This window comes from Macaca nemestrina, chromosome 15 (genome assembly GCF_043159975.1).
Source record: "Macaca nemestrina isolate mMacNem1 chromosome 15, mMacNem.hap1, whole genome shotgun sequence".
NCBI classification, from domain to species: Eukaryota; Metazoa; Chordata; class Mammalia; order Primates; family Cercopithecidae; genus Macaca; species Macaca nemestrina.
In genome coordinates, this window is record NC_092139.1 from 63,512,056 (window position 1) to 63,643,627 (window position 131,572).

A 131,572-nucleotide genomic window follows, 5' to 3' on the forward strand; every position below is an offset into this window, starting at 1 on the left:
GTCGTATTTTCAAAATAAAGGAACACATCATATACTAATTATAGCAGATGTAGACAAATAACTTTCCATAAAAATGAATACCCTTTACAGTAAAGTTAGCAAATTTAAGAATAGAAGCTAACTTTCCTAAGCTATCAAAGATATGTACAAAAACACTGTTACTACTTTGAAAGCTTTGAGATGTTGAGAATAGAAATAAGATATTCTAGAAACTGTTTTATTGAACATTGTACTAGATGTCTTAGCCAGCTTATTAATGTATGGAATAAAACTATGTTAATTGGAAAGTAGGATAAAAATATTTTACTTTCAAATGATATAATTGTATAACAAGAATATTCAAAAGAATCTTCTATATCAAATTATTATAATTTATAGGATAATTCAGCAATTTGTTTGGATACAAATTAAAAATGAAAAATCAAGTACAAATTAACAAAACTCAGTAATTCAACTTTTGGGTATATATCCAAAAGGATTGATGGCAGTATCTCAAAGACATATGTATACATGCGTGGACACAGCAGCATTATTCACAACAGTCAAAAGGTAGAAGCATAAACAAAATGTGGTATAGACATACAATGGAATATTATTCAGCTATTAAAAAGAAGGAAACTGGCCGGGTTCAGTGGTGCACGCCTGTAATCTCAGCACTTTGGGAGGCCAAGGCAAGCAGATAATCTAAGGTTAGGAGTTCAAAACCAGCCTGGTCAACATGGCGAAAACTCATCTCTACTAAAAAATACAAAAATTAGCCTGGGGGGTGGTGGCAGGTGCCTGTAGTCCCAGCTACTCAGAAGGCTGAGGCAAGAGAATTGCTTGAACCTGGGAGGGAGAGGTTGCAGTGAGCCAAGATGGCACCACTGCACTCCAGCCTGGGCAACAGAGCAAGACTCCATCTCTAAATAAATAAATAAATAAATAGAAGAAAATTGCACATATGCTAGGGTTAGGATTAGAGTTTACATAGATAAACTTGGTGGACATTATGTTAAGTAAAATAATCCAGTTGTGAAAATGCAAATATTTAATAATTTAATTTATATGAAATGACTAAATCAGTCAAATTTATAGAGACAGAAAGTAGATTACTGGTTGCTAGGTGCTAAGGGAAGAGGTTATGAAGTAGAGTTGTTGTTTAATGGGTGTAGAGTTTCAGTATTGCAAGATGAAAATATAATAATTCTGATGATTGGTTTCACAATGTATAGATGTACTTAAAACAACTGAACTATACACTTAAAATAGTTAAGATTTTAAATTATATATTACATGTATTTTAGCGAAATTATTAAAAATCAAGGGCATTTCTATAAACCAGCAGTAACATATAAACACTATATATTTTTAACAACATAACATTTTTTTTTTCAGAATCATTGTTCTGCAAATCTCCCAGGTTCACCTTTCAGAAAGTTATTGGAAAGAGCATCCTTGAAGCTAAGTCATTCATATCTTCTGTGTAGGACCCTCATATAGGGTTGTTCCGTTTATATATTTTTTTCAAAAATATCAAGTCTCTCTGAATTAATCTAACAAAATCTATGAAAGACTACATATGTATATGGGTAAATTATAAATTTTATCACACATCAAAAACAAAATAAATGATAAATATAGATGTAAATATGCATTTTCATATTCGTGGACTGAAATACTACATAAATGAATTTTCTCCAAGTTGATATACAGATTTAGCAGAATTCAATCAATACCATTTTTTTCTGTGATATATGCTTACATGAACTGATAGTTTTTAAAATTTGTATAAAATTACTATATAAAAATTCTTTTAAAAATGTATATAGAATTAAAGGAGAATAATAAACCCATAAAAGATCTTCACATACAGTGACATTATTATATATGAGAATTTGCAGATTGACTTTTATAAATGAGAAGTATAAGAGCACTATTTTAATATTGTGACAATTTGATATTATAATAAGTTGATATTCCAACCTGGTATTTCAAGGTGTAATAAAAATATTATTAGATAATAATTGTGTGATTTCTTTAGATTTTTCTAAATTTATAGTTTTTAATCTGTGGAAGGCAAAAATGGTGTTTTTTCATCATCAGTTTTTGATGGTCAGAGGAAATATTAAATAAGACATAATAGACATAATGTAATCGTTTTTTTGTATAAATACTAAAAATAATAAACACTTCATACTTTGTGAAAAACAAACAAGCAACCAACACCACTAACAACAAACTTTTTAAATCTTAATCTTTACAAACTTTAGTTTTTGCTTATTTCAAATTGCACTTAGCTGAATTCATAATCTCTTAAAATAACATATTTTAATATCATGTAATCATTCTTCTCAGATTTTTTTCCTTTCCTGACTGCATGTATTATCTTTACAAAGTTCAAGTATATAAAACTTCTTTAAAAAGATTTTTTAAATTAAATCTTTTCATTTTATCAAAATAAAATAAAATTTTAACAAATTCTAATGATGTTATTTTATCCATTTCAAAGAGAGCAAATGCAATAGGATTCTCTGATATTAATTCACATTATCTTAAAACTACATATGAAGTATTAATTTGCTAGAGCTGCTGTAATACTATAGACTGGCTGGCTTAAGCAACAACACTTATTTTCTCATGGTTTTGAAGGCTGGAAATCCAAGTTCAAGGTGCTGGTGGGTTTGGTCTCTTCAAAGGCTTCTCTCTTCCTCCTTTGCTTGCAGATGGCAAGCAACCACCTTTTCTGAGTCCTCAGGTGGTCTATCTTCTGTGCACTCAAATCCCGGGTGTCTCTTCCTCTTCTTCAAAGGATACCAGTCCTGCTAGATTAAAGCCTTATCCTAATAGCCACACTCTTTAAAGGCCCTGTCTCCAAAACCAGTCACATTCTGAGGTACCAGGAATTAGACCTTCAATATAAAAACATTAGGGGTGATCACAATTAAGTCAGTAACATATGGTTAAAGTTCAAACTCATTGAATTTATTTCAGTTTTTAACCTCACTTTCTATTATGTCCCTTTTAATTTTATGCATATGGTTTAAAATTTAACAACAAAGAAACACAAATTAATTTGTATATTTTGCTGATGGATTTACTTAGTTTATTCTGAACGTGCAAGAAGAGTTTTAGTACAGGCTTACCTTATTTTATTGTGCTTTGCTTTATTATGCTTCGCATTCAAAGCCAATTTTCAATTGAAAGTTTCTGGCAACCCTGCCTTAAGCCAGTGTATCAGTGCCATTTTTCCAACAACATATGCTCACTTTTTGCTTCTGTGCCAAATTTTGGTAATTCTTGCAATATTTCAAACTGTTTCTTTATAATTACATCTTCATGGTGATCCGTGATCAGTGATCTTTGATGTTACTATTGTAATGATTTTGAAGCACCACAAATCACCCCATATAAGATGGCAAACTTAACAGGTAAATGTGTATGTTCTTACTGCTCTACTCACTGGCCACTGTTCCATCTCTCTCCCTCTTATCAGGCACCTCCTATTCCCTGAGACACAACAATATTGAAATTAGGCCAATTAATAACTCTACAGTGACTTCTAAATCTTCAAGTGAAAAAAAAATTTCATGTCTCTCACTTTAAATCAAAAGCTGGACATAATTAAACTCTTTCAAGAAGGCATACTGAAAGCTGACACAGGATGATCTGGAGAAAATGGCAGATGGGAGACAGCACTAATGTGCAACTCCCACTTGGATGGACAGAGCAACATCTGGAGACTCACATTGTGAACTTTTCTCTAAGAACCACTGCAGGAACATACCAGGAAAACTGAAAGAATTAACAGACGCTTTGAAAGAAGCAGTTTGCTGCTGCAAATGCCACACGACAACCACAAAACTGAAATTTTCAAAGTGTGAGAGGGGAAAAAGTTAGCCTCTAAAAACACATCCCCACTGGGGAACCTGCAAATCCAGATCAAAGGAGAAGGGTTTAACCTTACCTAGAGCTGAAATGGGTTGAGGGAGCCAAGTGAAATATAAAAGTAGAACAAGCAGTGGGAAGAGCCTTGTGGTCCCTCCCAGTCCCCAGCTAGAACCCAGGGAAGCCATTCCTGGCCTTATTTCACAGAGGTCCTTGGGGAATGGAAGGCAGCCAGAAAAACTGGGGAGGGGCCACATGGTGAAGAAAGCTCCTAGCTGAACTATGTAATAATGTCCATTGAGCATAAATTTTCCTGAAAAGAATCCAAAAGGGTAAAAAGGAAGTGCAGATAGGAGCATAGAAGCCACAACTGAAGGTGCAGGGAGATGGGGAGAGAGACAAGGCTGGAGTCCTGCTTGCTTTCTCAGTAGAGAAGTTTGTAGCTTTGGGCAAGGTTTCAACCCTCCTTTGTGGCTGCCTGGATATTAACTCAGTGTGGTCGGTGGGACACAGCAGGAGTGAGACTGGACTTGCTGGACACCTGGGAGCTGGGTGAGACCTGTCACTGCCAGCTTTCCCCAGTTTCCCAAGTATCCTATATGACTCAGCAGAGGCAACCATAATCTCCCTGGGGACATAACTCCACTGGCCTGATAACCACACCCCCATCCCCCACAGGGGCTGCAGCAAGTCCCGCCCAAGAAGAGTCTGAGCTCAGATCCACCCCACCCTTCCCTCACCTAATGTTTTTTTTCTACCAGCCCTGGCAGCCAAAGACAAAAGACGTAAGTTCTTGGGAGCTCTATGGCCCTGGCCATTGCCTGGGTCAAAGTTTCTAGAGGAAGTATCAGGCACCAATATTTGCTGTTCTGCAGCCTCCACTGGTGATACCCAGGCAAACAGGGTCTGGAGTGGACCTCCAGCAAACTTCAACAGACCTGCAGCTGAAGGGATTGTCTGTTAGAAGGAAAAGTACCAAACAGAAAGGAGTAGTATCAACATCAACTAAAAGCACATCTACACCAAAACCACATCTGTAGGTCACCAGCATCAAAGACCAAAGGTAGATAAAACCACAAAGATGGGGAGAAAACAGAACAGAAAGGCTGTAAATTTCAAAAACCAGAATGCCTCTTCTCCTCCAAAAGAACACAACTATTTGCCAGGAAGGGAACAAAACTGATGGAGAATGAGTTTGATGAGTTGACAGAAGTAGGTTTCAGAAGATCGGTATTAACAAACTTCTCCAAGCTAAAGGAGCATGTTCTGACACATAGCAAGGAAGATAAAAACCTCGAAAAAAGATTAGACGAATGGCTAACTAGAATAACTAGTGTAGAGAAGAGTTTAAATGACCTGATGGAGGTGAAAACAACAGTACGAGAACTTTGTGAACCATACACAAGCTTCAATAGCTGTCTCGATCAAGCAGAAGAAAGAATATCAGTGATTGAAGATCAAATTAATGAAATAAAGTGAGAAGACAAGATTAAAGAGTAAAAAGAAATGAACAAAGCCTCCAAGAAATATGGGACTAGGTGAAAAGACCAAATCTATGTTTGATTACTGTACCTGAGAATGACAGGGAGAATGGAACTTAGTTAGAAAACACTCTTCAGGATATTATCCAGGAGAATCTCCCCAGTCTAGCAAAGCAGGCCAACATTCAAATTCAGAAAATACAGAGACCACCACAAAGATACTCCGTGAGAAGACCAACCACAAGACACATAACTGTAAGATTCACCAAGGTTGAAATGAAGGAAAAAACGTTATGGGCAGCCAGAGAGAAAGGTCAGGTTACTCACAAAGGGAAGCCCATCAAACTAACAGATCTCTCTGCAGAAACCCTACAAGCCAGAAGAGAGTGGGGGCCAGCATTCAACATTCTTAAAGAAAATAATTTTCAACCCAGAATTTCATATACAGCCAAAATAAGCTTCATAAGTGAAATATAAATAAACTCCTTTACAGACAAGCAAACACAGAGATTTTGTCACCACCAGGCCTGTCTTACAAGAGCTCCTGAAGGAAGCACTAAACATGGAAAGGAAAAACCAGTAGCAGCCACTGCAAAAACGTGCCAAATTGTAAAGACCATCAATGCTATGAAGAAACTGCATAAAATAATGGGCAAAATAACAAGCTAGCATCACAATGACAGGGTCAAATTCAAACATCACAATATTAACCTAAATGTAAATGGGCTAAATGCCCCAATTAAAAGACATAGACTGGCAAATTGGATAAAGAGTCAAGACCCGTCAATGTGCTGTATTCAGGAGACCCATGTCACATACAAAGACATACATAGGCTCAAAATAAAGGGATGGAGGAAAAACTACCAAACAAATAGAAAGAAAAAGAAAAAGCAGGGGTTGCAATCCTGGTCTCTAATAAAAGAAACTTTAAACCAACAAAGATCAAACAAGGATCAAAAGAGACAAAGAAGGCCGTTACATAATGGTAAAGGGATCAATTCAACAAGAAGAGCTAACTCTCCTAAATATATATGCACCCAATGCAGGAGCACCCAGATTCACAAACCATGTTCTTAGAGACCTACAAAGAGACTTAAGACTCCCACACAATAATAATGGGAGACTTTAACACCCCACTTTCAATATTAGACAGATCAACGAGAGAGAAAATTGACAAGGATATCCAGGACTTGAACTCAGCTCTGGACCAAGCAGACCTAATAGACATCTACAGAACTCTACACCCCAAATCAACAGAATATACATTTTTCTCAGCACCACATCACACTTACTCTAAAATTGGAAGTAAAATACTCCTCAGCAAATGAAAAAGAACAGAAATCACAACAAACTGTGTCTCAGACCACAGTGCAAACAAATTAGAACTCAGGATTAAGAAACGTACTCAAAACCACACAACTGCATGGAAACTGAATAACCTGCTCCTGAATGACTACTGGATAAATAACAAAATTAAGGCAGAAATAAGTAAGTTATTTGAAACCAATGAGAACAAAGACACAACATACCAGAATCCCTGGGACACATTTAAAGCAGTGTGTAGAAGGAAATTTACAGCACTAAATGCCAATGAGAGAAAGCAGGAAAGATCTAAAATCGACACCTTAACATCACAATTAAAACAACTAGAGAAGGAGAAGTAAGAGCAAACAACTTCAAAAACTAGCAGAAGGCAAGAAATAACTAAGATCAGAGCAGAACTGAAGGAGATACAGACCCAAAATCCCTTCAAAAAATCAATGAATCCAGGAGTGGGTTTTTTGAAAAGATCAACAAAATAGATAGACTCCTAAAAAGATTAAGAAGAAAAGAGAGGAGAATCAAACAGATCCAATAAAAAATGATGAAGGGGATACCACCACTGATCCCACAGAAATACAAACTACCATCAGAGAATACTATAAGCACCTCTACACAAATAAACTAGAAAATCTAGAAGAAATGGATATATTCCTGGACACATAAACCCTCCCAAGACTAACCCAGGAAGAAGTTGAATCTCTGAATAGACTAATACCAGGTTTTGAAATTGAGGCAATAATTAATAGCCTACCAACCAAAAAAAAAGTCCAGGACCAGACGGATTCACACCCAGATTCTACCAGAAGTACAAAGAGGAGCTGGTACCATTCCTTCTGAAACTATTCCAATCAACAGGAAAAGAGGGAATCCCTCCCTCATTTTATAAGGTCAGCATCATCCTGATACCAAAGCCTGGCAGAGACACAACAACAAAAAAAGAGGATTTTAGGCAAATATCCCTGATGAACACCAATGCAAAAATCCTCCATGAAATACTAGCAAACCAAATCCAACAGCACATCAAATAGCTTATCCACCACGATCAAGTTGGCTTCTTCCCTGGGATGCAAGCCTGGTTCAATATACACAAATCAATCAAGGTAATCCATTACATAAACAGAACCAATGACAAAACCCACAATTACCTAAATAGATGCAGAAAAGGCCTTTGACAAAATTCAACAGCCCTTCATGCTAAAAACTCTCAATAAAACAGGTATTGATGGAATGTATCTCAAAATACGAAGAGCTATTTATGACAAACCCATAGCCAATATCATATTGAATGGTCAAAAACTGGAAGCATTCCCTTTGAAAACTGGCACAAGACAAGGATGCCCTCACTCACCACTGCCTATTCACCATAGTATTCAAAGTTCTGGTCAGGTCAATCAGGCAAGGGAAAGAAACAAAGGGTATTCAATTAGGAAAAGTGGAAGTCAAATTGTTTGTTTGCAGATGACATGACTGTATATTTAGAAAACCCCATCATCTCAACCTAAAATCCCCTTAAGCTGATAAGCAACTTCAGCAAAGTCTCAGGATGCAAAATCAATGTTCAAAAATCACAAGCATTCCTATACACCAGGAACAGACAAACAGAGAGCAAAATGATGCATTAATTCCCATTCACAATTACTGCAAAGACAATAAAATACCTAGGAATCCAACTTAAAGGGATGTGAAGGACCTCTTCAAGGAGAACTACAAACCACTGCTCAATGAAATAAAAGAGGACACAAACAAATGGAAGAATATTCCATGCTCATAGATAGGAAGAATCAATATCGTGAAAATGGCCATAGTGCCCAAGGTAATTTATAGATTCAATGCTATCCCCATCAAGCTACCACTGACTTTCTTCACAGAATTGGAAAAAAACTACTTTAAATTTCATATGGAACCATACACACATGTACACACATAAACACAAATATACACAGTAATTGTAAACAGTGTGGTAATTTCTTTAAATTTTGTTAAAATACCTCCTGAGAAAAATGAAGAAAAGTGGGGGAAAGAATCTCAGAGCTTGAAGACTATCTTTATGAAATAAGACAGGCAGAAAACAATAGAGATAAAAGAATAAAAAAGAGTAAACAAAACCTCCAAGAAATATGGGATTACGTAAAGAGATAGAACCTATGACTGATTGGGGTACCTCCAAGAGATGTGGAGAATGGAATCAAGTTGGAAAACATACTTCAGGATATCATCCAGGAGAACTTCCCTAACCTAGCAAGACAGGCCAACATTTAAATTCAAGAAATTCAGAGAACTTCAGTAGGATACTCCATTAGAAGATCAATCCCAGGACACATAATGATCAGATTCTCCAAGGTCGAAATGAAAGAAAAAATGTTAAGGACAGCCAGAGAGAAAGTCCAGGTCATCTACAAAGGGAAAGCCACAAGACTAACAGTGCACCTCTCAGTGGAAACCCTACAAGCCAGAAGAGATTGGGGCCAGTATTCACATTCTTGAAGAAAATAATTTCCAGCCTAGAACTTCATGTCTGGTCAAACTAAGCTTCATAAGCGAAAGAGAAATAAGATCCTTTACAAACAAGCAAATCCTGAGGGAATTTGTCACCCTTGGGCCTGGCTTATAAGAGCTCCTGAAAGCAGCACTGAAAATTGAAAGAAAAAATTTTTACCAGTCACTACAAAAACACACTGAAATACACAGACAAGTAACACTATGAAGCAACCACATACACAATTCTGCAAAATGACTAGCTAGCATCATGATGACAGGATCAAATTCACACATAACAATACTAACCTTAAATGTAAATGGGCTTAATGCCTCAATTAAAAGACACGGAAAGGCAAGCTGGATAAAGGGCCAAGACCCATCACTATGCCGTCTTGAAAAGAGCCATCTCACATGCAAAGACACACAGGCTCAAAATAAAGGGATGGAGGAAAATTTACCAAGCAAATAGAAATCAGAGAGAAGAAGGGGTTGCAATCCTAGTCTCTGACAAAACAGACTTTAAACCAAAAAGATCAGAAAAGACAAAGAAGGGCATTACATAATGGTAAAGGGTTCAATTAAGCAAGAAGAGCTAACTATACTAAAATATATATGCACCCAATACAGGAGCACCCAGATTCATAAAGCAAAGAGTCACAAAGAGACTTCGACTCCCACACAATAATAGTGGAAGACTTTAATACCTCACTGACAATATTAGACAGATCACTGAGACAGAATTCTAACAAAGATATTCAGGACCTGAACTCAGCTCTGGATCAAGCAGACCTGATAGATACCTACAGAGCTCTCCACCCCAAAACAACAGAGTATACATTCTTTTCAGTACCACCTGGCACGTTAAAATTGATCGCGTAATCAGAAGTAAAACACTCCTCAGCAAATGCAGAAGAACTAAAATCATAACAGTCTCTTAGATGGCAGCACAACCAAATTAGAACTCAAGATTAAGAAATTCACTCAAAGCCACACCATCAAATGGAAATTGAACAACCTGCTCTTGAATGACTCCTGGATAAACAACAAAATTAAGACAGAAGTCAAGAAATTCCTTGAAACCAATGAGAACAAAGATACAGTGTACCAGAATCTCTGGGCCACAACTAAAGCAGTATTAAGAGAGAAATTTATAGCACTAAATGCCCACATCAGAAAGTGGGAAAGATCTAAAACTGACACCCTAACATCACAATTAAAAGAGCTGGAAAGGCAAGAGTAAACAAATTCGAAAGGAGCAAAAGAAAACATATAACTAAGATCAGAGCAGAACTGAAGGAGACGCAGAAATAAAAACTCTCCAAAAAAATCAATGAATCCAGGAGCTGGTGTTTTGAAAAAAGTAACAAAATCAACAGACCACTAGCTAGACTAATAAAGAAAAAATGAGAGAAGAATCAAATAGACACAATCAAAAATGGTAAACTCCACAGAAATACAAACTACCATCAGAGAATACTATAAACACCTCTATGCACATAAACTAAAAAATCTAGAAGAAATGAACAAATTCCTGAACAGGTACACCTTCCCAAGACTAACTCAGGAAGAAGTTGAAGTCCAGAATAGACCAATAACAAGTTCTGAAATTGAGGCAGTAATTAATAGCCTACTGATCAAAAAAGGCCCAAGACCAGGTGGATTCACAGCTGAATTCTACCAGATGCACAAAGAGGAGCTTGCTAACATTCCTTCTAAAACTATTCCAAACAAATGAAAAGGGGAAATTCTTCCCTAAGTCATTTTATGAAGCGAGCATCATCCTGATACCAAAAACTGGGAAGAGACACAACAAAAAGAGAAAACTTCAGACCAACATCCCTGAGGAACATCAATGCAAAAATCCTCAATAAAATACCGGCAAACCGATTCCAGCAGTACATCAAACAGCTTATCCACCACCAAGTCAGCTTCATCCAAAGGACACAAGGCTGGTTCAACATTTGCAAATCAATGAACACAATACATCACATAACCAAAACCAAGACAAAAACCACATGATTATCTTCACAGATGCAGAAAAGGCTTTTGATAAAATTCAACATCCCTTTATGTTAAAAACTCTCAATAAACTAGGTATTGGTGAAACATATCTCAAAATAATAAGAGCTATTTATGACAAACCCATAGCCAATATATTGAATAGGCAGAAATGATAAGGTAGGCATAATACTATTGCACCCTTACTACAGTGTAGTATAAACATAACTTTCATATGCAAAAGTTCTTTTATATGCAAAACACTTCGTCTGACTTGCTTTATGGCAGTGGCCTGGAACTGAATCCACAATATCTGAGGTATGCCACTATTTGAACTGAATACAATTGGTAGCTTATACTTTCCGTTTTTACTTCTTCAGCAATCAATACACCAAAAACAAATTTTGCTATATTTAAAGTACAGCAAGGTAATTATTATCTTCAAAGAGCCCCTAATTTAGTTGAGAACAGAATACCTATAAAATGTAAAAACAATGCTGGTAAAGACAAATGGCATAATAACGGAATAGGTCGAATGGTTAAGAAGTGCACAAAAATAAAAATCACTCTATATTTAGAAGAATTGGAAAAAGCATCAGGAATGGTATCTTATTTTAACAAAATTTGTAAAATTCAAAAGGCTGACAGAAGTGATGGGCTCTGGGTATATGGCACAGGCTGAGAAAGAGCGGAGTGTAGAAATCTCCCAGATAATTGAGAAATACTTTTATGACTTGTATGCCTGAGAGGACATGGCAAACGTAGTGCAATGTTAAGACTATAGATTTGGAGTTGTTTCTAGCCTCCACTCCTGGTTATTTCCTACTGATTAGCTGTGTGGCATTAATGAAGTCACTTAACATCCCTCAAATGGAGTTTTCCCATAGATGGAATGGGACTAGTAATACAATTGATTTACAGCTATTAAGATAGAATATTTTGTTAGTGGAAGAAAGAGATGGATAGATAAAAAGATGAGATAACTCTGGGGAAAGAAATCAGGTCTTTTAGAGATGTACATTAGGGATTTAGAACTTCCTGCCATAAGCATGTAAAATTTAACTTGGATTACATGAACTGGTTAATGTACATGATACAATTAATTAATAAAATTCAGGAGAATTATTAATTTATGCTTACTAGGTTACCTATGACAATGAACTTTCTGACACTGAAAACTCCAAGTAATAGCTACAATGTATTTTCCTATATAGTTGATATTTTACTAGATTCTACATGCTACTAGAACATTCAAGTAAACATAGTAGTCAAGATAGAGCAATGAGAATAAAACATTTCAAAATCTAACTTCCCTTAATAAAATTAATTTAATGTGATGTTAATATATTTTATACAATTAACATCATATAACAAATTTTATAATAAAATGTGCTTTATTATGACAAAACTATTCTTCCTTGACTGGATTTACAAATAGCTGACAGCAGTTACTTGCCCTTGACTTTTGTGGAGACCACAATCTGCTGGTTTACATTATTAATTTGTTTAGAGACTCATTTTCCTAATTAACTGAACTGAGGCAAAACTTCCCAAGTTCCAGAAATTAATGATATTTTACTCACTGAGTATTCCACGTAAAAAGGGAATTTTTGCTAGGATTTAGATAATTGTCTTAATTTGTTTCATAGCTTTCTACTTACCATCATTAGAGTTTAAGAGAGGTAGTTAGGAACCAGGTGTGTATTCTAACAGGCAGAGGTCATCAGTTGAATATATTTATAGCTGATTCAACCTATGTTAAGTGCCTCCTCCTCGGTAAAATATGTGCACATGATTGCACTGTTGAAGGTGCATTATCAATAAAGATACCATGAAAGTGCAAATCAATTCATAAAACACTCAAACTTTTTCTGAAGAATAGCTTTTTCTGTGTTTTTCTCTCAATGATAATGTTAGCTTTAAAAAGACACACTGAGCTGCCCCAATGCTTCCTCTCTTTCTAAGCTGTATCTTGGTAAGTATTCAGAACAAAAAATAAGTATCCAAATTTTTTAAACTTCATTGTAGTAAAAGCTAAGACATAAATACACACACACTAGCCTAGGCCTACACTGGGTCAGGATCATCAATATCAGTCTCCCATCTCCACATCTTGTCCCACTGGAAGATCTTCTGAAGCAATACCACACATGGAGCTGTCATCTCCCATGGCAACAACGTCTTCTTCTGAAATATCTCCTGAAGGACCTGCCTCAGGCTGTTTTACAGTCAACTTTTTTTTTTTTAAATATAAGTAGAAGGAATGCATTCTTTAAAAATGCCCAAAACCATAGTATACTAAATACATAAACCAGTAACATCGTTGTTCATTATCATTATCAACTTTTATGTACTATGTGTAATTACATGTGCTATACTTTTTTATTTTTATTTTTATTTTTTGAGACTGAATCTTGCTCTGTCGCCAAGTCTGGAGTGCAGTGGCCTGATCTCAGCTCACTACAAGCTCCACCTTCCGGGTTCATGCCATTCTCCTGCCTCAGCCTCACAAATAGCAGGGACTACAGGGGCCTGCCACCACCCCTGGCTATTTTTTTCTATTTTTAGTAGAGATGGGGTTTCACTGTGTTAGCCAGGATGGTCTGGATCTCCTGACCTCGTGATCTGCCCGCCTCGGCCTCCCAAAGTGCTTGGATTACAGGTGAGTCACCACGACTGGCCTGTATGTGTTACACTTTTACAGAAAGAGGAGCTCTCGGTAGGTTTGTTTATGCCATCATCACCACAAACACGTGAGTACTGCGTTGCATTACAAGGTTGAGATGGCTATGCTGTCACCAGGCAATGAGAATTTTTCAGTTTCATTATAATTTTATAGGACTACCCTGATACATGCAGGCCATGGATGGCAAAATGTTGTTATGCAGTGCATGACTATATTACATTGGAAGAGAGAGAGAATATGCTGACACTCCCACCTGGTTCATGCGCCAGCAGGAGGAGGTCGCCCTCCAGAGACTGCAAGAGAAGGGGTAGAACTCCTCATTGCCCTGGCTGTTCCTCCACCACTTCCACCGAGACTGTGGTACAGCACCCGAAGCTTCCTACCCAGCCCAGTCCTGGCCGGGCAGGCCCCTCAGCGCTCCTACTCCCTCTTCCCGGCCCCCAGACTTGCTGCTGCTGCCACCACTAGCGTGGATGTCAGTACAACCATTGCTGCTGTTGCCCTCAATGCACCGGCCCACCCTGCAAAGCTCCTACTACCTGGCCACGCGGCAGCCCTGCCCCTGCCATGGCCGCAGCTGGCCGTCCTCTTACCGTTCTGGCGCGCTGCAGTCTCCGTAGCTGCCACCAACCGCAGCGAGGGGAGCGGCAGCCCCAGGCCATCTGCAAGTTGCCAGCATGTAACTCCTCCTCCTCCTGGCATGGAACAGCTGGGCAGGCAAAACCAAAATGCCTAGAGGAGCACGCAAAGTGATAGCGTTAGAGCCTCACCCTGTCATCCTGGCCACTGGGTGGCAGGGGCTGGTCTCAGTGAAGGCACTCACATCCACCCTCCGAAGTCCCGCCTGTCCTTTTGGCCCAAGCGGACCAGGAACTGGGGCCTGGAGTGGAGACGGGTACCACCACATTGCCTGGCTCCAATCCACAGGAACCTCTGGGCGCACCAGGGCTGCGCTCCTTGGGGAGCAGAACCAGCAGGAACTCACACCCAGCAGCCCTCCCACCCAAGCGCCGGTTCCCGATCCTGATGCCTCCACCCACAGAGCCCTGTCCTCCCGTGGTGTCCGCTACTCCGTGTCTGTCGTTCCTACGGGTCCCAGGTGATCTCTGCAACACAGAGAGAAAGGTCGTGGCCCCGGGAACCACAGCGGGTGTTAGGGCCTATGCCCTGCTCAGGATTCCTGCGGAAACGCTGCGTGCTTGCTGCACTGGAGCAGGAGGAGATCGCCCTCTAGAGTCTGGAGTCCAGGGAGAGGAGGAAAGCTCCCTCCTCGGAGACCACTGCTGTTGCTGCAACCTCTGCCGCCAGGACAGGCCCTGATAGCGCCCCTAACTCGCTGCCTGCTCTTGGCCGCGGGACAGTGCCCCTAACACCGCTCCTCGCCGCTGCCAGGTAGAACCCAATAGCGCCCCCAACCTGCCCCTACCTCGGACATCGCAGCACCAGAACAATTCCCCATCCTACCCCCTGCCGTGGGCCATGCAGCCACTGAGAGGACCCCTAACCCACTGCAGGTAGTGACGCCCCAGGCAGAGCACAGCAACCTCCTCCCCGCCGTGAATAGTGCAGCCACGGATCCTTAAGGTCCGCAACCCCCTCCCCACGAGGTGTAGTGCAGCCCCACATAGCAGACAGCACCCACCAACTATCCCGCAGCCACGGGGAATGATGCCCTGGATAGCGCACCCCACCCGCATCCCGCCGTGGGCATTGTAGACCCCGTCAGCACCCCTAAGCGGTATGCCGCTGCCAGAAATATCGTCCTCGATAGCACACAAACCCAGCCCCCACCACAAACAGTGCAGCAGCTGATAGAGCCCCTAACTCGCCCCCACTGACCGCAAAGCAGCCCCCGAACGGTGCCCACAACCCACCCTACCACCCCGCCTGCCACCGGCCAGGTATCGCCCCCAAACTGCCCCTTGCTGCGGGGAGTGTATCTCCCAATAGCACACCCAACCCACCCTCTATCATGGACAGTGTGGCCCCGATAGCGCCTGAAACCACACCCTCCAAGCACCTACCTGCACCCCTCACTCCCCTGCCCCACCACCAGCAGTGTAGCACCGGATACTGCCTCTAACCTATTCCCCTGCCACGGGCATTGCAACCCCACATGGTGCCCCCAACAAGCCCCCCGCCATGGGCAGAGCAGCCCTGGAGAGCATCCCCACTCCGCTGTGGGCAATGAAGCCCGAGCAGTCAGGACCCGACCAGTCCTCCCACCCCCAAGCCGCCGGCAGAGTAACCACAATAGCGGCCCCAACCCGGCCCCTGTCGGGGGCAGTGCAGCACCCAATAGCGCCCCCAACCAGCCCTACCGCTGCCAGCAATACAGCCAAGATAGTGACTCCAATCCGCCCCTCCACACTGCCACCCCGCCCACACCGCCCTCTACGTCCCCCTGCTGCTGAGAGAAGCGCAGTCCTGAGAGCACACCTGAAACTAGTGACGCCCGGAATAACACTCTAGCACGCCAAAATAGTGACATTCCAATAACACCGCAACCAGTCCCCGCTGTGGGCAGCCCCGGACAGCGCACCTACCCCATCGCCTTTCTACACTCCGGCCAGCTGCAGTGTCCATCGCTGCCACCAACCACAGTAAGGCGACCCAGGGAGGTGAGGGTCAGCGAGGCCAGCCACAGTCCCACAGGCTCTAGCCTCCAGCCTGTGGTAGGTGCCTCCTCCTCCTTCCCTTCCTGTAGCCAGGCATGCAGCAGCTCTCACCACCAGCTGCCTCTCTCCATTGCCGCCACACACCAAGCAGAGGCAAGCCCTGGCGCCACAGGCTCCAGCTTTCAGTGTGAGGGGGCAGAACCGGCTTCTGCCTGCTCTAAACTGCGAGTCACAGAAACGCACGGACTAACACAGCAGAACCCACAATGACGTGACTCCCATTAGTGTGCCTTATATACTGAGGTTGTGCAGGCCCTGTTCCTGGACTTCATGTTCTGATTGGATGAGAGAAAACTGCTGTGCCTACTCTGATTGGACGTTATTTTCATGTTCTGATTGGATGAGAGCAAGTCTTAGACTAACCAATCAGAATGTGAAAATAAAGTCCAATCAGAGTAGGCCTAGGCTTTTCCTCTCATCCAATCAGAACATGTAGTTTATAATCCGGTATATAAAGACTGTTAAGTGGGCCAGTCTCCCTATACCAGCCTTGTCTGTGTCTGACTTCGTAGCTGCTTCGTTCCCAGTTTGGAGTAGGAGGTGCTGGCTGCCGCAGGCTGGAGGCTGGAGGCTGTGGGGCTGTGGCTGTTCTCGCTGACTCGCCTCGCCGGCTTGCTTTGCTCGCTGCGGTTGATGGCAGCCGCGGACACTGCAGCTGGCCAGAGCATAGAAAGGCGTCAGAGTAAGTGCGCTATCCAGGGCTGCACTGCCCGTGGCCTGGGACGGTTTGGGGGCCCTATCTGAGGAGTCACCGCCCGCCTTGAGTGGCTAGTTGGGTGTGCTATCTGGGGCTGTGCCGCCAGATAGGTTACGACCATTATTGCTTCTATGCAGTGATGGATTAATCCGATGTGATATAAAGAGTTCAGTGGTGTGTTTGGAATTTTTTATATGGTTGGTGTTGAGCTTGAACGCTTTCTTAATTGATGGCTGCTTTTGGGCCAACTATGGAGAATAGGTTTTTTACTCTGTATACAAGGTTTTTTCCTGATGTCTGAAGAGCTGTCCCTCTTTAGACTAGCAATTAAGTTTACAGGGGGATTGAGTAGTTCTGTAGGTAAACTTAAGGTTGAACTAAGATTCTGTCTTGGATAACCAGCTATCACCAGGCTCGGTAGGCTTGTCACCTCTACCCATAAATCTTCCCACTATTTTGCTGCATAGACGGGTGCGCTCTTTCAGCTGATTTTGGGTAGCTCGTCTGGTTTCGGGGAATTGAGCTTTAGTTCTCTTTGCGAAATTGTTTCTAGTTAATTCATGATGCAGAAGGTATAGGGGTGAGTTCTTGCTATTTTGTGCTTGTTTGATGTTTTTTGCTTTCCCATACGGTACTGTATCTGTAGCGCCAGGATAGAATTTCTATTACCTATACTTTTGGATTGGTAAATGGTTTAGTGTAAATTAGTTTGGTATTAGTTTTGATTGGGTTTGGAGCTAGTGTTAGCTCAAGGCAATCAAATGGTATTGAGATCTTCCGGGTGTAAGCCAGATGCTTTATATTAAGCTATGCTTTGATTTATCCAAGTGCACCTTCCAGTACACTTACCGTGTTACGACTTATCTCCTCTATATAAATATTGGGGTGTTTAGTTAAGTTAGTCCTTAAATATACTTGAGGAGAGTGACGGGCGGAGTGTACGTGCTTTCAGGCCTGGTTCAATTAAGCACTCTGTTCTTAATTGACTGCTAAATCCTCCTTGGACTCTTAGGTTTCATAAGAGTTATCGTGGGGTTTTCTGGAGTAGAAAATGTAGCCCATTTTTTACCATCTCATAGGCTACACCTTGATCTAACGTTCTTGCGGGGACGGTTATGCTAACTTTGTGGCCTTATCAGGGTTTGCTGAAGATGGCGGTATATAGGCTGAGCAAGAGATGGTGAGGTGGATCGGGGTTTATCGATTATGGAACAGGCTCCTCTAGAGGGATGTGAAGCACTGCCAAGTCCTTTGAGTTTCAAGCTGTTGCTTGTAGTCTTCTGGCGAGTAGTTTTGTTATTTTAATTATTGAGGTTTAGGGCTAAGCATAGTGGGGTCTCTAATCCCAGTTTGAGTCTTAGCTATTGTGTGTTCAGAAATTTTAAAGCCACTTTCGTAGTTTATTTTACATCAGCTAAGGTTTTACAATGTAGATGGAGTTTAGCGTTATTCGATTAGATCTTAAACACCCTTTACGCCGGTCTCTATTAGCTTGGGTTAATCGTATGGCCGCGGTGGCTGGCACGAAATTAACCAACCCTAATTGTAGCATAGCTTAGTTAAACTTTCATTGATTGCTAAAGGTTTGTCATTGCTGTCTCCCGTGGGGGTGTGGCTGAGCAAAGTGTTTTGAGCTGCATTGTGCGTGCTTGATACTTACTCCATATGATCGTTGTGATTTATAGGGTGTCCTCACTGGGGCGGGGATGCTTGCATGTGTAATCTTGCGAAGAGTTAATACAAAGGCTAGGACCATACCTATTTGTTTACAGGGTATGTAAGTCCGTCTAGACATTTTCAGCGTCTTGCTTTAGGTGGATTAAGCTACATAAACAGGAAAAAAGTATAGTTGTGAGGTTTTGTCTTTGGGGTTGTGGTATAAGGATACAGATTTAGTAGTGAGTAAAAGCGTGGGAATGAGAAAGCAGGGAGAAGATGGAAATTGGTGTTAAGAGTGGTAAGGTGAAGTAATTTTATATTAGTTGAGGGAATAGCAGTTGAAGTTGTGCATAGCTAAAAGATGAGAACATAAGCTCTGGCTGGGCGGATGAAGGCTTTTGTTTTTGGGGTTTGGCAAAAGCGAGTTTTTAAGGGGAGAAGTCAGAGATGGGGGTTGTTAAAAGTTTCTTGTGTTTTTGTAGTGTAATTAGGAATGGGCTGTAAAACAGTTATTAATATGTCTTACAAGCATGAATTAAATAACACCTTGTAGGAATCATGTGGGGCTAGGATATTGAACGTAGGTGCGATCGATAATGGCATGAACTAGGAATCAAAGACAGGCGCTGTGGCGGGACCGGCTTTCTGCAATGGGATTGCGTGCAGACCAGAGATAAAAAATAACAAATGCATGGAGAGCTCCCGTGACTGGTTAATAGGGTGATAGACCCGTGATCCATCGAGATGTCTTATTTAAGGGGAACGTGTGGGCGATCTTGATTGTATGGCCCTGCGGTAAGAACCAGATGCCAGATACAGTTCATTATAGCTACCTCCACGGTTTATGGGCCCGGAGAGAGGAGAGTAGCACTCTTGTGCGGGATATTGATTTCACGAAGGATGGTGACCAAGGGACACCTAAGTGAGGGGGGTATCTGTAGTGACGAGGATTTATTTAATCGGATGTGCTATGTCCGGCAAATGATGTGATGTACTGTGTAGGGTAAGTGAATAATTAGGTTGGTTGGTATTCGGGGTGGGGACATTTGGACTTTGAGGCTTAATAGAATGTGTTACAGTTGATTAATTTATGAGAATACTTGCTTGTAAGCATGTTGGGGACTGTTGTTAGTAAATATGTAATGATATGTGCTGTGTACAGTTAATCATATATAGTACTATATAATATTCATGTTGGCTAGCAGTAATGCACGATTTACATAACAGTGTATGAAAATAATGTAATACTTAAGTTGCATTTAAAGTTTGCACACCATAGAATAGAGAAAGTAGTTCAAATTAGAATGCCGGTTTTGGGTGTTGGTGGTGAAGTTAAGTACTTTCTTTCTGAGTTGCCCTAGGGGAAATTTTGCATTTCCAGTTTACAAGACTGGTGTACTGATCTGTACTACGAGGGCAGGTTCACTTGAGTAAGTTGTTTTCGGTTAGAGAGGCAAGTGGTATTAAGACTGAAATTGTGATAAAGTATATTACAGATGCTACTTGTCCGATAATCATAAAGGGCTGGTTTACTGGTTGGCTTCCGGTTCAGGTGAGAGGTAGTAGAATTGTGGTTAGGAGTCAAAATAGGGATTGGCTGAGTGGGCAGAATGCTATACTTTGTGGTTTAGATTTGTGGAGAATGGGTATGATTGCTAAGATAAGGATTGATAGGAGAAGTGCCAACACCCCTCCTAATTTATTGGGAATAGAGCATAAAATTGCATATGCGAATAGGAAATATCACTCTGGTTTAATGTGTAGAGGAGTGTTTAGGGGGTTGGCTGGGATATAGTTATCTGGGTCGCTTAGAAGGTCAGGTGAGAATAGTACTAATGTTATTAAGGCTATAAAGAGGAGGATTCGGCCTAAGATATCTTTGATTGTGTAGTAGGGATGGAAAGTAATTTTGTCGGAGTGGGAGGAAATTCCGCAGGGGTTATTTGATCCTGTCTCGTGTAGGAATAATAGGTGCAGGGTTGTAAAGGCTGTGATAATAAACGGTAGGATAAAGTGAAGGGTGAAGAATCATGTAAGAGTAGGGTTCTCAATGGAATACCCGCCTCAAACTCATTGGACGAGGTTGGTTCCGATGTATGGAACTGCTGATAGTAGGTCTGTAATTACAGTGGCACCTCAGAATGATATTTGGCCTCATGGGAGTATGTAGCCCACGAAGGCTGTTGCTATGGTTATGAGTAGAAGTGCAGTGCCAATGTTTCAGGTTTCTATAAGCAGATAGGAGCCATAATAGAGGCCTCGACCTACATGTAGAGACAGATGAATAATATAGAGGCACAGTTAGCGTGGAGATAGCGAAGGATTCAGCCGTAGTTTATGCCTCGGACGATGTGTGCGACTGAGGAGAAGGCGGAGGAAGTGTCTGGTGAATAGTGTATTGCTAGGAATAAGCCTGTAATAATTTGTAGAATTAGGCAGGTTGCAAGAAGTGAGCCGAAGTTTCATGATATGGAAATGTTGGATGGGGTGGGTAAATCAATAAAGCTGTAGTTAATTATTTTTAAAATCGGGTTAGATTTGCATGTTGGGATTATGGGTGTTTTTGTAGTTGAAGTACTACGATGGTTTTTCGTATCATTGGTCATGGTTGGAGTCCATGTGAGAACAATGGCATATATTTTATTTTTATTAAGTGTCTTATTAGTCATGGGGTTTATGGGATTTTCTTCTGAACCTTCTCCTATTTATGGAGGGTTAGCATTGATTGTTAGTGGTATGGTTGATTGTGTAATTATTTTGAATTATGGGGGGACTTATATGGTTTTAATGATGTTTTTAATTTATTTGGGAGGCATAATTGTTGTTTTTGGTTGTACTACGGCGATGGCTATTGAGGAATACCCTGAAGCATGGGGGTCAGGGTTTGAGGTTTTTGGAAGCTTTCTGATAGGGTTGGCGATGGAGGTGGGTTTAGTTTTATGAGTTTTAGATTTTTATGGGTTGGTAGTGATGGTTAATTTTGATAATATAGGGAATTGGGTAGTTTTTGAGGGGGAGGGATCAGGGTTAGTTCGAGGAGATTCTATTGGTGCAGGTGCTTTATATGATTATGGGCGTTGATTAGTAGTGATTACTGGTTGAACGTTATTTGTTGGTGTGTATATTATTATTGAGATTACTCGTGGTAATAGATTATGTTATTAGGAATAGAGTTAGAATAAGGGGAATAAGAAAAGAGAGGGAGTAAAACTTGATTATACCTTTCTGAGTGGTTGTGATGGTGAAGGTAATAGTGTGGATATGTGAAATTGTTTTGGGCATAGATTTTTCTAGTCAGATTGAGTCCAGTAAGAGGGAAGATAGGTTTTGGCTTATAAGTAGATTTTGGTAGGAGGTCATGCGGTGGATTGTAGTGGGATAATAACCTAGTATATTAGAGAATTTAAATACATGTGATGGTATATTTATTTTAAGTTTGTTGGTTATGAGAGTAAGGTCTAGGGCTACTAGGAAGCCCAGAGCGGTTAGGTACAGGGCTGAGAGTTTTAGGTGGAGGGCCATTGTTGATTGGGGGAGTGAGGTAGGAGAGATGTTACTGGTGATGAGAAATCCTGCTAGCATACTGCCGATTGTGAGGCGTTTGATTGGGTTCAATAGGGTGGGGTTATTCTCGTTAATGTTGATTGAAGTTGGGAAGCGAGGTTGTCCTGTTAGGGTTATGAAGATAGTTAGCATGCTGTATGTGCTTGTCAGGGATGTGGCAATGAGAGTAATAGATAGGGCTCAGGCATTGGTATATGACATGTTTGCGATTTCAATGATAAGGTCTTTGGAGTAGAAGCCTGTGACAAAAGGTATACCTGTGAGTGCTAGGTTGCCGATGATTAAGGAGGTTGAAGTAAGGGGTATTATTTTAAATAATCCTCCTATTTTTCGAATATCTTGGTGGTTGTTTAGGTTATGGATAATAGATCCGGAACAGATGAATAGTATAGCTTTGAAGAAAGCATGAGTACAGATATGTAGGAATGCTAGATATGGTTGATTGATCCCAATAGTAACTATTATGAGGCCCAGTTGACTTGAGGTGGAAAAGGCTACGATTTTTTAAATATCATTCTGTGTTAGGGCGCAGACTGCTGTAAATATGGTGGTGATGGCTCCTAGGCATAGTGTGAGGCTTTGGATTAATGTATTATTTTCTATTAGAGGGTGGTAGCGGATGAGAAGGAACACCCCGGCGACAGCTATTGTGCTGGAGTGGAGTAAAGCTGAGACTGGGGTTGGGCCTTCTATGGCAGAGGGTAGTCAGGGGTGAAGTCCAAATTGAGTTGATTTTCCTGTTGCTGCCAGGAGAAGACCTATCAGTGGCAGAAGACTTGGGTTGGAGTTTAGAACGAATATTTGTTGAAAGTCTCATGAGTTATAATGTAGGGTAAATCATATTATGCTTAGGATAAAGCCAATATCGCCGACGCGATTTATAAGACTGCTTGAATGGCTGCTGTGTTGGCTTCTGTTCGAGCGTGCCATCAGCCGATTAGCAGGAATGATATAATTCCCACGCCTTCCCAACCAATGAAAGGTTGGAAGAGGTTATTGGCGATGATTAAAATTAGTATAGTGATGAGAAACGTAAGAAGATATTTAAAGAATTGATTAATATTGGGTCTGAGCTTATAGACCATAGTGAGAATTCTGTAATAGACCAAGTAATTAACAATGCGATTGGGATGAATATCATAGAAAAGTGGTCTAATTTAAAGCTTAGTGTTAATTCTAATGTTTGGATTGTTATTCAGTGTCAGTTTGAAATAATTGCTTCTTGATCCAGGAAAATGTATAGGACTGTGGGAAGGAGGCTGATGATAAAAGTATATATTATAGTTGTTTTTACATAGTGTGGGTATGAGTGCTTTTTATTGGGTTTAATAAAAGTAATAGTAAACGGTAGGATTAGAGTGGTTAGGGTTATTATGGTGATGGAGGTATACATAGTTGTTACTTTTACTTGGAGTTGCACCAATATTTTGGTTCCTAAGACCAATGGATAGCTGTAATCCTTTAAAAGTTGGGAAAGCCGTATTTATTAAAAACGGAGGTATGGATTAGCAGTCCTTGCTAGCTTTCTCGGTAAATAAGAAGTGGTAGGCCTCTATGATTAGATTCACAATCTAATGTTTTGGTTAAACTATATTTACAAGAGGTACAGCCTAGAATAATACTGAGGTTAAGGGTCAGGAGGATAATAGGGGCGAGGTGCATAAATATTAGTATGTTTTCTCGTGTAAAGGAAGGTTTTATGTTAGTAATATGATATGTGAGTATTCCTCGTTGTGTTGTGGTAAATATATGGAGGGAATAGAGGGCTGTGATCAGTATCTTAAGTCCTGTAAGTGTAATAGTGACATATGATCAGGAGAATGAGGTTATTATTACAAAGAGTTCCCCTACTAGGTTAATACTAGGGGGTAGGGCAATATTGGTAAGGTTTGCTGTAAATCATCAGAAGGTTATTACTGGAAGTAGCGTTTGGAGTCCTTGGGAAAGTAGTATGATACGGCTATGGGTTCGCTGATAGTTTGAGTTTGCTAGGCAAAATAGTATGGATGAGGTGAGCCCATGAGCGATTATAAGAACAGTTGCGCCAGTAAAGCTTCAGGGGGTTTGAATGAGGGAGGCTATAATTACCAGGGCTATGTGACTTACTGAGGAGTATGGGATGAGTGGTTTTAGGTCTGTTTGTCAAAGACAGGTTGAGCTTGTTATGATTATGCCTCATAAAGATAGTATGAGGAAGGGGTAGGCTATGTATTCTGTTGTGGGACTAAGGATAGAGGTGAGTCGTATTATGCTATAGCCACCTAGTTTCAGGAGTACTGCGGCGAGGACTATTGACCCAGCAATGGGAGCTTCAACATGGGCTTTGGGAAGTCATAAGTGTAAGCCGTATAGGGGTATTTTTACTATGAAGGCTATTATGCGTACTAGTCAGGTAAGACTATAGGATCAGGTAGTTGTTAGTTTTTGAGCTACAAGTGTTAGTAATGTGATGTTTAGTGAGCCTAAATTATTATAAGCATAGATTAGCATAATAAGTAGGGAGAGAGAGCCGGCTAGTGTATAGAAGAGGAGGTATGTGCCTGCGTTAAGGCGTTCTGCTTGGCTGCCTCATTGGGTGATGATAATTAGGGTAGGAATGAGAGTGGTCTCAAATAGAATATAAAATATGATTAGTTCTGTAGCTATAAATGTTAAAATTAAAGAGATTTGTAAGAAGACCATTATAGAGAGGTAAAACTTTTTTCGTGGAGGGGATTCATTGTGTAAGTGGTATTGGCTTGCTGGGATTATAAGAGGTAAGAGTCAGGCGGTTATTATTAGGGTTGGTGTTAGTGGGTCGGAAGATAAATAGGTTGAGCAGTTAAGGAGGTTGTTGCTGGTTTGGTTGAAAAATAACAGAGGGATAGTACTGATGATTAGACTATGCACAGTTAGGTTAATTCAGATTATTTTATTTTTGGAAAATCATGTTGTCGGTGGTAGTATAATTGTGGGGATAACTATTTTGAACATTGAAGTAAATTTAGGTTGTGGATATAGTCTATACCGTATGTGTTGGAGATTGAGATTAGTAGGGCAAGGCCAGTCGCTGCTTCGCAAGCAGCAAGGCCAATCGCTGCTTCGCAAGCAGCAAATACTAGTAGGGCAATGGGTATAATATTAGCTAGGGAGGAATGTATGTTTGAAGCTGTAAGAGCACTTATAACAAATAGTGATAGCATTGTTCCTTATAGGCATAGTAGGGAGGATAATAAGTGTGAACGATAGTTTAGCATGCCTAGGAGTGAGATTATAAATGCTAGTGTGATGCTTCTATAGATGAAAGGCATTTGATCAGTATGACTATCATAATCTAATGAGTCGAAATCATTTGTTTTCTTTAAACTACTTACCAATTCGGCTCAATCTAGTCCTTTTTGAGTTCATTCGTAGGTCAGACTGAGAGTTAGAATAATAATTAGTATAATTGACGATTTAAGCATAGTTGGAAGCTCTGTTGTTTGAAGGGCTCATGGTAGGGGTAGTAGCAGGACAATTTCCAGGTCAAATAGTAGAAAAGTAATGGCAACTAAGAAAAATTTTATGGAGAAAGGAATACGGGCAGGGTTTAATGGGTCAAAGCCGCATTCATAAGGATCGATTTTTTTGTGCATAAGAATTCAGTTGAGGTAGTCAGAATATGATGATGATTAGTAGTAGGGTTAGAAGAGTGTTAGTCATTAGGGTCAATACTAGGTTAATTACTGTTTTTCGAATATTATCGAAACTAGTTGATTGGAAGTCAACTGTACTAGTTATATTAAAAGAATAGGACTCTTATCAGTAGATAGAAACATAGAGGAATAATCAGACAACGTCTACAAAATGTCAGTGTCAGGCAGCGGCTTCAAAGCCAAAATGGTGGTTTGATGTGAAATGATAGAATAGTTGACGGATAAAGCAAGTAATAAGGAATGTAGATCCAGTGATAACGTGAAGTCCGTGAAAGCCTGTAGCAACAAAGAATGTTGAGCCATAGATACCATCGGAAGTAGTAAAGGGTGCTTCCAAGTACTCTGAGATTTGTAGTAGGGTGAAGTAAATGCCTAGTAGGATCGTAATGAGTAGAGCTTGAATTATTTGTTTTTGACTATTCTCTATTAGACTATGATGGGCTCAGGTGATTGTAACCCCTGATGCAAGTAGTACAGAGGTGTTTAAAAGAGGTACTTGTAGTGGATTTAGGGGAGTAATTCCTGTTGGTGGTCAGTGTCCTCCTAGGTGTGGGGTAGGAGCGAGGCTTGAGTGGTAGAATGCTCAGAAGAAACCAGTGAAGAAGAGAATTTCTGAGATGATGAATAGGACCATTCCACAAGGAAGGCTTTTTTGGACGGGTGTTGTATGGTGGCCTTGGTAGGTACTTTCTCGGATAATGTCACGTCACCCTTAGTATATGGTTAATATATTGGTTAATAGGCCTAATATTAATAGAGTGGTGGAATGAAAGTGGAATCATATAATTAAGCCAGATGTTATTAGGAGTGCTGAGAGAGCTCCTGTTAGTGGTCAGGGGCTGGGTTTAACTATGTGGTAGGCATGAGATTGGTGGGTCATTAGGTGTTATCTCATAGATAAAGGCTAACTAATAGTGTGAAAACATAGGCTCGGATCAGGGCTACTGCGATTTCTAGGATAGTCAGTAGTACTAGGAGTACGGAGATTAGTGAGGTAGCAGGGAGGTTGATGGCTGATAATGCTAGTGCAGCACTTCCTATTAGGTGCATTAGTAAATGGCCAGCTGTGATGTTAGTGGTTAAACATACAGCTAGGGCCACTGGTTGAATAAGTAGGCTAATTGTTTCAATGATTACTAATGTAGGAATAAGGAGTGTGGGTGTACCTTGTGGCAGAAAATGGGCTAGAGAGCTTTTATTTTTGAAGCGAAGACCTATAACTACTGTTCCTGCTCATAGAGGAATCGCTACAGCTAGATTTATAGATAATTGGGTGGTGGGTGTAAATGAGTGAGGTAGAAGTCCGAGAAGGTTAGTTATTGTAATAAGAATAATTAAGGACATCAGCATCAAGGATCAGGTTTGTCCTTTTGTATTATGGGTTGTTATTATTTGTTTTAGAGTGAGTTGGATTAGGTTTTGTTGAATAGTAATCGGTTATTAATAAGGCACTTGGAGATTGGAAGTAGTAATGCGGGGAGTAGGATGATGGGTACTGCAGCAGGCTCATGTAGGATTGCTGGAGTGGTAAATGGAGTAAATAGATTTTTGTTCATTTTAATTGTCAAGGGTTGTTGTAGGTTTGTGTACTGGGGGTTTTTTGTAAGGGGGGTGAATAGTAATTTGTGTTTAGTAGTTTTAATTGTATAATAAGAAATAGTGTGGGGAGTATAGTTATGATAATAGTAAGTCATGTGGATGTATCTAGTTGGGGCATTTCACTGTAGAGAGGAATGTTTCTCTCGATCTTCAACTTAAAAGGTTAATGCTAGAGTAGCTGTACAGTGTATCTGTAAGAATATTTTGTAGAGAGTTGTGGAGTGAGGTGTGTTAGAAGTGGGGGGGGGGTCTATAGGGAAAATACGGGTCCAATTTCAAAAATTTTTAGTGGAATTAATTCTGCGACAATAGGTATAAAGCTATGGTTGGCGCCGCAGATTTCTGAGCATTGTCCGTAATAGATGCCTGGTCGTATAGCGGTGAATGTAGTTTGATTTAAGCGTCCAGGAACTGCATCTGTTTTCAGGCCTAGGGTAGAAATTGTTCATGAGTGTAGACCGTCCTGAGATGTGATTATCATACGGACAGGGACTTCAATTGGAAGAACTACTCGATTGTCAACTTCTAGAAGTTGAAGGTCTCCTGGGTTTAAGAACAGCGAGGGGAGTATATAAGAGTTAAAGATCAGTCCCCCATAGTCTGTATATTCGTAGGTTCAGTATTATTGGTGTCCAGTTGATTTGATAGTAAGAGAAGGGTTGTTGATCTCATCTGTTAAGTATAGGATGCATAGGGATGGAAGAGCAATTAGGATTAAAATGATTGCGGGTAAGATAGTTCAAATGGTTTCTATTTCTTGAGCGTCTGTGATTTTGGTGTTGGTTAGTGTTGTTGTAAGGGTTGAAGATAGGATGTATAATACTAGGAAGCTAATTAAGGATACGATTATAAAAGTGTGGTCATGAAAAGTATTAATTCTTCTATGATAGGAGATGTGGCATCTTGTAGGCCTAGTTGAACTGGGTGAGCCATATAAGATATATAGGGTTTAAGCTATGACTTAGCTTTGACAAAGCTATGAAATAGTTTTTCTAATATCTTATTAAAAAAGTTGCAGAGTTTGCAGGGTTGGCTTGAAATCAGTTTTAGGAGGTTCGATTCCTTCCTTTTTCGCATAGTTTAATGTAGGCTGGTTCTTCAAATGTGTGATAGGGTGGAGGGCAACCGTGTAGTCATTCTAAGTTGGTGGAAGGTTGTTCAATTAATGAGACTTTACGCTTTGAGGCAAAGACTTCTCAGGTTATATAAATTATTACTACTACTGCTACTAGGGAGATGAAGGAGCCTATAGATGATATAATATTTCATGTGGTATAGGCATCGGGGTAGTCAGAATAGCATCGGGGTATTCCGGATAAGCCAAGGAAATGTTGTGGGAAGAAAGTTAAATTTACACCTACAAATATAATGGTGAAATGAGCTTTAGCATAAGTTTGGTCTAGAGTGTAGCCTGAAAATAAGGGAAATCAATGAATGAAACCTCCTATGATAGCGAATACAGCTCCTATTGACAGGACGTAGTGAAAGTGTGCTACAACATATTATGTGTCGTGTAGTACGATATCTAGTGATGAGTTTGCTAGTACGATACTGGTCAAGCCCCCCATAGTAAAAAGAAATATAAAGCCCAAGGCTCAAAGTATTGCAGGGGATCATTTGATATTCTCTCCGTGAAGCATGGCAAGTCAGCTAAAGACCTTAACACCAACGGGGATTGCAATAATTATAGTGGCGGAAGTAAAGTAGGCTCGTGTGTCTACGTCTATACCCACTGTAAACATATGATGGGCTCATACAATAAAGCCTAAAAACCCAATTGATATTATAGCTCAAACTATACCGATAGCCAAATGGTTCTCTTTTTCCAGAGTAATATGTTACAATATGGGAAATTATCCCAAACCCAGGCAGAATGAGGATATAGACTTCGGGATGGCTGAAGAATCAGAATAGGTGTTGATATAAGATAGGATCCCCTCCTCCAGCAGGATCAAAGAAGGTGGTGTTTAGATTTCGGTCTGTTAGTAGTATAGTAATGCTGGCAGCTAGTACTGGTAGGGAGAGGAGTAGAAGGATGACTGTGATTAATACTGATCAAATAAATAAGGGGGATTGATATTGAGATATTGCAGGGGGTTTTATATTAATGATAGTGGTAATGAAATTGATAGCTCCTAGAATGGAGGAGATGCCTGCTAGGTGAAGTGAGAAGATAGTTAGATCTACAGAAGCTCCTGGGTGGGAGAAATTTCCTGCTAAAGGAGGATAAACTGTTCAGCCTGTTCCAGCACCGGCTTCCACTATGGCAGATGCCAGTAATAGTAGAAAGGAGGGGAAGAAGTCAGAAACTTATATTATTTAGGCGAGGGAATGCTATGTCAGGGGCACCAATTATTAGAAGTACTGATCAATTTCCGAAGCCTCCAATTATGATGGGTATGACTATAAAGAAGATTATGACAAATGCATGGACTGTAACAATAACATTATAGATATGATCCTTGCCTAGTGGGTTGCCTGGTTGACCTAATTCAGCTCGAATAAGAAGGCTTAGAGCTGTGCCTGTGATTCCAGCTCATGTGCCGAACACTAGGTAAAGAGTTCCAATATCTTTATGGTTTGTTGAGAATAACAGTAGACGAGCATAGGTGGGAAAAAGGAAGGGGAGGGGGGTAAAATGGCTGAGTAGGCATTAGGCTGTAAACCTAAAGACAGAGATTAAGTCCACTTTTTACCAGCCCCGAGGTGATTTTCATGTTGAATTGCAAATTCAAAGGAGCAGCTAATTTCTGCTGGGGCTTCTCCCACCTTTTTTCCCCTGCGGCGGGAGAAGTAGATTAAAGCCAGTTGGTTAGGGTATTTAGCTGTTAACTAAAATTTGGTGGGTTTGAGTCCCATTAATCTAGTAAGGGCTTAGCTTAATTAAAGTAATTGATTTGCATTCAGTTGATGCAGAGCAGAATCTGCTTAGAAATTAATCATGGTTTGACTTACTAAGGGCTTTGAAGGCCCTTGGTCTTACTTAACCTAAATTTCTAGAAGATGGCTAAGGTTAGTGGGGAAATTGGTAAGAAGAGGGTGGTGAGGATAATGAGTGAGGGAATGAGAAGTGTGGGTTTTGTGCTTTCAAATTGTCACTTTATTTTTGTATTGTTGGATGTAGGAAGTAGTGTTATGGAAGTGGTGTAGATTAGGCGTATGTAAAAGTATAGGTTGAGTAGGGTTATGATAATTATAATGGTGGGAATGGTGAAGTTATTGTTTTTTGTGAGTTCTTGGATGGTAATTCATTTGGGCAGGAAGCCGGTTAGTAGGGGTAAGCCTCCTATACATAGGAGAGCAGATGATATTAATGGTATTAATCAGGTTAGTTTGTTTCAAGCGCGAGATAGTATGAGAGTTGTGGTGCTTGAGTTTAGGTTGAGAGCTAGGAATGCAGTGGTTGTTACAATAATGTATATAGCTAGGTAATAGATTGTGACATTTGGGTTGTAACTTAGTGTTATTATTATTCAGCCCATGTGAGTAATTGAAGAGTGTGCTATAATTTTGCATAGTTCTGTTTGGTTAAGGCCCCCTCAACTACCGACTATAATAGATAGAGTTGAGAGGGTTAGGAGAATGCTTGCATTAGTTGAAGGGTATATTTGATATATAATTGAGATGGGGGCTAGTTTTTGTCATGTGAGGAGGAGTAGGCTGGAAATTAAGGATGTCCCTTGAGTGACTTCTGGGACTCAGAATTGGAAAGGAGCTATCCCTAGTTTTATGACTAGGGCTGTTGTTATAATTAAAGATGAAAGTTGGTTGATGTTGCTTGTTATGGTCCAGCATCCAGAGAGCAGGTTGTTGGAGATGACTGCTATTATGAGAATTATAGATGCGGTGGCTTGTATTAGGAAGTATTTAGTAGCAGCTTCTGTAGAACGGGGGCTTGTCTTTTTGATTAGGATTGGGGTGAAGGCTAGTATATTTATTTCTAAGCCTGCTCAGGCGAGGAATCAGTGTGAGCTTAGTGACGTAATGAGAGTACCTGTGATTATGGTGGAGTAAATAATAAGTTGGGGTAGTGGATTAATTAGTACGGGAAGGGTATAACCAGCATTTTCGGGGTGTGGGCCCGATAGCTTATTTGGCTGACCTTACTTTAGGATGGAGTGTGGTGGGTAGCACAGAGAAATTTGGGTTCTCAGGGGTAGGTTCGATACCTATAATCCTAGAAATAAGAGGATTAGGGCCTCTGTCATTTACTCTATCAAAGTAACTCTTTTGTCAGACATATTTCTAGGTCTGAGGGGGGATGTTGGAGATTGCAATAGGTGTTGAGATATGTCATATGAGAAGGGCTAGTGTGAGTAGGAGGAAGTTTTTTCATAGTAAGTGTATGAGTTGATCATAACGGAATTGGGGGTATGCTGTTTGGATTCATAAAAATAAAGAGGTTAGGAAAAGTGTTTTGGTGGCAAAGCATGTCGTAAATAGTTCTGGGAAGTGAATAGAGTACAATGTGCCTAGGAAGATTGTGGTTGTTAGAGCATTTATTATAATAATATTTATGTATTCAGCCATAAAGAACAGAGCGAATGGACCTGCGGCATATTCAATGTTAAAGCCCGAGACTAGTTCTGATTCACCTTCTGTGAGGCCAAAGGGAGCTCGATTTGTTTCAGCTAATGTGGAAGTGAATCATATTGTAGTCAGGGGTCATGATGGTAGGAGGAGTCAGAGATACTCTTGTGTTGTGATAAGTATATGAAGATTAAATGAGCTGCTTATCAATAAGATTGACAAGAGAATAATAGCGAGAGTAACTTCGTATGAAATTGTTTGGGCGACAGCTCGTAGTGCTCCGATTAGTGCATAGTTTGAGTTTGATGCTCATCCTGATCATAAGATAGAGTAGACGGTTAGGCTAGATGTAGCTAGGATAAATAAAAGTCCCAGGTTAAAGTTAATTAGTGGGTGGGGTATAGGGAGAGGAGTTCATAGGAGAAGAGCAATGGAAAAGGCCAAGGCTGGTGCGGTAATGTAGAGAATGGTAGTAGATGTTGAAGGTTTTAAGGGCTCCTTGGCGAATAATTTTATTGCATCAGCAAAGGGTTGTAGTAATCCATAAGGGCCAGCAATATTTGGCCCTTTGCGTAATTGTATATAGCCTAATAATTTTTGTTCATTAAGCATGAGAAATGCCACAGCAGCTAGTACAGATATAACAAGGAGTAGAAGATTTGTTGTTGATACGGTGTTAAGAAGAGGAGTTGAACCTCTGATTGTAAAGTTTTAAATTTTATGCAATTGTCGGGCTCTGCTATCTTAACACACCCTGTTTTTGGGTTGAGTGGGTGTTATTTTGTTAGATTGAGATTAGGTCATCTATGGAATGAGGGCACTTTATGAAGTGGGCCTTATTTCTCTTGTCCTTTCGTACAGGGAGAAATATAGAATAAATAGAAACCATCCTGTATTGCTCTGGTCTGAACTCCGATCACGTAGGACTTTAATCGTTGAACAAACGAACCCTTGATAGCTGCTGCACCATTAGGATGTCCTGATCCAACATCGAGGTCGTAAACCCTATTGTCGATATGGACTCTGGAATGGGATTGTGCTGTTATCCCTAGGGTAACTTGTTCCGTTGGTGAAGTTATTGGATCAATTATAGGTGTTAGTCCGTTTTGGCTTGTGTAGCCTTAGCATAGGTTGTTCAGAGGTTTGTTTAGTTATGCTCCAAGGTCACCCCAACCAAAATTTTTAATGCAGGTGTAGTGGTATAAGGGTCGGTAGATTTATGTAGTTTTAATTGCATTAATAAATTAAAGCTCCATAGGGTCTTCTCGTCTTATTGTTTCCTGCCCACCTCTTCACGGGCAGGTCAGTTTCACTGGTTGAAAGTAAGAGACAGTTGAACTCTCGTGGTGCCATTCATGCGAGTCCCCACTTAAGGAACAAGTGATTATGCTACCTTTGCACGGTCAGGGTACCGTGGCCGTTAAACATGTGTCACTGGGCAGGCAGTGCCTCTAATACTGGTAATGCTAGAGGTGATGTTTTTGGTAAACAGGTGGGGTTGAGTCTTCTGAGTTCCTTTTACTTTATTTTAACCTTTCCTTAAGGCATGCCTGTGGTGGGTTAACAGTATGAGAAGTACTGGCTTGTTTGTATTTATTAGTACTGGGCTGTTAAGTATCGGTGAAGTTTTTAGGTCTGATTTAGGCTTATGCAGTGGAGAAAATATTCATATTACTTATATTTCTGATGGCTTCAATCTCATTACTTGTTACCAATCTGTTCTGGTCTTGCAGGTTTTTACTGTTCAACCTAAGCAGGTTGTATGCGTCTAGAAATTTGTCAGTTTCTACTAGGCTTTCCAATTTGTTGGCGTATGATAGCCAGTTATGATCCTTTGAATTTCTGAAGTATCAGTTGTAATGTCTTCTTTTTTTATCTGTTGATTTTGTTTGAATCTTGTCTTTTTTCTTAGCCTGGTTAAAAGTTTGTCAATTTTGTTTAGCTTTCCAGAAAACCAACTTTTTGTTTAATCTTTTGTACTTTTTTATTTAAATTTTATTTCTGCTGTGATCTTATTTTCTTCTTTTGGGTTTAGTTTGTCCTTACTAGTTCTTTAAGATATATTGTTTATTTGAAGTTTTTCTTTTGTTTGGATAGTAGGCACTTCTAGCTATAAATCTCTGCCTTTGTACTGCTTTCTGTGTAACGTAAGTTTTGCTGTATTGTGTTTTCATTACCATTTGTTTCATAAAATTTTTCAATTTCTGTCTTAGTATCTTCATTGACCCACTAGTCATTCATTCAGGAGCGTATTGTTTAACTTCCATGTGATTGTATGGTTTTCAAAATTACTCTTCTTACTGATACCTAGTTTTATTCCTTTGTAGTCAAAGAAGATGGCCATGGAGACAGCAGCGTGGTTGGAGTGGTAGGAGCCGGCCATCAGCGAGAGCTGCTCCGGGCCTGGCTGCTGAGTGCTAGAGCCTGCGGCCCAGTGACTTCCTTCACTGTGGTTGGTGGTGGCGGTGACAGAGACTGCAGCATGACCAGAGTGGTAGGGCAGGGGCTATCGGGGCTGCACTTTTCGCAGTGTGGGGTGGGTTGGAGGCACTATCCAGGGTGTCATTGCCTGCATTGGGGGGTACTAGTTGGCAGCACTGTAGAGGGCTGCACTGCCTACAGTGCAGGGGGTAGGTTATAGGCACTTTCTGGGGCCACAATGCCCACGGAGGAGGACAGGTAAACGCACTGTCGGGTATACGCTGGTGGCGCCGTTGGGGGGTGGAGGTGGGGTGCGCTATTGAGTGCAGGACTGGCCTTGAAGCGGGTAGAGTTCGGTGCTATCAGGGGCTGCACTGCTGGCAGCAGTCAGCAGAGTTGGCAGCAACAGTGTGGCATCCAGGGAAGGAGCAGTTCTGCTCTCCCTGGACGCCACACTCCAGAGGGCCACCTACTATTGCTTATACTGGAGCAGGGCAGGCGCACAGTGTTTCCGTGGGAATCCTGAGCGTGGCAAAGCCCCCACACCCACCGTGGCTGCTGGGCCCGTGCACTCTGGATCTGTGCCTTAGAGGCTGCCAGGAGCCCCGGGTATGGAGTAGCAGACACCATGGGGGAAAGGGCCCTGTGCGTGGAGACATCCAGAACAGGAATTGGCACCTGGGTGTGGAGGGCTGGGCTGGGTCTGAATTTTTCTGCTGCTCCTGTTCCCCAAGGATTGCAGCCCCAGTGGGCCCAGTGGTTCCTGTGGAGTGGGGAGCTGGGCGCTGTGGTGTCTCCAGCACCCACTCCAGGCCCCAGTTCCTGGCCAGCTTGGGACAAAAGGAGAGGCTGAACTTTGGAGGGTGGGTGCAACTGCCTTTGCTGAAACTGGCCCCTGCCACCCAGTCCCTGGCATGACAAGTTGAGGCTCTTAATGCTACCACCCCTGGCATCTTCCTCTAGGCTTTTCTGGCTTTGCCCGCCCAGCTGCTCTGTGCCAGGAGGAGGAGGAGACACCTGGAGCCTGTGACACCACGGCTTGCCTCGCTGAGGCTGGGTGGCAGCGACGGAGACGGCAGCGTGCTGGAACGGTAGGAGAGTGACCACGCTAGGAGGTCAGGTGGCTAGAGCCAGGGTTGGGGGTCAGGCTTACAGCGATGGCCGGGCTGCGGCAGTGTCCGGGTGGTAGAAGCCTTGTAGGGTGGGCTGTTGCATAGGCAATGGGCCTGGCTTTGCCTTGCCACTGCCGTGGACCTGGCCCTGTACTGCCCTGCCTTGCCCTGGCCCTGCCCTACTGTTACCTGGACTGTCTTGGCCCTGCCTCTTGTCCTGCCCCTGGTCCTGTCATGGCACTGGCCCTGCTAGTGGTCATGGTCCTGCTCCTGTTCTGGCCTTGACCTGGCCTTGGACATGTCCTGGCCCAGATTTGTTCTGGCCCTGCCTTGGCCCATCCCTGCCCTGGCCCCACCATGGCCCTGCCTGTTGTGCCCTCTCCTGGCACTGACTTTGCCCTGTCATGGCACAGTGGTGCCATTGACCTGCCTTACACTGCCCTGGTTGTGCCCTGGCCCTGCCTGGCACTGGCCTCTCCCTGGACCTGCTCTGACCCTGCCTTGGCCTTTGCCCTGCCCTCACTATGGCCTGGACCTGCTCTGACCCTGCCTTGGCCTTACCCTGTCCTCACTATGGCCTGGCCCTGGCCTTGTTCTGGCTTAGCCCGGGCCCTGGCCCTAGCCCTGGTCCTACCGTATCCCTGGCCTTGCCCTTATCCAGATCCTGCCCCTACCTCTGCCCTGGCCCTGGCCTGGAACCTGGTCCTGTCAAGGACTTGGCCCGACTCTGCCATGGCCCTGGCCCTGCTCTGCCTTGGTCCTGGCCCTGACCCAGACCCTTTCCTGGCTGTGCCTTGGCCATGGCCTTTCCCTAGCCCTGAATTGGCAGTGGTCTGCCCCTGGTCTTGCCACCACCCTACCCTGCCATGCACTGGATGTGTCATCAGCCTGCCCTGGCCCTACCTTGTCCCTCACCCTAGTCTTCGCTAGGCGCTGCTCTGGACCTGGCCCTAGCCCAGACCTGGCCCTGACCCTGGCCCTGGCCTTTGTCCTTCATAGCCCTGGGCCTGAAGTGGACTTGGAGGTGTCCTGGCCCTGGAGTGACCTGGCTCTGCCTTTGCCTGTTCTTGCCCGGCCCCTACCATCACCTTGCCGTGTTCTGCCCTGTCCTAGTACTGACCCGGCTGTGGCATTGCCCTGCCCTACCCTGCCTTGGCTGTGCTCTGGCTCGATTCCAGCCCTGGCCCCGCCTTGTGCATGCCATGACACTACCTCAGCCTTGGCACTAGCCTGGTCCTTTCCTGGCATCAGCCCTGCTCTTTCTACAGACCGCCTTTTGTCATGTCCTGCACTGGCCATTCCATGTCCTGCCCTGCCCTGACTCAGCCCTGGCCTTGGCATTGCCTTTGGTCCTGCCATATTTCTTGCCCTGTCCCTATCCTGGCCTTGGCCCTGACCCTTACCTTGCTCTAGCCCTGCCCTTGCCCTTACGCTGCCCCTGGCCCCGTCATGGACCTGCCCTGGACCTGTCCTGGCCCTGGCCCTGCCCTGCTTCAGACCTTGCCCTGGTTCTCCCCTGGCCCTGACTGTGAAATGCCTGGCCCTACCCTGGCCTTGCACTGCCCTGGTCCTTGCCCTGACTCTGGTCCTGTCACTGGAAAAGCCCCAGCCCTGTTGCTCGTCTTCCCATGGCCCAGACCCTACCTTGGCCCTGCCCTGACACTGTCCTGGACCCTGGCTGTGCCAAGAACCTGCACTGTTGTTGCCCTTGTTTTGCTCCTGTCCCGAACCTGGTCCTGCCCAGGCCATGGCCATGGCCCTGTCCCTGCCCTGGCTGTTCCCTGGCCCTGCTCAGGTCTTGGCACTGTCCTGGCCCTGCCCTGCCTTGGCCCTGTGCTTTCCTGGCCCTGCCTTGCCTGCCTTGGCCCTACTCTAACTTTGACGCTGCGCTGGCCCTACCTTGGCCTTCACTCTAGCCTTGCCTGGGCACTGTGCTGGACGTGGCCATAGCACAGACCTGGTTGTGGCCCTGGCCCTGCCATGGCCCTGTCCCAGACCCTAGCCCTGCCAGGTACCTGTCCTGGCCCTGCTCTGGGCCTGGCTTTGTCCTTGGTTCTTAGATGACCCTGGCCCTGCCCCTGCCCTTGCCCTGGCACTGGCCTTGGACATGTCTGTGGTCCTAACCCCGGCCCTGCCCTGGAGCTGCCACTGTCTTGGCTGTGCCTTGGCCCTGGCCCTGGCCCTGCCACAGCCATAGACCTGCCCTGGTTGGTCATGCCCTGCCTTAACCCAGTGCTACTCTGGGCCTGCTCCACCCTGCCCTGGCTCCACCCTGCCTTTGGCCCTGCCCTGACCCTGCCTTGGCCCTCACACTGGCCCTAGTGCAAACCTGGCCTTGCTCTGGCCCTGTCTTGGCTCTGCCCTGACCCTGGCCCTGAAGTGGATTTGAAGGTATCCTGTCCCCGGTTTAATCTGGCTCTGCCTTGGCTCGTCCATCTCCTGCCCTTACCGTGGCCCTGCCCCTTCCCTGGCTCCGCCCTGGTCTTGTGCTTACCTTGACCGAGGCCTTGGCCCTGCCCCAGCCTTGTCCCAGACCTGGCCATGGCCCTGCCCCTGCCCTGGGCCGGTGCTGGCACTGGCATGGACCCTGGACCTGGCTCTTGGCTACTTGAGGCCATACCCTGGCCCAGCCCTCCTCCTGACCCTGTCCTGGCCCTAATTTGCCCTGGCCCTACCCTGGCGTGCTCTTCAGGCCCCACCCCTGACCCTGTCTCTGTCCTGGCTCTAGCCAAGTTCCTGGTCCTGCCATGGCCGTGTTCCTGACATTGCCCTTTCCTGGTCCTGGCCCTGGCCCTGCCCTGGCCCTGCTCTGGCCCTGGTCTGAACCCTGGCCCTACAGTGGACCTGCCTAGACTCTGCCTCTGGCCCTGTGTCTGCCCTGGCCATACCCTTGCCCTGGCCTGGACTCTGGTCCTGGTCCTTGTCCTGTGCCAGCCGTGGCCCCGGCCCTGTCTTGCCTGTACCCTGTTCTATCCTGGGCTGGCTCTGCCGTGGCCTGGTCTTGCTATTGCCCTGCCCTAGCCTGCCTTGCTTGTGCCCTAGATCTGCCCCGGCCTTTGCTCTTGTCTTGGTTCTAGCACTGACTCAGCCCTGGACCTTCCCTGACCTTGCCTCAGCCCTGGCACTGCCCTGGCCTTGCCTTGGCATTTGCCCTACTCTCTGTAATGCCTGGCTCTGGTCCTGCCTTGCTCTGCTCTTGTTCTGTCGTGGCACAGCCCTGGCTCTGGCCCTGGTCCTGCCCATATGCAGGCCTGACCTTGCCACTGCTCTGGCTTTGACCTGGACCTTGGCCATACATTGACCCTGCCTTGACCCTTTCCTGGCCCTGGCCTGGAACCTGGCCCTGCCAAGGACTCTCCCTGGCTCTGTCATGGCCCTGGCGTTTTCCTGGATTTGGATGTGTCCTGTCCCTTATTTGCCCTGGCCCTTCCCTGGCTCTGCCCTTCCACTTCTCTAGGGTAGGGACAGGGTCAGGACCAGGCTAGGGCAGGGTCAGGACCCGGGTAGGACCTTGATAAGGCCTGAAGATGGGAAGGGCCATGGTAGCGGCAGGGCCAGGGAAGGGTCAGGGCCAGGGATATGGTAAGACTAGGGGCAGAGCCAGCGCTAGGGCTGAGCCAGGGTAGAGCAGGAGAGATTATATTAGGCTATTATTTACAAATTTTGTTGTATATTTTTAAGGTAACTATAGTAGTAGTAATAACATCTGTACTATGTTGTTTGTACTAGCAATAGTATTTGTAGTAAATAATTACTAAATTTTAACTTATACTTTGTTTGTTTCCGGTAGTGTTCTATGAGTATAATTTTATAAATACGTATATATGTGAGGCATCGATTCTCACAATTACTCTATGTGCTGGGTACTTATGACATCCCCCTTTTCCTAACGTAGGAAACAGACCTAAAGAGGTTAAGTACTTGGCCAGATTACTCCCAGCACTTTGGGAGGCCAAGGCAGGTGGGTGGCTCGAGCTCGGGAGATTGGGACCAGCCTGGACAACACTGTGAAACCCCATCTCTACTAAAAATGTACAAAAATAGCTTATTAAAGTTTCTTGTAGGATTCTGGTTACAAAACACTGGTCAAATACACAGGGCATGGTTTGGGCAGGGCGGGGTACAAGGTCGGGCCAGGGAGGGGCCAGGGCCAAGGCAGGGCCAGAGCTAGACTTGGAGGTGTCCTGGCCCTGATTTGCTCTGCCCCAACGTTGGCCCAGCCCTGCTCTGGCACTTCCTGCCATCCCCTGTCCCTGGCCTGAGCATTGGCCCTGGCCCTGTCCTGCTTCTGGCCCTGTCCTGGAGTTGACCAGGCGTTGCCATGGCCCAGTCCTGCCATCGCCTTGCCCTCTGTCCTGGTGCTGCCGTGGCCTCAACCCTCGACCTGCCCTGACCCTGCTCAGCCCTGGAACTAACCTGACTCTGCCTTGGTGCTGGTCCTCTCCTCTCTATGGCCTGGCTCTGGCCCTGCCTTGTACATGCTCCGCCCTGCATGTCCCAACCTGGGCCCAGCCCTGGTCCTACCGTGTTCCTGGCCCTGGTTGTACCCTTGTTCTGGCCCTGACCCTGCCCTGGCTCTCTTCTGGCCCTTCCTTGGTCCTGCTCTGCCCTTCCATGCCCTGGCCTTGCCCTCACCCTGCACTGGCCCTGCACTGGTCCTGCTCAGCCCTGACACTGCCTTGGCCCCGGCTCTGCCTTCTCCCGAGCCTTGCCCTGCCCTGGCCTGACCCTGGGCCTGCCATGTCCATGACGTGGCCCTGCACCTGCCTTGCCATTCTCTGTCCTGGCCCTGTATTGTCCCCACCATGCTCTGGTCCAGCCCTTGCCCTGGTCCTGTTGCCAGTCCTGCTACTACTATGGCCCTGCCCTGTTTTTGGCCATGCCCTGTGTTACTGTAGCCCTGCCCTGCGTTGGCCCTGGCCCTACCCTGGCCTTCTCTTATCCTGGCCTGTCCCTATCCTGGCCTTTTCCACCCTGGCCTTTTCCACCCTGGCCTTTTCTACCCTGGCCTTGCTGTTCCCTGGCCTTGTCCTGCCCTGGCTGTGCCCTTGCTCTGGATCCTCCCTGGTTCTGCCTTCTCCCTGGCCCTGCCCTTGCTCTTGTCCTGTCCCTGGCCCAGCTTTGTCCTGGGTCTGACCCCTGGCCCTGACAATGCCCAGGCCCCACACTGGCCATGCCTTGACCCTGGCCCCTCCTTTGGCCCTGCCCTGGCCCTGTGCTATCTTAGTCCTGCCCTGGCCCTACCCTCACCCTACCCTGGCCCTGCCCTACCCTGACCTTGCCCTGACATGACCTTGCCTTTGGCATGCCCTGGCTCTGGTTCTGTCCTGGCCCTGCCCTTGCCCTGGACCCTCCCTGGCCATGTTTTTTCCCTGGTCCTTCTCTGGCCTTGCCCTGGCTCTGGCCCCTTTCTGGTCCTGCCGTGTTTCGGGTCTGCCCTGTCCATGTCCCAGACCTGGCTCTGGCCCTGGACTTACCTCTCCCTGCTCTGCCATACCCTGACCCATTCCTTGCTCTCCACTGAAGCTGGCCTGCCTTGGCCCTGTGCTACCCTAGACCTTCCCTGACCCTCTGCCAGCCCTGGCCCTGCCATATCCCTGCCCCGGCCCTGGTTCTGCCGTGCTTTGGGCCCTGGCCTTGGTCCTGACTTGTCACTGGCTGTGACCCTGCCCTTGGTTTTTCTTTGGCCGTGACCCTGCCCCCGTTCTGTCCTAGTCCTGGCCCTGTCCCAGTTCTGGTCGTGCCCTGGCCCAGCCCTGACTGGTCAGTGCACTACCTTGGCCCTGCCCTGTCCAACGCTGCCCATGCCGGGGCCCTGCCTTGGCTCTGGTCCTGACTTGGCCATACCCATGGCCCTGCCCCTGGTCCTGCCATATCCCTGACCCTGACTTGGCCCTGGTCCTTATCTGGCTCTGGTCCTGCGCTGCTTCTGGCCCTGCCCTGGCCCTGGCACTACCTTGGCCCTGGACCTGCCAAGGCTCCCACTTTCCCTGGCCTTTCCTTGACCTTGTGCTACCCTGGCCCTGCCATGCCATGGCCCTGCCTCTGCCTTGGCTCTGCTCTGGGCATGGCCTTGGCATTTGGCGTGGCCCTGCCCTGCCCCTACCCTGGACCTGCCCTACCACTACCTGGCCTGTCCCAGCCCTGCCCTGCCCTGACCCCATCCTGGCCCTGTCTTGGCCCTGTGCTACCCTGTCCCTGCACTGTCCTGGCCATGCCCTTGCACTGGCCTTTCCCTGGCCCAGGCCCTGGATTAACAAAGTTGTATAATCATCAATCACCACTGATTCTATGCAGAACATTTTCATCTTCCCAAAAATAAACCTGTTAGTAGTCACTCCCTGTCCCTCTCCCCTCGCAGCCCTTGGCAACCACTATTGTAGTTTTTTGTCTCTGTGGATTTACTTACTCTCAACTAGACATTTCGTACGAATGGAAACATTCACATGCCTTTTCGTGTGGCATGTACCAAGATTTTTGAAGTATACTTTTTAATTTTTGTCTGATGTTTTCTAGATTTTAAAGTTTAGATTTTTTAATCTTTCTGGATTTAGGTTTTTTTGTTTGTTTTTTTGGGTTTTTTTTTGAGACAGAGTTCTTGTTGTCCAGGCTAGAGTGCAATGGCGTGATCTTGGCTCACTGCAACATCTGCCTTCCAGGTTCAAGCAGTTCTGCCTTGGTCTCCCTGATTTAACCTGGCTCTGCCTTGGCCTGTCCCCGCCCTGGCCCTACCATGGCCCTGCCCCTCCCCAGGCTCTGCCCTAGTCTTGTGCTGACCCTGACCCAGACCTTGGCCCTGCCCCAGCCTTGTCCTAGACCTGGCCATGGCCCTGCCCCTGCCCTGGACCGGCGCTGGCACTGGCATGGACCCTGGCCCTTGCTCTGGCCCTTTGCTAGTTAAGGCCATACCCCGGCCCAGCCCTGGTCCTGATGCTGTCTTGGCCCTAATTTGCCCTGGCCCTACCCTGACCCTGCTATTCTGGCCCTAGCCCTGGCCCTGGCCCTGGCCCTGTTCCTGTCCTGGCCCTAGCCCCATTGCTGGTCCTGCCATGGCCCTTGTCTTGACATTGCCCTTTCATGGTCCTGGCCCTGGCCCTGCCCCAGCCCTGCTCTGGCCCTTGTGTGAACCCTGGCGCTGCAGTGGACCTGCATGTAATCCCGAATAGCTGGGATTGCTGGCATGTGCCACCGTGCCTGGCTAATTTTGTATTTATAGTAGAGATGGGGTTTCTCCATGTTGGTCAGGCTGGTCTTGAACTCCCACCCTCAGGTGATCCGCCTGCCTTGGCCTCCCAAAGTGCTGGGATTACAAGTGTGAGCCACCATGCCTGGCTAAAAAATATGTTTTAAAAAATGTATTACCAAAAAAAAAAAAAAAAAAACTAGCTAGATGTGGTGGCAGGCACCTGTGATCCCAGCTACTCAGGAGGCTGAGGCAGGGAGAATTGCTTGAACCTAGGAGGTGGAGGTTGCAGTGAGCTGAGATCATGCCACTGCACTCTAGACTGGACAACAGAGCGAGACTCCATCTTAAAAAACAAAAAATGAAATAATAAAGTAGTATTCTTACCCTTTTCTACTCACATTCCCACTGAGCGTATTAGTAGTATTGGCTGATGTGTATCCTTCCACTCACATCTACTTACCCATACATTCAAATGCAAAATACACACATGTAGGATGGTTGTGGTTGTATTTTAAAATGAAATTATTTTATGCACATTACTTTGCATCTTGCTTTAAGAAAATATTTTAGCTGTTCCTCAAAATAGTTGATAGAGATTTAACGTATTCTGAGTGCTCAGCAGACGGCTTGTGAAGGCAGCACCACAGCAACAGTTGCTCAGAGGGAACTGATTCAGGAACCTCGATTTAGCAATAGAGCCTAGGGTTTTCCAGCTCAGTGTCTTGAGCCTGTCTCTGCTGGTCATGTCAGTTACGTACTATTCAATCCAGAAGGCGCTATTTACATTGTAGTACATACATAGTCATTGCCTACTGAGTCATATAGATAGAAAAGTCAGTTATAAATTTTATGCCCCCCATTTGCTGCAGCTGTCAGTGGTGAGAAGAATGATTGAGTGTAGCTATAGGAGACTACTTCCATTGGCATGCCGCCTGCCTAACATACACAATTTTGTTAAGATATACAGATAGAATTATTATGCTAATAGCAAATATTTTATGTAGCTCACTATGTTCCACGTACTCTTCTAAGGGCTTCATGTTAATCCCCAGTTATACACCTGGTTGGGGGAGGTGACTCATGCCAGTAATCCTAGCATTTTAGAAGTTTGAGGCAGGAGGATCGCTTGAGCCCGGGAGTTTGAGACTAGCTAGAGCGATATAGTGAGACCCTGTCTTAAAAAAAAAAAAAAAAAAAAAATTTAAATACTTACTGAGGCATGGTGGTGCATGCCTGTAGTCCCAGCTACAATGGGAGGCTGTGGTAGGAGGGTCACTTGAACTTGGAATATTGGGACTGCAGTGAGCGGTGATCAAGCCTCTGCACTCCAGCCTGGGTAACAGAGCGAGACTCTGTCTCATAAGTAAAACGTTTTGTATAGATTCCCATAGAATTGAGTTAGACATCAGGCATAGAATTATTAGCCACTTGATGTCTGGCTTGAGTGTAAAACACGTAATAGGGGGCAGCTTTAAACCATCTCAATCAATAGCCTCTAACTTCTCAAGAAGGTTCTTATTTCATGAATTTCTAAGCGAGAGACTACCTGGATTAAGACATTTGGTGGATACCATTTTGAGATGAGGAATCTCAGTTGGGAAGCAGGGAGACCTCTGCTTGACTGGAGCTGCCAATGATATAGTTGAGTGTCCCCCTGAAAGAAACTTTAGAACAAGACTTTCATCATGCCGCATCTCTATGGAAAAGGAAATTCTTTAAAAGAAAACAAAGGCAAACAATTGATAATCTGATTCTCATGGGAAAGTTTTCATTATAAAAGAAAACAAGGGCTGGGTGCCATGGTTCATGTCTGTAATCCCAATACTTCGGGAGGGTGAGGTGGGTGGGGAACCTGAGGTCAAGAGTTCAAAAACAGCCTGGCCAACATGGTGAAACCCTGTCTCTACTGAAAATACAAAAATCGGCCAGGTGTGGTGGTGTGCACCTGTAGTCCCAGCTACTTGGGAGGCTGAGGCAGGAGAATCACTTGGATTCAGGAGGTAGAAGCTGCAGAAAGCCAAGATAGCACCACTGCACTCCAGCCTGGATGACACAGTGTGACTTCATATCAACAAAAAATGAAAAACAAATAAAAACAATGTATAATGGTCAAAAAAGGACGAAAGAAAGAAAAAAAGGACAAAGTATACTGGTCAGTATTGTCACAGTGAGATAGTCCCTCTTTGAGATTAGAAAATAACAGTATACTCAGAGTAGCATCAATAAGAACCAATGTAAAATAGACAAGATTCACTATCTACAAAAGTCATCTGCACCAAGTAGCAACGTATGAGTGTGTGGTTGAGAATATGGCCTATAATATGTGTACTAGAAGGAAGAGGCCTCAAGAGAAAGGTCAGAGCTGGAAATGTAGATTAGGGAATCTAGGTCAAAGTTTTGAGATTTTCAGAGTCCTGAGAGAATTTAAAAGGTGAAATAGCTGGGTGTGGTGTCTCATGCCTTTAATCGCAGCACTTCGGGAGGCCAAGGCAGGCAGATCATGAGGTCAGGAGTTCAAGACCAGTCTAGCCAACATAGTGAAATCCCGTCTATACTAAAAATACAAAAAATTAGCCAGGTTATGGTAGCACATGCCTGTAATCCTAGCTGCTTGGGAGGCTGAGGCAGGAGAATCACTTGAACCCAGGAAGTGGAGGTTGCAGTGAGCCGAGATCATGCCACTGCACTCCAGCCTGGGTGACAGTGGGAGAGTCCATCTCAAAACAAAAAACAAAAACTAAACAAAACAAAAACCAGAAAGGAGTAGAGCTGAACAACACAGGTTGCTGCATTTAGAAATGAAGTGGGGTCAGAGGAGCAGAGGGAGCATTTGGTCACCGCTCGCAGTTGCTGCCGAGTAAAGCGGAGTAAAGTCCTTGACGACCCTTGGAGTTTTTTATTGGAATTATTAAAAATCAGATTTCAGTATAAAAAACAAAGTAAGTGATGAAAAATAGATTTCTAGATGAGACCATGTGTCATAGAGTCCAATGGAAGGGGAGAAACAGGGTAATAGAAAAGCCACAAAAAGTAGACAAAGGTTGTGTTTTTGTTTATTATAGAAAAAATAAACTTTATTTAAAGAGAAGTGATTAAGAGAAAGGGAAAAACTGAAACCTATGGGTGAATACTTAGAATGACATTATTTAACTCAGCCTGAAGACAGATGAGGATCAAAAATGTAATGAACTACATAAGAGTTTTCTAAAAATCATGTTAGTAAGATGTAATTTAAGAAAACTTGGTATATCTTAAATATTAATGACATTTCTAGAGTATCTTTAAAAATTAAATATAAATATAACTACTATTTTTTTTCTTTTTTTTACTAACCCTTAGTATTTTATGTGTAAAAACCCTCATTTGTAACAAAGATTGTTGGCAGTTTAAATTTCAGAAAAGATAATGATGAAAGTATGAATCATTTTTAGCAGTATTAAGAAAAATTACTATTTTTGAAATCTGCCCTCACTGGCATCAGGTTTATAAAACGCACTTTATACACCTGCCTAAATAAGTATTACTCATCCATTTATGAAAAATACATTTGAGATAAAAGAAGGGTCTCTAGATTTTACAAAATAATTTTAAACACTTTTTTTAAGACTGAAGAAAAAAATGAAGAATTAAGAAAACTTTTTGAGTGAATATCATCACTGGAATATAATGTGAATCGAATAAGAAAGAAAAATCATTAACTAGAACAAAAGGCAACTGGGTAAGGTTTTCCTATTGTAGAATACGTTAACCATTTATTAATTGATTTAACTCTAATTTTACTTGACTAAAACCTAGATACAAATTCATGTTATGTCTGTATTTTCATAATTAAATGAATTCTATTTTGAAATGTATTTTACAAGCTCACAACACAACTTTATAGGCATCTGCGTCGTGGGGGCAGGAGTCAGCTGAGCTGCTGGGGCAAGGTGAAAGTTTTTTGAATGCCAAAATATTATACTTATTTTATTTTTTTATTATTATTATTATTTTGCTGGGGGACAGAGTCTGGTTCTGTCTCCCAGGCTGGAGTGCAATGGCCCGATCTCGGCTCACTGTAACCTATGCCTCCAAGCAATTCTCCTGCCTCAGTCTCCTGAGTTGCTGGGATTACAGGTGTGTGCCACCATGCCTGGCTAATTTTTGTATTTTTAGTAGAGGCAGGGTTTTGCCAAGTTGGTCAGGCTGGTCTCGAACTCCTAACCTCGTGATCTGCCCGCTGCAGCCTCCCAAAATGACGTGAGCCACCGCGCCTGGCCACTTACTCTTTCATGATTCTGAAAACAGTGACAAAGCCTTGGACATACAATGTCAAGTACACTCTTCATTATCTAGCTTGAATTTTGATTTCTGAAGATATTTTTGCTGTCTGTGGTCATTTTTTCTTCGCTTTGTAGTATCCTCTGCTGCATTCAAATTCTTTAAAGAAGACCTATTTGTGTCATTCTTTAATATCAAAATTTATCTTGATATTTAGCTTTTATTTTGTTTCTGCTGCTTTGTCTTTTAGATATAAAAACATATTGTAGAAGTTTACTCATTTTACACGGTACCTCTGTTGTATACATGAAACATACATGTTATAAAACTTCTGTTTTACATAAATAAATTTCATATATATATAAATATATGTAAAACTTAAAGAAAAACTAAAATGAACATTCACGTTTTGATCACAGATTTTTTTTTAATGGAATGTGTCTTTGAAGCCCTGAACACAGCTACTTCTCTATTTATTTACTGAGCACTTAAGTTTGTTTTTGATTCTAATCGACATTTTTCTGACGTTGCCTTTCTCTACATGGTTTTGTATCTCTTTCGTTTTGTTGACATTATGTCAGCAAAGATCTCTAGATCTCTTCTTCAAAGTCTGTAAATCATCACACATCTCTCTGCCCCTTTCCCTTTTTCTAAAATGGCCTGTTTCCTTTTTCTCCTCAACACAGATACTAAAGATGTTTTCTTCTCTTTTTCTACATTGAATGGTCTCCTTGATGCTTTTTGTGTGTACTTTTTTCTCTTCTTATAGACTGCGGGCAATGGGTATCAAAATGTATTTTTGTGTCTTTTTCAAACATATGTGTTTTACTTTTTCATCTTGGTTACTTACCTCTGGGTTATGGCTTATATTTAGTAATAGGTTATCTTACTTAACATACCAACATGGATATGAATAGTTTATTTACAAGAAGTGTAGTTAGGCCAGGTGTGGTGGCTCACACTTGTAATCCCAGCACTTTGGGAGGCCAGGGTGCGTGGATCATTAGAGGTCAGGAGTTCAAGACCAGTCTGACCAGTGAAACCCCATCTCTACTAAAAATACAAAATGAACCAGGTGTGGTAGTACACGGCTGTAATCCCAGTTACTTGGGAGGCTGAGACAGGTGAATCACTTGAATCCAGGAGGCAGAGATTGGAGTGAGCCGAGATCACAAAGTTGCACGTCGCCCTGGACGACAATAGTGAAATTCCATCTCAAAACAAAACAAAACAAAATGTATGGTTATAATATCACTTTACCTGCCATATATGCCATAAATTGTTCTTCATATTATTTAAGATTGTAATTTCATATAGAATGCTTTCAAACTATGTTCAGTTGAAACTGAAAGGATCATAGTTTATAGATTTGTTTCTTTGATATGCCATAACATAATATCTTTTTAAAAAATTATTAAACATTTTCTCTTAAAAATACTTGACTTACTAATTATGTATGCAGATATAAGAAACTCCTGGAAATGATAATAAATATGTTATACGTATTTGGAAATGAAGACTTTGGTTTCCATAAAGACTTAAAAACAGATAAACTGAAAATTGATATTCTGATTAAGAAGCTAAACCATAAGGTAATTTTTTTTAAAAAAATTATTTTATCTTACAATCTAGATTACCTGAGCAAGGCATGCAGGTTTGTTACATAGGTAAATGTGTGCCATGCCATGGTGGTTTGCTGCACCTATCAATCCATCACCTAGATATTAAGCCCGCAGGCATTAGCTATTGATCTTGATGCTCTCCCTCTTGACCCCAACAGGCCCCAGTGTTTGTTGTTCCCCTCCCCAAGTCCGTGTGTTCTCATTGTTCAGCTCCTACGTAAAAGTGAGAAGATGCAGTGTTTGGTTTTTTGTTCCTGCATTAGTTTGCAGAGGATAACAGCTTCAGGTTCATCCATGTCCCTGCAAAGAGCATGACCTCATTCGTTTGTATGGCTCCATAGTATTCCATGGTGTATATATACCACATTTTCTTCATCCCGTCTATCACTGATGGACATCTGGGTTGATTCCATGTCTTTACTGTTGTGAACGGTGCTGCAGTGAACATACAAATGCATGTATCTTTATCATAGAGTAATTTATATTCCAACATACGGTAATTTTAAATCAGTTTTGGGATTAAAAATCACATAATTTGGGAAAATATTAATAATGGAAAAACCCAAATTGTGCCAAAATATGTTGAGAAAATAGAGGATAAATATATCTTTTTAGATTTTAAATGCATCAGGCTCTTCGTTAATCTTCCCCAGAACTGGGAAGACCTAGAAGGGGAGAGATTGGGCTACATTAATGAGGGCCATTTCAATCTCTTGGCCCTGCAGCAGCCATTTCAAAATATGTCAAAAAGTATATTTAGGGGTTAAATATTTTGATTTCCTTCAGCTTCTTCTCTCTGTGATGCTGGACCAGAATCGGGTTAGGAAGTGAACCACATTATAAGAGTTAATAAAACCCATCTGATGAGATTTTATAGTTTGAAGCGTGTGATTCCCAGACACTTTGGATAGAAATTGGGGCCAAAGAAACAAGGTCTTATTCCTCAATATAAATCTCTCAGTGCTTTAAGCAGTGAAAGAAAGATTTTTCATTTAATTTTACTGACTCGACACTAATGAATAGTTTTTAAAACATAAATCTTTTTTTCTATAAAAAGGACATGCTGTTGATTCTCTTAGGCCTTGACCTCTGGCCAGTGATCTGAAACCAAGCAACATCTGTCTCCAGATCACTAGTACCAAAATCACTAGTACCAAATTAATTTTGGGCAGAGGATAACAGGTTTATTGAGAAATAATGAGCACACCATGCAATTCACTAATTATAATATACAATTCATTCACTTTCATATTTTGAGAGAGTTCTACAGTCCTCGTTACAATCAATTTTAGAACATTTTCATCACCCTAAAAACAAACCCCACATTATTTAGCCATCTTCACTAGTTTCCCCTTCCTCCCTCAGCCCTAGGGAACCACCCACCTTCTTTGTATAGATTTGCCTATAAGCCTCTGAAATAAAAAGCAAGTGGTCTACAGTGACTGGCTTATTTCACTTAGCATAATTTTTCATGCTGCATCTGTGCTGTAGCAGCTATTGATGCAGGGTTTTTGCTCCTTAGTTCAGCTAAATCTGGGTTCTTCTGTCATGACCAGGAAAAATTAAGCACGAAGACACATTGAAGGGTGAGGAGGACAGAATTTATTAAGTGAAAGGAAAGTGCTCAGCAAAGAGGGGAGTCCTGCAAACAGGTTTCCACCTCACAATTGAATACCAGGAGCACATGAGCTGAAGTGGTCAGGCTCCTCCCCTGCATAAGGCGGGAATTCCTGGTGACTCCTTCCCATACCCCCAGTGCTTGTAGGCCTCCAGTCCTCTGCCCACATGTCCAGGCAAGACAAGTCCAGGTTCCCTTCTCTGCACATAACATCTGGTGTAAACACTTGTGGGACTGCTTGAAGATTCTCCGGGGACCCTTCCGTATCTGCCTAGGCATTTTGCTGTCTCCTCCTAATATAGAATCCGTACTTAATTTCTTCTTATTGCTGAGTAATACTCCACTGTATGGATACATCAAACATTTTATTTATCCATTCCCCAGGTGATGAACCTTTGGGTTCTTTCCCTCCCAAACGTGATGGACGCTTTGGTTGTTTCCACTTTTTGACTCCTATTAATAATGCTGCTGTAAATATTTATGTATGAGTTTTTGTGCTTGCATATGTTTTTATTTTTCTGGAGTATATACTTAATGACTGGAATTTCTGGGTCATATGGTGACTTCGTGCTTAACCTTTTGAGGAGCTACCAGTTTGTTTTCCAAAGTGGTTGCACCACTTTACATTCCCAGCAGCATTGGAAAAGGGTTTTAGTTTCTTTGCAGTTTTTCCTAACACTTACTTCCTCTTTTTTATTGAACAAAGATTTCATCCTGTCGTGTGAAGTGATACCACATGTGGTTTTGATTTACATTTTCCTAATGACTAATTGCATTAAGCATCTATTAATGTGCTTGTTATCCATCTTTATATCTTCTTTGCAGAAATATCTATTCAAAATCTTTGCCCATTTTTTAAATTGGGTTATCTTGTTATTTATGAATTGCAGACATTATTTATATGTCCTATATATGTAAGTCCCCTATCAGATATATGCTTCTCAAATACTTTCTTCCACTCAGTGTCTTACCTTTTCACTTCTTGATACTGTCTTCTCAGGCACAGCAGTTTTCAATTTTGAAGTCCATTGAATCCATTTTTCCTTTGGAGTCATAGCTAAGAAAACACTGTGAAATGCAGTCACAAAGATTTATGCCAGGGTTTTCTTCTGAGGGTTTTATAGTTTTAGCTGTTACAGTTAACTGTTTTGAGTTAATTTTTAAAAAGATATTTGGTCCAGCTTTATTTATTTTTTGCATATGGATACCCAGTTTTCCCAGCACCATTTGTTGAAAAGACTATTCTTTTCCCATTCTGTTCTTTTGTTAACCTTGTATAAAATCAATTGACTGTAAATGTGCAGGTTTAATTTTAGATTATCAACTCTTAGCTTGTTTATGTCTATTCTTATGCCAAGGCCAAATCAAATTTAATGAGGAGTTTTTTTCCATCATATTGCATATTACCAGATGTCTTATGTCATAATAAAAATTAAATTTAGTGGAATATCTTTAACTTCACTTTTTGTGTCTCAAAGACGTCTCTGGCCAGCTTATACCTTACTTACTCTAAGACATAATGGAAATCAGGCTTACAAGACACACTTGATTTCTTTTTTTCTGCATTCCAACCTTTAGTCTCTTTTCCATTGCCTCACTCTATAGTTATATTTGTGGAAAGTTTTGATCACAGGATCGGCTGACATAGTCTAATATTTAGTGCATTATGTTTTGCTAATTCATTGTACTTCATAGAATCTTCCATAGCTGTCTACCATCCAGGAAGGAGAAGTTTAAGTCTGAGCTGCCAGCTTTCCTCAGTGGAAATCAAGTGAAGTCATCATCTTTCAGTTCGCAGATCCTGTTTCCACCTGGTAGCTGGTTCTCTCGGGTAGCACTGTGGCTAATACTTTCCTTGGTGCCAATCTTGCATTCTCAGAAACCACAGTTCCCTGTATTGACCTCCTTTTGCTGAAACAGAGATGCACAGCTCTGCTTTCTAGCTCAGTAGATGATTCTTGGAATATAAAGTTTAATTCATTCCAAGAAAAAGTCTTAGGAGTGCAGCACTTCAAAATCAGGTAATGTTCAGACCGTTTATCAGAGACACGTAGTAGATTAGTATTTTGACTTTTGAAATTTCAGAGTGTGCTATAGAGACACATTGTGGCATAACATAGAGATGGGATGGTCTTAACTCCTCCATACAAACAAGCTTGAAGTAAGGTGAAGGAGAAATTGCATTTGATGTCTTAGCACTCAATGTGCGCTGTTTATTTTACTTCTTTGAAGACTAAAAATCATTCCATAATGTTCTCCTTATTTCCTCATGAGAAAAGGAAAATGAAAATTGAATACTAGATCGATTAATAAATACTCAAAGCTTCTTCTTTCAGAATTTTAGTTAATTGAAATCGGGTCAATGTCTGATTTTGGTTATGTAATCAAGTATTTCTAGTTGTTTCTCGAATCATATGTCTTCTTCCTTCCCAGTCTGGTCTCCTAACTTGAGGGGAAATTGTAAGGAGACACCCTGGCCTTGTTATCAGAGCTCATAATTGAAGGGGGTTTTAGGAAAAGTTCCTCCTCAGCAGCTTATGTCTCTCTCCTGGTTATCTGCTGCTTCTCAGTAATGTTTGCCATCAGTGAATAAATCTCAACATTTATTAGATCCTACTTCAAAGGAGACTCTTTTCTGCTACACAAGTTATGTTTCCTGTTTTCTCTTTTAAACTTTATTTTTCTAACAATTACCCAGAGTTTTGTGACTTACAAGAAAAACATTTAGTTTATTCATGAACCTGTGGTTTGGAAAAAAGTTGGCCAGGAGAGCTTGTCTCTGCTCCCCTCAGCTTCTCTAGGAACAGCTAATCATTTGGGGAAATGGAATCATCTGAAGCTTTGCTCACCCACGTGTTTGATGGTTGATGCTGGCCATTGGCTGGAACCTTGGTTGGGGCAGGCAGCAAGAACACTGACCCTGGCACTGCCAGGCTGTCTTTGTGGCCTGATCTCTCTCTCAATCTGGGGGCTGAGTTCGAAGGGAAAGCAGTCTGAGATAGGGAAGCCACATGGCATCCCTTTTACTGCATTCTATTCATTAGAAGGAAGTCAATAAGGTTGGCCCATATTCTATTTTTAAATGGGATGAATATAGCGTCGCTTTTGTTTTAATTGACACACATATATACATAATTATAGGCCATAGAGTGACATTTTGATGCATGTATATAGTGTGTAATGATCAAGCTAACTAGCACATTTACTACTTCAATCATTTTTTATTTCTTTGAATTATGAGCATTCAAAATCTTCTGGCTTTTTAAAAACATACTATAAATCATAGTCAGCCATATTCACCCCACAATACCACAGAACACCGGAACTCATTCCTCTTATCTAACTGTAATTCTCTATCCATTAACCAGCCTCCTCTCTCCTACTTCTGTGAGCTTTTTTGTTGTTGTCAAGAGACAGGACCTTGCTAGTGTAGTCTGGGCTCTGGGCAACTGTAGTCACCCAGATTGGAGACAGTGGTTTGATCATAGTTCACTGTAGCCTCAAACTCTTGGGCTCACATGATCCTCACACCTCAGCCTCCTGAGCAGCTGGGATTATGGGCATGCAGCACTGCACCTGTCTGATTTTTGACTTTGTAGAGATGCCTCCCTATGTTGTCCAGGGTGCTCTGGAACTTTTGGCCTCAAGTGATTCTCCTGCCTTAGTCTTTTAAAGTGCTAAGAAATAACAGGCATCAGCCATGTTGCCCAGCCCTCAGTTTTTCTTCAGCTCCCACACATGAGTGAGAATGTGCAGTATTTATCTGCACTTAACATAACATCCCTCAGACTGATCCACGTGGCCACAAATAACAGGATTTAATTCCCTTATATGGTGAATAGTATGCCATTGTGTATGTGTACCACAGTTTTTTGTCCATTCATTTGGTGATGGACATATAGGTTGATTTGATACATTAGCTGTTGTGAATAGTGCTACAATAAACATGTGAGGACAGGTATCCTTGTGATCTGTTGTTTTCTTTTCTGTTGCCTGAATACCCAGTAGTGGGGTTGCTGGGTCCCTGGGAAGTCCCATTATTAGATTTGTGAGAAAAACTCGTGTTGTTTTCTGTAGTGGCTGCACTAATTTACCTTCCCACCAACAGCATGTAAGAGTTTCCTGTTCTCTGGAGCCTCACCAGCATTTGTTATTTTTATATCTTTTCAATGACAGCAATGTATTCAAATTGAAGCAAGATTATATCACATTGTAGATTTGATTTGTATTTCCCTGAGGATTAGTGATACTGAGCGTTTTTAAAATTACTTACTGGCTATTTGTATTTCTTTTTTCTAAAAAAGCAGTATAGTTAGATATTTTGTTTGATTTTGAACTCAGATTTTATTTTAACGGTCAAGTTGTTTGAGTTTCTTGTATATTTTACATATTAGTCCCTTATTAGATGAATAGTTGACAATATTTTCTCCCACTCTACAGGTTTTCTCTTCACTCAGTTGTTTGCTGGCCAGAAGCTCTTTAGCTCAATGTACTACCATTGGTCTGTCATTTGTTTCTTCCTATGCTTCTGATGTCTTACCCATAAAAATCTTTGTGCAGACTAATGTCCTCAAGCATTTTCCCTGTATTTATTTAAAGTAGTTTGATAATTTGGGGCCTTACATTTCAGTCTTCAATTGATTATGAGTTTCTTTTGTTATATGGTGTTACAGAGGAAGCTAGTAGCATTCTTCCCCATATGGATATTTAGTTTTCCCAGTGCCATTCATTTGAAGAGACTGTCCTTTCCCAATGTATGTTCTTGTCACCTTAGTCCAAAATCAGTTGGCTTTAAATATGTGGATTTATTTCTGGGTGCTGTATGCTATGGCCTTTACCCCAAGAATCATTACTTCTTAAAATGCAATTCAAATTGTCCTGAAACATTTGCAGTCTATGGAGAGGCTTATGGCATCAGAATCCTTATTTACAGGATTCATTATTTTGTGTCTTTTTGAAATATGGTCTTTGTCTGTCATCCAGGCGGAAGTGCAGTGGTGTGGTCATAATTCACTGCAGCCCTGAACTCTGGGTACAAGCCATCCTTTTGCCTCAGTCTCCCAACTAGCTGGTTCTACATGCATGAGCCACCATGCCCGGCTAATTTAAAATATATATATATATATACACACACACACACACACACACACACACAGACATGGGAGTATCACTATGTTGTTCTTGCTGATCTCAAACTCCTGGCCTCCAGTGATCTTTCTGCCACAGCCTCCTAAAGTGCTGGGATTACCGGCATGAGCCACCATCCCTAGTATAGAGTATTAAATTATTTTCAAAGTCTTATTCCCAGAACCATTTATTGACTTTGGCCTAAATCACCCAATGTGATATGTCTGACACTGTTTTGACATATTGTGGGAAGTGAGGAAAAGGGAGGGAGTTAGACACTTTTCACTAAGAGATCACTTAGTGCCATTGAAGGAGGAACAGAAATGTATTATCAGGAAAATAAAAGTCAGGTGAAGTGCAAAAGTTCTCTGGAAAGATGACAGTAAAGCATATATTTTTGTGACTCATGGTAGCTTTAACTTTGCTCTTAAAATTCTGAGTAATTTAAGGCTTTACATTTGAAGAATCTACTGTGTTACAGATAACATTTTATTGTAAGTAAATACTTTTCAAAATTTGCTATTGGTTTTGTATTAGATTATTCTTAGCCTACTTCATTATCAAACTATATTATTTTATTCATGCAGTTTGATGATCTTATGGCAGAGAAGGAAGCTGTATCTTCAAAATATGTCAATTTGGTGAAAGACAGACAAGTTGTTCAACATGAGCTATTTATTTAAAAAGTACAACAGGAATGTGAAAAACTTGAGGAGGATAAAAAGATGTTGAAAGAACAAATATTAAATCTTAAGACGCATATGGAAAACAATATGGTAGAACATGGCAAAGTACAAGAATATAAATCGGAGCTAGGTGAAAAGGCAATGCAGGCAATAGAAAAATTAGAAGAAATCCATTTACAGGTTAGTTATTTAAATCAGATAAGTTTATCTGTAATGTGCTTTCATTTATTTCACTGCAAACTGTATTTTGGATATGTATATGTTGTGTTTCTTCTGCCTCTCTTGTAGCAATTTGCTTTGTAGAGTTCTAGAAAAAAATGGCATCTGTTTTTTCTTTTAAATATTTAAATTTCCATTATTATTATAACAAGATCAATCTTTCAGAGTAATGATTCTCACTATGGAGTCATTTGATTATTAAGACCAGTTGGCATAAGAAAAAATTGTGATTTAGAAATTATGTGATACTTTTGAATTGGTCTTAAGCTACAATGTTCTTTGATCACTTTTTAAAATTATGAATGGATTCTATTACTTTTTGTATGACCAGATTACATTAACAGTAACATAATTATGATTGCAAATTTGTATAAATCAGACTTAATTCTGAATTCAGTTATTAGTTTTCTTGATAATGCTGATAAATATGTTAAGCTTCAACCTCTTTTTTTAACATATTCAAAATTGTTCTTTGAATCACTGACTCAAAATGAAAGGCAAAAAGCATATGGTAATTAGGTTATAATTGTTTTAAAAGTGTATTCTTTTCATTTGTTTTAGACACAAGCACAATATGAAAAACAATTGGAGCAGTTAAGCAAGGATAACATGGCTTCACTAAATAAGAAGGAACTCACACTTTAAAGATGTGGAATGTAAATTCTCCGAAATGAAAACTGCTTATGAAGAGGTTACAACCGAATTGGAAGAATATAAGGAAGCCTTTGCAGCAGCATTGAAAGCTAACAATTCCATGTCAAAAAAAAAAAACGAAGTAAGTAAAAACATACACTTGTAGGAAATGAACTAAGCTCATTAATTTGTTTTGAAAATGTAATTTTTAGTGAGATGGCTTCAGGAGATTAGTAGGAAGTGAATGCTAATTTGATAATGTAATTTTGGAAAATAATGTTAGTAAATAATGTTACCTTTAAAATATTAGTCAAGGATAATTTCTGTCCCATTTCTATTTTTTTTTTTTTTTGCTTCTGTATGACTTTTTTCCCCTGAAAAATCTCATGTAGTTAATCTGACCTGTTAGTTTTTGTCATATTTTTGAAGTTTTATAATTCGTAAAGTGATCTTGTTATAAAATTACTTGTCAGAGTTTCCCTAAATAGAAAGATTAATGAGTTTAATTTATTTTTCAGTAGATCACAACCTACACCCAAAGTGTCGAGTGGTACTGCTACTCTGGGCACAATCGTTTTTAATTGTGATTTTTAGTATTATCAATAGAGGGTATCTCAAGAAAGACTATTTGTGAAACATTTTCAAGGTGTTACAGAAAGGCATCCTTGTGAAATAGGGAATCATTATCAAGGAATTTAAAGAAGTGTAATTCACAAAGTGGCTAAAAAGTAACACCTTGTTCAGCCTGAAGATTTGTGTGGAAGGCAGAAAGAACAAGCCCCCACTCCAGTGCCTTGGTCACAGTGCTGGGGGCTAATTGCCTTCAGCGCTGCTTTAGTTCTTTTTATCCCCAACCACACCATCTAGTTCTCCCCGAGGAGCTGTTGCTCTGAGTTCTTCCTCAGTGCCAGATGCTTAATTATTCCTAGATAATGGGTGAAATGTGCAAGGGTGAAACCTAAAATTTCTATACTAAACACAACTATTCCTAGATTTTTTTTGTTCATTTTAGTTTTCTTAACCTACATTAAGGAGTACAACATGATGTTTTGATATAATTATTTCCAGTGAAGTGGTTCTTATACTCAAGCAAATCAACATATTCATTTTCCCGCATAGTTACCTTTTAAATACAAGTATTTCTAATGGAATCTTTAGAATGTCACAAGTGGAGCCATTTTAGAAGGCAGCAAGTTTCACCTGGTGAGCTGTGCATCACTGACAGTCGTTTCTCTCCCCTGTCTACTTTGTTTGAACTGCTTGTTCAGTGTAAATTACCTTAGAAACACAGGTGCTTGGCCGGGCGCGGTGGCTCATGCCTGTAATCCCAGCACTTTGGGAGGCCGAGGCGGGCGGATCACAAGGTCAGGAGATCGAGACCACGGTGAAACCCCGTCTCTACTAAAAATACAAAAAATTAGCCAGGCGCGGTTGTGGGCGCCTGTAGTCCCAGCTACTCGGGAGGCTGAGGCAGGAGAATGGCGTGAACCCAGGAGGCGGAGCTTGCAGTGAGCCAAGATCGCGCCACTGCACTCCAGCCTGGGCGACAGAGCGAGACTCCGTCTCAAAAAAAAAAAAAAAAAAAAAAAAAAAAGAAACACAGGTGCTTCTTTAGAATGATTTTAAAATTATAATTGCGTACAACAGATATGCTCTCACACATCTTCGGTGTGAAACCACCGTTTAGTGGGTACTTTGGTTTACTCTCAGGGCAACGTTTTAAAAACTGCAAGTCATTAAGAATCATTTAAGGAAAAATGAAATACTAAGCATTTGTCTTGCTATCTTTACAGATCGAATAAGAAAATAGCAATAATCAGCACCAAGCTCCTTATGGAGAAAGAGCGGATGAAAAATTTTCTCAGCACTCTTCCTACAAGGTGAGACCCAGAGTCACCTTGTGTTGGAAATCTTACTACTATAGGACTCAACAGAAAATATATTCCCCAGATGCCCATCAGAATTCCTACTTCAAACCAATAGACTTCAAATAACTGCAAGAACTACTTGACTGAGGCTAGTTATATGACCGTTTCTCTTTTGGCTTTCATTTCTCTAATATAATTCTTTGTAATTTGGGGAAATACTGAGTTGTTCTGTTGACTTATGCATGTTAAGTAAAGATCATAATTAGCTATATTAACACAAAAAGGAAATGGAAACTTTACATTTTTTAATTCCCTGGAGCTCTCATTTTCAAGAGATACCCATTTGCTAACTTTATTCAATACATGTGACTAAACTGACACATTTAAAATGTCTTTAAAAGCTGCATTTAAGTTAGGTTTTAGAAATTGCATGTTATTGCCTAGTAACTGACGATATACCTTGAGATGCTTTGGCTTACTCTCTAATTAATTCTAGTTTAGTTGTGGTGCATACTACCACCTTTTTCTTTTCTTTTCTTTTCTTTTAATACAGTGTCTCCCTCTGTTGTCCAGGCTGGAGTGTCGTGGCACCATCTCGGCTTACTGCAACCTCCACCTCCCAGGTTCAAGCGATTTTCCTGCCTCAGCCTCCCAAGTAGCTGAGAATTCCGTATATACAGTGGAATACTTTGCAGCCATGAAAATAACAAAATCAGGTCCTTTGCAGCAACGTGGATACGGCTGGAATCTACTACCCTAATCAAACTAACACAGAAACAGAAACCAGATATCTCCTGCTTTCACTCATGTGGGAGCTACACATTGGGTGCACATTATCATAAACATGGGAATAATAGACACTGAGAAATAAGAACGGGGAGGGACAGAGTGGGCCAGGGTTACTTACTGGGTCATATGCTCACTACCTGTGTGATGGGTTCAGTTGTACTCCAAATCTTGGCATGCCTCAATATACCTTTGGAAAAAACCTCCTCAGGTACCACTTTAATTGATAATACAAACTAGGAAAAAAAAAAAAAAGAAAGAAAAATTTACTGTAAAAAAAGTTTAGTGTAAGTAGAGAATAGAAATTTCTTTTTAAGATAAAATTTATTGGAGTAAAAAAACGGATTAAACTTTTATAAAGGGCAGAGTTTTGCTAAGAATTTCAAAGTAATGCATTCATTGTAAAAGATGACTTTTAATTTTTTTTTTTCTTCTTTATTGAGACAGGGTCTCACTCTGTTGCCGTGGTGCAATATTGGCTCACTGCAACCTCCAATCCCTGGCTTCAAGCAATTTTCCTGCCTTAGCCTCCCAAGTAGCTGGGACTATAGGTGTGTCCCACCACGCCCAGCTGATTTTTGTATTTTTAGTAGAGACTAGGTTTCCTCATGTTGGCCAGGATGGTCTCAATCACCTGACCGCGTGATCTTCCCGCCTTGGCCTCTCCAAATCCTGGGATTCCAGGCATGAGCCACCACGCCTGGCCATTGTTTAACCTTTGTACTAATAAACACCACCTTTCTAAAATCATGTATATGCAATAGACCAATATTAACTGTATTTTTGTCCAATTACTCTAAGCAGCATTACACAGATACATTCTCTGTTATCTAAATTAAAATAAGAAAATTTACTTTATGTATGTGATTATTTTTCTTTTGAAGCCAACTTCAAGTTATGTCTAGTCACTAAAAATACTAAAGGCCACAATTTGTAAGTGATATATTATTTTCATGATAATGTTTCTTGTTTAACTTAAACGTTATTATTATTTTCACTTATTTTAGATGGAGCCGGACTGTGTAGAACAAATAGAGAAACAAAGAGAAGTATGTTGCCAAAATTTATTCCTTAAATTTAGGTTTATTTTAGAAATAAAATTTAATAACAAATGGCATTCCTTTTCATTGTTGGGTTGGTAGATACCACGTTTTTTTTCTCTCACGCACATCTAATGAAAGATGTGAAAACAAAAACTTCCACAGAGAAGACTGTCCTTGTGCACCATAAATTCATCACATCCCATAGCTTCAAAAATTCCCAAGAAGTCTATGCATCTCTTTTTCACTGGCTCTACACTTTCTTAAGTTTTGCCATCCTCATGGAACTGTCAGCCAGCACCCTGAAACGATTCTCAGAAAACAAAGGCATCATCAAGTTCTCAGGGTTTTGGTAGAGATTGAAGGCCAACAGATGTCAAATTCATTCAGAAATACTTAGCTGAGCAATAACCCTTCGTAGGCAGTCACTTCACAAGTGACATTTTAAATCTCCTGTCATTTACTGTGTCATTGGCTTATGTCTGTTCTCAGGAAAAGTTCCAACTTTTTCACCATGAAATAAAAACACCCACATCAATGTGATTCCTGTCAAGTTACTCAACCTTGTCTCTCACCACTTACTGCACTCTGCCCTTTGCTCTAGCGCCAAACTGGACGGAGCGGAACTCTGCAGGGCTCTTCCCCACCTCAGGCTCTTTGCCTGCACCTCTTCCCTCTCTCTGATGAGCTTTTCCTTGTCCTTCAGGTATCAAGTTATATTATCTCCTCCACCAGAAAGCCCATGATATTGACATAAAAGTGGGATAGAGGACCCTTCTGTGTGTTCCAGTAGTGCCCTGCTGTATACCTCTTGTGTATCCATGACTCTATATGGACATTGTCTTGTCTGGTTTTTTTGGGTATAGCTTATGACTGTTGGGAGGTGGACCATACCATCTTCATCTTGAAATTCTAGTGCTGGTTCTAGAATCTTAGCACATGTCTGTTGAGTAGATGAATGAAGAATGAAAAAGCTCTGATATTTAAACACAATTAGATTTAATGTCATGTGTAAATTATTTAATAATAATTTTGTATTGTAAATGTACATACATATTTCTCATTCTTATTAACTCTGATAAAGTTCTCAACTCTTTAGTTTTTAAAATCACACTGAGCTAACCAAAGTGTTTTAGGTAAAGAACATAATTCTTTGTTTTTCTTTCCAGCTGTTGCTGTGTTGGACACTTTCACCCGTCTACTTTCTTCTGCAGAATCCACTGGTAAGCCACGTCTAATCAAGAGAATATTTAACCATAAAATCATAAGGACAAATTTTGTGATATAAAAGATTATAAAACTTTATTACTGGGCTATTTACACAACATTTTAATTGTTTCTCATAAAATATACAACATCACAATCTTTACTGAAGTAGGATATTTTTGTATCATATGTATGAAGATAACTTGTAGGGTATTTTAAATGATGTTTTTCAGTCTCCTTCAGTTTTAAGTGGATCTTGAAGATGAAAACCAGTATTATTGAGTTTGACATACTCAAATTGCCCAAATGCCAGCTATTTAAACAGCCAAACAACCAAGTCATCATTGATTCTTTAGTAAAGGTCATCGAAGACTTATTTGCATATCACAGTTTTTATTACTTAGGAGACCTAAGGAGTACCTGCCAGGCTTGTCCATGCTAATGTTATGATTTTCTTTTTCTAGTTGAACCGTATTTTGTGTGGTGATGATCTGAGGCTCTGTAAATATCTGGTTACTCCTCAAAACACACTAGATTTGGCATTTCATGGATGACTTGTGTTTGAACAATTATTACTGCAATGGTTGCCAGGTGATTATTTTCTGATTCTCTTCTTTGTCCTACATGGAGAAATAAAAACAATAAATAAGGGAGAAGGGAAAGCTCATGTTTCTGGTGCTCCAATTCCCCAAGATTAGGCCAGTGGTAGATATTCTAAGCTGACTCTTTATGTCTTTTTGATTTGTGCCTGTTACTCTGTCAGCACTTTTTTACTTTCTGGCACAAGATGTTCTAAGATAATCTTGTGTTTTCTCTGCCCCAGCCCTGAAATGAGTGATTTTTTTTGGAATCAGAGGTGGAGCCACTGAGGAAGTATAGGCGAGCCCTCCCCAGCATGTGCTCACTGGTCCTCAACAGAAAAACAGCTGCTGCATCCACTGAGGTACCAAGAAACTAGCAAAGGGCCTTCTGGCTGTCTGGGGTCAGTCCTCATGTGGTCCCTGGCTCAGCCTCAAGGGTTCTGGGTTAGTCTCCCTGCAGCCTCTGTGCTGTGTCTCTAGATCGGGCTCTGCGGGAAGGGCCCCGGGAGACCCAGCAGCACAGGGTGTCTCGTCTGCCAAATGTCCCTCCCTTCCTCCCACTCTGACACTCAGGAATAGGGTAGATGGGGTTTCCAGGCTGTGCCAGGCCACCTCACTGTCTCCTCTGAGATGAACCCTGAGGGCCTTGGGGGATGAGTGTGAAGCTGGCTACCTGGAGCCTGAGGCTGACTGTCTCTCCCTGTGTCTTGGAGGAGAGGCCTTGTCCCAAGAAAACCCCCAGGGCCTGACCCCTGGGCATGCATGCAGGGAGGGAGGGTCTGTGGGCTAAGGGGGGGCATGGTAATGAGACTTTAAGCAGCACTGCTCAGGGGCTGGGTGGGTAGACCGTGGTCAGAAATGACCTGGTCATTAGGACCTAGTCAGTTGGTACCTGATCACCAGGGGCCTGGTTAGTGGTGTTCTCCTCAGTAAAGTTCTCATCAGTGGGGACCTGGCAACCTAGTCATTGGAAGCCTGGTCAGTGGGGGTCTTATTAGTGGGGCCTCATCTGTTGGAACATAAACAATGAAAAACTGGTTGGTGGAGCCTATACAGTATACCAGGGGCCTGGTCAGTGTGGGGCCTTAGTGGCTTGGAGCTTGGTCAGTGAGGGCCTGGTCAGAGGGGACTTGGTCCGCTGGGGACTGATCCATGGAGATTTGTTCAGTGAGGGATGGGGGGGCGACAACCTGGGAAATTGTGGTCTTGTCAGTGGGAACCTGGGCAGTGGGGACCAGGTCAGTGGGAAATTGGTCAGTGGAGTCTGGCCCATGAGGCCGATTAAGTGTGAGCCTGGTTAGGAAGACATGGTCAGTTGGGACTTGGTCAGTGGGACCTGGTCAATGGAGGAGTGGTCATTAGGGTCCTCGTCAGTAGGGATCTGGTCAGGGGCAGCTGGTCAGTAGGAATGTGGCCATCTGGCCACTGTGTGACCTCAGGCAGAGGGTTTGTCTGTGGAGTCTCCTTGCTTCCATCTGCAGGGAAGGTGAGTCAGGGCACCCTGGCAGGTGGTTGGTAAAAGAAGATGAGAAGATGTGTTGTATCCAGCACTGTTTGGCAGACCTACAACTTTACACAGGACCTGTATTCCACCTAGAGAGGATGCCAGCCCTTTCTGCTCTACCCGGTGCCCCTCCTTTGTCTGCATCCCCAGGACCCCCATGGATGGGGAAGGCAGAGATTGGAGAGCACCTGTAGTGGCTCTAATGCTGGCCACGGGCCCTGGTTGTGACAGTGGTGAGACCTGGGTGCTCCCCTGAGTGTAGAAGCTAAGCCTGGCCAGAGAAGCAAGACAAACACACACATACGCACACACACAGGCACACACACATGCACAAACACACTGCATGCAGACGTGTCAGTTCAGGGGGTAGAGGACACTGACTCTGGGCCCTCTTGACCCAAGCAGGCTCCAGTTGTGCTGGGTTGTGTCACCCCACGATGTCACTGTTGCTGAGCCCCCATCGCCTCTGTGTTGTGGAGCAGTTAGAGGCACAGAGCAGAGTCCGTGAGTGGCTCTGCGTGAAGGACTGTTTTCTACATGAGAAGCACATCTCAGCACAGCTGACTCATCAGACTCAGGTGAGTGGGACCTGCTCTCTTCTCTTCCTCCTGGCTTGGGGACAGTCGCTATCAGGTGGGTGGTTTTGGCCTCTGGGCAGCTACTGAGGATAAACCCTAAACAGTCACCGGGTGCCTGTTCTGCGCTTACAGTCATCTCATTCATCCTCACAGCATTCTGTGAGCATTCATTCATCCTCACAGATTCTGAATCTCCTCTGGACACCCCCAGGACCACCAGGACAACCCCATCAGGGCCCTGTCACCAGGCCCAGTCTGGCTCCATGATAACCAAGACGCAGGTCCAGAGACAAGCGCCCTGCATGGTGCCTGCATGTGACTCCCCTTGGTGGGTAGTGACCAGCTCACCACGGAAGAAGCCAGGGCAGCATGCGGCCATCTGCCCTGCAGCCCCAGATGACTCCTGGGCCTTAAGAAGTCATTCTTAAAGGGAAAGCTGGTCACTTTGAGGTCCCTGGAAGGAAGGGTGAATGTGTCATCCCAACAGCCCTGGCAGCCAGCAGCATGCCATACATCTTCTCACCCGATCTTTGTGACAGAGGCCACCTTCTGGGGCACAAGTCCCATACCTAAAGGGTCCTATCTCAGTCGGCCTCATCCTGAGCCCTGGGATGGGAGAGGCACCATGCACCCCCCTGCAGCAGCCAGGATTACCACCCAGGGGACTCATCCTTCTGTGGCCCTGGCCAGACTTAGAATTTGGCCCAAAACAGGACAAGCTCAGTCAGAGCAGCTTGTCAGTACCCAGAGTCTATGTATGCCAGACATGGCCAAGCTGGCTCAAAGAGCAACCAGCCACCTCTGCAAGGGTGTGCCAGGAGCAGGTGGACCAGCCACCAACCTCATCCACTCAAGTAAACAGAGATGGCCAGCGTCTCACACCCTGAGTGCCCACCACCTGACAGCTGATGAAGTGGAGGCCTGAGGAAAAGCAGATGGCACTGGGGCCCTGCTTCCAGGGCAGAATAACTGATTGACCCTGACTGGCAGTGAGTTGGTGACTGGTCCACCTGCTCCTGGCACACCAGAGGTGGCCGGTTGCTCTTTGAGCCAGCTTGGCCTTGCCTGGCATGCACAGGCCTCAGTGCAACAACTGTGCTGCAAATGGAGTCACATAGAGGATATGAGCAGCAGCCTCAGGAGCAGGCTGTGCACTGCCTTTGGGGCTCCAGCCCATGCATCAGGGCTTCTACAGCACTGTGGGCTTCTTGGGTGCCAAGAGGCAGACCACAGACCATCCTGAGGAGGACTCTGGTAAGAGCTTCCTTGTGTATGTGGATGATGTCCAGGATGTTGGCCTGGTGTCCCTGAGGCAGCACTAACAGGTCCATAACTGGGTCCAGGTCCTGCCTGGGCTGATTGGCGAAGATCTCCCTGGCAGCATTGAAGGCATTGGTGGTGAAGTGGCATCTATGTTCAAGTGCAGAAAGGGCCCAGTCTGGTGGATGAACCACACGGCCAGCTTCTGGGTGTGGGCACGGTGCCACATCCTTTGTCACTTCCTGATGTGCCCCACCAGCACTGAAGAGACAGCGTGGAGACAGGGCAAGAGGAAGGCTGAGAAGGATGAGATGGTGAGTCCCAGATTCTTCCTGTCCCTGAGCCCACCCTGAGTGACCCTCAACCTTTAGGAATGGGAGAGCAAGATTGACAGCTTCAAGTACTTCACCGAGAAGATAGACAACAGGGCACTCAGCTCAACTTCACAGCCAGTGAGTTGACATGCAAGCAGATGATGGTAACAGGCTTTAAGAAAGAGCATCAGATGGCAGCCAGTACTTCAGCCTCAGCCAGGCATTGGAGTTGGACCAGGCCATCCACTTCACCATAGAGGCCTTCCACACTATCAGTGAGCTCTTTGCCAGTCAGCCCAGGCAGGACCTGGACCCAGTCATGGACCTGTTAGTTCTGTCTCAGGGACACCAGACCAACATCCTGGACATCATCCACATGCACAAGGACGCTCTTACCAAAGTCACGGAGAGCCGGCAATATGTGACAGAAGTGAAGACAGAGGTGCAGAGGCTGATGACGTCAGAATCGCAGGAACAGGATTTCTTTGGCTACTTTGGCTGAAATTCACCACTTTCATCCAATTCCAGTGAGAGACATGGACTCACAGATGCTGCATTTCTTGCAGCAAAAGATACTGTTTTTTCAAAATGCCACCCAGGAATTGATAGTGTTGAATGACTAGATACTCGATCGTGGACCGCTTCCAGTTCAAGGATTCATTCTACAGAGAATAATAACACTAGAGCAAAGAGCTAGTGCACGCTATCGGTGGTAGCACAAGGATGGTTTTGTGATCAACTGAAATCCAGGTGAATACAGAATTGTGTAGGAAACAGTTAATATGATGATACAATAGAAACAGTAGCAAACATGAATTAAATCATGCTATGAATGCCTAAACTACCATTGTAACTTTTGGAAGAATAATACCACTTTACTGCTTTTTGAAGTATGAATATTTTAGTGTATGTGCTATAGGCCTCAAATCCTATAAAGAATCTCCGAGAAGTTGGCTGGATAAATCCTGCTGTGGATGTCTTTATACTCAAAGATTAATGATGTAATTTGCATTGTCCCCACCAAATCTCCTGTTGAATTATACTTCCTATTGTGGAAGGTGGATCCTGGTATAAGGTGATTGAACTGTGAAGGCAAATTTCTCATGAATGGTTCAGCACCATCCCCTGGTAGCATCCTCACAATCATGAGCAACTTCTCATGAGATCTAGTCACTGAAAACTCTACATCACCTCCCTACTCTCCGTGTTTTCCTCTTGCCATGTGAGACAACTTACTCACTCTTTCTTTGCCTTCCACGATGATTGATAGATGTCTGAGTCCTCCCAGAAGCAGAAGCCACTGTGCTTCCTGTCCACCCTGCAGAACCATGAGTCAATTCAACCTCTTTTTCAAAACAAATCATACAGAAAATGGCAAATGAGGATTGGAACATTGCTATAAAGATACTCAAGGACGTGGAAGCAGCTTTGGAACCATGTAATGGGCAGAGGTTGGAAGAGTTTGGAGGGCTCAAAAGAAGACAGATAGATGAGAAAACTTTTGGAACATCATAGAGACTGTTTAAATGGTTGTGACAAAAATCCTGATGGAAACATGGATAGTGAAGGCCAGGCTGAGGAGGTCTCAGATATAAGAAGATTTCTGGAAAACGTCTTCCTTTTGGATATGGAAAGCTTATACAATGTCTGTACCATCATTGTGCCTTAGAAGCAGTGAATTCCCTTTCTATTTCCGAGGCTCATAGGCAAAAGTGACTGTTGCCTTGACTCAGATGAGACTTTGGACTTTGTAACTTTGAGTTAATGCTGAAATGAATTAATGCTGAAATGAGTTAAGACTCATGCTGGAAAGGCAGGATTGTATTTTGCAATGTGAGAAGGACATGAGATTTGTGGGATCAGGGACTATTCTGTCCCTGTGTCCCTACCAAAACTCATGCGGAATTCTATTTCCTAATGTTAGTGATGGGGCCTAGGTGGCAAAAGATTTAGTCATAAAAGTGTAGGGGTGGATCATTCACGAATGATGAAGCACCATCCCCTTGATGCTGTCCTGAGAGTGAGTGAGTGCTCATGTGATCTGGTTGTTTAACAGGCTGTGGAACCTCTGTCCTCATTTTGTGTTCCTCCTACTCCTGCCTTAGGAGACATCTCATCGTCCCTTGGCTTTATGATATAATTAGGAGGCTTCCTGATTCCTTCCAGAAACAAAAGACACTAAGCTTCCTTCACTGCTTGCAGAATCATGAGTCAATTAAACCTCTTTTATTTACAATAATAAAGAAAAGTAAAACTGCCAAGAGGAGCTGTGAGATGTCTTCAAGGCCTTTTTCCCTTTGTCTTGGCTATTAGCACAGGGATTTTTTGTATGCAAATTTCTGAAGTCTTCTTCAATTTTTCCCCTTAAATTGGGTTTTGCTTTATTACTACATAGTCAGCCTGCTATACAGATACCTGAAAAAGTAGAAGCAGGCTCAGTAGTGGCTAGCAAACAAAGATTGGAAGGGTTTGGAGGGATTGGAGCATGATGGAAAGATGAGGGACGGGGAGGGAGTGATTTAATTATGGATGGGCGGGGGGTGTGGAAGGAAATAAGGGGGGAGGGTGGGAAGGAATAGGCTGGCTGTAGGGTGGTTTCGAGGGTGGTGGGTAGTAGGCAGGGGTAGTAGCCTGCTGCAGAGGCAGAGCCTCATGGAAAACCCCTACTAGGGCAGTGCACCTGTGGCTTTGCAGGTTTGAGCCCGCATTGCCACTGTCAAGGACTCGACTCGTGTTCAGTGCCTGTAGCTTGTCCACACTGAGGGTGCAAGCTGTTGGTGGGACTATGATTCTGGGGGTTGGAGGGTGGTAGCCACCTGCGTGGGGGCTCCAAGTCCATATTTTCCTTCAGCACTGCCCTAGTAGAAGTTTACCAAGAACCCTGCCTCTGCAGCAGGCTTCTGCCTGGAAACAGCAGGGGGTGGGGGTGGCAGGCATATCCTTCACCAATGGTTAAGCGCCATCTTCTTGATGCTGTCCTTGTGATAGTGTGTTCCCATGAGATCTGGTTATATAACAGGGTGTGGCACCTCTTTCCTCTCTCAGTCTTGCTTCTACTCCTGCCATATGTAGCATGTCCTTGCCCCTAGGCCTTCTGGTATGATTGGGAGGTTTCCTGAGTCCTCCCAGAAGCAGAAGCCACTATGCTTCCTTTACAGCCTGCTGAACCATGAGCCAGTTAAACCTCTTTATGATCATATGGAAAATTAGTGCTGTAAAGTGGAGCCCTGAAATGCTTTCAAGGCCCTTTCCTCTTTGTCTTGGCAACCAGCACTCAGCTTCTTTTCATGCAAATATTTGAAACCTTTGTGAATTTTCCCCCGAAAATGGACTTTTCTTCTTTTATTACATTGCCAGGCTGTGACAAAGAGAGCTGACAATGTAGAAGCAGGTTCAGAAGTAGGTAAAAGACAGAGGTCGGGAGAGTTGGGAAAGCTAAGAAGACAGCAAGATGAGGAAAAGTTTGGACCACTGTAGAGAATTGTTAAATACTTGTGATCAGAAGGCTGACAAAAGGATAAACACTGAAGTCCAGACTTAAAAGGTCTCAGATGAAAATGAGGAATTTCCTGTTAACAGGAGTCAAGGTTCCATTTGATTTGCCTTAGCAAAGAACATGGCTGTGCAGTGACCCTGCCCCAGAGATCTGTGAACTATGAACTTGGGGGTGGTGATTCAGGATGTAGCTGGTGGAATGAACATCTAGGCAGCATAGCATAAGAGGTGTCCTGTCTGCATTGAACAGCCTGTGTTCTTATGTGTTACCTAAGAAATGACTTCAAGATAGAACTTCTATTTAAATGAGAAGTGGAGACCTAAAGTTCGGAATATTTTCAGCCTGGCCAAGTGTTCAAAAAGAAAAGCTGATTTTGAGTGGGAAAATTCAAGAAGCCTCAGGGTATGTGCATAAAAACCAGTCCAGTGCAAATAGACAAGACAATGGGAAAAAGGCCTTGAAGGCATCTCAGAGACCTCTGCAGCATCCCTTGCTGTCACAGGCCCTGGGGTCTAGGAGAGAAGAATGGTTTCCTGGAAAAGCTCCATGGCCTTGCTGCTGTGTGCACCCTCAGGACACTGCTGGCTGCATCCCTGCAGCCCCAGCTCCAGCCATGGCTGAAAGATGCACAGGTACAGCTTGGGTCACTGCTTCAGAGGTGGCTTCAAGCCTTGATGGTTTCCATATAATGTGAAGCCAGCAGGTGCTTACAGCAAGAACAGAGGCTTGAGAGCCCCCATCTAGATTCCAGAAGATGTACAGAAAATCCTGGATGTCCAGGAAGAAGCTTTTCCATAACGCAGAGCCTCATGGGAAACCTCTACTAGGGGAGCCAAGAAGGGACATATAAGGTTGAAGTCCCCACACAGGGAGGCATCATCCTCCCAACCCCAGATTCATAGACCCACAAACAGCTTGCACCCTCAGTGTGGAAAAGCTACAGGCACTCAACACCAGCCCTGTCCATGAGAGCAGCCACAGAGGCTGAACACTGCAAAGCCACAGGTGCAGATCTGCCCAAGGTCTTGGGAGCACAGCCCTCACACCCCTGTGCAATGGATGTGGGACAGGGATTCTAACTGGATGATTTGGGAGCTGTAGGATTGAGTGACTGGTCTGCTGGATTTTGGACATTTATTTATCCTATGAGTCCCATCTGTGTTTTGTGCTTCTTTCTAGAAATTTTGTTTTCTATCAGCTGGGAATGCTTACCCATTGCCTGTGTAATCATTGTACCTTGGAAGTAGTTAACTTGCTTTATAATTCAGTGGCTCATGGGCAGAAGGGACTGCAGACTTGTCTCAGATAAGACTTTGGGCTTTGGACATTTGAGTAAATGCTGGAATGAGTTAAGATTTGGGGGACTATACAGAAGGCATCATTGTATTTTGCAATGTGAGAAAGACATGAGATTTGGGGGACCAGGGACAGAATAATATGATTTATCTCTGTGTCTCTCCCAAAACTCATGTGGAATTGTAATGGAAAATGTTAAAGGTGGGGACTGGTGGAAGGTGATATAATCGTGGTGGAGAGTGGAGTTTGGATGGGGAAGGGTGGGGAGAATTGGGGGGTTTTGGGATGGGGAGAATTGAGGGGAAGGTGGTGGGGTTATGGGTGAAAGGCAGGGGTGGGGTGGATCCTTCACAAATGGTTAAACACCATGTCCATGATGCTGTCCTTCTGATAGTGAGTTCTCTTCACAATTTTGGAGCTGTGAGATTGAATGAACACTGGCCTGCTGGGTTTTGGGTGTCCATTGTGCCTGTGGTCCCATTTGTGTTATTTTTCTTGGAAATTTCTTCCCTTTGGATTGAGGAAACTTACCCAATACCTGTACCATCATTGTACCTTGAAAGAAACGAATGCACTTTTAACTTCAGTGACTCATAGGCAGAAGAGATTGTAGCCTTGTCTCAGATGAGATTTGAACTTTTTACATTTGAGTTAATGTGGGAATGAGTTAAGCTTTCGGAAACTTTTGAAAAGGCATGACTGTGTTTTACTCTGTGAGAAGGACCTGAGATTTGGGGGGCTCAAGTTCAGCATGATATGATTTGGCTGTGTGCCCCTAGAAATACTCATGTGGAATTGTAATCCCAAATGTTGGAAGTGGGGCCTGGTGGGAGATTATATAATCATGGATAGGAGGGCTGGGGTGGAAGGAAAAAAGGGTGGGTAAGGTGGGGAAAAGTAGGCTGGCTGTAGGGTGGTGCGAGGGTGGTGGGTGATAGGAAGGGGAAGGAGCCTGCTGCGGAGGCAGAGGCTGATGGGAAAGCTCTACCAGGGCAGTGCACCTGTGGTTTTTCAGCTTTAGCCTCCATGGCTGCTCTCCTGGGCTGGGCTGGTGTTGAGTGCCTGTAGCTTCTCCATACTGAGGGTGGGAATTGTTGGTAGGTCTATGGATCTGGGGTCTAGAGGATGGTGGCCTCCTGCATGGCAACTCAAAGCCCTTATTTTCCTTCTGCACTGCCATATTACAGGATTTCCAGGAGGCTCTGCCTCTGCAGCCAGTTTCTGTCTAGAAGCAGTAGGGGATGGAGGTGTGTTGCAGGGCAGATCCTTCACCATCTTATGGTGCTAAACAGCACCATCTTCTTGATGCAAATGTCCTGATAGTGTGTTCTCATGAGATCTGGTTTTATAACAGGGTGTGGCACCTGTATCCTCTCTCAGGCATGCTCCTACTCCTGCCGTATGAAACATTTAATGGCTGCTTTCCTTCTGGTATGATTGGGAGGCTTCCTGAGTCCTCCCAGAAGCAGAAGCCACTATGCTTTCTTTACAGCCTGCAGAACCATGAGCCAACTGAACCCCTTTTCATTACGATCACACAGAAAATAAGTGCTGCCAAGTGAATCTATGAAATATCTTCAATGACTTTTCCCCCATCGTCTTGGCGATTAGCACTGGAATTCTTTTTAACGCAAACATCTGCAGCCTTCTTGAAGTTTCCCCTGAAATGGAACTTCTTTTCTTCTACATTGCCACGCTGCAACAAAGAAAGCTGAACAGGTTAAGAAGTGGGTAACAGCCAGAGGTTGGAGAGTTTGGAGAGCTTGAAAGAAGACAGGAAGATGAGGGAAAATTGGGACCATTGTAGATACCTGTTTATCTACATAATAGCACACTTATTGGTGGGTCTATGACTCTGGTGTCTGGAGGATGGTGGTGTCCTGCGTGGGGGCTCCAAGCCCATGTTTTCCTTCTGTATTGCACTAGTAGAGGTTTTCCAAGAGGCTCTGCCTCTGCCTCAGGCTTCTGCTTGCAAACAGCGGGGGGTGGATATGGGGTGGTGGGTGGATCCTTCACCAGTAGTTAAGCACCATCTTTTTGATGCTGATCTCCTGATAGTGGGTTCTCATGAGATCTAGTGGTATAACAGGATATAACACTTCTTTCCTCTCTCTATCTTGCTTCTACTCCTGCCATATGAAACATTTCTTTGCTCCGTGGTCTTCTGATATGATTGGGAGGCTTCCTGAGTCCTCCTAGAAGCAGAAACAGTTATGCTTTCTTTAGAGCCTGAAGAACTGTGAGTCAATTAAACCTCTTTTCCTTATGTACATACAGAACATTAATGCTGCGAAGTGAAGCTATGAAATGGCTTCTAGACCTTTCCCCCAATCTCTTGGTTATTTGCACTGGGCCTTTTTTAATGCAAATATTGGAGACCTTCTAGATGTTTTTCCCTGATAATGGACTTTTCTTCTTTTACCACATTGCCAGCCTGCGACAAAGATAGCTGACAATGTAGAAGCGGTTCCGAATTGGGTGTTAGCCAGAGCTTAGAGAGTCTGGAGAGCTTGGCAGAAGACAGGAAGATGAGGGAAAGTTTGGATCACTGCAGAGACTTGTTCAATAGTTGTGATTAAAAGACTGAGGGAAGGATGCACAGTGAAGGCCAGGCTTAGAAGATCTCAGATGAAAAGGAGGAACTTACCGGGAACAGGAGCCAAGGTTTTTTTGTTTTGCCTTAGCAAAGTAATTGGCCACACAGTGACCCTGCCTGGGAGATCTGTGAAACTTTGAACTTGAGGGTGATGTATCTGGTGGAATGATCTTCTAAGCAGCAAAGCTCAAGAGTTATCCTGCCTACATTGAACAGCCCATGCTCTTATGTGTGATCAAAGAAATGACCATAAGTTGGAAATTATATTTAAATGAGAAGCAGAGCTTAAACTTTTGGAAAATTTGCCAACTGGACAAGTGGTCCAAAAGAAAAGCTGATTTTCAGGGGGAAAATCAAGAGGGCTTCACATATTTGCATAAAAAGGGACCCGGTGCTAATAATTCAAGACAATGGGAAAAAGGCCTTGAAGGCATTTCAAAGCTCTTTGAAGCAGCCCTTGCTGTCATTGGCCCTGGGACTTAGGTGAAAAGCATGTTTTCCTGGGCCAGCCCCATGGCCCCACTGCTGTGTGCAGCCTCAGGACACTGCTGCCTGCATCCCTGCAGCTCCAGCTCCAGCCATGGCTGAAAGATGCACAGGTACAGCTTGGGTCACCGCTTCAGGGGTGCAAGCTCCAAGCCTTGGTGGCTTCCACATAGTGTTAAGCCAGCAGGTGCACAGAGCACAAGACTAGAGGCTTCAGAGCCTTCGTCTACACTACAGAGGATGTATCAGAAAGCCTGGGTGTCCAGCGAGAAGCTTTTCCAAGAGGCAGAGCCTCATGGTAAACCTCTACTTGGGCAGAACAGAAAGAGAGTATAGATAGGGTTGGAGTCAACACAGAGGGAGGCACCATTTTCCAGACCCCAGTTGCATAGACCCACCAACTGCTCGCACCCTTAGTGTTGAAAAGCTACAGGCATTCAACACCAGCCCAGCCCATGAGGGCAGCTATAAGGAAAAGATTCTGCGGTGGCACCGCTGCAGAGCTGCCCAAGACCTTGGGATCCCAGCCATCACACCACCATGTGCTCTGGATGTGGACATAGATTCCGAAAAGATGATTTGGAACTGTAGTATGGAATGACTGGCCTGCTGGGTTTTTGACTTGCATGGGGTCTGTAAGTTCCATTTGTGTTTTGTCTTTCTTTCTGGCAAATTTCTTCTTTCTGGCTTGGAATGCTTACCCAATCCCTGCACAATCATTGTACCTTGGAAGTAATTAACTTGCTTTGTATTTCAGAGGCTCAGGGGCAGAAGGGACTGCAGCCTTGTCTCAGAAGAGACTTTGGGCTTTGGACATTTGAGTAAATGCTGGAATGAGTTAAGACTTTGGGGAACTGTAGAGAAGTCATCGTTGTATTTTGCAGTATGAGAAGAACATGAGACTGGGGGGCAAGGGGAGAATAATATGATTTGGCTCTGTGTCCCTACCAAAACTCATGTGGAATTGTAATGGGAAATGTTAAATGTGAGGCTCAGTAGAAGGTGATTTAATCATGATGGACACTGTGGGTGGCAGATCCTTCACAAATGGTTAAATTCTATCTCCTTAATGCAGTCTGTGTGATATTTATGATAAATGAATGCGGTCCTGCTGGGCTTTGGACTCGCATTGGGCCCGTGTCCCAGTTGTGTTATTTTTCTGGGAAAATCTTCCCTTTGGATTGAGAAAGCTTACTCAGTGCCTGCACTATCATTGTAACCTGAAAGAAGGGACTTCTCTTTCACATTCAGGGACTTATAGGCAGGAAGGATTGCAGCCTTGTCTTGGATGAGACTTGAACTTATTACATTTAAGTTACTGCTGGATTGATTTAAGACTTTGAGAAACTTTTGAAAATGCATGTTTGTATTTTTCTCTGTGAGAAGGTCATGAGATTTGGGGGTGCAGGGTCAGAATTACATGGTTTGGCTGTGTTTCCCTAAAAAATTCATGGAGAAGTGTATTCCTGAATGGTGGAGGTGCGGCCTGGTGGGAGGTGATTTAATCATAAACAGGTTAGTAGCGGTGGAAGGAAAAACCAGTGGGTAGGGTGGGGAGGAGTAGGCTGGCAGTAGGGTGGTGAGAGGGTGGTGGGTAGCAGAAAGAGGGAGGAGCCTGCTGCAGAGGCAGAGTCACATGGGAAACCTCTACTAGGGCAGTGCACCTGCGGTTTTGCAGGCTTTAGCCCCATGGCTGCTTTCATGGGCTTTGCTGCTGTTGAGTGCCTGTAGCTTTTCCATACTGAGAGTGCAAGCGTTTGGTGGGTCTAGGAATCTGTGGTCTAGAGGACAGTAAGCTGCGTGGACCATCCAAGCACAAATATATATATTTGTATTATATACATATATATTTGTATTATATACATATATATTTATATTATATACATATATATTTGTATTTATATATATATATATATATTTTTTTCTTTTTCCACTGCCCTAGTAGAGGCTTTCCAAGAGGCTCTGCCTCTGCCTCAGGCTTTTGTTTGGAATCAGTGAGGGGTGGGGGTGGTAGGGGCAGATCTTTCACCAATGGTTAAGCCACATCTTCTTGATGCTGACCTTATGATAAGGAGTTCTCAGGAAATCTGGTTGTATCACAGGGTGTGGCACCTTTTTCCTCTCTCTGTCTTGTTCCCACTTCTGCCATATACAACATCCCACTGTAGCTTGGTCTTCTGGTATGACTGGGAGGCTTCCTGTGTCCTCCCAGAAGTGGGAGCCTCTATGATTAATTTAAAGCTTGCAGAATCATGAGCCAGTTCAACCTCTTTTCTTTCTGAGTATACAGAAAATTATTCCTGGGAAGTGGAGCTATGAAATGCCTTCAAGTCCTTTTCCCTGTTGTCTTGGCAATCAGCACTCAACGTCTTTTCAGGCAAATATCTGAAGCCTGCATTAATTTTTCCCCTGAAATGGATTTTTCTTGTTTTATCACATTGCCAGGCTGCAACAAACATAGCTGAAAATGTAGAAGCAGGTTGAGAAGTGTGTAACGGCCAGAGGTTGGAGAGTTTGGAGGTCTTTGAAGAAGACAGGAAGATGTGGAAAAGTTTGGACCAATGTAGAGACTTGTTAAATAGTTATACTTAAAAAGGTGACAGAAGGATGGACAGTGATGGGCAGGCTTAGAAGGTCTCACATGAAAATGAGGAGCTTGCTGGGACCAGGAGCCAAGGTTACTTTTGTTTTGCCTTAGCAAAGGACATCAGTGCACGATGCCCCTAACCTGGAGAGCTGTGAAACTTTGAACTTGAGGGTGATAATTTAGAGTGTATCTGGTGGAATGAACTTTTAGACAGCAAAGCTCAAGAGGTGTCCTGTCTGAGTCGACCAGCCTGTGGTCTTATATGTGACCCAAGAAATGACGTAAAAGTGAAACTTATATTTAAATGAGAATGAGAGCTTAAAAGTTTGGAAAATTTGCAGGCTGGCCAAGTGGTCAAAAAGAAAAGCTGATTATCAGTGGGAAAGTTCAAGAAGGCTTCAGAAATTTGCATAAAATGGAATTCAGTGCTAATAGCCAAAACAATGTTAAAAAGGCCTTGAAGGCATTTCAGAGACTTTTGCAGCAGCCCTTGCTCTCAGGTCACAGGCCATGAGGCCTGGGAGAAAAGAATGGTTTCTTTCTCCAGCTCCATGGCCCCGCAGCTGTGTCCATCCTCAGGACACTGCTGCCTGCATCCCTGCAGCTCCAGCTCCAGCTCCAGCCATGACTGAAAGATGCACAGGTACGGATTGGGTCACTGCTTCAGAGGGTACAAGCTGCAAGCCTTGGTGGCTTCCATATTGTGTTAAGCCAGCAGGTGCACAGAGCACAAGACTGGAGGCTGGAGATCCTTCATCTAGACTCCAGAGTATGTATGGAAAAACCTGGGTGTCTGGGTTGAAACTTTTCCAAGAGGAAGAGCCTCATGGGAATTCTTTACTAGGGCAATACAGAAGGAATATACAGGGTTGTTACCCCCACACAGGGAGGCACCATTCTGCAAACACCAGATCCATAGACTCACTAACAGCTTGCACCCTCAGTGTGGAAAAGCTACAGGTACTCAACACCAACCCAGCCCATGAGAGCAACTGTGGGGGTTAGACCCTGCAAAGCCACAGGTGCAGACCCGCCCAAGTACTTGGGAGCCCAGGCCTCACACCCTTGTGCTCTGGATGTGGGATCTGGATTCACAAAAGATGATTTGGAGCTGTTGGGTTCTATGACTGGTCTGCTGAGTTTTTGACTTGCATGCGGTCTGTAAGTCCTATCTGTGTTTTGTGCTTCTTTCTGGCAAATTTCTTCCTTTTGGCTGGGAATGCTTACCCAATACCTGTACAAACATTGTACCTTGGAATTAGTTAGCTTGCTTTGTATTCCCGAGGCTCAGGGCCAGAAGAGACAGCAGCCTTGTCTCAGAATAGACTTTGGGCTTTGGACATTTTGGTAAATTCTGGAATGAGTTAAGATATTGGGCAATTGTAGAGAAGGCCTCATTGTATTTTGCAGTGTGGGAAGTACATGAGATATGGAGCTTAGGGTCAGAATAATATGATTTGTCTCTGCATCCCTGCCAAACTCATATGCAATTGTAATGGTGAATGTTAAAGTTGGAGCCTAATGGGAGGTGATGGAATCATGGAGAAGAGTGTGGGTTGGAGGCAGGAGTGTGGGGGGAATGAGGTAATTTATTTTGTGGGTGGGGGTGAAAGATGAGGGTGGGGGTTGGATCCTTCACAAATGGTTAAACATTATCTCCTTAATGCTATGCACATGATACTGAGTTCTGTTGATGATTTTGGAGCTGTGAGATACAGTGAACACTGTCCTGCTGGGTTTTGGATGTACATTGGGCCTATGGGCCCATTTGTGTTATTTTTCTGGGAAATTCCTTCCCTTTGAAATGAGAAATCTTACCCAGTTCCCGTACCATCATTGTATCATGAAAGAAAAGAACTCCATTTTAAATTCAGGGACTCATCCGCAGAAGGGACTGTAGCCTCGTCTCAGGTGAGACTTTGAGATTTTTATATTTAGAATGACTTGAGACTTTTGGAAACTTTTGAAAAGTCATGATTGCATTTGGCTCTGTGATAAGGACTTGAGGTTCTGGGATGTCAGTGTCAGAATGATAGTTTGGCTGTGTGTCCCTATGAATCTCATGTGGAATTGTAATCCCTAATGTTGTAGCAGGTGTCTTCATTATGGGTAGGAGGTTGGTGATGGTGGAAAGTAAAAGGGATGGGTAGAATTGGGAGGAGTCGGTTGGCAGTATGGTAGAGGGAAGGTGGGGAGTAGTAGGAAGGGGGAGTAGACTGCTGCAGAGGCAAAGCCTCATGGAAAACCTCTAGTAGGGCAGTGCACCTGTGGCTTTCCAGGGTTTAGCCCCGGCAGCTGTTCTCATGGGCTGGGCTGATGTTGAGTGCCTATAGCTTTTCCACACTGAGGATGTGAGCTGTTGGTGCATCTGTGATTCTAGGGTCTGGAGGTTGGTGGCCATCTGCATGGGGGCTCCAAGCCCATATTTTCCTTCCACACTTCCCTAGAAGAGGTTTTCCAAGAGGCTCTGTCTCTGCAGCAGGCTTCTGTCTGGAAACAGTGGGAGTTGGGGGTGGGAGTGAATCCTTCACCAATAGTTAAGCACCATCTTCTGGATGCTGTCCTTGTGATAGTGAGTTCTCATGAGATCTGCTTGCATAATGGGGCATGGCAGCTCTTTTTTCTCTCTATCTTGCTCCTACTCCTGCCACAAGAATCATCTCATTGCCCCATGACAATCTCGTATGATCGGGAGGCTTCCTGAGTCCTCTCAGATGCAGAAGCCACTATGCTTCCTTACAGCCTACAGAATCATGAGCCAAGTCAACCTCTTTTCTTTATGATTATAGAGAAAATCAGTAGTGCAAAGTTGAACCATTAAATGTCTTCAAGGCCTTCTCTATTGTCTTGGCAATCAGCACACAGCTTCTTTTCATTCAAGTATCTGAAGCCTTCTTGAATTTTCCCCCCTGAAAATGGACTTGTCTTCCTTTACCACGTTGCCAGGCTGCAGCAAAGATAGCTGATAATGTAGAAGCAGTTTCAGAAGAGGGTAGCAGACAGAGGTCGGGAGAGTTTGGAGGGCTTTGAAGACAGGAAGATGAGGGAAGTTTGGATCTTTGTAAAGAATTGTTAAATACTTGTGATCAGAAGGCTCACAGGAAAATAGACAGTAAAGATCAGACTTACAAGGTGTCAGATGAAAATGAAAAATTTGCTGGGAGCAGGAGCCAAGGTTCCTTTTGTTTTGATGTAGCAAAGAACGTGGCTCCACAAAAAGAAAAGCTGATTTTCAGTGGAAAACTGAGGAAGGTTTCATAAATTTGCATAAAAAGGAGCCCAGTGATAAGAGCCAAGACAATATGGAAAAGGCCTTGAAGGCATTTCAGAGACCTTTGCAGTAGCCCTTGCTGTCACAGGACCTGGAGCCTAAGAGAGGAGAATGATTTCCTGAGCTAGTTCCCTGACCTCCCGACCCCCATCTATGAGTAGCCTCAGGACACTGCTGCCTGCAATCCTTGCAGCTCCAGCTCCAGCTCTGGCCATGGCTGAAAGATGTACAAGTACAGCTTGGGTCACTGCTTCAGAGGGTGCAGGCTAGAAGCATTGGTATTTTCCTCATAGTGTTAAGCCACTGGGGGGATGGAGGATGAGAGTAGAGCCTCTCTGGAGATTTTGGAAGATGTATGGAAATGCCTGGGTGTCCAGGCAAAAGCATCTCAGAAAGGCAGAGCCTCATAAGAAACCTCTACTAGGGCAATGCAGAAGGAAAATTTGGAGTTGGAACCCCCACACTGGAGGCCACCATCATGCAGACCCCAGATTGGCAGACCACCCTGACAACTTGTATCCTCAGTGGGGAAAAGTTACAGGCACTCAACAGCAGCTCAGCCCATGATGGCAGCTGTGGGGCATAAACCCTGCAATGCCACAGGTGCAGAGCTGCACAAGGCCTTGGGAACCCAGCCCTCAAACCGCTGTGCTCTGCATGTGGGACAAGGTTTTTAAAAGGGTGATTTTGGAGCTGTAGAATTGAATGACTGGCCGCCTCAGTTTGGAGTTTCATGGGGCCCGTAAGTCCTATCTGTGTTTTGTTTTTTTCTGGCAAAATTCTTCCTTCTGGCTAGGAATGGTTACCCAATACCTGTACAATCCTTGTACCTTGGAAGTAGTTAACTTGCTTTATATTACAGAGGCTCACGGCCTAAGGGACTGTAGCCTTCTGTCAGATGAGATTTGAAGCTTTCAACATTTTTATAAATGCTTTAATGATAGAAGATTTTAGGGGGCTGTAGGGAAGGTATCATATTTTGCAATGTGAGAAGGACACGAGATTTGAGGAGCCTGGGACAGAATATTACCATTTAGCTCTGTGTCCCTACCAAAACTCATGTGGAATTGTAATCAGAATGTTAAAGGTGGGGCCTGGTGGAAGGTGATTTAATCGTGGTGGAGAGTGGGGGTTGGAAGGTTGGGGGGTAGGAAGAATGGGGGAATTGTGGTTGGGGTGAGGGGTGAAAATTGGGAGTGGGGGGGCAGATCCTTCACAAATGGTTAAACACCATCTCCTTATTGCTGTGCTTGTGACAGTGAATTCTTTTCATGATTTTAGAGCTCTGAGATTGAATGAATCTCAGAGCTCTAAGCCTCCTGGGTTTTGGACTTGTTTTGCACCTGTGGTCCGATTTGTGTTATTTTCCTGGGAAATTTCTTCCCTTTGGATTGAAAAAGCTTACCCAATGCCTGTACCATTATTGTACCTTGAAAGAAAGGAACATCCTTTTAAATTCAGGGACTCATAGGTAAAAGGGACTGTAGACTTATCTCAGATGAGATGTTGAATTTTTTTACGTTTGAGTTAATGTTGGAATGCGTTAAGACTTTTGGAAACTTTTGAAAAGGCATGAATATATTTTGCTTTGTGAGAAGGATGTGACCCTGCAGGGGACCGGGGTCTGAATAATATGATTTGGCTGTGTTTCTTTACCAGAACTCATGTGAATTGTAATCCTTAATTTTGGAGGTGTGGCCTGGTGGGAGGTGATTTAATCATGGATGGGAGAGGTGCAGGAGTTGGAGGAAAAGTGGGGGGGCGGGGAGGGTGGGGAGTAGGTTGTTTGTAGGGTGGTGAGAGGGTGGTGGGTAGTAGGAAGGGGGAGTAGTCTGCTGTAGAGACAGAGGCTCATGGAAAGCCTCTACTGGGGCAGTGCCCCTGTGGCTTTGCAGGGTGTAGCCCCATGGCTGCTCTCATGGGCTGGGCTAGTGTTGAGTGCCTGTAGCTTTTCCAACTGAGAGTGCAAGCTGTTGGTGGGTCTCTGAATCTGCAGTCTGGAGGATGGTGGCCTCCTGTGCTGGGGTTCCAAGCCCATCTTTTCCTTCTGCCCTGCTCTAGTAGAGGTTCTCCAAGAGGCTCTGCCTCTGCAGGAGGCTTCTGCCTGGAAACAGTGGGCGGTGGTGTGGGTGGAAACTTCACCAATGGTTAGTCTTCTTGATGCTGATCTCCTGATAGTGAGTTCTCATGAGATCTGGGTGTATAACAGGGTATGGCACCTCTTTGCTCTCTGTCCTCCTCCTACTCCTGCCATATGGAACATCTCATTGTCGCTTGACTTTCTGGTATGATTGGGAGGCTTCCTGAGTCCTCCCAGAAGCAGCAGCCACTATGCTACCTTTATAGCCTGCAGAACCGTGAGCCAATTAAACCTCTTTTTAAAATAACTTTACAGAAAATTTGTACTGCAGAGTGGATCTGTGAAATGTCCTCTAGGTTGTTTTCCTCTTTCTTTTACTATTATAATTTGACTTCTTTTATATGTATATATCTGAAGCCTTCTTGAATTTTCCTCCTGAAAATGGACTTTTCTTCTTTTACCACATTGCCAGGCTGTGACCAAGATAGCTGAAAATGTAGAAGGAGGTTCAGAGGTGGGTAACTACCAGACACTGCACAGTTTGGAGGGCTGGGAAGAAGACAGAAAGATGAGGGAAAGTTCGGACTACTGTAGACACATGTTAAATAGTTATAATTAAAAGGGTGACCATAGAGACTTGTTAAATAGTTGCAATTCAAAGGGTGACTGAAGGATAGACAAGGGAAGGCCAGGCTTAGAAGGTCTCAGATGAAAATGAGCAACTTACTGGGAACAGGAGCCAAGGTTACTTTCGTTTTGCCTTAGCAAAGAACTTGGCGGGATAGTGCCTCTGCCCTGGAGACCTGTGAAACTTTGAACTTGAGGGTGATGATTTAGGGTATGTCTGGTGAAATGAAATTTTAGGCAGCAAATCTCAAGACGTGTGCTGTCTGTATCGCACAGCCTGTGGTCTTCTGTGTGACTGAATAAATGCCCTCAAATCGAAACATTTTTTAAATGAGAAGCAGAGTTGTAAAGTTTGGAAAATTTGCAGCCTGGCCAAGGGGTTAAAAAGAAAAGCTGATTTTCAGTGGGAAAATTCAAGAAGGCTTCAGAAATCTGCATAAAATGGAGCCAAGTGCTGATAGCGAAGGCAATGTTAAAAAGGCCTTGAAGACATTTCAGAGACCTTTGCAGCAGAGCTTGCTCTCACAGACCCTGAGTTCTAGGACCGAGAATGCTTTCCTGGGTCAGTCCCATGGTCACACGGTTGTATCCATCCTCAGGGCACTGCTGCCTGCATCCCTGCAGCTCCAGCTCCAACTCCAGCCATGACTGAAAGATGCACAGGTACAGCTTGGGTCACTGTTCAGGGGTGCAGGCTCCAAGTCTTGATGGCTTCCACATAGTGTTAAGCCAGCAGGTACACAGGGCACAAAACTAGAGGCTTGGGAGGCTTGTAATAGACTCCAGAGTATGTACGGAAAAACTTGGGTGTCCAGGCAGAAGCTTTTCCAAGAGGCAGAGCCTCATGGGAAACCTTTACTAGGGCAGTACAGAAGGAACATTGAGGGTTGGAGCCCCCACAACCCCACTTCCCCACACTAATTAACATCAATGAAAACATTCCTACCCTATTAAACCCAATCAAATGCCTCACAACCGGCAGCCTATATGCACCACTTTCCAGACCCCAGATTCATAGACCCACCAACTGCTTGCACCCTCAGTGTGGAAAAGCCACAGGCACTCGACACCAGCCCCACCCATGAGGGCAGCTGTAGGAGACAGACCCTGCACAGCCACAGATGCTGAGCTGCCCAAGGCCTTGGGAGCCCAGCCATCACACCCCTGTGCACTAGATGTGGGATGTAAATTCAGAAAAGATGATTTGGAGCTGTAGGGTTCAATGACTGGCCTGCTGGGTTTTTGACTTGCATGGGGTCTGTAAGTCCCATCTGTGTTTTGTGCTGCTTTCTGGCAATCGTTTTTCCTTTTGCCTGGGAATGCTTCCCCAGTGCCAGTACAATCATTGTACCTTGGAAGTTGTTAACTTGCTTTGTATTTCAGAAACTCAGAGGCAGAAGGGACTGCAGCCTTGTCTCAGATGAGACTTTGGGCTTTGGACATGTCAGTAAATGCTGGAATGAGTTAAGACTTTAGGGGACTGTAGAGCAGGCATCACTGTATTTTTCAGTGTGACAAGGATATGAGATTTGAGGGGACCCGGGTCAGAATAATAGGATTTAGCCCTGTGTCTCTACCAATACTCTTGTGGAATTGTAATGGGGAATGTTAAAGAGGGGCCTGGTGGGAGGTGATATAATCATGGAGAAGAGTAGGGGGTGGAGGTAGGGGCATGGAGAGAATGGGGGAGGTTATTTTGTGGGCGTGAAAGACAAGGATGGGCGGTGGATTCTTCACAAATGGTTAAACGCTATCTCCTTAATGCTGTCTGCATGATAGTGAGTTCTCTTGGTGATTATTGAACTTAAAGATTGAGTGCATAGTGTCCTGCCAGTTTTTGTTTTTGTTTGTGTTTTTTCTTGGAGTCTCGCTCTGTCGCCCAGGCTAGAGTGCAGTGGCCGGATCTCAGCTCACTGCAAGCTCCGCCTCCCGGGTTTATGCCAGTCTCCTTCCTCAGCCTCCCGAGTAGCTGGGGCTACAGGCGCCTGCCACCTCGCCTGGCTAGTGTTTTGTATTTTTTAGTAGAGACGGGGTTTCACCGTGTTAGCCAGGACCTGCTGGGTTTTGCACTCACATTTGTGTTATTTTTCTGGGGAATTTCTTCCCTTTGGATTGTGAAACCTTACCCAATGCCCGTCCCATCATCGTACCTTGAAAGAAAAGAAATCCCTTTTAAATTCAGGGACTCATAGCCAGAAGGGACTGTAGCCTCGTCTCAGATGAGACTTTGACATTTTTACATTCTGAATGAGTTAAGACTTTTGGAAACTTTAGAAAAGGTATGATTGTGTTTTGCTCTGTGATAATGACATGAGGTTCTGGGGTATCAGGGTCAGAATTATATGGGATGGCTGAGTGTCCCTATGACACTAATGTGGAATTGTAATCCTGAAAGTTGGAGGTGGGGCCAGGTGGGAGGTGATTTAATCTTGGACGAGAAGGGATTGGGGTGGAAGGAAAGGAGGGGTAGGGTGGGGAGGAGTAGGTCGTGAGTAGGGTGGTGGGAAGGTGGAGGGCAGTAGGAAGGGGGAGAAACCTGCTGCAGAGGCAGAGGCTCATGGAAAACCTCTACTAGGGCTGTGCACCTGTGGCTTTGCAGGCTTCAGCCCCCATGGCTGCTCTCATGGGTTTGGCTGGTGTGGAGTGCCTGTACCTTTTCCATTACTGAGGGTGTGAGCTGTTGGTGGCTTGTGAATCTGGGTTCTGGAGGATGGTGGCCTCCTGTGTGGGGGCTCCAAGCCTCTATTTTCCTTCTGCACTGCCATAGTGGAAGTTTCCTAAGAGGCTCTGCCTCTGCAGGAGGCTTCTGACTGGAAACAGTGGGCAGTGGTGTGGGTGGTTCCTTCACCAATGGTTAACCTTCTTGATGCTGATCTCCTGATGTGAGTTCTCATGAGATCTGATTGTATAACAGGATGTGGCACTTCCTTCCTCTCTCCATCTTGCTCCTACCTTGACATATGAAACATCCCATTGCCGCTTGCCTTCTGGTGTGGTTAGAAGGATCCTGATCAGTGTGGGCCTGCTCAGTGGTGCTAGTCAGTTGAGACTTGGTCAGTGAGGCGTACTTAGTGGGGGCGTGGTCAGCAGGGGTCTGCTTAGAGTGGGTCTCAGGGGTTCTAGGAGTGGGGGTCTTGGTGACTGGGGACCTACTGGCAGACAAATGTTTGGTGTCTGGTCAGTGCAAACCTGAGCTGCGGGGCTTGGTCAGTGGAGACCTGGTCAGCTGGGGCTTAGTGGTGGCTTTGTCAGTGTGATCTGGGTCACTGGTGACCAGGTCAAGGGGTGCTATTCGGTGGAGGCCTGGTCACATGGGACTTAGACAGCAGAGGCTCTTGTCAGTGGGTCCCTGGTCAGGGCAGCCTGGTCAGTGGAACCTTATCAGTCGGGGCCTGGTCAGAGAGGTCTTGATCAGTGGTGACTTTTGTAGCCTCGGTCTATGGGGTGACCTGGTCAGCGGGGATCTGAGCAGTGTGTGTCTGTTCAGCGGGGTCTACTCACTGGGTTCCTGGTCAGAGACATCTGGTCACCTCAGGCCTGGTTAGTAGGGGCCTGGTCACTGGCAGCCTATTCCCTGGAGGCCTGGTCAGTGGACCTTCATCTATGGGGCCAGGCAAAGGGGTCATGATCTGTGGAACCTGATCAGTGAGGCCTTGTGAGTAAGGACCTGGTCAGTGAGCCCTTGTCAGTGAGGCCTGGTCAGTGAGCCCTTGTCATTGAGGCTTGGTCAGTAAGGTCTTGGTCAGTGAGGCTTGGTCAGTAAGGTCCTGGTCAGTGAGCCCTTGTCACTGAGGCTTGGTCAGTAAAGTCCTGGTGAGTGAGGCCTGGTGATTATGGGCCTGGCAGTGGGAGATTGGTTTATGGGAGCTGGTCATGGGGGTCTATTCAGGGAGGGTGTGGTCAGGGAGGAGCTGATGTGTGGGATCTGGTCAGCAGGGATCTGGTAAATGGGGGCTGCTGAGCACTGCTGGGAGATGTCAGAGGAAATGCACATTATCAAAGGACCTGTGGACAGCTGGGATGGTCCAGTGGTGTCCAACGGCCCAGTGAAAATGGAAAAAGCAGGTGTTTAGATGGACCTGGGAGATCTTGCTCAGAGATTCTGAAAGGACAAAGGTAGAGTGGCCGGAGAGATGGTCGCAGTCTATGGGCTGCACAGGATGGATGGAGGAAGCCAGGGAACAGGCAGGGTGGACAGCTGGGGTGCAGAGAGAGGCAGGTGCATGCTGGGGGTCAGACCCTGTGAGGACTGTGGGGGGTCAGGTGGGGTGGGCTCCAGGTGCACCCTCAGTGCACTGGGCAGGTCTCAGGACAGGCTTCCTGGACCCCACCCGGGTGAAGTGGTCACTCCCTGGGGGACTGTTGTCAGGCCCTGGTCACCCATCCTGGGAAGAACAATCCCATCTCCAGACTGGACTTTCTCAAATCCTGCAGAGGGTACAGCATCCAGCCCAAGAGCGGCAGCCCCATGGTGCAGCCTGAGCTCTCCTTGGGCCTGAAGCAGCCCCTGCCACCCTGCACTCCCTGGTCTCCCAGGTCCCGCTTTTCCAGTGTCAGCCAGCAGGGAGGACATGCCCTCCCTTCCCTATGTGTCTCCTGGGCTGAAATTTGTGGCGCATTGGGACAGGGATGGTACTTCCCTCAGGCCCATTTAGGGAGGGGCCTGGCTCCCAGCCTGGCACAGGTCCTCAGCTCTGCCTTGGTTGCCTTAGAATGAGATGGATCAGTCCGCACCCTGAAGGTAAAGGTAAGAGGCTGTCCCTGCTGTGTGCTAGGCTGGTCTAGGGATGGAGGACTTAACAGGTCCTCCCAGTGTGACAGGCCTGGGCAGCACTCTCCTGTCTCAGGACTCAGAAAGTCCAGTCTGGAGATGGGATTGTTCTGCCCAGGATGGGTGACCAGGGCCTGTCAACAGTCCCCCAGGGAGTGACCACATCACCCGGGTGGGGTCCAGGAAGCCTGTCCTGAGACCGGCCCAGTGCACTGAGCGTGAACCTGGAGTCCACCCCACCTGATGCCCCCACACAGCCCTCGAAGGGTCTGACCTGCCAGCATGCACCTGCCTCTCCCTGCACCCCAGCTGTCCACCCTGCCTGTTCCCTGACTTCCTCCATCCTCTCCAGCAGGATGCGATGGGCAGAGGGACAGCCTATGTGCACATTTCGTGGCAAGTAGGAGTGACACATCATCCCTGGAAGGGGCCATGTTTCCTGCCAAAGTCAAACCCAGAACTCTGTCCCTGAGGTGTTTTTACCAAACCCAAAACCCACAACTGCGGTTGTGGCTCAAGGGTCAGCACCCGCTAGTGCCAGGACACTACTGGGAGCCTGAGGCAAGACCATACCCCATGCTGTCTGTGGCCTGAAGACAGGGTGTCTTGGGGCCATAAGGACAAGCCACCAATGGCCATTGGGTCATAGGGCCTGAGTCCCAGTGTTTGCCTTTCCCTGGCTCCTTCTGGTTCAGTCCCATCAGGGCCACGGAGCCCAAGACCCAAAGGTTCCCTCCAGGAATCCTGGTGGCTCGGCTTACTTTATCGTGTTTCATCTGAGAGCAAAAATGTCAGATCAGATGCACAGAAAAATGGCTCAAAGTGTTTAATGACTAGAGGAAATCTAGGAGCAGCAAGAAGGTAAAGTGAAGAGGGGAGGACCTCCATGACCGGTGTCTGCAGAGCCAGGGATACAGGCACCAATGGCTGTGGCCTGGTACCACCTGCCTTTCTAGGGGGGATGGCACACTGTCCTTTGCCGGAGGACAGAAGACCTGGTCACCGGCTTTTCTACCTGGCCCTGTAGGCATCACATTGCTGGAAGAGAATCTCATGCCAGAGCTTGGACCATGCCTTGCTCAGGGGTTAGGGGTTGTCTCTTGGTGACCTAAATGAAAAACTAGTTCCAGATCAGAGTTCCTGATGCTGAGCAATCATCCACTCTTTGAATCATGGGAGGGCAGACCTGGTACGAGGTAGACCTAACCTCTTTGAGGAACCACAGACCCCAAGGCTGGAAACCTCCAGAATCCTCCAGCCCCTGATCCTCCCCTGGGACCCCTGTGGCCTGTCTCACTGAGCAGTCTTCCATCTGTAGATGTCTCGGCTGCCCTACAAGGGAGTCCCCTTTCAGGAGTGGGAACAGGTATGGTCACTGCTGCTGGATGTCTAGAAAGTAGAAACCAAGAACCTAGGGAAATACCAGGTACAGATTTTCCATTGTCATCCAGAGCAGGACAAACAGGTCAGCTGGTGTCAGGAGCCCAGGTCTCCAGCTGGAGGGAACGTCAACCCTACAGTGGGAGCAGGGGCCCATCGCATATACTAGGAACAGATGGTAACGTAGGCATTGCAGGTAAGCCGAGCTTGGTACCCCTCCCTGGCTTCCAAAAGAAGCCAAACAAGGAGCTTTCTGCAGAATGAAACCTCTTTTCCATCCAGAAGCACTGCTGACTGTTTGGTGGTTGCCGTTGTGGCAGTGAGCTTTTGTCCATTCTGAATGTTGGACTGGTTTCTCCTCTTGACCCTGCCCTACAGACCATAAAGGAGAACAGCAAGAGGCCCCCAGCAAACATCCACAGATGGCCCTGGACATCAGTCACATTCTGAGAAACATGTCATGTTCTGGGAGGGCTAAGGCGTCAAGTAAAGTCTATGGGGCTGGAGGATCCCAGGGCAGGTAGAGCAATCCAGGGCCGTGGGGGCTTCTGTGGGAATCAGGAGGTCCCCTGGTAGAGGCAGGGGTTCTACAGGAGGAGTCACAGAGCTGCCAAGGGCTCTCCTGGCCCAGGGAGCAGTCAACACCATGGACTGAACACCCGCTGGGCTCCAAGCCCTGGGCCAGGCTGGGGCATGTGGGGCTAGGAGGCAGCTCAGAGTGGGAGGCAGGGAGAGAAGTGTGCCCAGAAGGCACCCATTTCTGGATGTAATGTGGTCCTGAGATTCTGGCAGGAAAGTCTTTCCAGGGTTTCATACGTGTTATGGAACTGCTTCCTCTCCCCAGCCTCACCCTGCAGGCATCTCAGTAAGTATATTGCCACCATCTTGGAGCTGCATAGTGTAACGGCACCAGCAGATCTGCTTATGCACACACTTCCTGTACTACCCAGTCCTGAGGAGAGATGCTTCTTCAGGGCCTGCGACCTGGAGCACAACTTTACACACCATCATCCTGGAGCAGCACTGCACCCTCACTAGCCAGGGTGTTGATGACTTCCTCAAGGCCAAGGCCACGTTCAAGATTTTTGACTTCAGTGATTCATTTGTGCTGAGCAAGTTGGGCTTCTCGGGGATCTTAATTCAGGAGGTAGAATGCAGCTTGAGATCAAGTGTCTGATCAAAGAATTTGAACTTGATCTGGAGGGCTCTGGGGAGCCATGGAAAGTGCTGGATACATGAGGGACAGTCAGATATGTTTTAGAGATGATTGTGGAAGGCTGCCTGGAAGGGATGAACAGGAGCCAGGAGACCAGGGAGGGAGCTTGTGGGGAGGTCTGGAGATGGCAAGGGAGGGATCCTGCTTGGATCAAAGGTCTTCAGGGACTGTCTCAGGTGCTCTCAGAGCTAGTGTGTTCAGAAGTTTTGTCTCCAGGATGAAAATGGGAAGGAGTTGTCAAACAAGGAAATATAAATGGAGGCTGGCATGTTTATGAGTGCCAATCGTGGTCCCGGTGTGGGAACTACTGTGGGAACAGGAGTCTCTCCATCCAGGGACATGGTGGATGGACCCTATATCTCTCCATGCTGCCTTTCCTTTCCCTCCCATTCTCCTGAGGGCCTCAGTGCATGGGCACTGTCCAACCTCTGGTGCTGAAGCAGCCAAGAAGCCCAAGACTGGGTGGCTGCCACTTAGGATATGACAGCACAGCCAGTGGCCTCCACTGCATCCTGTACAACCTCAGAAGACACCCAGACACTGAGAGTGCTGCCACCACGTGGTGCAAGAGTTCTGAGGGATCGCAATCCTGAAGACAATGAATGGTGGGTGCAGGGCATCATGGCCTGTTCCCCAGCCCCTCTCATTGGCTCTGCTCCAGGTGGTGAAGGGGCATAACGTTTCTGCCAGTTCTGCCATGATTGCCTAGCAGGAAAAGGAGCAGAGTCCAGAAGCAGAGCCCGGTATCCAGCCTGCCTAACAAGGGAGAATTTGTAGGCTTTGTGGACAGAGAGAGCTGGGAGTCCATACCTTCACCCACTAACTTGCTGAGACACTGGTAAAATCAGCTTTCTTTTCTTAACTAGGTTTCTGTCATCTGTAAATTGAGGGGAATTTCTTCTACCTCATGAGGCTGCTTGGAGAATTAGTGACAGTGTGTGTAGAGCAGGTGCCACCCAGCAGGCATTTGGTGTCCAGACCACTCCTCTTCCCCCTTGATTTTCTGCCTCAATGTGCATTTTGTTCTTAAGACATTCACTCCCCTTAATTTTGCTCTTCCCTCTGATTCCTGCCTTATCGTCTATCCCATGGAGTCACCAGGATCTAAGTGGACAACAGTCATGTATGCATGTATGTGTTGGTGTTAGAGTGTGGTGTGTGAAGGTATGTGTGTGTGTGTGTGTTGGAATCAGTGACTCACTGAAACTTCCCACACCAGGCTGTGTTCCTGCTCGTTGTTGGAGGTGCTGTCAGGGGCCCTGCCCTCAACCCCAGGTCTGACCCTTGCAGTGCAGGCAGGACATTCTGGAGGAATCATGACCTTGGAAGGGTCCCTGAGGTTTGACTGGTGGGCATCAGTGGATAAATACCGCAGCTCCCTTGCTCTGAGTGAGATGACTCTGAGGCGCGTGTTCTATGCTGTCTCTCGGAGGTACCTGGCAGGGCTGAGTCCTGGCTGCCACAGTGGAAACTTTCTTGATGAAGGTCCCGTTAACTGCTGCATTCCTTTCCTGTCTCTGTTCCCCATGGCTCTACCAGTGTTTCCTGAGATTCGCACCCTAAGGAAGGACTGGCAGTCGAATTACTGTCCTAGAGTTTTTATGAAAAAGGAACATGAGAGGGAAAGTCACTTGCCCAGAGTCACCCAGCTGAACAGTGGTGGAGTTCAACTTTGACCATGGGTTGTCTGGCCCCAATGTGGTTGCTTGCTCCTCACCCATGAGACTCTTCCCTTATCAATGTCAAAAGAATATATGCAGGACCTCAAAAGTGGCATCTCTGATGCCTGTGCCATAGAAAGCCCAGGCTCATGGGTGTTGCCCGTGCACTCACTCTTACCTCATTAAGAGTAGTGAAGAAAAACATGCTCAGTGCTGACTGTGTGACTGGGGGTGTTGTTTTAGACACTCTCTGCTTACTTTAATTCATTTAATTTTCACAATAACCTTGTTTTTACTTCTAGTTGTTAGATGGAAAAACTGGGGCAAAGAGCAATACGGAGAGTTGCGAAAATTCATTCCACTGGTCCAGGTTTGAACCAAGCAGTCTGCACCTGGAGTCCTGGTTTGTAACTATGGCACCCTGGCTTCTCACACATCTCCTCATGGAGTTTCACCTTGTTTCAGGCATGGCACTGAGCAGCTTCCTTTAAGAACATAATTTGTAATTATGTAGATTACTAATTCTCCTTCAAAATGCCACACAGCCTTGGTGCGATGAAATGAAACAATTGGTGAGTCTGAGCATGAGAGCAAGCATTCTGTTTTCCACTCCTGACTCCATTCCAACAGCTGGGACAGTGTTTCCTCTGTGCCTGTAGAAACCTCAGCTCCTGTGCCGAGGAGCCTGGTCCCTCTGGGGAATGTGGCAGTCAGGTGCTGGCAGGGACCTTGAAGCGACTGAAGGATCATTAAGAAAAAGCTGTTTACAAAGGTTTGGGCAGGGCCAAGGGAAGCAGGTGGTATGGCACAGGGCCCCGGTGTTAGCATCTTGTGTGTGCTGTCACCACCCTCCATTTTGATGGGGCCACGGAGAAGCTGTTCCAGGAACTCGGAAAATCTGCAGCTGAGAGTGGAGGCCAGAGGAGGTATCACTCCGTGTGCCCTTCAACGGTCTCCGGCTACCACCACTGACCACACTACAATCTCCTTATTAGAATGGAAAGGCTGCAGGTAGGGGTTCTAAGCCTCCTCTTGTGGCTCACCTCCAACAGTGAGTCAGCACCGGCACCCGTAACCCCACAACCCAGGATTCACTTAGCCCCTCTATCCTGCATGGTCCCCTTTCCTGCTGGGAAGCAGATACCCACATGAGCAGCAGAATTCTGTGTCTCCCTGCAGGCCCCTCTGCTCCATAGGAGTGGAGTTTTGTGGGTCTCCTCCCTGGTTTTGGATGATGACACGCTTTCCCCTTCCACAGCAGTTGTTTCTGTGGACCTTACCCTCGGTTTTCCCCTGGTCGGGCATTTCTCAGGTTTCTGCTCAAAAGTCACCTTTTGGAGGGGTCTCCACCTGCCACTGTGTTTGGAACAGCTCCTTCCGTTTCTTTCTAGCTCATCTCACTCTGGTAATGTCTTTCATTACCACCAGCATCTGACCTGGTCTTATGACCCATTAGCTTCCTGTGTCAGACATGAGCACCAGGATGGCAGGGACCTCATCTGTCCAGTTCTTCCTGTGACCTGGGTCCCAGCACCATGTCTGGTAGAGTGTAGATGTTCAAGGGAAGTTTACTTTGTAGAACTGTCTACCTGGGAGATGTTACTGTTAGTCTAACCTGTACCATGTTGTAAACCTCCAGCCATGTTGCAGACCCTGGTCAGAGTGAAACGTTCCATGGGAACTCGGGCCATGAGAAACATCCTTCCTGTCTGCCTTACTGCAGAAACATCCGTATCACATCGTCCCGGGCAAAGGCTCCACAGTCTGTCTGCAGGAACATCCCTGCCATATCCTGCTGGGCAACAAGCTCTACCGCCCGGACCCCGCCGTCCCAGTCCCAAGATTACCCCAGCCTGTGAGCGGCAGTTGTGCCAGCACTAAGCTGGTTTAATCCTCCCCAGGGTTTTGCTGGCAATAAAGAAGTTGCTGTTGAAGCTGCCAACTGTCTCTCTGTCTTTCTTTAACCCTCGCCTTGCCTTCAAAACCTAACAATAACTATACCTCTTCCTTTTACCAAGGAGGATATGGGACTCAAGAAGAGTAAGTGACTCACCCAGAATTCCACAGCCAGTGAGTCACAGAGCCTGAACTTGAACTCAGTTCAGCTGAATCCAGAACTCCTGTCTTCCTGAGAGTCCAGGGAAGGAAAAGGTGGAACTGCAGCCTGTGGGTGCCCACACACTTCTCCTAGGAGACCACAGGCGGCCTCCTGGGAATTGTGTCCTCATGGGCACAAAAGAACTGCTCACCTGTGCTGCATCAGCTAACTGTCCCCATTGTCCCAAATTGTTATTTATTTTCAAAGTTTTGTTTTAATACTTAAATTTCTCACAGCTCAGTGTTGGAAACAAAGCACAGAGGCCTGTAGAAAGTCGTGTGTGAGTTTTTCTCATTTTCTTCCCGGTGACCATATAAATGAGTGTACAAAGAACACAAATACGCTCATACTTTTTATCTAGAGATGAGGCCCTCCCGCCCATATTCCTCTGGTACTGTCCTTCCGTTTTTCGCATGGGAGGACCACTCTTTCGATACTAGCCCATGGGATTTGGGAGGTGCTGATCCACCCTGGGCAGTCAGATCAGCAGGGTAATTCATTCAGGAGTGGGCGTGTGATCCAAGCTGGGCTCATGGAAGTCATCCCTGCACTTTTGGTGAAACTGCTAGGAATGAGGTGCTTTCTTTTTACTGGCATAGCATTTTCCAAGGAAGTAAGTGATACGAAATTTATGGGGCCATTTTTTGCTGCTCTCTCAAAATAGCCTACCTGAAAAGCAGAGCTGACACAGGAAATGAAGGGACAGAATGAGCCTTGGTTGATGTTAGTTGACCCCTGATCCCACTGAGCCAGAAGCCCATCTACTCACGGACGTTTTTAGTAATTAGAGCGAATTAACTCAATGTTCTGCTGGATCGAGTTAGGTTTCCATCACATGCGGTCAAGAGAGTCCTGCATAATATCACTTTCTCTTATGCTTAGGTCCCACCTGCCAGAGCTTTAGAGCTGTAGAAGGGTAAAGTGAACCCAGGCAGTGCTGAGCTCACCAGTCTCCTGGCTAAGTGTGCAAAGGAAGCCTGGAATCACTACCACTTTGTTCTGACAAGCAACTTTGCCTGCTGCTTACTACACAGCCATAGGAGTATTGCTTCCCTGAGCCCTTAGGCATTATACCTCTTTTTAAAAATGTTTATCTAGGAAAATGTTTTGTGGAGATGGTCTCTTCCTATGTTGCCCAGGTTTGTCTTGAACTCCTGGTCTAAAGTGCTAAGATTATAGGCATGAGCCACCTTGCTTGGCCAGCACTATGCTTCTATTAGTTGTCAATGCTTTCTTTGTTCTGTAGTTTCTAGTTTGTGTTTGAGCATGTGCGTGTGTATGTCTGTGTGTGTGAGTGTGTGTTTGAGTTTTTACTTTTCTCTTGCAGGGTTGTGGCAAGCACCAAGAGGGATCATGTAGACACAGCACTCAGCCCTGTGACTGGAACATACATGGAGTTCTCTCTGTTCTCTTTTCTCCTCATGATTCAGAGAATGACTTAAGGATCTGTGATGTGGGCCAATTTTCAATGCCCTGGATAAGTAATGGGGAGATGAAGTTCTGTTGCCAGAAATTTGCACTAGTTTTAACTCAATGTATCGTTTTAGCATGAGATAGGTCAAAGTCACAGAAAAAATTTATCTCACGTGTATACACACACACACACATATATATATACACACACACACACACACACACAAGTATGTTTCTTGAGAGCTGACAGGCTTAGGTTTTGCTCCCTGATGCTGCAGTAGAAGCCACTGTGTTCTGATTTCTTGAGTGATGGCTGCCAGCCCTCCAAGCGTCACAGTAGGTGAGGCATCCATGGGGGTGAGAGCCAAGGATTTGTGGCCAATCGGCATCTGTAAGCCCATTTTATCTATTCTCTTTATTTTTGTATTTTGTTTTATTCATTTTTAGGTTTATCATTCAATTTGTTATAAATATCACTCCTAAAATGTTTCCTAGTTCTATTAAGGCTTACTTTCATGAAACAAGTCCAGAAAAAGTCCAGGGCAGCCATGGATATCCAACATGCCTTTAGGGAGTTAGAAATCTTGTATATTGAAGGTTTTGTTGTTGGGAGCATCATTCCAAGGGTCTTCAAGTGGCTTATCCTGACTCTGGGCATTTCATCCTATTCCCAGAGAGCAGCGAGCAGAAAGAGCAAAGGGAACTTGGTTAAAAGAAAAGAGTAACAATAACTCTCCCATTTCCAAACAGATTTTCAGAAATCCAAACCAGTGAATTCTGCATTTCACATTGGTCAGGACTATAAGCTCTGCTCACTGCAGTTATGAGAAAAACTGGGAAACTCATTTAAAGACATTAATCAGGGGCAGGCATGGTGGCCCATGCCTGTAATTCCAGCAATTTGGGAGGCCAAGGTGGGAGAATCACTTGAGCCCAGGAATTTGAAACCATTCCAGGCAACATAAAGGGACTCAGTCTCTACAAAAACAAACAAGTTTGGCGTGGTGGTGCACACCTGTTATGCCTGCACTCCTACCTACTCAGGAGTCTGAGCTGGGAGATCACAACGGCCCAGGAGTTCAAGGCTGTAGTGAGCTCTGATCATACCGCTGCACTCCAGCCTGGGAGACAGAGTGAGACCATTTTTCAAAAAAAAAAAAAATTTAATTAAATAATAAAATAAGGATAACGACATAAATAAAGGCATTTCAATAGTGCTCCTTGTAAAAAGTTCCATCTTCCCTTAGTGAAAAAGATGAGAATAATGGATATAGCAGGGAAATGGACAGAATTGACCCTATTACACCGAAATGAAAGTCGTAACAGGTACACCAAATCGGCACCATTAAAACCGCATAATGTGACCATAATGCAGTCAAATTGTGACCAACAAAAACAAACTGACAAAAAAGGTATCATGGAGGAGATGAATTCTAAATCTAAAGTGAATGGAGCGCAGAGAGGGCTTCACATTGAGAATGAAACCATGTGTGAGTGAATTGTAACCAAGCTACTACATAGCAACATTAACGTGGCAGAGCGGAAAGGGTGCTAAGACTGATATCTGTCATCTTATACCATTTTGTTAAGAAAGGAAAAACTAGAAAAGTATGAATTTGGGTTCTACTTGAAGGATAAGACAATGATAATGGCAACACTGTTAACGTTTACAGTGCTTCAGTCCTACTATGTGCTCATTCATGCCCAATAAGTGAAGAGCTGGAACTGAAACTTTCTTATGTTCATTCCCACTGTAGTCTCCCTCCAGGGCGTGGAATCTTGTGCAACAGGAGGGATAAGTGTTTAAAGAGGTCTTTTCTACATTTTTTACTTCCACAAGCCGTCTCTGCAGTGTGAGTTCTTGTATGAATTATGAGTCTAAGGCAACACTGAGGCTTTTTTTCATATTCCTTACTTTCACAGCTTCTCTCCAGTGTGAGAACAAATAGGTACTCAAGATGAATGAAGAGAAAAGGCTTTCCATAGACTTTACTTTCAGAGGGTTTCTTTTCACACTTCTATAAGATACGAGAGTTCAGGAAGATGTTCTTATGCATGTTAACTCATTGAGCTCCCTTCCAGTATGTCCTCCTCTCATATTGAGTATGGTGAAAAAATTAATGATGATTTCCCCGTTTTCACCCACAGGGCTTCTCATTATTGTAAATCTTAAGATGACTTTTAATTCTGATGACTTTGCAAAGTCTTTTCCACATTTGTCACATTTATAGGGGTTTTTCTTTTCCAGCGTGGCTCCTTATATGTGCATGTTTTGAAGCTTGCTGAAGACTTTCCCACATTCCTTACATCCATAGGGCTTCTCCAGAATGCTCTTTCTTAAATGTTTATTCAGGTGTAGGGAATATCTAAAGACTTTCTGACTTTTGTTACATTCATACGGTTTTTATCCAGTGTGAATTTTCATATGTCTCATAAGAAATGACTGATATGTAAAGGCTTTCCCTCACTTGGGACATGTATGGCTTTTCCCTCCAGTAGTATTACTCCTGTGTGAAGCAGAACTTGGAGCGGGGCAGAGGTTTTTCACTTTGATGACTCTTAGTCTCTACAGTACAGAAATGCATCTGGACAGCATGGAGTGAGCTATTTCCGAAGATGTTTTCACATTGAGTAAAATTATACGTTTTCTCCCTAACATGAGTTATGTGTGCCCTATGGCGTACATCCTCACTGCAGGTGCAGGCTATTCCAAATGGACTCTCCTCGTGAACGTTTGGCCTCCTATTAATTTTACTATGTATGTGATGGACAATGTTCTGACTGCCTGTCCACGTGTTTGATTTTAGCTGTTTTTCTCCCATATGAAATCCAGTGAATGTTGCACCTCAAGACTATCATATTCATTGTTTTCCTATATATTACTACATTGAAATAGTTTTGGGAAAACAAGTGGTTTTCCATTACATAGAAAAGTTATTTAGTGGTGATTTCTGAGACTTTGCTGTACCCATTACTCGAGTAGTGTACACTGTACCCAATGTGTACCTTAACCCCCCAAACCTTCCATCCGAGTCCCCAAAGTCCATTATGTCATTCTTATGCCTTTACACCCTCTTAGCTTAGCTCCCACTTGTGAGAACATATCATATTTGTTTTTTTATTCGTGAGATACTTCACTTAGAATAATCATCTCTAACTCCATCCTGGTTGCTGCGAATGCCATTATTTGGTTCATTTTCCGAGCTGGGTAGTATTCCATGGTGTATCTATAACACATTTTCTTTGTCTATTCATCGGCTGATAGACATTTAACCTGGTTCCACATTATTGCAACTGCAAATGGTGCTGCTATAAATGTGTGTACATGTGTCTTTTTCATATGACTTCTTTTCCTGTAGGTAGATACCCGGGAGTGAGCTGATACAAATTTAAATAAAGATAATTATAAAATTAAGTAATGACCAAGTGAAATTTACTATTTCTAGTAGTAAAACAAAACACATTTATTGAGTAAAATTTGAACATATTTCTGCTCACATAAAGAACATAAAACTTCTGTATTTTGTATAAATGACATGTTTTATCTCACTAGACTCATCCTGTGGTGAATTGGTGGGGGAGGGTTGGAGAAAGTAACATATCTTTAAATTTAACTTTTGACTCACATTTTCTTCAAGTTTCAATTGTTCTTTTAGTTAAATGCCTCCAAGAAGATGTTCACATGCTTTGGGCTTTCTGTGGCCTCAAGGCAAAGGGAAATTGAATCTGGAGTCTTTTATTGTCTTCGTGCTATTCTCTAGACCTCTGCTTTCTCTGTGGCAGAGGGTCTCCCTGGTCTGATCACTAGTGCCATTGCATTGCTCTTCTCTGAGATGAAGCTTGTACTCTTGAATCAGAGTACAGTGGAATTCCCTGGCTTTATTAGCCTCCTGTTGGCTTGGATAAGATCTTCAGATCTCTCTGAGTTTCAGCATCCAATTTCTTCTTCCCCAATATGTCTGGAATGGTCACATATGACATTTTGGCAGGATCATTTTGCCCCTTGCTGCAGTGGCCCCATGTTATGTATGTTAGTTTTCAACTCAGTTAAGTTGCTTGTTTACCTCTATGACACTTCCACATTGCATAGATTTGTAGGTCTAGCAGGAGGTATTTTATATAAACCAAGCTGCCAGAAACAGAAGAATGCTCACACAGTAAATCAGACAAACTACATTTATTACTAACAGAGGAGCAGGAAGAATCAGCAAAAGCCTAAGTTCTATGATGACAAGCCTGACCCTTGAGGTCAGAAAAGTTGCCCACGGTTGACAGAGTCTCCTTTGCACATGCCCCACTGTGTACTGCAGCTGAGGAACCCCTGAGTGCTCCACCCGAGGTTTCACACCCCATGTGCACCTTGGTTCTTGGAGTTTAAGAATTGCAGGAATATCCTGTTCTAGGAAAAACAAGGACAGAGTCCAGACTGTCCCAGACAGTTTCTCCCCATTTCAGGATATTGTCTTCTTGGAACATTCTAAAATCATTCTGAGGACTAGGAGGTCCAGAACGCTGAGTTGGTCAAAGTCATTCAGGTCTTGCCCTCCTGATCACATAAACAAAGTGGACTACAAAACATTAAGCATTGGCAGAAATGATCATATTGCATTATGATAGCCATTCTTCATTATGATAAAAATAATTTATCCACCAAAAAGTTATCTGAATTCTAAATCTGAATGAACCCAACAAAACATAGATTTGGGCTTGTTGTCCCAGTTTAATAAAAGATACACTAATCCAACAAATTTAATTAAATACAAAAACTTTAGAATAAGTATAACAATCATAAAGACTCATTTCAATAAAAGCTGGCATACAAAGTTATCAGACGTATGACAATAGAAGAAAATGTTGACACTGCTTAGGGTAAAGTGAATATGATTGATATTCAAATGAACAAAGGAAATAGTAAACTCAATAGCAAAATGGGCCAAAGAATCCAATACACTATTAACAATCTGACAAATGCAGTGTGTACAAATAAAATGTGATCTGTATTTTCACCACTTGTTTAGAAAATTTAAGAATCCTAGATAACATTGAGTGATGAGGATATGAGGAAAACAGCCTTTATGGGCAATGGATGGGAAATTAAATGGTTTTAAACATTTCAGAAAATAATACGACAGGACCCGTTTGAAAGTGTGCATACTCTACAACCTGTCTCAATAATGGGCACATACCCCTGATAGAGATTGGATGTGTGTTCCCTCCAAATCTCATGCTGAAATGTGATCCCCAGTGTTGGAGGTGGGACCCAGTGAGAGGTATTGGATCATGGGGTGGATCCCTTATGAATAGTTTAGCACAGGAATGTCCAAACTTTTGGCTTCCCTGGGCCACATTGGAAGAAGAATTTTCTTGGACCACACATAAATTACACTGAAAATAGCTGATGAGTTAAGAAAAAAAAGAAAAAAGAAAAAAGGAAAAGACACACATACACAGACATGCACACAAAATCGCTTATGTTTTAAGAAAGTTGACAAATCTGTTTTGGTCCACATTCAAAGCTGTTCTGACCTGCATTCAGCCCACAAGCTGCGGGTTGGACAAGCTTAGTTTATCACAATCCACTTGAGTGAGTTCTTCACAGTGAGTTCATGAGAGATCTGATTGTTAAAAACAGCATGGGACTGCCCCCTTCTCTCTCTTACTCCCTCTCTGACCATGTGACACACTGGCTCCCCTTCACCATCTGCCAGGACTGTAAGCTTCTTGATAGACCAGTATACCTGGTCAGGCCCTAAGGGGAGAAGGAGGGCTAAGGCTCCTTAAAACCTACTGAGGAGCTGGGCGTGGTGGCTCATGCCTGTTACCCCAACACTTTGGGAGGACGAGGCGGGGGGATCACATGAGGGCAAGAGTTCCAGATCAACCTGGCAAACATGGTGAAATCCTGTCTCTAATAAAAATACAAAACATTAGCCAGGCGTGGTGGCACATGCCTGTAGTCCCAGCTACTCTGGAGGCTGAGGCAGGAGAATCGCTTGAGCGTGGGAGGCTGGTGCAGTGAGGGGAGATCACTGTGTTTCAGCCTGGGCGACAGAGTGAGACTCCATCTCAAAAAAACACAAACAAACAAAAATCCTAGTGAGGGCCACGGGGGTGGGGGAGCTAGGATGGAGAGGGGTCAGGCTTAACCTTGGCAACTCAGAATTCCACTACCTTGTACGGGCCTCAGTTTTCTCACCGGGCCCCAATGTAGGTCTGAGGGTCCTAGAGAAATCCAGCCACTCAGGAGCCTGAGATATTTTAACATCGTGTCTGGGCCCCCTCTCCCAGGGCACTTATTTCCCAGCACCCTCTCCACTGTCTCCGTGCCTTTCCTCAGGAAAAAAAAATTTTCTTTAGTTAATACCTCCTGAAGATTTTGTGGGCACAGAAACCACAAACTGGCTGACAAAAAGGGGAAGAAGAGAGGCCACTGGAAATCTTCTGGGTCCGGTTTCCTCCACGCCCAGGTTTCTTCTCCCCAGCACAGCTCGGTGCACAGCCTGGACATGCCAGTGGGGACCCTTATCCTACACGCATCAGGAAAAGGCCTTGATCCCTTTCCCCAGAGCCCGGTGGCTCAGTCCTGCGAAGGAACCAAAGCAATGGGGAGGGGTGTGGGGAAAAAAACCCTGCTGCCTGATCCCACGCCGCCACTCACAGACCCTCAGTTGACTGGTAGCACTGAACAGGTTGGAAAAAAAAAGACGGAAACACAGAAAAACCCAAACACCCAGACGGGGAGACCGTCTGGGGAGAGAGTGTGCTGGGAGCCTCAGTAGCCGGTCTCCTCCTGGTTGTAAGGGAGATATTCAGGGGCCTCCCCTGGCCCCGGGCAGTCGCCGGCACCCGAGGGAGCCCCATGGGCCACTGGGCTTCCGGGTAGTACTTGGGGCCGTGTATTTGAAGATCTGGCCAAAGACCTGGCCGCTCTGGTTGGCGCCTTGCCTGTAGCCCATCTTCAGGGACATGGAGGAGTTGTCACAGTTGTTGATTCCCAGCTTGGCATGGTGGATGTGCCACCGGGTCCCAGGAGTCAAAAAGCCCACCTGGCTGGCACATTTGTTTGTGCCCATCTGGAGTTGTCCATGGCGGGGGCAGGATGTGGTTCTTGGGTCGTAGAGATGCCTCCCCGTGCCCTGCCGTACATGGTCATGCCTGACTGGCTGGCACATTTGTTGGTAATGGGCAGCCTGATGAGGCACTGGCCGGCTTTAATGGTGGCGTCGTGGAAGTTCCGCTCCTGCTTCTCTTAGTACTTGTCACCGATGTCCATCCTGGTCTGCAGCCCCTTAGTCTTGGCCTTCCCTGCCAGGGCAAGAAGAGACACCTGCACCTGGGTCACGTTCCCACTCTCAAACAGGTGGTTGGCCTCAAATAAGTCCAGGGGGTTCATGCTGTAGCTGACCATGGCCTTGAGGAAGTTGGAGAGGTTTTCCAGCTGGTGCCAGTTCTACATGGAAGCGGTTGATCTTAGAGACTGAGGCCGGCTGCAGTTTGTTCATGAATGTGCATAAGATAATCCCATCCTTCAGGCCCTTCTGAAAATCGGGGCGATGGAGAGGCCGGTGAGTCCCGTGATCCAGCTGCGGAGCTCTGCTTCCTTCTGGGGTCATATTTGGAGAGGAGTCTGTTCTTGACCTCCCGCAAGAACCTGTAGGAGCGGCCCTTGTTGAACTGCCTGGAGCTTAACGCTGGCGGGCGCCGCCTCTGGACTGGATGGGACGGGACCTGGAGCTAAGTCTTTTATCTAGTTTGCAACATTTTGTTTTCACCACACCATTGTTTTTACCACATATCTTTGGTGTATTTAAAAAATGTGTGAAAAATGTTAGACCATCTCCCTTTTTCCCACCTTCCCTTTTACCCTTTACTGCAATTTATACACACACATCCACGCACGCACACATGCACACACACGTACAGACCAAAATTAATTTAGATGTACGAATGGGTTATTTGAAGCAAAAAGTGAATCTATATTAGTAAAAGTGTCATGCCTCTGTGAATTATATTTATGATCCTTTTAAGAAGAAAGAACTTCCAGCCGGGCGCAGTGGCTCACGCCTATAATCCCAGCACTTTGGAAGGCCGAGGCAGGCTGATCACGAGGTCAGGAGTTTAAGACCAGCCTGGCCAAGATGGTGAAACTTCGTCTCTATTAAAAACACAAAAAAAGGTTAGCTGGGCGTGGTGGCACGCGCCTTTAATCCCAGCTACTCAGGAGGCTGAGGCAGGATAATGGCTTGAACCCTGGACGTGGAGGTTGCAGTGAGCCGAGATCATGCCACTGCACTCCAGCCTGGACAACAGAGTGAGACTCCATCTCAAAAATAAAATACAATGTTGAATTTTTACAAGTCATTGTTCCTATTCTAATTTTTGAATGAAACTACAGCCTCTAATAAAACAGCCTCATTAAACTAATTCGCTAATGAATTCTTAAGTAAAAGGGGAATTCCACAGAAATATATATGGCTCTTTTTATGTTTATTAAAAGTAAGAGCCTGGAAAACAGATGTGTTCTGTAAAATTGAATTACTTTCTATCCAGTTCCACTGGTTCGCACTGTTTTATCTTTATATTAAAATATATATAAATGATTGATTGATGATTTTTTTTCTTTTAGACACTGCTGTTGAATCCATGGAGAGTAAAAACGGTAAATTTCCAGAACTAGGCTCCCTCTGCTCCAGTTCCCCAGGTAGGCGTGGCAGAGACAGAGACCGAGGAAGGTGGCTGGGGCCATGCAGCGCTACTTGTGCCTGGTGGCGCTCTGTCTGGCCTGCGGCTTCTGCTTGCTCCTTTACGCCTTCAGCCAGCTGCCACATCCCTGGAGGAAGGAAAAGGTGGCAGTGACTGGAAGACGCAGGCACGCAGTGGCTTCTTGACTGGCTGGAGGCAGATGTGGTGCAGTGAGAGGAGCGGGCAAGGCTGGTCCCGCTGCGCATCCAGGCGGGTGGGACAGGTGTAGTCTGAAAATACAGCCTGTTGAGAAAATGCATCTAGCTATAGTTGCCTGTGGTGAAAGACTGGAAGAAACTATGGCCATGTTGAAGTCAGCTATCATTTTCAGGATAAAAGCTTTTCAATTCCAGGTTTTTGCTGAAGATCAGCTACATCACAGCTTTAAAGGAAGATTTGACAGGGGTCATTTCTCCAAATATTTAATTATACAATATACCCCATAACCTTTCCAAGTGAGAATGCAGCAGAGTGGAAAACCTTTTTAAACCATGTGGTTTGCAGAGATTGTCCTTGCCGTTATTCCTGAAATAAGTTGACTCCCACACTGATAGCCCTTTTTTTATGACCAGTTGATACTATTTGGTCTTTACTAAAGAAATTTCATTCCACACAAATTGCTGCAATGGCACCAGAACCCAAGGAACCTCGAATAGGATGGTATAGTCGCTTTGCTAGGCATCCATACCGTGGAAAAGCTGGAGGAAACTCTGGAGTAATGTTGACAAACATGACTGGAATGAGAAGGAAGTATTTCAAGAATGATGTGACAACTGTGCGACTACAATGAGGAGACATACTTATGACATGGCTTAAAATATACAAGCTAAACATGACATGGGTGATCAAGATTTGTTGGATATCATGTTTTTCACAATCCAGAAAGCCCTTTTGTCTCTCCGTGTCAATGGAATTATCATCCAGATCATTGTCTATATGGAAGCAGTTGCCAAGAAGCAGAAGAAGGAATCTTTATTCTTCACGGGAACAGAGGTGTTTACCATGATGATAAGCAACCAGCTTTTAGAGTTGTTTATGAAGCGCTGAGAAATTGTTCTTTCAAGATGACAACGTTCATTCCTTAATAAAACCTTTAGAATTGGAACTACAAAAAACAGTGCATACATACCATGGAAAAATTTACAAAATATTTATCAAACAACTAGCAAAAAGCATAAGAGATCGTTATGCCAGATCACCAAAGGAAAGATGATTCTTGGTGCCTGCTACATCAAATGGATGAAAACAACAAAGCATCAGAGGGTAAGTGTGAAGCAATCGTCTTGGGTGAAGCATTAAGGAAGGAATTATTCATCTCCAAAATATTTTTTTTTCCTAAAGAGGTTAAATGAGCAGTATTTTCAGGCAACGAAGAATAAGTTAAAATCTTGGGCTCCAACAAAGAAACATTTTTGGCCTCTGATATTTTGTAATGTTACTTACTATCATTCCAGCATTGATGAAAATATTATTGAATGGTTTTAGCCTGCAAACTTCCGTTGACCCATAGTCTCAAGTAAGAGTGATGGGGCTGTGAAGATGAAGAAAATGTACCTCAAACCCAGTGCAAACACTCAGACTGTGCGTAGAGTGATAATTTTATGTCAGCACTAATCTCACTTTAAATGTGTGAGAAAAAAGTTTGTTTACAGTAGCAGAAACAGTTCTATTTCTAAAGAAATGTGATGTGCCCAATGTAACCATTGACGATCTATATCTGCCTTTATATATTTCATCTCTGTTTTAAAATATTTTTATGACAATCATGTTTAAAATTGCTTTTAAATTATAAGTAAGCTGCATAAAAATTGAGCTGTATAAGAAAGAGGAAATACACTGAAAATTTTGAGGTTTTAATCTGTGCGTGTGTGTGAGAGAGTGAGAAATGTAGTGTTTTCATTTCGTATGCATTAAATTGTCTTGCCAAAACTCAGATTTAAGATTGCTAAGTAGATATTTGGGAAATTTTTTATATCACTTTAAATGAAAAATTTCAGCTTTACTGGGCATTCTGGAAGCAAAATATATTATGCCGGTGATAAAGTGAGAACCTTAAGAGTACACTCATATGACAGTGGAAAATGTGATGGACCCAAATGCAGAAGCTCTACACGTCCTGTGAGTAGTGATTTTAGTTACAATGGAGTAGAAAAATGTAGTGCATTTAAACTTTTCTTCTACCTCATAACGGCTTTGCAAGATACTTTTTAAAAAGCAAATGTCTAGAGCCTTCCTTTAAGAAAGTTAAACAACTTTGGTGAATGATTTGGATTAAGATTGTTACATTCAGCTATAGAAAATGTGCTTTTAATTGGGTTGATGTGAGTACCTTCCTTTTTTGAATATCACTTAAAACAGTTAATTTTGTAAGCCTTGAAGATGAGAAAAAGATTACTTATCTAATATAACTCTGTTAATAGTTTTCCAATTTATAGTTATCTAATATAACTATAAATTCTGAATACTTAGCATATACTGTGCTGGGGCACATATCTTGTTGTACCAACTTCTATATGGTTATCTTCCTCTTCTCCCTGATATTTTAATGCTCAAGTAGAAAATGGAAAATCATGAAGAAAAAAATATCAGTTGTGAAAATCGTGGCAGTTAGCTTTATGAAGACACAGTGGCCTCTGTAGAGACATGGGATACGCAGAAAGAGATGGTTAGTGCAGTTGTTCTGTCTTCTGCAGTTCCGTCAGGGACACAGTGAGAGAGGAAAGTTTAAGCAAGGTACATTAGAAGTTGATAACCAGTCCAGCATTCTTAGAACAGATGGGTTTAGAGAACACGAGTTGTAGTTCCTCGGCAGAATGCCATGGTGGATATGAAAAACTGTGAACTATGTTGAAATTGAGCTTATTGAGCAGAAAATGAGAATACTACAAATTTGAAGTTCAGAAGGTATGCATTAGATAATTTCTAATGGTCCCCAGATATGATCATTGCCTGCCTGACTATATGAGGAGCTTGAGAATAGATTCCTGAGCTTAGCCCTTTGGAGACTCTGGTATACTCTGGTATGCTGTGTCTAGGATGGAGTCTGCCAAAAAAATAATTTAAAGAAGAGACTTAAAAATTTGAAAAAACTAGAATAGTGCCTTGCTACTATCAGATCACTTTGGAGGTCATTCCCACTTAGATTCTTGTATAGATGTGGATACAGAAACATGCAGATAGTCAATGCCAACTGTTGGGGGAAATGTCCATAGTCTGCAGGTTCCCACAGAGAGGATAGCACTTCCACTCCTCTCCCATGAGGGAAAAATAAAGGAGAAAAGCTTTCAGCCTCTCACCATAAGCTCATTCAGTCCTCCCCTTGGGAAGAGAAATGACTTACCTGAGGAATGTGCTTGGAAGTAGTTGTGCTGGTGAAACTCAGCCTCTGTGGGTTTCTCTGTCTTTCAGAGTCAGCTCTCTTCAGGATGCATATTTATTTCTCCCTTTGGAGGAGGTCTCAGTCCAGCTCAGCCAAGGACTGAAGGGCACATCTGGCTAATTCAGGACTGGGATATTGGGAAGTCCACTTGGACCCCAGATCTATGACATGACATGCTCTTGAGTCCTGGGAGCTGCTGACTCTGGTGTCTCATTTCTTAGTTGGGTCATATCTTGGGGTTATTTGTGTTCCTCAGCTCTAACAGGAGGGTTCCCAAGCACTCATTTCTTCTTAACCAATTTCTGAAGGTAAAATGTTGGTGAAGAGCACTCTTTCCTTCCTGCTACCATTAATTGGTGTTTATTTTGTGTTGATTTTGTGTCAGGCACTGTTCGGTAGTTTATATTTCTTAGCTGGTTTGATCTTTACAGCAACTTTATATGACTGACATTGTTCCCTCGTTTTTCAGGCTAGAAATCTGAGTCCCAGTGTCCCACAATGGCTGTGTGGTAAGCCTATGTTACTAACCATTATGCCACTCTGTGTTGTGACAGCGCCAAACATACTTTCATTCATATATATATATATATAAACTGACCATGTTCTTCTGTGATTTCTTTCAGAGAGCCTTTTACATCAAATATTGATGATGATAATAATAATGAACACACATTGAGCATCTTAATTTCTGTTCCTATTGACTGCTTTGTCTTTTGATTATGGGTTATAATTTTCAGCTTTTTTTGCATATGTAGTTTTTCAAATTATTTTTGTTGTATATTGGTTATTGTGAAAGATATGTTTATCTAGCCATCAGTTTACTGGATGAAAACCTTGAACTTCTGGAGGCTTGGTATTATATTTTTCTATGGTGCTTCTCTTTGGAATTTTTTCTCAGTTATAGAAAGAATCTTTAGTCCTGATAAACCTGATAAATAGCATTTACCCTTTCTTTCTTTCTTTCTTTCTTTCTTTCTTTCTTTCTTTCTTTCTTTCTTTCATTTATTTATTTATTTATTTATTTATTTTTGATGTACTCTTGCTCTGTAGCCCAGGCTGGAATGCAATGGTATGATCTCAGCTCACTGTAACTTCTGCCTCCAGGGTTCAAGCAATTCTCCTGCCTGAGTCTCCTAAGTAGCTAGGATTACAAGCGTTTGCCACCATGCTCAGCTAATTTTTAGATTTTTAGTACAGACAAGATTTTACCATGTCAGCCAGACTGGTCTTGAACTCCTGACCTCAAGTAATCCACCTGCCTTGGCCTCTCAAAGTGCGGGAATTACAGGCATAAGCCACTGCACCTGGTCGGCATTCACAATTTTTGTTTGCTTGTTTTGAGATGGACTTTCCCTCTGTCACCCAGGCTGGAGTGCAGTGGCACAATCTCAGCTCACTGTAGCCTCTGCCTCCTGGGTTCAAGCGATTCTCCTGTCTCAACCACCTGAGTAGCTAGGATTACAGGCATAGACCACAAAGCCTGACTAATTTTCATATTTTTAGTAAAGATGGGATTTCACCACATTGGCCAGGCTGGTCTCTGACCTCAAGTGATCCACCCGTCTCAGACTCCCAAAGCGCTGGGATTATAGGCGTGAGTCACTACGCCTGGCCAGCATTCACTCTTAAGGCATTCCCTTCTGACGTTTCAATGGAAAGCCTAAGGTGTTTACCAAGCCTCTATACTTCAATAGATTCAAACTTCAAACTGTTTCCCCTGTAATGAGTTGCAGTGTTCTGCTTTTTCGCACTTCTAGCTTTTGCTTTGTTTTCTGCTATTTGAAGCCTCTCCCATACATGTATAGTCACAGATTTGAAGGAAGCTCATATACATATTTAAAGACTGTCTCATCCATAGGTTTTCCTTTTCAGGACTTTTTCCTCTTCATTTATAGCTGTTCTGGCATCCCTAAATTCTATTCTCTGAAACAGTAAGCCAATAATACCGCCACTTTCTTCTTGAATTCTCTCGGTCCCATGCCATGGGGACTGGTGAATACCTTTACGGACAAAGCTGCATCAATGAAGACTTCATCTAGTTTTGTTCCCTTTTCCAAGCATCTAATCAAGCTCATGCCTCTTTTTGGATACTCTACAGTACCTTCAAATAGTTGGGACTTTTTCTTTTATATTTTATCCAGAGTTTATCATAGATATTTAGGAAAGGGAATTTTCCTAGACAGGCTACACTGCCATTGCTGAAACTGAAATTCTTCCAATATTCTTTTAATAAGATATTTTCTACTTAAATCATCTGGGGTTGGTTTAGTTAGAAATTTTGCAACTAAAATCTGTGGCCAGATCTAGTGCTGATGCAGGACTGATGTTTAAGGTTGATGTAAAAGTTATATATTTATAAACAAGTGTTTATTTCTTTTTTTTTTTTTTAATTTATTTATTATTATTATACTTTAAGTTGTAGGGTACATGTGCATAACGTGCAGGTTTGTTACATATGTATACTTGTGCCTTGTTGGTGTGCTGCACCCATCAACTCGTCATTTACATCAGGTATAACTCCCAATGCAATCCCTCCCCCCTCCCCCCTCCCCCCTCCCCCCTCCCCATGATAGGCCCCGGTGTGCGATGTTCCCCTTCCTGAGTCCGAGTGATCTCATTGTTCAGTTCCCACCTATGAGTGAGAACATGCGGTGTTTGGTTTTCTGTTCTTGTGATAGTTTGCTAAGAATGATGGTTTCCAGCTGCATCCATGTCCCTACAAAGGACACAAACTCATCCTTTTTGATGGCTGCATAGTATTCCATGGTGTATATGTGCCACATTTTCTTAATCCAATCTGTCACTGATGGACATTTGGGTTGATTCCAAGTCTTTGCTATTGTGAATAGTGCCGCAATAAACATACGTGTGCATGTGTCTTTATAGCAGCATAATTTATAATCCTTTGGGTATATACCCAGTAATGGGATGGCTGGGTCATATGGTACATCTAGTTCTAGATCTTTGAGGAATCGCCATACTGTTTTCCATAATGGTTGAACTAGTTTACAATCCCACCAACAGTGTAAAAGTGTTCCTATTTCTCCACATCCTCTCCAGCACCTGTTGTTTCCTGACTTTTTAATGATCGCCATTCTAACTGGTGTGAGATGGTATCTAAAGAACAAAGCTGGAGGCATCACGCTACCTGACTTCAAACTATACTACAAAGCTACAGTAACCAAAACAGCATGGTACTGGTACCAAAACAGAGATATAGACCAATGGATCAGAACAGAGTCCTCAGAAATAATACCACACATCTACAGCCATCTGATCTTTGACAAACCTGAGAGAAACAAGAAATGGGGAAAGGATTCCCTATTTAATAAATGGTGCTGGGAAAATTGTTTATTTCTTTAAAATGTAATTCCAATAAGTATTATCTTATGGAATCACTGTTTAGCTGTAGCTTTTAAATGCCTCTTTTTTTTTTTTTTTTTTTTTTTTTTTTTGAGATGGAGTCTCTCTCTGTTGCCAGGCTGGAGTGTAGAGGTGTGATCTCGATGCACTGCAACCTCTGCTTCCCAGGTTCAAGTGATTCTCCTGCCTCAGTGTCCTGAATTGCTGGGATTACAGGCTTGCACCACCATGCCTGGTTAATTTTTGTATTTTTAGTAGAGACAGGGTTTCACCATGTTGGCCAGGCTGGTCTTGAACTCCCGACCTCAGGTGATCCGCTCACCTCAGCGTCCCAAAGTGCTGGGATTACAGGCATGAGTCACCGTACCCTGCCACTTACTTTAAATAGTTATAAAAATGCATGAGTAAATGTACTTTCATGGCAGCTTATCCTTTTTTTGTGCTAGAATTGTCAAACAGAGTTTTAAATAAGGACAGAAACACTACTTTTCTGATGAGGTTTACATCAGTTAGGACTCTTGGTGACAAATTATAGAAAAATCAGCTTAGACTCACACTGACCAAAAAAAAAAAAAAAAAAAAAAAAAATCTCTTGTCTCTCGGGATTCATGGTATAATTAAGAATTAAATTGTCATCAGCAGAGATGAATTTGAGCCTCAAAACAATTGAAGCCAGGTCAGTCAAGAGTCCAAGGACTCTGCCACGTTGGTCCACCTACTTCTTTCCAGCCATTGCCATTATTCACTCACCACCTGAGGAAACTTGGCTACCAGTAGCTGCTGATTGAGGAGAGACAGATTCTCTTCTTTGACACAATACAAAAATTCTGTAGATAGATTCTGATTACTTCATTTGGGTTATCCCTGCATCAGTCACTACAGCACAAAAAGAACAAGGTTGAGAAAAAATATCTCAAATAGATGAAAAAAGGAGATCGGGGGCCTTCCCAAGAGAGGGAGAAGGCAGGATAAATCCCTTAAATTTCCCCTTCAGGACTCATTTCTAAAGGTTTACTAAATGCAGGAAGAAATAATTTGAGGTTTAGAAAATACACTTTGAAAAGTAGATAAGTTTTCTATCAAAATAATACACAGTACTTTTTGAGTGCTTAATATGTGCCCACACTGTATCATCTATGCCTAAATATTTATTTGTTATGTGAAACCTGCCTGGGGAAATCTGAAGTAGCTTAAGGAGCACAGGTTATGGCTATAACTGACCCAGGTTCCAGTCAGCTGAGCGGGGTAGGCACAATTGTTAACGACTTGACTTTGAGCAAGCTAGATAATCTCTATCCTTACAAGCTTTTTACTTCTGTGGACCAAAAGTGACTTTGTAGGGTTTCTGTGGAGACTGAAGAAAATGAGATAAATAAAACAGTAGAGGTACATAATAATGTTAGCTATTTTAAGTCATTGAGAGTCAGAGCCTGTTTACTTATACAATATAAACAAATTTACTTTCTGAACTTTAGAAAATAAAATCCATTATTTGACTTATTTGTACTCTGGAGGAAATAACATAGAATGAGAACAAAACAAAATGTCAATCTTCTTCTGGCTTTTTTTGCAATTACAAAACCAGGACAAATGCAAATTCCAATAAATACTCATGGAAAGTCTTTGATAGCAATTTAATTACATTATTTATTAAGCATTTAATAGTGGGGCTTCACATAGTTCTCATTCTGCTCCCCTTTCCTCCTCTTCTTCTTTTCCTCCTACTACTTCTTCTCCTTCCTCTGCTACTCATCCCAACTAAAAGTCATCTGAAGGCAAATTAGACTTAGGATATTCACCAGAATGACTTGGGAAGTTTGCCATAGATATCTCTTCCCCAGACCTTTAAACAAGTTGATTACATTACATTACATCATTTACCCCAAGTTTAAGAGAAAACCTTAATTTATCTTGCTAGGTAGAAAATGTGTTTTTACTATATTCAAAGAAAGTAAGTTGAAAAAAAAAAGAGATAATATAAAAGCACAGAGACAAATTGTTTGTCCTGCCTGGAATGAACACTCAAGCTGTATTAAAAATGGAACCAGCATTTTTATATTGGGACATATTATTTTTCTAGGACATACAGTGTGAAAAGTAGAGTGGAGGGCCAATGAATGAGGCTGTTCATCCGATCAAGGTCCATTGATCTTTAAATGATGAGATTTGGGAATCATAAATCTCACCAGGAAAATCAGGCCACCTCCCAAAATTGTGATTAGTATTATTAATGTATTCTTTCTCTTACACATCTCCTTGTCTACGTCTTTCTAATGTGGCACCCTTCACCAGCTGGTTTCTAACTGCATCTCCAGGTTTGCCTTAAACTGTGTCATTTAGACTCCCTACACTTCATCAAACATCCTCTCCAGGGCCTTCCCTAATTCCTCCAAGTATTCCTGAATTGGCTAGGTTCTGCATCTTGCCAAAGCCCTTCATAACTGCACTGAACATGTGCATTATAATGATATGTTTATCTGCGTATCTACTGCTAGGCAAGGAGAAACTTGAGAGCAAAGCCTTCATGTAACTGTTTTCTAAAGACAGTTGTATCATGATATAATTAACACATAAAAATCTGCACATATTTCAAGTTCACAATCTGGTAAATTTTGACTCACACACACACACACACAGACATGCACACATACACAAAACTATCACTAAAGTTAATATAATAAACAAATCCAGTACCCACAAAAGTTTCCTCATGCCTCTTTGTCATTCCTCCCCCAGCCCCACCTATTCCTACAATCCCCAATCCCTAAACAATCACCAATCTGCTATCACTATGTTGCATTATGTAGAATCTTATATGAATGGAATCATACAATATGTATGCTTTTTTTTTGTCTGCCACTTTTTACTCACTCAGCAGAATAATTTTGGAATTCATCCATGTTGTTGTACGTGTCAGTGGTGTATTCCCTTTGTAATGCTGAACAGTGTTCCACTGTAACGATACACCACAGTTTGCTTGTCTGTTCACTGTTGATGCCACTGGGGTTGTTTCCAGTTTGTGGCTATTAAAAAATAAGCTGCTATGAACATTTCTGTATAAGCATTTGTATGGACATATGCTTTGATTTCTCTTGGGTAAATACCTATTCATGGGTCATATAGTAGCTATGTGTTTAACTTTTAAAAAAAACTTTAAAACTGTTTTCGACACTGTATATTTCCACCAAGAGTATATGAGAGTTCCAGTTGCTCCTCATCCTCATTAACACTTGATAGAGTCCATTCTTTCAGATACCTAATAGACATCCTGATTGGTATGCAGTGCTATCTTACTATTGTTTTAATTAACATTTCTGTAATAACTAAGGATGTTAAGCATTCTTGTGCATGTCTTTTGATGAGCATGTGTAAGCCTTTCTGTTGGAATTGCTTGGCCAGGAAGGATGTACTAGGTCAGCCTTAGAAGATATTATTAAACAGTTTTTAATTTTTATTTATTTATTTATTTATTGAGATGGAGTCTTGCTCTTTCACCCAGGCTGGAGTGCAGTGGCACGATCTTGGCTCACTGCAACCGCATTCTTCTGCCTCAGCCTCCTGAGTAGCTGGGACTACAGGTGCCCTACACCACGCCCGGCTAATTTTTTTTTTTTTTTTTTTTTTTTTGTATTTTTAGTGGAGACGGGGTTTCCCCATGTTAGCCAGGCTGGTCTTGATCTCCTGACCTTGTGATCCACCTGCCTCATCCTGCTCGTACCATATTAAACCCCCACTAGCAGTGTATGACAGTCCACGTTGTTCTTCATCAACACTCGGAATTATATGCTTTTCTTATTTAGCCATTCTGGTACATATTGTATGATTCCATTCATATAAAATTCTAGAAAATGCAAGCTACAGGAGTATCACACTGAGGTTTTAATTTGCATTTTCTTGATAATTAATGAAAATAAACTATTTTTCAAATGCTTATTTGTCACTTAGCTATACAGGATTGAACTGCCTGTTCAAGTCTATTGCTTATGTTTTTATTAGGTTGTCTGTCTTCTTATTTTTATTTGCAGGAGCTCTTAATATGTGAGATTTAATTCTTATGTCAGATATTTGAATTGCAAATATTTTCCCCATTCTGAATGGCTTCTTCATCTTCCTAACAGTGCCTTTTGATGAACAGAAATATCTAATCATGTTACAGTTAAGTCTCTCAAGTTTTTTTTTTTTTTTTTTTTTTTTTTTTTTTTTTTTTTGTGGTTAGTGCTTTTTGAGTTCTGTTCAAAAAACTTACTCCCAGTTTATTAGGATTTCTTTTTCCTTCCAGAATATTTATTATCATTCACATTCAGATCTGCAACTCATCTGGAGCTTATTTGTGGCACTTTTTTATTATTTGTCATTTGCCATATTTCATCTTATTAAAAAACAGTATTTCTGATTGTTCCTTTTGTGTTAAGCCCTCATATGGCTCAATATGGTGACTACTGATCCTGTCTTTATTCAAAATTTTGCTATTTTGTCCAGAGTACATTTTTGCATTATTTTTTATTTTTAACACATTGTATCAAAATTATTTATCTTGATTGGTACGTTTATGGAGCCAGAAATACTTGGTACCCAAAGCAAGTCCCTCACTCACTTCACTCTAGTCCCTGCTGTGCCTTAATACCTGAACTGAAGCACCTGGATCTTCCTACAATCAGGCCACTATCCACTTGCTTCAGAATAACTATATGGATTACTTCTAGAAGCCTCAGACTCTCATAAGACTAGAGATCTTATTCTCTTCCTAAGTCAATAGAAATACTCTGGTAGCCCGAACTTGTTCACCATAATAATAATGAACTGCCTTGCAAAGATTCTGTATGCTCCCCACCCACCTTCTGCAGGGAAGAAACTGGCATCCCAAAGTGACTCACCCTTTGAAGGCCCATCCAGAGGATTTTCTAGTCCCTTTCTCTGAAAAGCAGAAAAGAAAAATAAAAAAATATATTAACTCTTCAGTGAGTCATCCTACAATGAACAGCATTGGATTGGACTAAATACCTCTGAGTGAGGCCACGTGCAGTTGCTCATGCGTGTAATCCCAGAACTTTGGGAGGCCGAGGTGGGTGGATTACCTGAGGTCAAGAGTTCAAGACCAGCCTGGCCAATATGGTGAAACTGCGTATCTACTAAAAATACAAAAATTAGCCGGGTGTGGTGGCAGGTGTCTGCAATCCCAGCTACTCAGGAGGCTGACGCAGGAGAATCACTTGAACCCGGGAGGTGGAGATTGCAGTGAGCCAAGATTGAGCCACTGCACTCCAGCCTGGGTGACACAGTGAGACTCCATCTCAAAAAACAAACAAACAAAAAATACCTCTGAGTGTCCAGGTCTCATCTGTGTAGTGGCAGCATCAAGGAGTGCTCACAACTAAGGCAGTGACAAAAATGAAGATTGGAGCAGCCACTTTCAGAGAAGGGTCTTCACTGCTCAAGTCTACTGACAGTTCACACTACAACCAGTACCACTTATCTAAAAGAAGAAATTCAGAAGGCAAAGCAAGCCTAACATGCGTCACCCTCGGAACATACAGCAGATTAAATTCTTCCACTGTTGCAGCCTAGGAATTTAATTTGTGCCTGGAGCTAAGGCGCTGAAAGACGAATAAATATTTAAGTTGAGAGGGACCTGCCTTCCTAACACAAAATCATACATTCAGAAAAAGAGGAGGATATAATACACATTTAATTTCTTATCTACCCTCTAGCATTTGGTCTCTTTAGCTCTCCACCTCAACTTCACAATCAGCTTAGTACATACCTACTCATCGATTTGAATGGTGACCCGGGGCTATGGGATTTGCAGATAGCAAGACAGTGTTTTGGTCACTCTAATGCTAAGGATTGTTTTTGCTGTGGCTTTTTCTTGCAGCAATTTCACTTCATTTCTGTCAGTACACCCTGATTAAACACAAACTCTCCCATGGCATGCCAGGTAATGGCCAGTACACAAAAGTAGCCAATAGCTACAGGTCAGTCCTTGCTTTCACTGGACCAGTTGCCCTTCCTCTCAAATCACCAATTCCAATCCTCTGATTCTGATGCTTGTACACACAGTTTCAAAGACCACACTTTCTTTTGCTTTTCAACAAAGACTGAATTTTCATTCCAGCCCTACCACTATTCGATTGAGTGTCCTTAGGAAAATCACTTTACTACCATCTATGCCAGCAGTTCTCAACACAGGCTGCTCATTAACATACTATTGCCTGAGCCTCAGCCCCAGCCTCAGAAGTTCCAGTTCAATTGGCCCATGGTTAGGATATCATACCTAGGTGATTATAATGGGCAGTCAGAGTTAAGGACCACAAAACCTGTAGTTCCTAATCACCTCAGAGGTGGTTAAAAATGCACATTTCTAGCTTACCCTCCTTCCCCACTCCCTGAGTCTGATTTAGGATACTCAATTAGAGACCAAGCATTTTCCATTTTAAGGAAGCTGAAACTGGTGGTCCAGGTAACAGTTTTTGAGTAATACTGATTTTATAAAAGAGGCGGCTGTATGATATGATCTTTCGGGTCCATCTCAGGGCTAATGTTTGATCATTTGGAGTTGCTGCCCTTCAAAAGGAGTGGATAATCCCCATGCTTTGTACCTGTTTAGTCTTAAGAAAGATAGGTTTTCTTTATCTTAAGATAAAGGACATGTCTGTTTCTTTGGTTTTGTTTGTTTGTTTTGTTTTGTTTTGTTTTTTTCTGTCTACCTTCTGTAAAGTTCCTTATATTGGTTTGAAACTCGAGAGTGTGCCAACAGACAACACAAGGTGGTGTGGAGCAACACGGTGTTTTAATGAGAGCCTGGGTGCAGGCAGGATGAGGCCTAAAATGGCATCAGTCCCAAGTGAGGAGGGGCAAAGGTTTTATAGTCTCGTGTAAACAGGAAGTATCCTAGTCTGATGTAAACAGGAAGTGTCCTAGTCTGATGTAGTTGTACCCGGATGGCCTCTTTCTAAATCTTCAGGGTTACGTGTCTTCCGGCCAGACTAGGTGTCTTCTGGCCGGCTCTCTTCCTGCTTCTGCTATCTTGCTGTCAGCATGCTGCTGGTGCAAGTAGCCTTGTGGGACTGGGCCTGAGAAGGGAGAAGTTACTCATCTCCTTAAGCTTTCAGGCCCCAGGGAGAATCTTACACCTTCCTCTCCCCAAAACTGGAAGAACTTGATGTCCGTGGATGAGCTCAACCTATTCTCCTGGTCCCACACCCTCTTCCACTCTAGAGGTTTTGGAACCAGTACTATAGGCGATAGGATTTAAGAAGCACTGAACACCATGGGACTTAGCACCAAGCTGCTTCCTTTGTTTACTCCCATCCTGGACTAACATTGCTGCCCCAGTTACTACACTTTCATCCTGACCACTCAAGATCAAGTCCTCCCACTTTGGACCTTAATTATGTCATTGGACCTTGACATTGCTGCCTATGCCTGATTTATGTGAATCATTGTCTTCCAAACAGCTGAGATCCAGGCCATCTTGCCACCTTCCACAGTAGTGTGTCATGCCATCTAGAGACTTCTTCTCTCAGAGTTGACCCAGTGCTTCATCTCCCTGATTTCCACCACATGCTTGTTTCCCTTGCTAGGGCCTCTCTGATACTAAATGGGGGCCTAGATTACCTCCTATTATGGTCATCCTTGTTGGCTCCTGGGTCCACATATTGCCCGGTAAATCTGACTTCTTTCTGCTACCCACTCACTGCTGGTGTTAGTTCCAGGTCCCTGTGGTCCCCAGTTCACCATATTGCTGGACTTCGATGAACATTTGCTACTTACCTAGCACTGTGCTCACAAAATTGCATTCACTATCTCATTTATCCTCATAAAACCCACATGAGCTACATATTAATTTAATCCTTATTTTACAAATGAGGAAACTGGGGTGCTTAAAGTTGTTAAGATTACTCAGATTGAAAACTAAACTCTCAGTACACTGCAAACATAATGAGACAAAAATAAGCACACTGGCACCTTCCAGCTGCTGAAACCAAGTCTGGCTTTGTGATATCGTGAGATTAGGAGTTCGCTTTCAGAATCCTGGCTTTTTAGAATCTTTCTCCCCACCACATAGATAGCTGAAAGCATGTGCCTTCAAGATCTGGCTTCATCACAACCCACCTCACCAATACCTGCTTGGAGAAAGGACTCATTTAATAATTTTCAATATATTGAAGTCAATATGTTTGTTTTTCCACAAAGAATATTCACTCCAAGCCTAAAATCATAATGCAAAAAATATATATTTCTTATTTAAAGAATTTTAGCAAATAGATATCCTGCAAGACCGCAGGAAACCTTCAGATTTTATTATATAGGTGGCCAGCCCAATCTGTGTGGTGAGATCTTGGCAAAGCCCAGGCAGGATAGAGATTAGACAAAAACAGTTCGGGGGGGTTGGTTTGATACTCAACAATTTTAATGATTGTATATAGCTACCTATTGCTACCAAAACAAATTACCACAAACACTAAAGTCAAGATCTCAGCAGGGCTGATTCCTCTAGGCTCTGGGAAAGAACCATCCCTTTGCATTTCCCAGATTCTAGATGCTGCCCACATTCCTTCACTCATGGCTGCATCACTCCAACCTCTGCTTCTATCCTCACATCTCCCGTAACTCTCCTGCCTCCCTGTTCCCCTATAAGGACACTGTGATTACAGTGGGTCCACCCAGATAATCCAGGATAATCTCTCCATCTCAGGATCTTTAATTTAGCCACATCTGCAAAGTCATTTTTGCCATTTAAAGTTGCATATTCACAAAGAATGTGAACATCTTGGTGGTAGGGGGACATTATTTTGCCTCCAACAGACTTAATGACTCAAATATAGGAGACAATCAAGGACAGAGGGGAAGAATGGAAAGTATTAGGACACTTTTGTTAATTCATATGACAATGACCAAAAGTCAACTGAAATTGGCTTACTTAGGCCAGAGAGGAGAATTTGGGGTCACCCATAGGCAAGCCTACAAAAGGGAAGGGTGGGAACACAGCCTCCAGGATAACTGGATGTGGGCCTCCAATACTAACAACTCCCTGTTTCTTTTGTTTGGTCTGTCTTTACTGAATCTTATTGCCAGCTGCTCCTCAATGCTGAACCATTAACGAAAGTAAATCTAAGTGTGCACCCTTCAGCTTCATGACCAGGGAAACATAGTGTCGTTCCTCTAGCTCCAGCGAGAAAAAATTTCAGCAAGTTCCATGATTGGCCAGAATTGTATCCTATACCCATCACTGGTCACTGAGCCAACCAACAAAGTTGATTGAACATTGGGATTGATCTACGCAGGTCATTTGATGCCCCACAAGCACTGTGATTTACAGCCCTCACCAGAACCACCATGTTAGACATAAGAAACAGTTCCTCAAGTGAAAAAAGGACTTGGAAAATGATAAATGCCCACTAAGAGGATGGCAGGTGTTATCCAAACTTTTGCAGCGTTAATTCCTCTCAAACTGAGAACTGAATAAAAACTAGCATGAAAAATGAATTATTAGTCTGGAAAATATTGTGAGACTCTGTCTTTACAAAAAATATTAAAAATTACCCAGCACAGTGATGTACGCTTGTGTAGTCCCAGGTACTGAGGAGGCTAAGGCGGGAGGATCACTTTACCCAGGAGTTTGATGCTCTATCAAGCTATGATTGTGGCACTGCACTCTAGCCTGGGTGACAGTAAGATTCTGTCTCTAAAAAGAAAGAAAAGAAAAATGAGTGAGCTGAAACTTCTGAGAATTTTTGCCACTGATAAAAGTTAAGCATGGCGCTACTGTCTTAGTTAAATCATTTGTATCCTGAGGAAACCAAAAAAATTACTGCACAATCTTTCCCACCAGGCTGTAACCTTCATCCAAAGACTGTTTTCCTGATAGTTACTCTACTCAGACTGAGAGGTAGCAAACAACCTAGTGAATTATTTAAATCAAAACTCCATCCCTTCTCTGGATCTACCACTTATAAAATGAGGGTACTGGATTGAATGAACTTGGCAGCTCCTCTCTGCTCATAAAGAACATGATGCTGTGATTTCCTAACTATCCAGATAGGCTCTGTGTTTTAGGTGCGCGTTTTTAGGTCTTTCTGAGGGTGATGGCAGTGGTGGTGGTGGTGGTTTGGTTTTTTAAAATCAATCCTCGTTGAATGGCCTTTTTCTTTCTTTCTTTCTTTTTTTTTTTTTTGACACTCAGTCTTGCTCTGTCGCCCAGGCTAGAGTGCAGTGGCATGACATGATCTGAGCTCACTGCAACCTCTGTCTCCCAGGTTCAAGCAATTCTCTGCCTCAGCCTCCTGAGTAACTAGGATTATAGGTGCCTGCCATCACGCCCAGCTATTTTTTTTTTTTTTTTGTATTTTTAGTAGAGATGGGGTTTCACCATCTTGGTCAGGCTGGTCTTGAACTCCTGACATCGTGATACACCCGCCTCGGTCTCCCAAAGTGCTGGGATTACAGGCGTGAGCCACCACACCCAGCTCTGGTTTTTATTTTTTTGTGTCAGATGCCAGGAATTGCTGGTAGACTCTTTTCAACATCTAGTTGAGCAGGAAATGCTGTGGCCAGAGTGATTAATCCAAAGAGAATCTTGAAGGTGAATTCCCACTTTTTCCTTTCCAGTTAAGCAACTGAGGCCAATGTCATTGTTTTTTCAATATTAGGCACACAACTCCCAATTAGACCTCTGAAGACATTCTCTCAAGTCAACAGTGTAAGCAGTCCCCACTGCTTCTGTTTTGCACTGGGTCTGTATGGGCTGCCATGTGACCCACACCTTTATTATTTCCCATTCACATGAACTTTTCAAGTGAAAGAAAACTAAATTACCTCAATTTTTAACCCAACTTTGCAAATTAGCCACTTGTCAGATGCCAACAATGGCATATGCCGATGCAAAGTTAAGCCTTGTGAAAAGGAATTATTTTTTCCCATCTTTAGCTTTCCCTTGAGACAAAATAGTAGCTCAAACCTTTGGCACTATTAAATCCTAAAAGTCATCTGCCAGGAGGTTTGAGCTAGAAAGGAGAAGACACCTTTCTCCTAAACTCCTAAGGTAGTTCTGTATGGTTACCTTTTTACCTGTTCATGTCCCAGTCCAACAATTGGCAAGGACCACATCATGTCTAGCTTTGTGTTATTTTGTTTTCCAAGCCCACACCAAAGGGACGGGAAAGATAAGTAAAAAGTAGCATAGGAGGCACTTAAAAAAAATAGTATTTTTTTTGCTTCTGCTTTTCTCCCATTTTGAAGAAACAAAACCTTCTCCCAAATAATTCAGATCCTGAAGGACATTTTTTATGGCTCAGTCTCCACATACCCACCACGTTTCTCAAATCCTTATCTGCCTATTTGGCCCTGCAGATGAGCTTTCATCTCCTGTATCTCTCTCTCTCTCTCTTTCATGTTTCTCTTTCTCTCCCTCTTCCTCTCTCTCTTTAGTGTCTCTCTTTAGTGTCTCTCTCTCTCTCTCCTCTCTCTCTCCAGCTTTAGGCTTGCCTGGCTTCCTGATTAAGCCAATATGTCTCCCCTACATGTGTTTCAACAGTGTTATCCCAAGTAAGTAAAACAATGATTTTTCCACCCCTACGAAGGCTGTTCTTTGCTAAAAAATGCCTCTGAAACTCTTACATAAATTCCAGTAAGCTCTGTTATTATTTACTTCATAGAATAGGAGGCACTGCATTGTACTCAAAATCACTCTTCCTCTCTGATTTTCCCAGTTTTCCTAAGAATAAATTTGTAATTCTTCCTTTGATGCAATTTGTTTTCTAAAAATACCTAGTGTTCTACTTATCTGATCTTTAAGACATGCCCATGTTGGTCTCAATCTCAGGGTGAACACAGCAAACATAGGCTGAGAAGTCAATATTCCCAGTACATGATTAGTTCTCAAAGTTCTGAGAATTTGCTGTCTCATAAAGAAAAAAAAAAATCTCCATATTGGCCTATAGTTGACATATATACATCACCATTATATAAAGAGTGCCTTTTATGGTTCACACACATACTGAGCAAGAAATGGAGATATAGTGTTGAAAAAGACAATAAACCATGCCTTCACTCAACAAGCTATAGTTCATTAGAAAGACAAAACAGACCTAGAAACCATTAGGTATAAGAGTGTAACAAGTGCTATATAAATTTATATTCTAGACATAGTGGTAGCCGCAAGTCTGCAGATCAACTCTGCTTGTGAGTGGAGAATTGGGGGAAAATGTGAAGTTTCAACTATAGTGTGAAGGACCATGGCTGGTCAGGAGGTGTGGGTGGGTAAGTGGTACAGGCAAAAGCAAGAAGGCAAAGCTCAACAAAGCTTGCTCAGGGACAGGTAAATAGGTGTAGCTCAAGTACAGGGCACAAAAATTGTGGGGTGGCAGAAGATCAAGCTACAGGGGTAGACAGAAAGCATATTGTGGGTAGTCTTTTGTGCCATACTAAGGAGCTGAACTTCATCCTTTCTACAATGGAGAGCCACTGAAGGATTTTAAGAAGAGAGGAGTGGGTGTGGCAGGAGTAATCAATATTATTATTATTGATAATAACTTTGAATGTAAATGGACTAAACCTTCATTCTACTGGAACTTGAGAGGAGAAAAGGAAAAACAAATGAACTAAGCTCTTTAATCAAAAGACATAGAGTGGCTGAATGGATTTAAAAAAACAAACAAAAAAAGCAAACAAACAAACAAAAAAAAAAAAAAAAAAGAAAAAGAAAAACAAGACCCAGCAGTCAAGGAAACACATAGCCTGAAAATAGAGGATAGAAAAAGACATCCCATGCAAATGGAAACCAAAAAGAAGCACGAGCATCTATATTTACATTAGACAAAATAGATTTCAAGACAAAAACTGTAAGAAGAGACAAAGAAGGTCATTATATAATAACGTGGTCAATTCAGCAAGAGGATATAATTGTAAATGTATATGCACCCAACACTGGAGCACCCAGATATATAAAGCAAATATTACTAGAGCTAAAGAAAGATATATACCCCAATACAATAACAGGAGACTTCAACAACTCATTTTCAGCACTGGTTAGATCATCCAGACAGAAAATGAACCAAAAAAACATCAAACTTAATCTACACTATAGATCAAATGGACCTAATAGGTATTTAGTGAACATTTTATCCAATGGCTACAGAATATAAATTCTTCTTCTCAGCACATAGATTATTCTCACGGATAGAAGATATGTTAGGCCACAAAATACGTTTTTTAAAAATAAAAAAATGAAATGATATCAAGTGTCTTCTCTAACCACAGTGGAATAAAACTAGAAATCAATAACAACAGGAATTTTGGAAACTATACAAACACATGGAAATTCATATGCTCCTGAATGGACACTGAGAACATGGAAATTAAGAAGGACATTTTAAAATTTTCTTGAAACAAACCATAAAGGAAACAAAACATACCAAAGTCTACGGGGTACAGCACAAGCTGTATACTTTACTAAGGGGAAAGTTTATAGCTATAAGCACCTACATCAAAAAATTTGAAAATTTTCAAATATAAAACCTAACTATACATCTTAAAGAACTAGAAAAGCAAGAGCAAATCAAGCCCAAAATTAGTACAAGAAGAGAGATTATAAATACAAAGCAGAAATAAATGAAATTGAAATGAAGAAAACAATACAAAAGATTAATGAAACAAAAAGTTGATTTTTTTGAAAAGAGAAACAAATCTGACAAACCTTTAACCATACTAAGAAAATAGAAGACCCAAATAAATAAAATGAGAGATGAAAAAGGAGACATTACAATCAATATGACAAAAATTCAAAGGATTTTTAGAGGCCTGTATGAGCAATTACATGCCAGTAAATTGGAGAACCTAGAAGAAATGAATAAATTCCTGGACACATATAACCTACCAAGATTGAACCATGAAGAAATCCAAAACCTAAACAGACCAATAACAAGTGATGAAATCAAAGCCATAATAAAAATTATCTCAGCAAAGAAAAGCCCAGGACCTGAAGGCTTCATTGCTGAATTTTACCAAACATTTAAAAAAGAACTAATACCACTCCTACTCATACTATTCTGAAAAATAGAGGAGGACAGAATACTTCTAAATTCATTCTATGAGGCCAGTATGACCCTGATACCAAAAACAAAGACACATCAAAAAAAGAAAACAACAGGTCAATATCCCAGTGAACACTGATGCAAAAGTCCTGAATGAAATACTAGCGAATCAAATTCAAAAACACATTAGAAAGACCATTCATCATGACCAAGTAGGATTTATCCCCGGGATGCAAGAATATTTCAACATATGCAAATCAATCAATGTGATATAGCATATCAATAGAATGAAGGATAAAAAACTTATGATCATTTCAATTGATGCTGAAAAAGCATTTGATAAAATTCAACATCACTTCATGATAAAAACTCACAAAAACTGCATACAGAAGGAACATACCTCAACAGAATAAAAGTCAACATGACAGACCCACAGCCAGTATCATACTGAATGGGGGAAAAACTGAATGCCTTTTCTCTAAGATTTGGAACAAGACAAGGATGCTCACTGTCACTGTTGTTATTCAACATAGTACTGGAAGCCCGGATAGAGTAATTACACAAGAAAAAGAAATAAAAGGCATCCAAATCGGAAAGGAAGAAGTCAAATTATCCTTGTTTGCAGAAGATACAATCTTATATTTGGGAAAACCTAAAGACTCTATCAAATAACTATTAGAACTGACAAATTCAGTAAAGTTGTAGGACACAAAATTAACATACTAAAAAATGAATACCATTTTTATATGCCAGCAGTAAATAATCTGAAAAAGAAATCAAGAAAGTAATCTCAAGTAGCTATGAATAAAATTAAATAAAGTGAAAGATCTCTACCAGGAAAATTGTAAAATATTTATGAAGGAAATTGAAAAGAACACAAAAAATGGAAAAAAAATTTATATTCATGGATTAGAAGAATCAATATTGTTAAAATGTCTGTACTGCCCAAAGCAATCTACAGATTCAATGCAGTCCCTTTCAAAATACATTCTTGACATAAATAGAAAAAAAAATCTTAACATTTATACGGAACCACAAAAGACCCAGAATAACCAAAGCTATCCTGAGCAAAAAGAATACAACGAGGAGGCTGGGGGTGGTGGCTCATGCCTATAATCCCAGCACTTTGGGAGGTAGAGGTGGGAGGATCACTTGAGGTCAGGAGTTTAAGACCAGCCTGGACAACATGGTGAAACCCTGTCCCTACTAAAAATACAAAAACAATTAGCCGGGCATGGTGGCAGGTGCCTGTAATCCCACCTACTCAGGAGGCTGAGGCATGAGAATCACTTGAACCGGGAAGGTAGAGGTTGCAGTGAGCCGAGATTGTGCCACTGTACTCTAGTCTGGGCGATAGAGCAAGACTCCATTAAAAAAAAATAATAAAAATAAAAGAAAAGAAAGAAAGAAAAGAAAAAGAATACAATGAAGAATCACATTACCTGACTTCATATTATACTACAGAGCTGTAGAAACCAAAATAGCATGGTACTGGCGTAAAAACAAACACATAGACCAATGGAATAGAATAGAGAACCCAGAAAAATACACATACATTTACGGTGAACTCATTTTTGACAAAGGTACCAAGAACACATATTGGGAAAAGACAGTCTCTTCAATAAATGATGCTGGAGAAACTGGATCTCCATATGCAGAAGAATGAAGCTAGATCCCTATCTCTTGCCACATACAAAAATCAAATCACAATGGATTAAAGACTTAAAACTAAGACCTTAATCTATGAGTCTACTACAAGAAAACATTGGGAAAACTCTCTAGGACATTGAACTAGGCAAAGATTTCTTGAGTAATACCTCACAAGCACAGGTAACCAAAGCAGAAACGAACAAATGGCATCATATCAAATTTTAAAAGCTTGGCACAGCAAAGGATACAGTCGACAAAGTGAAGAGACAACTCACAGATGGGAGAAAATACTTACAAACTCTCCATCTGAAAAAGAATTAATAACCAGTATATATAAGGAGCTCAAACAATTCAATAGGAAAAAATTCTAATAATCCAATTTTAAAATGGACAAAAAATCTGAATAGCCATATCTCAAGAAAAGACATACAAGTGGCAAGCAGTCATATCAAAAGGTTCTCAACATCACTGACTATCATAGAAATGCAAATCAAAACTACAATGAGATATCATCTCACCCCAGTTAAAATGACTTTTATCCAAAAGACAAGCAGTAAATGCTGGTGAGGATGGGGAGAAAAGGGAAGCGGCATACACTGTCGGTGGGAATGTAAACTAGTACAACCACTATAGAGAAGAGTTTGGGAGCTCCTCAAAAAACTAAAAATAGATCTACCATATGATCCAGCGATCCACTGCTAGGTATATACCCAAAAGAAAGGAAATCAGTATATTGAAGATATATCTGCACTCCCGCGTTTATTGCAGCAGATATTAGCAATAAGAAAGATTTGGAAGTAACTTAAGTGTCCATCAACAGGTGAATGAATAAAGAAAGTGTGGTACATACACAAAACGGAGTAGTATTCAGCCATAAAAAAAATGTGAGCCTGTCATTTACAATAACATAGATGGAACTGGAGGGGAGGTCACTGTGTTAAGTGAAATAAGCCAGGGACAGACATACTTTGCCTTTTCTACATTATTTGTGGAAGCTAGAAATTAAAACAATTGAACTCATGGAGATAGAGAGTAGAATGATGGTAACTAGAGGCTAGAAATGGTTGTGGGGTTGGGGGAAGTGGAGATATTTATTGTGCACACAAATATAATTAGCTATAATGAAGAAGATACAGTATTTTGTAACACAACTGGTGACTACAGTCAGCAATAATTTATTGTATATTTTGAAATAACTAAAATTGTATAATTGGATTGTTTGTAACACAAAGAAAAGATAAATGCTTGAGGTGATGAATACTCCGTTTACCCTTATGTGATTATTACACATTGTATGCCTGTATCAAAATATCTCATGTACCCCTGAAATATATACTTACTATGTACCCACAAAAATTAAAAGTAAAAATTTTAAAATAATAAATAAATAGCATTAGGCGTCATGTTTAAAATCCATATGCTTTTGAGACTTTTTCAATTACACCAAGAGCTTCTTGAGATCAGGAATGATCTCTTTTTCATGATAGTTTGACCTGGGACCTAGAGAGCTCAGCACACCTGAGGTGTTCAGGGGGTAATTACTGGAATGGAATGAATGAAAGTAAGCATGAATAGATGGATAGACAGATGCCATGAGCCTAATGGTGCCCTGCAGTGCAAGTACACACTAAGCATATTCTGCAGGTTTGAAAATGTGATTGCCCAGCTAAGATTAAAGATGAAGAGAGAGCCCTGGTCTTAACTTAGGAGATGTGATTGCCTTGTTCTATTGGTTTTAGCTATTGCCCAAACCAAGCAAAAGCAGGTCCTACCCATAAACATAATTATGCCAGATGAGAAACTGATTAAACAGGCCATCTGACAGTATCTATTCATCTTAATTAGGGCATAGCTTAAAGATGACTGTTTGAAATTCAATCTGATCACAACCAGAAGCAATGGAAACTGCCAAATACACTGTTTCATAACTAAGAACTGAGTCTGAGATGACTGTAATGTCTTTTAAAAACGTATTTCAGAAGAAAATAGATCTCATTTATTAGGGTATCATTTGAGGAAGTTCCAAATTACAGGAGATAAATATGGAAAATGAAAAAATTAATCAGAAGTTGATGATATAGAAAGAAACTAGGGTCCACCCTGTATCTCTTAAGGCTTAGAATTTTTTAAAGAGAAATGAGAGTCTGCATAACTATTAGGTTTTATTTTTTTTTCCCCTAGAGTACCAAAATCCATGATTTTCTAAAATAAACAGTGTATTTACTTTTTGGTCCTGTTCAAGCTCAGCCACTTACTAACCCCATATGACCTAGGGCAAAGTAATTAATCATTTTGAAATTCAAATTTGCAGTTCATTAAAAAAGTAAGAAAAATGCACAACCTAGTGAATGAGAAGACGAAAGTTGTGTGTTAAAGAAATATGTAAATCATCAGTGCCAGGCACTCTTCTAAGCTATCTACATACAGCAAGTTCTTTAACCTGGTTGAGACGAGTGCTATTACACAAGAGGATTCTGCAATATTAAGACGTTAAATAATTTCCCTGAGGTCACGTGGCTAGCAAACAGATCATTTGTCATTTGAAAAATAGGTAGTCTTTCCCAGATCTCTGCTATACTGACTCATCGAGCTGGTTTTCCAGAAGTATTTGTTGGATGGATAGATGAGGAAAAGAGAAGAAAGGAAGGATGGAGGGCTTAGATGAGGCACATCTTTTTTTTTTTTTTTTTTTTTGAGACGGAGTCTTGCTCTGTGCCTCAGGCTGGAGTGCAGTGGCGCGATCTCGGCTCACTGCAAGCTCCGCCCCCCCGGGTTCATGCCATTCTCCTGCCTCAGCCTCCTGAGTAGCTGGGACTACAGGCGCCTGCCACCTCACCCGGCTAATTTTCTTGTATTTTTAGTAGAGACGGGGTTTCACCGTGTTAGCCAGGATGGTCTCGATATCCTGACCTCGTGATCCGCCCGTCTCGGCCTCCCAAAGTGCTAGGATTACAGGCTTGAGCCACCGCGCCCGGCCGAGGCACATCTCTTAAGATCAATTAAGTAATTTCCTACTTCTCCTAATTCAGACTTATCACAAAGTCTTCTAATTATAACTTGACTTTTCTGTGCATCAGCCCATCGTGGAGATGGGTGGAGAAATTATGTAATCAGGCCAGTTCATCTGTGTATTCTACTGGAAATAAGAGTGTTCATGGCAAATTAACAAATTCACATTGATGTTTATTTATCAGTCTCTAAGCTTGGTTAATGTGAGTCAGTCCACGAGAGGAACCCATATTAGGAAATTGAAACTCAATTTCCCATTCCCCAGATTAATGTTGAGACTTCCCTAGAACCTGGTACAGTTCCTTGTATGAAGTATATGCTCAATTAATTTTTATTTGCATATTGAATTGAATTGAATTTCTATTTCCTAATGCACAAAAAAAAGTAAAGAAAATGCACGATCTAGTGATAACGAGAACAAAATGTGCACGTTAAAAGGGTATGTAAATCTTCAGTGCCAGGCACTCTTCTAAGCCATCTATGTACAGTAACTTCTTTAACATGATTGGGATGAATGCTATTATACAAGAGCACTCTGTGGGCTTCCAATCCACATTTGGAAGACAAGCCAACTTTAAGAGCCTATAAGATTAGACTGTGGGCCTTGGTGAATCTACCTTGGTAATACCAAGCTTTGGAGTCTGTACAGCCTGCCAGCCTAGACACAAGCTATCCTTCCACGTCCTTTAGGGCCAGTACGTTGTTTGTGTTTTACCCAACCTCTGTTGCAAAGAGCACTTGCCCTGTGAGATTCTCTGTGAGGAAAGAGTCAAATAATTCACTTTAAAACACTAAACAAATGTTTAATTCCTTTTAAAAAATTATTCAAATAAAATTCAGCACTTCCCAAACTTCTTATCAACAGAACCATTTTTTTCTACATAACTTTCTTTACTATATACTAGAATAGTAATTTCTCTGGCCTAAATCAATTCAACATGCAAATAAACATTAATTAGCATACACTTCATACAAGAGACGATACTAGTTTCCAGGAAAGTCTCAAAATTAATCTGGGAGATGGAATTTATATTTTGAATGCTCAAGGTTTGTAAGATACCTTAATCTTGTTGAATTTAATCTTCACCAAAAAAAATCTCTGAAGGAGACATTGTTAGCCTCATTTCACAGTGAGAAGACTGAGATTCAAAGAGAGGCCAAGTCTTTTGCTCAGTGTTACCCAGATTTGAAGCCTGGGTTTGAAGCCATGTTTGATTTCACTGTAGATTAGATACTCTTATAGTTCTTTAACATAGATCTTTTCTTAAGTAACTTGCAATATTGGGTGGAATATAAGACATGTATATGGCTGTATAACAGAAGCTAGAAAATGCAGAGAGGGATAGAAAGTGTGTTTTAGAGCATTCAGTGGAAGTTGACATTACTTTCATCTGGGAAGATTCAAGAAATATTTTATTTGTGGTGTAGCATTTGAGTGGAGCCTCAAGGGAAAATAAAAATAACACCATGTGGTAGAAATATGGAAATAAATTTGGAAAATCTTCACCTGTATCCAGAGAGAACCACCAAAAACCTATATCAGGGTAAATGTTGTTCTCTTTGAAAAAGTAGTAAAATCATTGTGTACCTAATAGTCCAAAACATGATGGTACAGAGATAGCCAGGAAGTCCCTGACTTCAAGATGGTTCACAATACAGTACAACAACCTTCCCTGAATACTACCACTGGAAACACAGAGGAGGTCTAGCTTGGCTTCAAGTGGAGTAAATTATGAAGAGCTTCCTGGAAGACAAAGAATTTAGATTGGAGATGGATTTGCACACAAGATGCTAGAGAAGATCATTCCAAGCAAAAACAACAACAAAAATCCATAGACAAAGTCAAAGAAATAGACAAAAATGAAACACTGAGACTAGTCAGAACAGTCTGGAATTTGGAATAAGTGCCTGTGTGGCCAAAGCACAAAGAAGACAAGGCATTCGAATTCTGAATCCTCCACCATTCTTAACTGGACCAATTTTGCATTTTTCTGTTATATTTTGAAGCTCTGTATAAGGTTTTGTTTTTATGAAAAAGATTGTTTTGCTTAACAAACAGCTGGAAGCTGGAACTTGGTCATAGGAATCAGTTGTTAAAGGTAGACAAGATTGGAGGAAGAACGTGACTTGCTAGGGAACTAATAGAAACGATATCAGCTTGGGTAA

The 131,572-nt window shown here is 43.1% G+C and overlaps 2 long non-coding RNA genes and 4 pseudogenes across 5 annotated transcripts; 3 read left to right on the plus strand and 3 right to left on the minus strand.

Annotated features, from left to right (window-relative positions):
* The first annotated feature begins 16,912 nt into the window (after nucleotides 1-16,912).
* On the plus strand, nucleotides 16,913-60,007 carry LOC139358571 (ankyrin repeat domain-containing protein 18B-like; annotated as a pseudogene).
* On the minus strand, nucleotides 23,950-25,404 carry LOC139358372 (NADH-ubiquinone oxidoreductase chain 4-like; annotated as a pseudogene).
* On the minus strand, nucleotides 48,852-61,522 carry LOC105467673 (uncharacterized). The gene is made up of 3 exons (XR_011613726.1): nucleotides 61,460-61,522; nucleotides 59,894-60,008; nucleotides 48,852-49,270 (listed from the first exon to the last, which is right to left on the minus strand). It is a non-coding gene; the product is annotated as an uncharacterized lncRNA (long non-coding RNA).
* LOC139358572 (uncharacterized) lies at nucleotides 60,146-91,210 on the plus strand. Of its 4 annotated transcripts, XR_011613724.1 has the most exons (6): nucleotides 60,146-60,323; nucleotides 60,780-60,821; nucleotides 61,982-62,035; nucleotides 62,483-62,609; nucleotides 62,842-62,961; nucleotides 64,509-64,763. It is a non-coding gene; the product is annotated as an uncharacterized lncRNA (long non-coding RNA). The 4 variants fall into 4 exon arrangements; XR_011613725.1 differs by lacking the exons at nucleotides 60,146-60,323; nucleotides 60,780-60,821; nucleotides 64,509-64,763 and adding exons at nucleotides 60,838-61,518; nucleotides 88,917-91,210; XR_011613723.1 differs by lacking the exons at nucleotides 60,146-60,323; nucleotides 60,780-60,821 and adding an exon at nucleotides 60,838-61,518 and having other exon boundaries at nucleotides 64,506-64,763.
* Nucleotides 91,211-100,092: 8,882 nt separating this feature from the next.
* Nucleotides 100,093-103,595, minus strand: LOC139358373 (calponin-2 pseudogene; annotated as a pseudogene).
* Nucleotides 103,596-103,977: 382 nt separating this feature from the next.
* LOC139358573 (glucoside xylosyltransferase 1 pseudogene) lies at nucleotides 103,978-105,391 on the plus strand (annotated as a pseudogene).
* The last annotated feature ends 26,181 nt before the right edge of the window (nucleotides 105,392-131,572 follow it).